Genomic DNA, 144,179 nt, shown 5'->3' with positions numbered 1-144,179 from the left:
TCTCTCCCACAGCTGCGCGATACTCCCGCCACTTCATCTCTCGTACCAGCTGCGTGCACTTCGCTTTCGCTTCTCCCGCGTTCTCGCTTCTGCTTTCGCGGCGCATGCTCGGCGCTTGCGCATCTCTCCTCCTCTCGTCTCCTCTCCTTCAACGTTGAATGTAAATCGGGTAGCGCACTGCACGCGTTCAGTTCAGCGCTTGCTGCGGTTGACTCCACTTCACTCCGTTCTTCCGATGAAGTGTGATGGAAGCAACAGTCCCGTCAGTTAGTGGATTGGCGCAAGCAAGCGTCAGCACCACCCCACAAACAGCAACGCTACTTCCACTGAAGACAAAGCTGCGCAACGAAGGGAACGCGACGCTGAGCGGAACACGACGGAAACACAACAGAACCCCGAGATGCTCCGCATCTACTCAGCGTTCCCTTCGGGAAGATGGGGCTAATTTTTTTCCAGTCCGCTCGGCTCCGATAGCAAACGGGAGTACCATTGCCCATGCGTGGCGCGCTCCGGGGCAAGTGGCGTTACCGGAGCGGGCCCCCCTTCGCTTGGCTTTTCTTGCCTGGGCTTTCCCCGACAGTCAGTAGCGTGATGAAAGCGTCAAAAATGTGTAAAGCACCGTTATGCGGCGCGACTCTGGAATTAAAGGACAATATATTTGCCACCGCGGTCCAACCGCAACAATGCCGAGGCGCTGCACGTATCTAGTAGGATTATCATCCATAATCTGGGTGGTAATCCTGTTAGATAAGTGAAGAAAGGTAAAGAAAGGATACAATGAGCTAGCTAGAAAATTTCTGCTTCGTTAGGCGATAAACGTGTCATAAAATAAGGTTCCGCACTTATCACTGGTAAAGACGATGATTTCATCCCACAATAAGTCAATTGGGAAGTCTCCGAGGATATTGACTGTTATTCCCTCGCTTTCGTTTATTCCTCCTCACTTCTTCATGAGTATGGAATTAAAATCCCTCTTTTTCGAGGGAAGACGATGCCGTGTAGTCCGTTATATTGCTACTCTTGCAGCTTTTGAGACTCGTCAGTGTTTATTGAAAAGCACTTCACTTCAGCACTTACTAGACATGAGTGAGGAACGGCAGAGCCACTGTACGCTACTGCCTTCTGAAAACAAAACTTTTCTTTCCGCGGGGCTTACATCAACAGACATTTCTCCGATTTGTAGCCAACCTGAGTCAGCTGCAATATGATTTGTTTGAATGTCGCCGCTTCTGCAACGAACGGGAAAAATTATCGTACTGACCCATGGATTGTCATGGTCTTGAGGTGAGCACTACCGTACTTTGTTCATCTGCTGCTAGCAGCCTTGGACATCAAAAAGAATATTTACTCCCTCCTCCATCAATTCGTATTCGCCACTGCAAGACGCCTCTTCTGATTGGTCTTTCCTTTTATTTCTCCCCTACCTTTACTCCGAGTAAATCTTATTGCCTTTCTGTAATTCTTTCTCCAATCATAACCTTCACATTTCTGTCTAAATAGCCCGGTCACAAAACCTGGCCAATCCCTCTCCGTGGGTAAACAATAATACTGTAAAAAGGAAAAGAATCAGCCATAAATTGGGTCTGCAGACAGAATTAATGGGATTTTGGGAATTTCATCGCAGTCCACCTAATTTCAATCAAGGAGCTTATTTTCTCCTCTGGGAAATGAACTCAATCCATAAGCTCCAGCAGAGGCAAAGTAGTCATTTCCAATCCCACCGCGTGGTTAGGGGCGAAACACTTCAAGGGCACCATCACCATTAGCGTCTTCAACTTGTGATTGCCATCTTCGCTGAACGAGCCCCCCGAGAGTGAGTGTGCAAGTTTTGTGGAGGCCGGGACGGGAGGAACAAAAGATACCTTGGCGGCAGTGGCCAGCGCTATGGCTTCGCTGGGAAACCAAAATGGAAGGGGAAATATATCAGCCCCCCCCCCCCCGTATTTCTTGTTATTTATAGTGTCGGCAACGCGGGGAAGGGGGGCGTTAGTGTCGTAGAAGACAAAGAAAAGGTGCCTGTGCGCGTGCGCGTGCGGCGGGGCTCATTCCGTGGCGGTTCTTCGACGGCGGCAACTGGGTGAAGCAGCTCCGTTCCAGCCCCCGGCCCTGGCCGAGCCCGGAGACGCGCCCGCAACTGTTCCCGTCGCATGAGCCGCCGCTAGGAGACGCCCGCGCCCTCGAAATCGCCCGTCCGTCGCTAGAGTGAGTCCTCTCGAAACGAAGTTGCCGTACCGCGATGCCGCTGGTGGCCATCGACCTTGGAGGTAGTGTCTATTATCCCGGCAACCGGGAGAATTACCGTCAGAAATTTCTCACGGCAGTCGCTTCTTATTGGCTGAGCACGCTACGCGGAGATTCAATCTGGTAAACATCTCCCTAAAAAGCCCTGTCTGCAGCCGCCTCTGTAGCGCTGTGGCATAGTGCTCGGGTATAAACGAGAAAGCTGAGGTTCGAGTCCGACGTTCGGGTGTTTTTTTTTTGTAGCTTTTGGAATTTTTTGGTCATCGGGATTTTGTTAGTTCTTTTTAACTCTGGTTTTTACTGTATCAAGAGAACGACGCACAGGACTTCTAGAATTGGTTGAATTACGTTTAATACAGGTTGTGTTCTGTGTCGTTGGGCTGGGTTAGATTGGGTTTGTTGCAGTTTGGCAGGATTTGGGTAGGTTATGACGCGTTGGGTTAGGTTAGGTAAGGTTCGGTCAGGTTAGGTTACGTTAGGTTACGTTGGGACGTAATATTATTCAGCAAATGTTACGACAGACAGCTTTTATGGAAACTGCCGTGAGAATTTTGCCGAGGTAATTCTCACTGCTGCCGTGAGATTAGACGCAGCCGACCTTGGATATGTAAAGCAAAAGCTTGGCTTAGTCTGGTTGAGTCTCGGTTTCGCTTGGTTAACCTTTGATGTAGCCGTATTGCCGACCCCAGCTCAAAGCCGTTCGGGCCCGCGCAACGCTCACAAGAGGAGGCCCGGCCTCGCTTCCATTCTGGGCGAACGAGGCGTCCCTCTTTCATGGCGAACGCTGCGCAAGACGAGTCACATAGCCCGAGACGACGCAGCGGCACATGCGTGAGAGGTTGTGGGTTGGGTCGGCTGCCGCTACGTGAGGACAACCCGAAAACGGGGCGGCCTCGTCGCAGCGCCGACAGCGGGCCCGGCGAAACGCGTTGCGCGTCGAGGGGTGTGTCGCCGGGGGTATGTCTCGGGTCAAAAGGTTAACTTGCGCATCCTCCGGTCCGCAAAATCGCTGGACGAAAGTAGTAAATGTTACCTTCAAAAGATAGGTTTCTGGCAGTGCGAAGTCGAAAGCGAGACATAAAAACGCGTGCGCAGTGCGGGAGAAATATCTGGGACGCCCTAAACTGCGCTGATTCCAGTCTGGCATTTAGTGGAATTTTAAATGGGTGAGCCAAAGTACGTGACCACGTAGCAAACTCTTTGGTATGGTGGACCACAACTCGGGTAAACGGCGGGCTGCTGTGCTGCTTGCACAATAGGTTACCTTGACACAAAGCAATCTCCCAAGAATAACTGTAAACATACACGAAAGAAAATGCAGTGTTTAGGGCTCAATAAAAGCAGTATGAAGGCCCCCTTCCTGGTATTAGTAGTACCACCTGAAGTACAGCCCCGCGCCACGTCACTTCGTATCCCTGTAAGACTCAGGCGTGCCGCTAGCATTTTCGTCTTTTTACCCTTGCTAGCGTGTGATTTAGTAGTAGATGAGTCTCGACTGCGTGTTTCGGACCGCTGCTCTGTGACACTGATGCTCGAACTCAACGCCAGCCACCGACGTTTCGTTAATATGAATGAAGACCGCGTCTCGGTTAAGAACAGCTTTCTTTCGGTTCTTTTTTTCCTTCCTCTTCTTTCTTTTTCTTGTTTGCCAAGTTTGTGCCTCATTGATGTATAAACAAACCACTCCTGCTTGGGCCGCCCAAGGCCTGCAGTATTGTATAAATAAATAAATAAATAAATAAATAAATAAATAAATAAATAAATAAATAAATAAATAAATAAATAAATAAATAAATAAATAAATACGTTTGGTTAGCAACAAAGTCTGTCTCGCCGTTGCACGTCGGCTTCATGGAGTTAACACCCACCGTTGCCTTCGCAGGTCGCTCCCAACCGGGCCATCCGCCCTTTCCTACAGAGTACCCGGCGGGCAGCTGTGCGAACTGAACAGCGGCGGCTTGACGTGAACCCGGGCTTGACTCGCGGACAGTACAAGTCGTGCCTGCGCACTCTCGGCTTTCATCAGAATGTCGCAGAAGCCAATGCTAGGCGTAGTCGTCGCCCCCGATCCTCATGCGCCTCCCCAAGCAGCAACGGACGGCCATGACGCGCAATCTATGCCTACGCCTCCCCGTATGGCACCGGAAGCTCCTCCGCCCGCCTCCGCAACGCCGCCTCAAGTGGCCCCTGAGGTTCCCCCGCCGGCCTCTTCTACGCCGCCTCAAGTGGCCCCTGCCTTTCCTCCCCCGGAAGCCGCTACGCCTCCAAAGGCAGTCACAGGACTCTCCCGCGCAGAGCCTCCGCCGCCCCCTCCGAAGGTTGTCGCACGTCTCAGACCACAGGCGCCCCCTCCGGAAGTAGTCGCATCTCGTGGACCTTCGGATGGTCAGCCAGTCCAATCAATCCCTGGCAACGCCCAGAGGGTCCCTGTCTCAGAGCCAGCCAAGCGGGAGTACCTGGCGGCAGTCAAGAGCTACGAGCAGCAGGTCGGACCCAACATGGTTCGCGGCAAGATATTCGTCGAAAGCCTGCCCACCACTCCTAGGGCCATGCCGACAGAGCGGAGGTTTTCCCCTCTGCCGGGAATGGGATACTGCTCGGATATGGACATGGGACCTGGTACGGACTACATCTACGCGCCCATGAGCAGCGACCAAGGTCTTCCGATGGCCGGGGGGGCACCGCCGAACGTGCAGCGAAGTCGCGAGGATTTCCGCAACTTAGCTCTCGGCAACGACGTCGACCTCGCTAAAATGGCCGACATGGGTCCCGAAGGGAGCAGACCTTTCGACATAGAAAGCCATATAGACCAAATTTTGGACGTCACCAACATGCGTCATGCAGGCAGGCGTCCAAGTGGCTTCGCAGAGCCTACCGGGCCGATCATGGCGGAGTCTTACGGGAGACCGCCGCCTACCGGCTACGGTACGCCGATGGGCAGGTACAGCGCGGAGGCCTGCCCACGAGACTCTCGTTTGCAGGGTGCGCAAGAACTGAATATAACAGTAACTTTAAGTTTTATTATTTATTGTGTGTGTTATAATAAAGCTTAGATTTTTTAAAGTTTACAATCACAAAACGCGAACTGAAGTTTTTTGGGGCTCGATTTGAACAATGAAAAAAAAAACAGCAGATTGCAAGATAACACTGTGAAATGAAATTTGATAGTGTTTTCATAGTGTTGAGAGTGATAAGTATTCGTAGTATTATTTTGCGTCTGTTTAAGCGCCCGATTTCATGCTCCCTCCCTCCGAAACTTTTATTTTCTTTTGATATCTGCCTTTTTCTTCAGCGTTGTTTGTGTAGGAGAGACTAGGTGGTCGGTTTCTTGCATTTGTACACATTATTTACCGTCGCCAACAATAATAATGTAATAAAATTGATTGCTAGTACGTTATAACTCCACTGAGCGAAAAGAATGACTGTTGTCTGAGGGGCTATGACAGTGCTGGTGCGGCAGGAGAGGAACAGGAAACGACGGAATGATGATACAGACGTTACAGTTCAAGGTTGTGTTGTGGTAGTTGCAAGGCTGTACAAAAAAAGTGGGAAGGGGAGTGTTATTGTGTCTATGTTCGTAATAAGTAAGGGCTGATATTTTTTTCCTGTTTCAATCTCGGTGCCGCCGCTGCTATATATTTAATTTGGCAAATGAGAGATCCCATCGTTAACGCCTTCAGTTTCGGTTGTATACTGCTTTATTTTTTATTTTCCATTCGAGAAATGAGAGTTTAAGGAGCAGTTGAAAAAATCATTCGATGCTTGTTTATCATAAATTGCGGAACCCTCATTCAAAATTGCGCAGATTCGCTTCAGCAGTGTTACCGGATAATAATACGAGAACAAATTCTTAGGTAAATTTAATTTCTTTGAAGACATCGATGCTTTGCGTAAAAATTTTATAAGACTACAAGAGGCATTTAGTAGGGTTCTCTTCCCGTATACCCAGACATCGAAATAAACCTTGTGATGCACTCGAAGAAGTAATGTAGTGCAGAGTGGGATCTAAACATTCACCATGTTTTGTGCAATTTCGCGCCCTCTGCCAGCATATTTCCACCCTTTGTTCTAATACCCAAACCCCAGAGTGCGGTGGTGAACACCCTAATCGGCCATAAATACCAATCAGCACACTTTTCGCCTGCTGTTGCACCCTTTTAAACGATTGCTTACACCCTTTATTTTGAAGCACCGTCATGTTAGGGTGCCGAAGCAAAATTAGGGTGCTTAAAAAATGCAAGAAGGGTGTAAAATGTTGAGTGAACCCTTTTCGCACCCTTAAGGGTGAAAAAATGTTGAGTCTGTAGTGTGCTCCGGAGGCGCGGGTACGGGAAGCGCTTTCGCTGCCGATGTGTCGTCGGCAGCTTCCGGAGGGGCGCCCAGGCGACTGCGGACGGCGAGCGCGGCGTACAGGATGGCCTGGCCCGCGACCGGAGAGATCATGATGTCGGCGTCCGGCAGCAGAAGGGCCGTGTAGATGATGATGACGGCGATGGCGCCGTTCTGGAAGGCCACCTCGATGGCCACGGCGATGATCTGCTTCCGCTCAAGCCGGCCCACGAGCGCTGCCAGGCCGCCGAAGAGGTAGGCGCTCCAGGAAATGAGCGCGACGCAAGCGAGCGTCCGCCAAGTCAACAGCACGAAGATGTAACTGGCGAAGAAGAGGGACATACTCTGGTTAATTTTCTTGGCGTCGTTAGCGACTGCGAGTGCAAGCAGTGCTGCGCGAACTCTGTCAGCACGCATGTCTATAAAAAACAGTTCTATAGTTTCAGTGGCCGTACTGCAAAACAATTTTGACCCATTCTCACACTTTAAATCTGCTGAAGCAGCGGGGGTGTTGGTTGTCTTTACGAAGATTCCGTTTAGCATCGAATTCTTGCTTGTTCGCAATGTTAGATTCGTTTTGGAAGCTATTTTTTATATAACTTGTTCCCGAATAGTTCCGATGAAACCAGTCACAGCCGTTTTCTGTAACCAATTCTACGGTAATTCTGTAACGTTTACAGCTCTACTGTGAACTAACGAATTGCGACTAGTAAATGAAACTCGGCGTAATGGTAGGGTCGCCTTATCCGCTAATTTTCATGTAATTTGTTTTGGGATACTTGTGTAACACAAGAGTTAGAACCTTTTACGATAATCCTACTCTTTCCAAGAAAACGTGTTGTTGGGCGAGTTTGTTCATTATTACACACAAAAACTATTTAGCGCTGTAAATACAAGGACGGCGAACGAACAGGAAGGACAGTGGATGAACAGGACCGTCCTGATTGTCCGCCGTCCTTGTCTTTACTGCGCTGATTTTTTTTTTTTTTTGCGTAATACTCTCTAGGTAAATTGTCACGCTTCACTGCGCAACAGGCAATGTGGAAAAGCCAGTTTACAAGGAGTAAGTTCACACCGTCCTCCACGAAGTCTGCTGCGTCGCAAAAAACTATTGAATTGCTGGGAACACAATTTGTCGGGCTCAGTATAAGCCGTCTCATGCCTGTGCTACACGGACACTTTCAATGGTCTCACGCACAAGTGAGCCCTATGTATTTACAATGGGGCACTGGATAGGCAACTGGTTCAAAAGCGTTCGAAAGGCCCTTGAAAAGACCGTGTAGCACACGTATTCTATCAAAAAAAGAAAGCTCTAGGACCTTTTTTTGTTTTTTATCATTTTGTCAATGCTGGGAAAAGGTTTTTGTGCGGCGGAAAAAAACCTGCTCAGAGGGAGCGTGGGCCGTTACCAGAAGAGGCTGTCGCCAAGCCCAGCTTTTTATAGGATGTCCGTGGCTGTTTCCAGTGTTGCAAAGCGAATAAATTGACAGCTGAACTTTTCAATGAATACCATCTATATAACAGCTCCGCTGTGAAAAAGAGCGCTCACTAGTTGACGACCGCGGTGAAGATGACCAGCAGGCAGAGCACCACGATGGTGATGGTCTTGAGGTGCTTGTGCAGCCGCGTGGCCCAGTCGGGCTTCTTCTTGAGGGCCATGCCGGCCACCAGAGGCGCCATGATGCCCAGCAAGGAGAGCACGATGCCCGCGTACGGGATGCGGTAGCGCCTCGTCTCGGGGGACATGCGGTTGCCCAGCAGGACCAGCCAGAGCGGTATCATGCCTGCGTGCGGTGTCAGCGGGGCGCACCATCGTCAAGGAGGAGTACTGGTCGCCTGATTGACCACACCCGGCTGCCTGCTGACTGACTGAACAAACGTGATTGAAGAAAAGACGGGGGAAAGGGAAGTGCGAGACGAAGATTAGAGAATCACAGGTGAAGTCGTCTGTCCAGGGCTCCAGTGGATATGCTCCAGTCTTCGCCTTGTTGTTCGGGTACTTTTGGATCTGTAAGTCGGGGTGGCGAGGTCAGCCTCCCATGGTTTTTGTGAAGTAAGTAGCTGGACATTTTGAAGTTCGGCCACTGCCTAGCGCTGTGGCCCCTCCTCCGCCCCTCCCCGTGCCCCTATAAGCGCCTTCTATTGGCTCGCTTGGAACAGTCTTTTTAGTTTTTTGAGCAACTTCAAAACATGTACCTTTGTGCAGCCTCAGTGGCCTGGTGCTAGATCTATGGGTTTTCACGTAAACGACGTAGTTTTGAGGCCAGTGATGGGAATTTTTAATAGCGAAGCTGTTTAGCCAATCTCAATTTTTCCTGCCCGCAGTTAAAAATGCCAAGAAAATGCCGAGCGCTCGTCTGTGCGGGCGTCGCGGCTACCGCCCACCGTCCCCGGCTTACGATTGTCAAGCCAAGCATACTCACTTAGGGAGATTGGCTAAGATTGTAAAAAAAAAAAAAAAAAAACAAAAAAAAACTTGCAGCGTTCGTCGTAATCGTGGCAACACTTGCTCGGAACGAGGAAGACGCGTCATAACATACGCCCCTCCCAGGTGATGTCCAATGATTATTACTTCAAAAAAAAAATTAAGGAAGCTTGCACTTATAGCAACAATGACGCAGTGAAAAGGTCGTTGCCGCAGCGGAGAATAAGCAAATAGGCTGCCATCATGGACCTAAAGGTTGCGTATACATATAGTCGTGAAGGTTGCGTATATATATAGCTTCGTTACCTTCAGACTTGGGCGTTAGTGTGAGCTTCCTTCATTTTTTCCATAAGACCAGTATCTTTTGTGTAGTATGTTCTCTTAGGTGAATTCTACGGATCCTTTTTGAAAACACGGGCAGTTTGGTATCTTCTACTATGATTTAGCCTACCAACAAGTTTATTAGTTATTCTATTCTCTCTAGAACGACACAAAAAATAGGCGAACGCGGTGTGCGTCTATGCTGCCAGGATTGTCTAATACGCTACACGGCTTGTGCAAGGCGCACGCTTCGAGCGTGCCGTCATTAGCCGGTAGCTGAGCTTACAACAGCCATGCGCAAGCGCTGGGCTTGGTATACGATCGGATTAAAAGGGTACTGACAAAATTTTGAAGGCGATATAACTTCGGATATGGATTGATGGGAGCACATATATACATCATCTGCAAAATATCAGCGGAAAATACAGCCTAGAACATATTAAAAATAAATTTTAAATTGTGCAAAACGCCGTGGACAGCGTCCAGCTTTGCAGGTCATCCATATTCACAGAGTGGAAGGGCACTAATTATTTGATTGCTCCTAGCTCAATTCTGCGCATTGTTAAAAAATGTTGGTTTGGTATCTTTTATATCCGTTCAGGAACGTGGTGCAGCATTGTTCAAATTTGGAGGAGCTTTTTTTTCAGAACTGAGTCAAATCCACCACAACAGAATTTCAGAAACAAGAGAAAATTTCGGAAACGGGCCGAAACGCAACGCTGTCAGAGCTAACTTCCCGTAGTGACATGTAGAATATATATATAGTAGCTTTGTCAGCGTTGCATTTCGACAAAGTTTTGCTTGTGTCTGCAATTCTGTTCGGGTGTATTTGACTCATTTTGTAAAGAAAGCTCCTTATATTTAAACTTCTTATTCGAGAAATCACTGTCATGCGCGGAACTCCCACCGTAATAGAAGCGCAAGAATCGTCCCCATACCAGGAGCAGAAAATCTGTCTCTCCGCACATCATACAGGCCAACATCCTTACTTTGCCAATACGTAAAAGTCTTCGAATGCATAATTTTCAAACATATTTCCATCTTCCAAGACGAGACCGTAATAACTGTCGCAAGACAAAATGGTTTCGGGCGTGGCTTCGACCGTAACCAGGCACGTGGAAACAGTTCACGACATAGCGACAGCTGTCGATAGGCAAACCCAAATTGACCTCATATTGAGAAATTTTGAAAAAGCATTCGACTGCGTCTCTCACTCCAAATTGCTGCCTAAAGTAAAACATATTATAAAGAACGACACCCTTGGTAACTGGATTTAAGCTTATTTGTCAGTACGAAAACAATATGTACAAATCTACGATACGGCATCGACACCTGCAAATGTAAACTCAGGCATACCACAAGGATCAGTATTGGGGCCGCTCCTCTTTATCGTCTTTATAAATGATATCGTTAGGTACACACGCATCCAGATAAAGCTTTTTGGGGATGACTGCATTTTGTATAACGAAATACACAATTCAAGTGATCAGTCAAATTTGAACGCCTTGCTATCTATACTACAAACATGGTGCTCGAAATAGCACATGACTATTATTTTTAAAAAAGTCCATTGCAATGCCAGTTACCCGCATAAATAATCATTTACTTTCACTTACAGCATTAACAACCAGCCTCTGTACGTTGTGTCTTCTTACAAATACTTGGGAGTAATAACTTCATCAGATCTCAAGTGGCACGAACACATGACATGCATTTACAATAAAGCAATAAAAAACTGGGCTTTTTAAGGCGACCTATGGAAAATGCATCACCTTAACTAAAACTTTTGGCACATAAAACATTTATCCGGTCTTTTCTGGAATACGCTTCGATTGTCTGGGATCCACTCACTCAAACCAACATCACTAAAATTGAGAATGTCCAGAGAAAGTCAGCCAAATATATTTTCAATTCATACAGCTGGCGCACGTCCCGGTCAACTCTCCAAAAAGCTCCAGAACTTGAAAACCTTGCAACAAGGCGTTATCGGGAACGAATGAAAATTATATACTCACTCTACAACGGTCTATCTACTCACTCTACAATTGACCCCATGGCTGCTTTGCGTACTACTCAGGGTTCCCCTACGGAAAGATGGTGTAATTTTTTTGTTAGTTTTGCTGAAGCTAAATTCTACGCACGTTATATAATACCCATGGACGCTATTCAACATAACGTCGCTAGAATGCCTGCTGAAACCATAGTATGCTTCACTACAAAATCAACCTATGGGGGAGTAACCTTGGTCATAACTACTTTTCTTTCTGTAAAATCATCCTCATCATCAGACTATCTACACCCACAATACCTGAAACACCCTGTCGCCGCTCGACGCTTTTAGGCCATCGTCACTTCCACACTCAACGCTCTCGTTCGCCGTATTAGATGCAAATCATCTCTTGCTCTCGGCTCAATTGTCCGTCGTCCGTCGTCCATCCATCCGCCGGCCCAGGAAGACACCGGCAACACTGTCGCTCCAGCATCTCATCGTCGGAGCTATGTGCCTCTCTTGTTGTGCCGCCGTCCACACCCCCACTGCGCATGCTCGGCTCATCTCGGGCCGGCCCAAGAAGACACCGGTAACACTGTCGCTCCAGGAGCCATTAAAGGGTAAGACACCACCGGGCGTTCATCAAGCCGAGCATGCGCAGTGGGGGTGTGGACGGCGCAACAACGACAAGGGAGGGACATAACCCCGTCGCATCTAATAAAACTGCACCATCTTCCCGTAGGGGAACCCTGAGTAGTATGCGAAACAGCCATGGGCTCAACGCAATTTCGATCTCGTAGTTCTGGTAAGTGAAAAGTGTGGTAGTTGCATGGAAACCAAACTGTAAATATAACGGTAGCTACGTACCTCAACCTAACGGAAACGACGAACTGAAAATAATGGGCACTTGAATCGACCCCATGGCTGCTTTGCATACTACTCAGGGTTACCCTGCGGGAAGATGGTGTAATTTTTTAGATGCGACGCATCTCTTGCTCGGGGGTATGTCCCTCCATTGTCGTTGTCGCGCCGTTGTCCGCACGCTCACTGCACATGCGCAAACTCTCCTCCGTTCTTCTCGCCAACAGCTGTGTGCAACGCGCTCTCTCTGTCTCATTATCATAACAGCTGCGCGCTTCGCTTACGCTTCTCTCTCGCATTTGCTCTCGCTGCGCATGCGCAACTCTCCTCCGTTCGTCTCCTCTCCTTCAAGTACTGAATATAAAGCGGTGAGCGCGCTGCGCCGGTTCAGTCAAGTGCGTTCGCTTGACTGCGCTTGACTTTGCTTGTGCTTCGCTTGACGACGACGACTCCGTTGCTTCTGCCGATGTAGTGCGATGGAAGCAACAGTCCTGTCAGCGAGTGGTTTGACACAATCGAGTACCAGCGTCAATCCAAACGCTCATGGCAACTCTCTCATGTCACGTATGCATGTGCATGAAAAGTAAAATTACGCCCATCTTCCCGCGTATGAGAACACCCGCATGTGATGGAATGCATCATAGGCGCTCACAACACGTTTCACGCGATTTAGAGAATGAACCCAATGGAAACGCCAATTGACCCCCCCTCCCCCCCCCCCCGATGCGTCGCATCACATCAAGGTTCCCTCGCGGGAAGATGGGCGTAATTTTTTTTGTTAGTTTTGCTGAAGCTAAATTCTGCGCTCGTTATATAATGCCCATGGACGCTATTCAACATATCGTCGCTAGAATTCCTGGTGAAACCATAGTATGCTTCACTACAAAATCAACCTATGGGGGGAGTAACCTTAGTTATAACTACTTTTCTTTCTGTAAAATCATCCTCATCATCAGACTATCGACACCCACTGCAGGGCAAAGGCCTGCGGGTCCTCCCCCGAACGAACTGGTGTATGTGCACAAACCCTATTGCGATCACAATGAACTGGCCCATGAATTGCAGGTTCCAAGAACTGGCCCAGTTATTGACTCTACTGAGAACGACCAGCATTAATTTGTTTATTTTCTCTTACCCTCCCTCCCCATTCCTTTCCCCCATCGTGACCAGTGGTCATCCTTTTCTATTAAAGGTTGTCTCTCTCTCTCTCTCTCTCCCATGGATCTCCAATTATCCCGGTCCTGTGCTAACTGGGACCAATTTATCCCCGCAAACTTCTTGATCTCATCTGCCCGCGTAAATTTCTGCCGCCCCCTGCCACGCTTGCCTTCGCTAGTGATCCACTCTGTTACCCACTCTGTTCTGTAATATAGTGTTCTTTAAAATTAACACAAGCTTCCTTTAAAACATGGAGTTGGTCAGGTTACTGCTTTAAAATAACGCAGACCAATCACGCTTGTTGTGTAAACGACTTATGAATAGTAATAGCAGCAGCCAAAATGTTCATTGCTCTACTTTGCTAAAATGTTGTGCAGGAACGTTCGGCACAGCTAGCCTCGCTTCAGCGGGTAGACTGGGCATAGGCTCTTACTGCGCGGCAAGAGGCAAGGGCCGAGGCGATTCTGTCAAACGGGACCAGCTCACCCATTCATGGACTCTAGAAAACAGTTACAACCTTCCAACGGTCCAACCTGGTAAGGGCTTGTCGGGAATTTCGACACACTAACTGGTGCGGTCCCTAGGAAGAGCAGCGCGGAAATAGAAAGAACGTGTCGCGCGGCGCTTTCAAACGCCGCGCATTCCGAGATAGGCCGCGCTTGCTCGCACCGGATATCCTAACGGCCACCACATGGGGATGGACCCCGACGAAGAGGACTCGCTTTTCCCCCTTCCCCGGCCTTCAGCGCCAAAATGGATGGAAGATAAGGACAGACAGACGAGGTCTGGGCGCCGGAGCTCTCGAGCCGTCGTCTTCGGGCTCCACTCGAGCACTGTTTCTTAACCGCCCGCTGGGCTGTAAAGAAATGTAGTTTTGTATCGGAGGCTGAGTTTGTCAGTTGAGGATACCCGCGGTCAGACCGTCAGCGCTGCTGCGGCTTGGAGGAAAAGCCCCGGGGAAAAGAACATCTAGAAGATAACTGGGCTGGAAAAGGAAGTTTCAGCTCAGCTGGTTACAAAGATACCCTTGGCTTACTTACTCGCACACCCACTACGGGGTCTTCCGGAACGTACAGAGAAAAAATTCTCTCTCTGTCCCATTGGATGCCCTGGTCTTGAGGTAAAACGTATACCGTACTCTGTTCCTTCGCTGCTATACTTAGGAACAAGTTAAGAACGGCAATAGCTGTTGTACGGTATCACTCCGCCTGAGCGACGGACCCGCATGTTAACGGGCGTGCGCGTTTTGAAAGGAGACTGCTATGAATGCGTGATATCATCTGCCCTTTCTCACGTAGTCTGTTCGTCGTCACTACAGTAGTTTTAATTATGTAAAGTCCAAAAAATCATGAAAACGGAGCGTGCCATGTTCAAAATATTCCCAGTAACACCCTACTTGGGCCGCTCGGAGTCACATCCGGCTGCGGTGATGAGGCGAAGCGCGGCAACTTCCGTTGCCGCTCTTGAGTTGTAGTCGAGTATAGTAGCCTCGGGCACGCAAAGAGAAATTTACTCCCTCCTCCATGAAGTCATTTTGGCCACTCAAAGACACTTGTGTTGATAGGACTTGTGTCCCACCTACCCCTACGGAGTGAATCCGATTCTGTTTATCGGTCATTCTTTTTCCACTCCTAACCTTCACATTTTAACAGCGAATATGTTTAGCAAATCGTAATTTTTCTTGTCCGCAATGAAAAATACCAAGGAATCGCCGAGCGAGCGCGCACGTGAGCGCAGGCATCGTGGCGAGCACTCGGCAGTTAACAAAGCCAATAAAATGCCGAACGCTCCTGTGTGCGTGCCCCGCAACGATCACCCGGGATCCCGTGCACACGTTCAAGCCATGCACACCCACTTAGGGAGATTGGCCAAGATTGGCAAAAAAAAAAAAATCAAGCGTTCGCCGTAATCGTGGAAACACTTGGTCGATGCCACGAAGACACGTCATAGCGTACGTCCCTCCAGTGGTTAAGGCGTTGCGCTGTTAGCACGGGGTTGCGGGTTCGCTTGGCGGACGCGGCGGCCGCTTTTTTGATGGAGAGAGAGAGAAAATGACATTTATTGAAAATTTCCGGCGGGGAGGCGGGTCAGGCCACGCAGGGCTTCGCGTGGCCTGACCCGCTGAGTGAAGATCGTTTCCCCCGAAGTCCGGTGTCGATCAGGAACCCAATCGCCCGGGCTCCGGTTGATTTGGCAGGAGGCTGGCTGGGCGATGGCGTTGAAGTTCTTGGAGGTGGCGGTCGAATTGACGAACTCGAGGCGTTGAAGTTGATTTAGTGAAACGGAAGTTTATGTACAGCTATTTACAGTACGAAAACTGGGTACATGAATAATAAAAGAAAAACTGCAAACTTCAGCTAGACGCTAGCTCCGAGTGCGCACAAATCACTCGAGCTCCTCAACTTCGTCTAACTCTTCCTATTCTCGGAGCGTACACAAACCGCTCGAGAAACGACGGCCGAGACTCTGTCTCGCCGCAAGATCCGTCTAGTTGCCCGGTACGGCGCTGTACCCTGAACCTCCGACGCGATCTTAACCTCGACTAGGGGGCTCCTAAATCCCAACCTAGCGTTAACGGTCGAGACTCCTTGTCTCCCGGGAACTGCCAGCTCAGCGCTCAGACGAGAACGATTTCCAACGGCCAAGTTGGGTCTTATATAACCTCGAGATCACACTCTCTCGGGAACGCCCCTGTAGCGTTCGTACACGCGTATGGGCGTGCCCAAATACATGTAGACAGCTGTCACTCAGCACGCCACGGAATATTCATTGAGGCGCCGCCACCTTCGGGTCAACGGCACGCTCGTAGACGAGCAAGTTCGAGCGACCCCGCGGGGCGAAAACGAAAGACGGCGACAGTGCGTCATGCTGACCAGGGCGCGACAACAATGGAGACGCCGGTAATCCCAGCGGGTCCGGCAGGCGTTCCTGGAATCCGGCGCCGCCGTCTGCCCTCTCAATGGGGGATTATCCTTGAGGAATGCGAAGGGCCAGACAATCCGTCTCCCGCGCACGCCGCGACGAATTAGCGGTGGCTGCAGCGCAGTGTCGGCAGTGCTACGTCGCCAGACAGAGCGGCGCGTTCTCACGCGGAGCCCGGGCACCTGGCCGCTAACTCATAAGTGGACCTTACAACTCCCCCCTTTAAGAGGGTTACTGGGCCTCTTGGTTCAGTCAATCCGAAAAGAATTTAAAAGGGCCACTCGTTTCATCTCTCCTTCCGCAATAACAGCGGCATAAACAAACAAACAAACAAAAACACGTGGAAGGAGCTGGGTATAACCACAAATGAGCCCCCTCCCATTTCTGCAGCTGAACCTCTCTCTCGCCTAAACTACAAACACAACCTATTCCCTAGCCGTTCCACAGGGACGAAATACTCTAGCAAACCGGAAACACCAAAAATGCTAAAAACACTAAGTGCGGGTAAAATAAATTGGGTCGTGTCTCCGGAGCGCGTAAACGCCACGAAAAACGAGACGACTCAACCTAAAACACTGATGCGCGCTATAACTGCAAACACGCACAATTACTCCGGCACTCGACAACAAGAACAAAAGGAATAAGGACTGGCAAAGAACACGGGCAATTTCGCAGTCCACAAAAATAAAACGTTAAGAAAGTTTGCATTGCCACTATGCGCACGCGCGCAACTGTCCTCGTTGACGGCGTAGCATGATAACGTTCCTTCAAGAATGTCCAGCTGTGCTTTCGCTCACTTGCGGTGCACAGAAAGTTCAGTTCGGTGCGCGGATCGATCAATTCGGTGCACGGATCGAGCACTCAAGGCATCTCGTCGCGCACAACCGCGGCACACACACACACACACACCACCAACGAAAAAGGGACGGGTGAACGGGAACGTTCACGTCCGTCGTGGCGGTGTTAAGGCTCGGAGGCAATTCAATACTAGCCTCCCCAAGCAACAATCTGAAGGCAGGGGAGTGCATTCGCGTACTTCCCGCCCCCTCTGCAGATGATCCAGACCGCGTAGCGTTGCAATGTCAACGCAAGTCTCGACAATTTAGCCCCATGAGGCGAACACAACTTCGGGGAAGACGGAGTGGTATCACAAAATGCGTCTTCGCTTCCTGTCCCATAGGCCAAGTGGCCATGCCTCTCCAATGCCCCAACGTAAGGCAACGCTGCGCGCTGGCCGCGTGAGCGCAGGGTTGATGCTGGAGCGTAATGGCGGCCCGCGAACGCGACGACCTTCTCGGGATCATTCTTTCCCTTGAGCGCTGACTGCCCCACAACCACAACCTCACAAGCGCCTGTCACTACCAAGAACCGCTCGTGCACGCTAGGGGCATTCTGAGCAGCGGCCTGACAAAGACCGTTTTTCGGCTGTTTCAGCACGCACTCATCCTGGCCCAACTCAGAACTGGGGCCTGTGACACACTGCCAGGTCGCAGAACTTAGTGCGTCAACCCATCCAGCGCGGCTCCCGACTGAATCTCGGTAATGGGCGCAACCAACACTAAAGCTACGAAGCTCTATCTCAGCCACCGGTTTCGCGAGATCGCCGATTGCGTCTCGTTCCTCGCTTTCAACTGTAGCTGCCTCCTCACACGGTTTTTCCCTCTCCTTCACAACCTCCTCGGGAGCTCTCATTCTTGCTTTCGCAGTCTCCCCGCATGCGTTTTGGTGTTCTCCATCAACCTCCTCGGCTACACTCTCACTATCAAGACTACCAAACTCACGCGACATCTCCGTATCGTTAACTCCGTCTCTTTTTCGCTCCGTCTCGTCACATGCTTTCTCGTCTTCTATCTCCTTTCTCTTCTGGGCGGGCTCCTGAACGCCCGACACGGAGTTCGCTTTCTCGTGCAACTTTCGAGCGTAATTGGGAGCGCGGCGGGCCCCAAGACTTTCCTGCGCGACTCCAGCCTCCTCCGGTCCACCGATTAGAATTTGGGTACTGCCCGTGCCAGCAAGTTCAGCATGCATTAGCGCAGCATCCGGTGCAAAAGCGGCTGGCGGCTCTACACCCGCGACAACGGGGCTACCCTTTGACTCCGCGCTCGCTTCCCCTTCCATGCAGCTGTCCCCGGCTGAGCCGCTCGCCACCTGTGCGGAGCCACGGCCGCTTACCTCGTTCTCGCGCGGCTTCAAGTTGAAAAACGGGCTGCCCCCATTCAACTTTGCTGTCAATGCGTAACTGGGCCCGCTCGACGGGTTCTGCCCTATGCGCTGCAGCTCCATCCCCAAACTTTGCCTGCGAGGCTGCTCGTCATGTTCGAGCATCGCTTCATTACACCGCTCTACGGTATCACCGGCCGCGCCTACTTCGTCGCTCCTCGTCCCAATGTCCGTCTCCACGCGTTCGACACCGGCGGAAATGCTAGCTTCGTGTGGGGAGTCACGGCTGCTTACTTTCTCATCGCAACGTTCAACTTCCGAACCCTGGCCTGAACCATTCAACTTCGCGGTCGCAATACGACTTGCTGGGTCTGTGCCCCATTGTTTCTGCTCGCGGGTGTCCGAGCGCAAGGGCGTCTGCCTTCTCCGCTCCAGCTCCAACTCATACCTTCGCAACCGCTCTTCAGATTCGAGCTTCAGCTTTTGCATGCGCTCTTTAAATTCTCGCGCTGCTTTTCTCTCGCGTTCTTCGAATTCACGCGCTCTTTTCTCCTCTCGCTCTTGAAACTCCAACTCCATTCGCCTAATAATCATTGTTTCGGACTCCGCTTGGACCACCCCTCCTGCCGCCATGTTCGCCAGCATGCTCCGCGTGACTACCATGCAACCCAAGACTCAGCCTACACCGCCACAACGAAGCGCAAGAAATCCCACTCACCCGCACCTCCGGTGGTCGGCTGCCGCGTCGTTGGCCCCGTGCGCTGGCTTGGCTCTGCCGCAACACTCCGCGCGGGGCTCGGCTGGTGCCGATGAAGATGGGCTTGCGTCCGCTTGCTGCCCTTGGCTGTGGCCTGGTGTTCTCTTCTGCCAAATCCTGTCGACTGCGCCAGTGAAGATCGTTTCCCCCGAAGTCCGGTGTCGATCAGGAACCCAATCGCCCGGGCTCCGGTTGATTTGGCAGGAGGCTGGCTGGGCGATGGCGTTGAAGTTCTTGGAGGTGGCGGTCGAATTGACGAACTCGAGGCGTTGAAGTTGATTTAGTGAAACGGAAGTTTATGTACAGCTATTTACAGTACGAAAACTGGGTACATGAATAATAAAAGAAAAACTGCAAACTTCAGCTAGACGCTAGCTCCGAGTGCGCACAAATCACTCGAGCTCCTCAACTTCGTCTAACTCTTCCTATTCTCGGAGCGTACACAAACCGCTCGAGAAACGACGGCCGAGACTCTGTCTCGCCGCAAGATCCGTCTAGTTGCCCGGTACGGCGCTGTACCCTGAACCTCCGACGCGATCTTAACCTCGACTAGGGGGCTCCTAAATCCCAACCTAGCGTTAACGGTCGAGACTCCTTGTCTCCCGGGAACTGCCAGCTCAGCGCTCAGACGAGAACGATTTCCAACGGCCAAGTTGGGTCTTATATAACCTCGAGATCACACTCTCTCGGGAACGCCCCTGTAGCGTTCGTACACGCGTATGGGCGTGCCCAAATACATGTAGACAGCTGTCACTCAGCACGCCACGGAATATTCATTGAGGCGCCGCCACCTTCGGGTCAACGGCACGCTCGTAGACGAGCAAGTTCGAGCGACCCCGCGGGGCGAAAACGAAAGACGGCGACAGTGCGTCATGCTGACCAGGGCGCGACAACAATGGAGACGCCGGTAATCCCAGCGGGTCCGGCAGGCGTTCCTGGAATCCGGCGCCGCCGTCTGCCCTCTCAATGGGGGATTATCCTTGAGGAATGCGAAGGGCCAGACAATCCGTCTCCCGCGCACGCCGCGACGAATTAGCGGTGGCTGCAGCGCAGTGTCGGCAGTGCTACGTCGCCAGACAGAGCGGCGCGTTCTCACGCGGAGCCCGGGCACCTGGCCGCTAACTCATAAGTGGACCTTACACCCTGTCTATGTACTTAGCAGACCCCGAAGCTATGCCTGGGCACCGGTTCAGGCTACTCGGCGAGTCCCCTCCCGAAGGAGGAGGGTCTCCTTTTCGCCTTTGCCGGGCCAGAGCAGCCTCGAGCCGCTGGACTGCCAGCAGTTGCCGCTCGTATTCGGGCGAGCTCACGAGTCCTATAATGTCCGGTGGTAGCTCTTTTGGGCTCCCCACTGCACTGTGTCTCTCACATCCCCACATGATGTGGGCCAGGTCTGCAGTCACCAACGCGCACACACTGCACACTGCACTTTCGTAAGTTCCAGGGCACACGTGGCGCGCGAGCGCTGGAGTCAGCACGGATCCAGTCTGTAGTTGACGGAGGAGGACGGCTTCGCCCCTCTTGAGCCTCGGGTGAGGTGGGGGCAGGGCGCGTCTTCCCGCACGATGCCAGTGAAGGATGTCCCCGTAGTTGGTCAGGGGCTCCATGATCTCCGCCGCAGACGATGGGCAGGGGGGCACCGCACGGTGCGCGAGCTCGCGTGCGATGGCGTCCGCCTCCTCGTTGCGGTTGACGGTGCCACCCGAAATGTCCCCCACGTGTGCGGGGAACCAGCGGATGTACGTTGTAGTCTCCTTGCGCTCGGGGAGCAGGCTCGCTGCAGTCCCGCACACGGCGTTCCTGGCGTAGCTTGCTACTGCGGTCCTCGAGTCGCTGAGCACCGTGGTGATTGTGGGGCTGCTCGCTAGCGCTAGGGCTATGGCAGCCTCCTCTGCCTGCGTGGCCGTTCGGGCCTTGATGCTGCAGGCGTTCAGTAGTTCCCCGGTGGTGGCTCGTACGACCACCACCACATATGTGTTGGGGCGGTCGCGGTGCTTGGCTGCATCCACGTATACTGCCCACTCGTCACTGTTGTGTGGCTCGGCGAGCGCTCGGGCTCGCGCCGCTCTCCTCTCCGCGTTCCTGTCCGGGTGGACGTTCCGCGGCAAGGGGAGCACCTTGATCTTGCGAATGATGTCCTCTATGGGAACGATCCTATCTTGATGTTGGTCAACTTGAGGTGGGTTGAGGCCCAACCTCTGGAGGATGGCCCTGCCGGTCTTGGTGGAACCGAGGCGTTCGAGCTGGGAGACCCGCTGGGCTTCACTCACCTCGTCCAGGGTGTTGTGTACCCCCAGTTCGGCAAGGGCCTGGTTACTCGTGCTGTTGAGCAACCCCAGTGCTGCCTTGTAGGATATGCGGATGGCCGCATTGATCCTATCCTTCTCCTGTTGTTTCCAGTAGTGGAACGCACCAACGTATGTAACGTGGCTCATGACAAATGATTGCAAGAGGCGCAGCAAGTTAGCTTCTCGCATTCCCTGTCTGCGCGTAGATATTCGTTTGATGAGACGCGTTGCGATCCCCATCTTGGTGACCATGCGGTCGATTGCGGTTGTATTGCTGCGGCTGGCTTCGATGTGCATGCCGAGCACTCTGATGCTTTGCACGTGGGGTATGACTGTGCCGTACCCCGTGCGCAGCGTGATCTTTTTGGCGTCCTCCGCTGCTCGCTTGCGGAGGCGCCCGGGCGGTGGTAGTATCAGCAACTCCGATTTCTGCGGAGAGCATCGTAGTCCTGTGTCTTTCAGGCAGTCTTCGATGTTGTCGATTGTCTCTTGTAGTGTGGATTCAATGTGGCCGTCACTACCCCCGGGGACCCAGAGGGTAATGTCGTCCGCATAGATGGTGTACTTGACTTGAGGGAGCTGGTTCAGGCGTTCGGTGACTCCAATCATCACCAGGTTGAAGAGAAATGGCGAGATGACTGCGCCTTGCGGAGTGCTGATGCTGCCCAGCTTCCGCTCTTCCATTTGTAGGTTTCCAATCTGTAGCATCACCGTGCGGTGTGACAGAAAGTCCCTGATGTAGTTGTAGGTCCTCTCTCCGAGCCCCAGTCTGTTGACTTGAGCCAGGATCGCAGAGTGGCGTACCTTGTCAAAGGCGCTCTGTAGGTCTAGGCCGAGGATGGCGCGGTTGTCCCCGGTGTTGACTGTGGTGGTGTCCATGGCTTCGTGCTGGATTAGCAGCATGGCGTCTTGCGTGCTGAGCTTCTCTCGAAACCCTAGCATCGTGTGCGGGTACATGTTCCGGTCTTCTAGGAACCTTTGCCACCTGTTGTTTAGGACATGTTCCAATACCTTTCCCGCACACGAAGTGAGGGAGATGGGCCTCAGAATCTCAATGCCGGGTGGCTTGTTCGGCTTTGGTATTAGGATTGTTCTGGCTGCCTTCCACTGCTTGGGTAGTGTTCCGGCGCGCCAGCACTTGTTGGTGAGGGCCGTTATGGCCTCGTCATTTAGGTTTCGCAGGGCCTTGTTGGTGATTTGGTCAGGGCCGGCTGCGGACTTGCAGTTGAGGTCTTGGGCCGCCTTGCGGACCTCCCACTCTTCAATATCCTTGTCGAGCAGAGGGTTGGGCGGTCCCTGGTAGTCTATGTGCGTTTCGCTCGGGGTGCTGGGGAGGTAACGCTCGTTCAAGCGTTTACACATCTCCTCTCCTCCGAGTTGCTTGGTGGTAGCGTAGACAATCTGCGAGAGTCTGTGCTGTTGGTAGTTTTTGCTCTTGGATTCGTCCATCAGGTGCCTGAGCAGCTTCCACGTTCGGCCAGCGTGTAACTGCCCGTCCGCTTCATTGCAGATGGCGTTCCATTGTTGAGCGCAGAGCTGCCTGCTGTATTTTTCGATGCTGCGGTTCAGCTCCGCTACCCTCTTTCTGAGGTTGCGGTTGTGCCTCTGCCGTTTCCATCTCTTCGGTAATGCTTGTCTCGCCTCGATCATGTGAGCGAGGCGAGGGTCCATACGCTGAATGGTGTCTTCCGTTTCCACCTCTTGATGGAGGTGAAAAGCAAAAACGCTCGTGTGTACGAGATTTCGGCGCACGGTAAAGGTCCCTAGGTGGTCAAAATCAATCCGGAGCACTCCCCTACGGCGCGCCTCATCGAATGTGTTGCGTCGGTGCGTTAAACCCTACAATCAATCAATCAATCAATCAATCAATCAATCAATCAATCAATCAATCAATCAATCAATCAATCAATCAATCAATCAATCAATCAATCAATCAATCAATCAATCAATCAATCAATCAAACAATCAATCAATCAATCAATCAATCAATCAATCAATCAATCAATCAATCAATCAATCAATCACGACATAAACCTGCGGTCTGGACCACAAAATAAAGCTAAACATTATTCTGTGGTCTGGTCCACAGAATGGGCCGTGCAACTCACAAACCCTCAAAGTCAACACTTTAGCCCTTGCCAACCCCCAGTGTGCAGAGGCCCAAACACTTCGTAGGGACGCAGACTCGGTTGGTGTGGCTGATGCGGCTTCCTACATTTATTTGGAGAGCGTAGGCCCGGCCAGAAGTGGGAGCGGCGAAGACGAGCTATACCCCCAGCTGCACAGTGGTGTCCCATCTCTTGTCGCACGGCGCGTGGCACTCCTGACGCTAGCCAGGCACCGCTGATGATGATCCTGGCACTCATGGTGACGATGGCGATGGTGTCGCTACTACTTCAAAAGCACCATCATCATTAGCGTCTTCAACGTCTGGTTGCCATCGTCGATGACCAAACCCCCGGGTGGCTATGCAAGTGTTGTGGAGGCCGGGTGCGGAGTTACGAAAGATATCCTGCAACGGCAGTGGCCAGCGCGAAGTTTCGATGTGACACGAATAATAAAGGGGGCGGGGCAATATATGACCCTCCCCGTACTTAAACACAGCAGTCTTCTTTTTGTTGTTTGCAGTGTCGGCCATGCGAGGAACGGGGGGAGGGGGGGGGGTCAGTGTCGGGGAAGAGAAAGAAAAGGTGCGCGTGCGCGTGCGGCGAGGCTCGTTCCGTGGCGGCTATTCGACGGCGGCAACTGGGTGGGCCAGCTCCGCTCCAGCTCCCAGCCCTGGTCGAGCCCGGAGACGCGCCCGCAGCTGTGTCCCGTCGCATGAGCCGCCGCTAGAAGACGCCTGCGCCCTCGAAATTGCCCGGCCGACGCTTGAGTACGTCCTCTCGAAACGGACTTGCCGTGTCACCTTGCCGACGGCCGCCAGCGGCGTCGCGCCGCGCAGCGGGTGAAGGTTGCGGCGCGACGCCGCTAGCGGCCGTCGGTAGGGCGGCACGGCAAGTTCGACGCTAGTCTGCCCGTAGCTTTTGCAGTGTCTGTTCTGTTGGCGCCGGCAGAATAATTTGCCCGAAATTCCAGCGGCTGTCGCCGCCCATTGGCTGCTCCAAGTCACATCACACGTGCCGGTAGAATTTCGGAAAAGTTATTCTTCCGGCGCCGGCTGAATTTTTTCAAAATGTTGCCGGTGGTTGGATTTGGGAGAGTAGAACCTAAAGTAGCGTAGTCAAACCGGCATCATCTAATATAACCTAATGTAACCTAACCTATCATGACCTAAACTAACCCGACCCAACATTACCGAAGCTACCTTGACTCAAATACGCCGTACGCAAACTATCGTAAACCCAAGTTAAAGGATAGAAGTCCTTTGAAACCACCGTGTTAAGTTTAAAAACGGGTACGAGACCACACCGCCACGGGAGCAGCCGAAAGGGCGGGTTTTTGCGCTGTATTTCTCCCATAAATGCTCCACGTTAACCAATCACAGGTTGCTGCCGGTAGATAAGAAACATTGTTCGGCCGGCGCCGGTGGAACACCTAATCCTCAACTTGTACCAGGCATCTTCGACACAGATTTTGGCTACATGAAGGACAAATAGCTTCCTAAAGTTGTGGCTCTTGATTTCGGAATGATCGCCAAATGCGCGGTGCTTTCGACAATAGCGGAAGTATAGACCATTCGATGGAGAAGATCGACTCAAGGGCTGTTCCCGTCCTCACGCTCCTTTTGGGGCCGTCCATAGTTAGTCTCTAGTTGCATGAAGGGGTTAACAGCGCACGAAGACGTCGACACACAAGGAAGAGAACGGACAAGCGCTGAATACACCAGCGCCTGTCCTGTCTTCTCTTCATTGTCCTGTCTTTTCTTGTCTTTTCTGCCTTGTCTTATCTCTTCCTTGCCCTGTATTCTCCTCTCCCGACGACCCGCCAGGAGAGAAACCTTGTGTGTCGTCGTTTTCGAGCGCTGTAAATCCTTTCATGATGCTCCACAATCCAGCTAACCAAGCCATCCTGCAGTTACTTTCTATTGGGTAAGAAGCTTTCTGAGCAGCAGATACGGTCAACGCTCAAGCGTGCATTGTGTGGCCGGTGTCCATAAGCCTCTGAAGATCTCAGCCGCCATTAATGACTTAGTTTTGGAAAGGACGACAGGCCTACTTTGGCCAAGTGTTGGAAGGCCAACACTGGGCTTGGTAATGCATATTGCTTTGACACTGCTTTTACCAGGGTACCGTGTGCTACCCGCATATGCATATTTCCGGCTTTTTGTCCTTTGTATTGTCCATTGCATTCCTTGCGGCCTAATCTTCATTTTTGTATATACAGGCGACTAAGAAAGTAATTTAATGCATGCAATATGGCATACAGTATCACAGAAGAGGAACAAAGAATGTTCTTTGTCCCCGTGGTATTATCCAAAAAGCCCAAATTTCTTTGATCCATGTATCGGGATTTCGGCACACGTTAAACTCCCCCCGTGGTCTAAGTTAATCCGTAGCCCTCACTACGGAATGCCTCATAGCCAAAAGCCAAATTAGTCATTTGACCTGGTGATATAATTTGTGAAGTTCCCCTTTCAAGTATACTGCAAACATGTTTGTTAAAGAAACCTCCGTTAGGTATTACCATTAGGTATTGCAAATGTTAGGCATTCAATTAGGCACCCCTTTAGGTTGTATACAAAGCGGGCTCTTGGAATAAAAAATAAGCACGCCCAGCGCAACCTGATCGGACTAGAACGGTAAGGTAACGGCAGAGATGAAATAGTAAACGCGTTCAAAGAATATTAGATTTTTGATTTAGAACCAGTTACCCTTGGAGGAAATAAAACGCAACTTCATCGAAATTTCACCTCGCCCAGATAATGAATCAAAAGAATGGCTACAAAGACGCATATCGGCAGGACTTAAAATGCAATAGATGACTGAAACCCAGGAAAGACGCCTGAACCAGATAATCTCAGCGCAGCCTTTTGCAAAATGTTTACGAGCTATTCTGTGTTCTTTTCAGAATGTACAACGAAGACTATAACAAGGCTCTGCCTCCGTCATACGCTGCTTCGCATGTGGTTCTAATTCTCAAGGCAAAATAGAAGATCTAAGGAATGTGAAGTCCTACCTGCCAACTTCTTTAACCAATGTATACAACAAAATATTTGTGAAGGTTATTGAAGGCAGGCTTCAAACAATTCTTGATCGAATAGTCGGCCCGCATCAAACATGCGACATCAGAGGCGGCAGCATGTTCACAAACATACACACGGTGTGCTGTATTTCGCTGACGTCGTGAACATCAAAGTCGCGGTTATCCAGACTGATATGAAAAAGGCGTTTGGCTGCGTTCCCCACAATAATCTGTTCCGTACTCGAACATGTAAACGTAAGTAAGGTTATAAAGAGGGCGTGGCGCTTGCATACAGGAATTGCACTACTCGTATGATTGTGAAGAAGCAGTTGAGAGCACCCATCGGACTCAGGGCTGCCTCCTCAGCCCCCTTTTTGTTTTGTAAATACAGTAGAGTCGCGACATTTAAAACTCGCGTTGACTCAAGCTTCAGGTTAATCAAAATATCGTTAAGTGCATACATCTGATTTTTCGCCATGCGCCTCTTCACCGCTTTCAGGCTGCCTCCGTTCGTTACACCATACCCAATCTTCTCCATATTACACTTCCGTATGTTAGCTGTCTTACGCTTACTAACTTCAAAAGCTGGCCTAGTTCTGTTCTATCAGATCGGATGGAGGTTGCCATGCTGTACCGTTTCCTAATTAATATTTCATCTCCTGTGAAAGATTAGCTGTATCCTATCTAGCGATCGTGCCTCCGACTTCTACTGCATTCTCCTCGATAATGCGTGTAGGATTGGCCCTGGCTTCCTGTGTCGTAAACTCTGCTCCCTAGGTTAGAGCTGAATAGCGGTTTTGCAGCGCGATCCTGCAGAAGCGATATTCAGCCCTAACCGAGGAATCAGAGCAGATCCCTAGAGAAGACAAGCGTGGCAGAGGGCGAAAGTTAGACGGGCAGCAGAGGTCAAGAAGTTTGCGGAGATAAATTGGTGGAAGTTGGCACAGGACCCGAAAAATTAAAGATCAATGGCGTGGGTATGCTGGTGATGATGATGATGATGATGATAATAAATATATTTCAAAATTTTGGTTCGCTCTCTATGCTATCATTTAGAGCCTCTTGTCCAAACTGCTGCATTTCCTAGATTTGGTCATTCGTATTTTTTGCTTGTCCTTGCCGTAAAATATTTGCGGCATGTACCACTACTAGCAGAACATTTTTATCACTAAATCAGTAACAGTCACAAATGAAACCGATTACCTGCATACACGCGTCAAAGTGAATCAGCGCAAACCAACAACCGCCTGTGGATTGAATTGGCTGCGCTTGCTGCCATCGAAAAATTTGCATTGAAATCTCATGCAAAGACAAAGCCGTCATTCGTTCGTGAATTCTTTTGTGCAAGAATAAAAATGGGCGCCGGAAATGAGCGCATATTTTTAGAGAAAAAAAAGCATGCTTCTCGTCGTACGAAGTTGAAAGCGGGAGATGAATAGCGCATGCGCAGTGTGGAAGAAATGTCTCGGAGGCCAGAAGCTGCGCGACTTCCAGACTGGCATTTAGCACAATCTCAAATGGGCGAGCCAAAGTACGTGACATCTCGGAGCGAGCTCTTTGGTATGGTGGACCACAACACCGGTAAACGGGGAGGTATACTGTGCCTATAGGTTATCGTTACAGAAGGCGATCTCCCAACAACCACTGGGGAAAATTCACGAAAATATTCAGCGCTCATATCTCAACAAAAGCAGTATAAATGCCCTCTTCTGGGTAGTGTGCAACCTCGAGTATAGCCCCGCGTCACGTCACGTCGCATCCCCGTAAGACTCAGGCGTTCCACTAGCATTTTCGTCTTTTTACCCTTGCTAACGTGCGGTGGTGTAGTAGCTCAGTCTAAACTGCGTGTTTCGCACCGCTGCTGTGCCACACTGATGCTCGAGCTCAACGCTAGCCATTGACGCTTTCCTTATAATGAATGAAGGCCGGGTCTTGGTTAAAGACAGCTTTCTTTCGCTTATGTCTACGCTTGGTTAGCAACAAAGCTTGCTCCGTCGTTGCACGGTGGCCTCATGCAGTTAACGCCCACCGTTGCTTTCGCAGGTTGCTCGATACCGAGCCTTCCGCTCCTTCGTACAGAGTACCCGGCGGGCAGCTCTGCGAACTGAACCGCGGCGCCTTGACGTGAACCCGGGCTTCAATCGCGGAGAGTACAGGTCGTGCCTGCGCACTCTCGTATTTCATCAAAATGTCGCAGAAGCCAGTGCTAGGCGTAGTAGTCGCCCCCGATCCTCATGCGCCTCCCCAAGCAGCACCGGACGGCCATGACGTGCAATATATGCCTACGCCTCCCCATTTGGCGCCAGAAGCTCCTCCGCCTGCCTCCGCTACGCCGCCACAAGTCGCCCCTGACGTACCCCCTCCAGCCTCTGCTACGCCGCCTCAAGTGGCCCCAGACGTTCCCCCACCAGCCTCTGCTACGCCGCCTCAAGAGGCCCCTGCTTTTCCTCCTCCGGAAGCCGCTACGCCTGCAAAGGCAGTCGCAGGACTATCCCGTTTCGAGCCTCCGCCGGCCCCTCCAAAGGTTGTCGCAGGTCTCGGACAACAGGCGCCCACTCCGAAAGTAGTCGCATCTCGTCGACCTTCGGAGGGCCAGCCAGGCCAGTCATTCACTGGCAACGCGCAGGGGGTCCCTGTCTCAGAGCCAGTCAAGTGGGAGTACCTGGTGGCAGTCAAGAGCTACGAGCAGCAGGTCGGGCCCAACATTGTTCGTGGGAAAATGATCGTCGAAAGCCTGCCCAGCACTCCCAGGGCCATGCCGGCCGAGCGGAGGTTTTCCCCTCTGCCGGGAACGGGGTACGGCCAGGACATGGACAGGGGACATGGTAGAGACTACATGTACGCGCCCATGAACAGCGGCCAAGGTCATCCGATGGGCGGGGGGACACCGCCAAACGTGCAGCGAAGTCGCGAGGAGTTCCGCAACTTGGCTCTCGGCCACGACTTCGACCTCGCTAAAATGGCCGAAATGGGTCCCGAAGTCAGGAGGCTCTTGGACATGGGAAGCCGTATAGACCAAATTTTGGACGTCACCGGCATGCCTCATGCAGGCAGGCGTCCAAGCGGTTACGCAGAGCCCACCGGGCCGATCATGGCGGAGTGTTACGGGAGACCGCCATCTACCGGCAATGGTGCGCCGATGGGTAGGTGCAGCGCGGAGGCCTGTCCGCGAGACCCTCGTTTTTACGAGCCGCAAGAACCGCGGATGGGCGGGTGGCCCAGTTACGAGGGGCCAAATTACCCCAGGCGACCTTGCTCGACAGAGAAGACGACCTGCGTCGTGGAGAATAGGCCTGCGAAGAGTTCTATGACCAGGTCATCGGACCTTTCGGACAGAATACGGCAAGACATCTACGAGCACCGCGCAGAGATCATGCTTGAGAAAATTCCCGCAGACGCTGCGAGCCTCGATGAAGGTGAACCCGATGTGCGCATTCGTCCCAGAAGAAACAGCATGCCTCACGGCAGTAGGCCGCCGAGCCGAAATGTACGAAGAGCGTCGTACGGTGATGATGGCTGCAGCGACAGGCGAGAACACTCGAAACCACGGCGGCAGAGGTCGCGTCATCTCAAGAAGTCCTCTTCGTCGTCATCTTCGTCCGCAGACAGACCGCGCAGCGGGCGCTCGAAGCGTTCCAAGGAGTCCAAAGGCAAAAAGTCGCGAAGCCGTTCTAAAAAGAGCTCTTCATCGTCCTCGTCCTCGTCATGTGGCCCACGGACCAACCCCAAGCCAAAGGGCCGCTCCATGGAGTTCGTTAGGAAGGTGACGGAACGGTTTAGCTCTTCATCCACCGGTCCGGAGATGTAGCTCAACGGCCCTTACAGCGTCAGCCCTCCAAGAGAATCGCACGGCAGTGACATTCCCGGCCGGCCTGTCGTCCGCCCGGTGAGCCCGATCAGGGTCATAGAAAGGTATCCGTCAGTCAATCCGCAGTAGGGCGAAACTTTCACGTCGACGACCATGGGTCCCAGCGGCTCTCGACGACCTGGCCAATGAACTGAGTACCCTTGTCGGCAGTTCACTAATTCGTTGAAGTTCGCAGGCGTGCCAGCTTGAACGTTCGTGGCGGGGCAATATCGGAAAACTTTCAAATTTCGGGGCGGACATTGAATAAAGTTACGGCGCACGACTCAATTGTGAGCAAAATTTGTGTGGTGGTCAGTTTCCTGGCGTTACGTTCAAGCAAACGTCTCCGATCACAGTGTATGGCAGTACGTCTGTGTTACCGCACCTTTCCCCTTAAAGCTGAGAGTAGACAACTTTGTAGAAAGGTATACGATCTTGGTGTGACAATTTTCTCCTGCCACTGGAAGGCCCACGGCCTTTATTGCAGCACAGAGGTCGTACTGCTGTGAAAATTAGCGGTGACAACACCACCAATGGTGCGCCCCACCATTTTTAGTATCATCGCCGGGCACCAGTATACGGGCTTTCATGTATTTTAAAGCGCCAGGCTTGCGTGTGTTTCGTAGGCATGCACGAAACTGCGTCTGCGTAGACCATCAAAGCCTAGCACTATGGAACGCCTAGCGCTTGAAAAACACGTGGAGCCTCTAAACTGTGCTTCAGGGTGGAGGACTACCACCACGCTGGGGAGCCGGGTGATGCCTGCCACGCGTGTCATTGGAACTCGGACAATGAAGACGCATGCGGAACCCTAACCATGTACATCTTCGCTGTAAAAATTCATTCCTCAACGAGGAAGGGGCCTTGGGCAAAACTCCAAAACTGCTTCGACCGTGTCGGCATCTGGGCGCAATCGGATAGACGTCAGCTTCCATAAAGCGAGGGACCCAGGATTCATTCCGACCGCGAGAATTTTTTCTTCAGTTCAATGAATAATGATCATCATCGTTAGAGAAAGTTTGCTATCCTGCAGTGCGTTTTGTAGTGGTCTACAGGCATCAGGGAGAGGTTTAAAGCTTTGAGTTAAAAAACCGACAAGCTCTGCTTTCTGCGGAATTGGTTCAGAAGTGTACGTGGCCAGGCCATTCAAAACGGGTCGAAGGCCTTGCAAGCTCACTGTACCGTCATTTGATCGAAAAGTCCCTGTTAGTTGGAAGGCGTGTGAAGTCATGACAAGGAGTGACGTCATACCGTATGACGTATTAAATGCGAGGTGTAGCGACCTTGTAAATGGAGACGATTAGGCAGGCAGTCGTGGTTACGTGGCTATACAGCGGATTCGTGCTAAGACGAAAATGCAAGGAACAATTGGCATTTTAACCCATTCGTAGACATGCTAAATGACCTCTAATGCTCGCCGGATTTTCCTTTTATTAGTTCCTGTTTATTTACGGCAGAACCTGAGAGGCGATGCAAACGCTGAACAAGCGCATTGCCAGTGATTTCTCTTTTGAACGTGAGCATAAAATACTTCTCTTGTTTATGAATTTGTCAACTACTTAGGGCGGCGAGTCGCGAAGTCTTTGCCATGGATCTCCTTCGCGCTACTTTTCGTGCGTCGTCCATGGAATGCAAATATAACGAAAGCTTTTGCGGATTCCACGCGTGGGTTTCTGTGGCTCTTTGCTGCGTGTAAAGATAAACAAAAACATCAATAGTAGAAAGAGGCAATGTATACTAGATAAAATACATTAAAAAATTCCCCCGCATTTCCCCGAGGGGGAGAATGTGAAAGTGCGAATGCACGGTTGTCTGCCCGCTTGCGGCGCTTGCGCTCGGCCCCCGCAGCCCACCGCCTCGCCGCCTTCTCTTCCATCTCTTCCATCGGGTTTGTAGTATCACGTGTACACCACGCAGTTATCAAGCCGCTATAACGCCGCCGAGTCGCCAACGCACGCCGCTGACGACGTAGTTTGAATGCGTTAAAGATATAAGGCGCGTTCTGACACCGATATCAGCGTCGCGTCCGTAGCTTGGTCGGTAGAGCGTCGCGCTGCGGCCGCAAAGTCCTCGGATCGAAACCTGGCGCCGGATGCTGTTTCTTTTATAATATAGAGGAGCACTGCGGACGCCGCCGACGCCGCCGCCGCCGCCGGCGGCGGTGGATGGTTTGGGGTCGCTTATAAAGTGCACTTAAAACACCACTAACTAAAACACCAATATGTCGTACTCGAGGAGGCAGTACTGCTACGACAGCTGCAGGCACGCGCAATATGGACGCCAGTACTCGCAAAGCATGTATGCCCGGAGGTATACCAAAGTGATGTGTGTGCGGTGTGCGGCAGGGATCGAGCCACCATGGTGCACGTGTTATGGGAGTGCCAAGAGACAGACCCACTCATGGACACGCTGCCACCACGCCTTGCCAGTGCGGTGGCCAGCACAGAGTGCAACCTACAGCGGGAGGCCGTTCAGCTTGCGCTGGCGGCCCTTGAACGCCAGCGGCCGAACACGCTGCCTCCCCCCCCAGGAGGCCGGCGACAGTAGGTAACATCTCGCAGGCAATAAAGATGTTGTTTCTCTCTCTCTGTCCTTGCCAGTATTCCTTGCGAGGAACTTCTGAAGACCTCACTGCTTGTGCAGTGTATGAACGCCTACATCCGTGAAGGCAGTGCTGACAGGTGACAAGCAGGTTTCCAGAACACCTTTTCCATGGAAGCACCAGCAATATGATCCCTTCAGGTACATTCAGCACTTCGGCTTCTCAGGGCAGGCGAGGTTGTTGAGGGCAGTATGGACCGCAGACGAGTGAGTTGGCGCATCGCTGTGCTGGGCAGTGAAGGCGAGAAGCCTGAGTGCGATTTGTTCGACTTACTTACGGAGCAGTACAATTTGAGAGAGAGAGAGAGAGAGAGAGAGAGAGAGAGAGAGAGAGAGAGAGAGAGAGAGAGAGATTCAGGGAAGCTTGCATTTAAGCGCAATTAACGGACACAAAGTTGAGTTTTGGTATCCTTGGAGTGTCGTGTTTGACGTCACCGGTATGGCCTTTCAATGACCTTATTTTGAGCAAAGCCACAGTGAGCTCGTCGTTATGGTCGACGTTTTCGTACGCCACTGTGCAAGCGAGAGTGATCGTCTCTAGCGGGTGCTTTGTGCACGCCAATCCTCCGGAAACCAGCGCGGCCTGGTTATGTGGAGTAAATGATGACCTACAGCAGCTTCTCTTCTGCGGTGCAGAGGGCATGAGCACGAGGACACGAGGGTGAACGAACGAAGGGCGTACGCTATGACGTGTCTTTCACGTTCCAAGGCAAGTGTGCCGATACGGCGAATGCTGGAGTGTCTATTTCTTGTTTTGTTTTTGTGATCAATGTAGGCCAATCTCCCTAAGTGGGTATGCTTGGCTTGACGAACGTGCACTCGAGGCACGCGTTCACGAGCGCTCATCAATATTCTGGGTATTTTTTTAACTGCGGACGTCATACACAAACTATTTGCTTAACCGCTTCACTGTTAAAATTTTTATTCTTTAGACAGCCCTAGTCCAGGCTTCTTCATTAGGAGACGGATGGTCCGTAGATTTCCTAGAGTCCGTCACTACCTCTAAGGCAGTGGGACGCCACAAATTCTTGCGTTGACGTGATGTCCACGCCATGGCCAAGTTTCAGCCAGCCTCCCCAAGGAGCGATGCAGGTCTCGCGGATGGCACCCCCAGTAAGGTGACGCACTGATGCGTGCTGTTGGAGGTGTAAGGTAAGTGGGTCTGAGGATGATGCACAGAGTACCAAAGAATGCAGCTAAGCAGTGCTTAGACAAGAGGCACGATCACGCTCCCGGGGCCGTCTCCTTAGAACGTAGTGCACGTATGCACAGAGAGCGCAACGGGGAACGAGGAATTCCGCCCACACGGCTTCGCAAAACCACCGCCAATGAACTGGCTGCAGGGTCTGCCCGACGTTGACGCTTGAGCTCGGCGTCGCCGGTCCTACATTTGTCGGCAGTGTTTGCAGCACTAGTGCAGGGCGGACCCATGTTCGCGGTCCATTCTTCATGTGCGACGTTCCCTCTCCCCTCGCTTTCACACGCTTGTCACATGCGCACTCCACGACGACGAGGCTGCGGGAGTGTATACTTACAGTGCGGTCCATTGTTCAAGAGAAATGGCGAGCGCATGGCTGCCGCGCTACACGGGGCGCCGGCGCCGAGAAGTAGCGAGAATCGGAGATAGCCGGCACATGCGCACTGACCGAACGAGGCGGAAGAAGCCGCAGTGTCGTCTGCTACGGCGGTCCGCCGGGACGCAAAGCACGCAAAGGATGCTTCAAGTGTGAAATTCCTCAGCTCTCGCAAGCTGAGCGGAAGCGCCGGCTGTCTCCGACAATCGCCACTTCTTGTCGCCGGCGCCCCGCGGAGCGCGGCGGCCACGCGCTCACCATTTCCTTCAACAATAGGCCACATTATACGTCACCGATACGTGTTAATTACTCCGATATGCAGGACCCACACATTTCCTCCTCTAGCTCATAACTACTCTTCGACTCGGTTTTTAACAGCAGAGCTGCTTGAGCCTTTACTTCCGTCGTCGAGCGTTACCATAAAGCTGAGCCCATCCGCGCGCACGTGCGCATGCGCCTCGTGAGGAGCGCCCGGCGTCGGCCAGCTCGACCTTCGAGAACACTCTGCATGCCCAGCGTTCGTGGCGGGATCTCTTGCGTGCTGTTCCCGAGACAGTTTCCGTACGTTCGCGCCTGAAGTTGGGAGCACGGACGCCGCGTTCACGCTACAGATGCCGAGTTCGCGAAGCCCGTTGCCGACGTTTCTGGCGCGTGCTAACACTGTGCACATTGGGAAAGATGTGTGCCCAGGAGCATAGAGTTTCATACTAATATATACTAGAGGGAAATCTGGCGCTGCATTCGCGGGCCGCCGTGGGCGGCGCCATTGCATCTAGCGACGTTCCTCGCTTTCTTGGCTTGGTTAGCCACATGGCTTCTTTTTCGTCTTGCAGCCAAAAGGGGTGACATTCTTTTTTTGTTCATCTTGCACGAAGCTTCTAAATAATCCCTGACAAATAAATCTTTCTGAAGCTTTATTTTATAATAACAAAACAAATTCGGTTAATCTTCTGCAGTAATATTGTTGCATTTTTGCAGCAAAAGCCAACTTTTCAGCCTGTTTGTGAGCCATGCCAAGGACAAGTGGAACGTGCCTGCCCGGTACATGACGGCACGCTCGCTGAAGTGCGGCTCCCCTAGACAGTGGCACCAGATTTCCCTCTAGTGTTAAACTCTATGCCCAGGAGGACAAAGTGATCAGGGCGCACGGCTGGCTTTATAAAGCCGGTTTTGTCCAGTCCTGCCAGTCATGGATAACTTTTAGTGGCCAAGCCCAGAATTGAATGTAAGGTGCAACAGCTTGGTCTCCGGTGAAGTATGAGGGGCCGCCAGCTCTGCTGATCCTCTAGCTTGCAGCACAATGCACTCTACGCCATTTTTTTGCGTATGGGCAGTGGCTTTGCTGGAGCGCCTTCCTGGGAACGGGAGGACGTGTCGCCTCGGCATTTACAGCATTGTAGAGCTTTCTGCTGGGCTAGTTAGTGAGTAGCTCCCATAGTTTGAAGCGCAACGAAAAAATTCAGTGCCCTTCCACTCTGTGAAGAAGGATAACCTGCAAAGCAGCACACCCTCCACGGATTGCCCGGAACAATACATGCTTGTTTGTAATTCATGACTGAGGATACTTCCTAACCAATTACCTGAATGAAATTTGGGAAATACGCGAGCGCTATCCTAGCGGACAAACGTAGAGTTTTCTCCTACCCTCCCGCGTCGTAGGCATTTTACTGTTTGTGTTATGCGCCAACCCAATCCACTCTACCCCAGATGACACTAGACCGGTCGCATTGGGCTCTTTGACGGCCACGTTGGACCTCGCGCACACACAACGCACATCACATCAGCAAGGTTATGAAACCTATATCTGCGCGTGGCCCTCCTCCCTACCGCCCTCCTCTCCTAACCCGTGCACGCATAAACTGAGAACCGCTCATGAGCGGGTGCTTAGAAGTGAAAGATTGTGTCGAACATGTCGCTCTGAAAGCCCTTTAAGCTGAACGGGTGATATTGGCCTACGTCGGTGCTCCAAGCGGGCCAGTAGCTGTTCATCCGGAAGGAATTTGCAGCTACACGACCAGCTGGAACTTCAGGCGGCCACGGCGGCGGCAGCGGCTTTCCGTTGTTTTCGCACCCATTCACGCTTCTGTTCGGGCTGACGCTTCTTAAGTTTACGTTGCTCTTCCTCCAAGCGAGCGACATGCATCCGTCCCATAGCGACTTAACAGATCGAGGACTTCGACCTCTATACTAGCGGGCACACCCGTGGGTGTCCCTTTCACTGCGCAGTCGTAGGTGCAACACACCAACCCAGAATCAAACCACACGATTGCGGAGGGCAGCTGACTGGGGGCATTGATCCATGTAGCTGCCATGTTTAAATCTCCCACCACCGCAACGGGTATGTCATCGGTAGCGGCATTAAGACCAGCTGTGCATATAGGCTCCGGACAGCGCCCAGAGGGCGACACGGAGCCCGCGACACCCAGCGCCCCCTTCGGCAGTATGCGCAACACTGGGTCGGTCCCCGCAAGCCGGTACGCTGCTGGCTCGGGGGCGCTCTTCTTTTTGCAGCGCGGATTAAGCATATTAGTCGCCCCTTTTGGGCTTAAAACGAAGTAAGAGATTGTAAAGTAATCCTGCCACATAGTGCATGTGAATGGAGAAGGATTTATTCGGTTGAACTCGCGTATGAGAAGGCATATAAAGGCCGCATAGCCGTGATGCCCAGAAGAGAAACGCTTGTACAGCCTGCCTGCGGGGCAAACCTTTCTCAAGATCAGCATGCTTCGCTTCAAAAAAAAAAAAAACGTAATTTATATTGTTCACTCCACAAAAGAGGAGGCTTTGCCTGCAAATAAATCAGACGTTGCGCGATGTTTCCATGCGGGGTATTCCATCCATGTGAGTGCACTTGCATGCGACTGCAGAACTACTAACTGGACCACACGGGAGTTACATATAGGTCTTTGATCCGAATGTGATGCTCCATACATGTAACACTATGAAATTCACGTTTGTTGGGGTATAGCGAAAGTGCGGACGTTAATAAGTGCCCGCTTCGCCGAGAAACTTTTGGGCTTCCAGTTGTAGCCCAGTACGTGCGTTAGTTGCATATATGTAAACACGCCCCCAAAAAAGAATCTCCTCATGAGAAGGCTATCACAAGAAATTACTTTGGACAGGGATGGGATGGGGGAGGGGTAAGCAGAACATCTAATAGGCGTATCGGAATAAATTACGGAATATTCATATTCGGGCATTTTTTTTTCTCTCCACGCCAACGGGTTCGGCAGGAGACCTCCGTTAGGAACGAATAGTAGCGCTTTTATACCGTCAACAGTTTTGCAACAAAAGTCACGGGAGAAAAAATTTAGTTCCCTGAGTACACCCCTCACTGGTCCGGAGTGACCGCAATCACAACGGATGGGATAAATAAAGTTTGTCCTCCTCCTCCTCCTCCCCGAACACGACATTTGTTTTCCTGTGTACATATTGTTCCAACTTTGATTGCGGCACGTCTTAGCTCTATTTTTCTTTGCTTTTCAGTGACTTGGACAACAATTTCATTGTATCTTTTGCAAGAAGAGGCGGTGATTTTATGCTATCCAAATGCTCGCGAAACATTTGGGAACATTAACGCCAGTAAGTGTCCGCGCCCCATATGTGGTTATATGTATTTAATTCGGCGGTATAAGCACGTGGAAAATTAGATGAAGCAGAGTAGAACCGCTGGGTGATAAAGCTACAATGCTATAATTGTGCTTGGGGGCCCTCTTTGTTACCAAATTCAGAGCGCAATTATGTGTGTTGACCGCCTGCTAACCAGCCTACTAACAAGCTGATCGTACACCACGGCATCATGTAATCCTCTCGCTTAATGCGGGCGTTTCAAGATTCAGTAACCATGCTCGGTATCTGCGTAAAAAAAAAAAACAGAGAAGAAGAATCCACGGGAGAATGCAGAGCCTTGAACACATGCTTCCCAGTTGTGCTAGCCTGCGGCTCAACAGCGAGGCGACAGCAATATATCAGTGCCCCGTTTTATTTGGAGGCTTCCCCCGACTGCATAACATTTTACATGAATTTTGCACTATGTAGTACATATACGCGCAAATAACATTATAACAAACGTTTTTTGCTAAGTTGCGTTCACTGGCGCTGAAGGCGGTCGGCGCGGTGGGACCGACCCGGAGTTGCGCGTGTCTGTCGCGGCTGGCGCTGCGCTCGCGCGGCAAACTTCGCTGTCCGGAGCCTATATGCCCCCTCCCTTCACCCCGAACCCGTGCACGCCTAACCGGCAATGGTGGATAGGCGCCTCAATAGGCGTGAAATACACTGCCGAATGAAGAGAGAAATGTAGAGAGAAAGACCTTATACGCGACCAGACTAAGATGTATTAATATTCTTCCGCCAGGAGAATTGCGACCAGCTTATCGACGAGAGCCGCCAACGAAACAATGTTGCTTGGAATGGCTTTCAATCTAAAGAAAAATAATGTTCTTGAAAAGCAGCGCCCGAGCGAAAGCCGAGAGGGCCCGGAGAAGTTTCATCCCCCTGCTTTGGCCACTTGGGTTTTGAAGCGCGGGGGCCCCAATGAGTGGTTTGCCATATAGAAGGTGGCGAGAGCCGTACTAGTGCGATAATTGATAATAGAGAGTTTCAGCTCCCTTTTTTTCCGGTCCGCTCGGCTTCGATAGCTAACGGGAGCACCATTGCCCATGCGTGGCGCGCTCCGGGGCAAGTGGCGTTACCGGAGCGGGTCCCCCTTCGCTTGGCTTTTCTTGCCTGGGCTTTCCCCGACAGTCAGTAGCGTGAGGAAAGCGTCAAAAATGTGTAAAGCACCGTCATGCAGGGCGACTCTGGCAGTAAAGGACAATATATTTGCCACCGCGGACCAACCATAGCAATGCGGAGGTCCTGCACGTATCTAATAGTACTATCATCCATTATCTGAATGGTAATTCTGTTAGATAAGTGACGAAAGGTAAAGAAAGGTTCAAATGAGTTAGCAAGAAAATTTCTGCTTCGTTAGGCGATAAAGTTGTCATAAAATAAGGGTGCACACTGATCACTGGTAGCGACCTTGATTTCATCCCACAATAAATCAATTGGGAAATACCCACAAATATTCACCGTTATTTCACCGCTTTCGTTTATTCCTCCTCACTTCTTCATGAGTATGGAATTAAAATCCCCCTTCCTGGAGGGAAGACGATGCCGTGTAGCCCGTTATATTGCTACTCTTGCAGCTTTTCAGACTCGTCAGTGTTTATTGAAAAGCGCTTCACTTCTCAATTATTGGCATGAGTGAGCCACAGCATAGCCACTGTACGCTACTGCCTACTGAAATGAAACTTTTCTTTCCGCAGGGCTGGATTGACATCAACAGACACTTCTCCGACTTGTAGCCAACCTGAGTCCCTGCAATATGGTTTGTCTGAATGTCGCCGCTTCTGGAACGAACGGGGAAAAATTATCGTGCTGACCCATTGATTGTCATGGCCTACAGGTGAGCACTAGCGTCCTTTGCTCATTCGCTGCTAGCAGCATTGGGCAGCAAAAAAAATATTTACTCCCTCCTCCATCAATTCGTATTCGCCACTCCAAGACTCCTCTTTTGATATGCCTTTCCTTTGATGTCTCCCCTACCTATACACCGAGTGAATCTTATTGTCTTTCTGCAATTCTTTTTCCAATCATAACCTTCACATCTTTGTCTGAATAGCCCGGTCACAAAACCTGGCCAATCACTCTCTGTGGGTAAACACTAATACTGTAAAAGAGGAGAAGAATGAGCCAGAAACTGCGTCGGCGGATGAATTTAATGGGATTTTAGAAATTTCATCGCAGTCCATTTAATGTCATTCAAGGCGCGTATTTTCTTTTGTGAAAAATGAATTCAACCCATAAGCTCCAAAAGAGGCATAGTAGTCCTTTCGAATCCCCGCCTGTGGTTAGGGGCTAAACACTTCAAGGGCACCATCACCATTAGCGTCTTCAACTTGTGATTGCCATCTTCGCTGACCAAGCCCCCCGAGTGAGTATGCAAGTTTTGTGGAGGCCGGGACGGGAGCAACAAAAGATACCCTGGCGGCAGTGGCCAACGCTATGGCTTCGCTGGGAAACCAAAAAGAAAGGGGAAATACAAGCGCCATCACTAACCTAGACACAACATATTTATTGTTGTTGATAGTGTCGGCCACGCCGGGAAGGGGGGCGTCAGTGTCAAGGAAAAGAAAGAAAAGGCGCTTGTGCGCGTGCGCGTGCGGCGGTGCTCTTTCCGTGGCGGTTCTTCGACGACGGCAACTGGGTGGGCTAGGTCCGTTCCAGCTCCCAGCCCTGGCCGATCCCAGAGGCGCGCCCGCAGCTGTGTGCCGTCGCATGGTCCGCCGCTAGGAGACCCCTGCGCCCTCGAAATTGCCTGGCCGACGCTAGAGTGAGTCCTCTCCAAACGAACTTGCCGTGCCATCTTTCCGACGGCGGCCGGCGGCGTTGCGCCGCAACCTGCGACGCCGCTGGCGGCCGTCGGCAGGGCGGCACGTCAAGTTTGACGCTAGTGTGCGAGTAGCTTGAGGCAGTGTCCGTTCTGCCGGCGCCGGCAAAATAATTTACCCGAAATTACACCGGCTGTCGTCGCCCATTGGCTGCCCGAAGTCACATGACACGTGCCGGTAGAATTTCGGAAAAATTAGTCTGCCGGCGTCAGCCGAATGTTTTTCGAAATTTTTCCGGTGGTAGAATTTGGAAGAGTAGAACCTAAATTAGCGTAGCCAAACCAGCCTCATCTAACTGAACCTCATGTAACCTAACCTATCATGACCTAAACTAACCCAACCCTACGTAACTGAGCGTAACTTGACGCAACTACGCCGAACGCAGACTATCATAAACCCAACTTAAAACACAGAAGTTCTTTGAAACCGTAGTATTCAGTTTAAAAGCGGGTACGAGGCCACACCCACACGGCAGCAGCTAAAAGGGTGGGGTTTTGCGCAATATTTATTCCACAAAGGCTCCATTTCAACTAATCACAAGCAGCTGCCGGTGGAATCTCGGAAGAAATTATTCTCCCGATGCCGGTAGACTACACACTACCTAACACTCGTACCAAGCATCTTGGACACGGTTCTTGGCCACCTGAAGGACAAATAGCATCCTAAGTGACTATTGACTTGGGAATGATAACCAAACGCGTGGTGCCTTCGAGAATAGCAGAAGTATCGACTACTGGATAAGGAGGATCGATTCAAGGACTGCGCGCCTCTCCTTATGGCTGGGGAATGTTTCTGAGCAGCAGGTAGGGCCAAAGCTCAAGCGTGGATTACGTGGCCGGTGTCGTTTGTCAAGACCGCGGCCTGGATCTTGGGTTTGTAAAGGCTCACAGGCCTACTTTTACCAAGCGCCGCAACGGCAGAACTGCGCGGTGCTTCGTAATGCATATTGCCTTCGTAGTGCCTACACTTGTTAGCCTACACCTGTTAGAATTGTACCTGGATGCACATCTTTGGCTCTTCGGACAATTGTATGGCGAATGCAAGCCTTGCGACCTAATCTTCATTTTTATAGATACATGTGATTAACAAAGTAATTTATTACATGGAATATGGCGTGCAGTAGCTGACAACAGGGACAAAGAAAGTTCCTTGTCCCGTGGTATTCGGCGCTACAGTTTGAAGTTCATGCAACCAAGAAGCCCAGATTTATTCTGTCCATGTATCGATATTACGGCGAACGTTAAACCCCCACGTGGTCGAAGTTAATCCGTAGCCCTCACTACGCGTGTCTCTTAGCCCAAAGCCAAATTTGTCCTTTGGCAAGGTCTATAGTTTGTGAGGCTCCCCTTTCAAGAATGCATTAAGCGTGCTTGCAAGAAGAAACTACGTTAGGTTTTACCATTAGGTAATTAAAAGGTTAGGCTTTCAATTAGGTACACACACTCAACTTTCTTACACCCGTTTTGGCCGGAAAGGTTGTAAAACTATAGTCCCATGGCGAACAGCTTTAAAGGGTGTTTAGGTTAAAACATGGTGCAAGGACGAAAAAAAGGTGTTCGTGTGAACACCCGAAAAGAGCTCTAATGTTGCTCAACACCCTAAAATAAGGGTGTGGGCAGCGTAGCTACGCGTGACGGTGTGGATGGGCCGCGCGCGCAGCATGACATACACACTCAACCCGCACACGTCACATTTGACCATCAAATGAATTTAGAAGGAAAACCGACGGGATGCATGGGGACGGTGAGTACATACTTACATGGAAATACATCTCCTCTTGCTTTTATAGCCGGCAGAGGAAAGTCCTCCGATTGTCGGTGGGATTGTCGCAAAAATATATTTAAGCTCTAATTTCGGAATTATGCGTTTTAATGTGAGCATATACAAATCAGCATGCGAATTCGCAAAATCATTTTAATCTCGAGGTAGCTATTGTGTTCAAAGAGTCATAAAATTTTATTAATTACCAAGCAAACCATTCTTGTCATATTAACACCCTTCAAGAAGAGTGTTCATTATTTCAACACCCTTTTCCCAAAAGGGTGTAAAGCTACAAATTGTTTGGAACTAAGAAAAAGGGCGTAAAAAAAAAGGGCGTAAGAAAATGGACGTAATAAAAAACCCCGAACAGAGAAGGGGGTGTAAGGGACCTCCAACTTTGTAGGTATTTCATGCCCGTTTACACCGGTGGACAGAGAATTTTCTACAAGCGGAGTTTGTTTTGTACCGCACGATGTTTCACACAATATGAATTGGAATAATTTATTACAAGTGAAGCTGTTTAAGCTTGGACTAGGTTCGGTATCGTTAGCGGAAAAAGACAAAGAACTGCACCCCTGTAAAGGGGGCGCCACCGCAGATACGGTGTTATTGCAGTGAAGCCAGCTTTGGAGCCTGTTCGAGCAAACTGTTCGAGCAAACTGAACTGCAAACTGGGCTTCCAGAAGCCCTATGATTTAAGGGTATCACAGGGGAAGTTAACTTCAAGGCTGTCGAGGGGACGAAAAGAAGATTAGAATGCTGGCGGACGAAAAGCAGAGAGGGGAATATTGCCTAGGACAGTTACCACCTGTAACAGGGAAAAAAAGTATTTCGGGCCTAATAAGCTTTAGTGCCTGCCCTAAGCAGCGCTAGTATTAAACCAAGAGTGTAAAACATGGTTATATTAGTCCTTTTTGGTAAGATGACATGTCATCACCCCGCTTCAAAGGGGAAACCAATAGCAATCATCATCATCATCATCGAGTGAGATCGCAGAAGGCGCAAGTGATGAGCGCCTTATACAATACTATTTCAAGGGAACTAGTCTTTTTTGGGGATTCTAAAACCTTAAAAAAATGGCGCAGGTTCCAATGGTGGTGCAAGTTTAGAGAAACAGCATAGCTGGGGGTCGACCACGTTTGCTTCCCTCTTGGATCCGCTGTCAATGTGGGGGACACACTGGTACAGCCTTGTACAAAATGTTTAAATACGAGCTATCCTGTGTTCCTTCGACAACGTACAACGAAGCCTATAACGACAAAGCTCTGCCTCCGTCGTACGCTGCTTCGCATGCAGTACCCTAAACCCCAAAACAGAAGAAATAGAAAAGCTAAGGAATGTGAATTCCTACCGGCCAGTTTCTTTAACTAGCTCACAAAATGTTTACAAAGCAGCCTTCAAACAGTTCTTGATCGAATTGTCGGCCCGTATCAAACATATCCGGTATCAGAGAGCGCAGCTTGTTTACAAACATCCACACGGCGAGATGTGTGTGTGCTGACGCCGTGAACGCCGGAGCGGCGGTTATCCAGATTGACTTGGAAAAGGCGATTGACTCCGTACCCCACAACACTGTTTACGTAGGTAATGTAAACGTAGGTAATGTTACTGAAGAAGGCGTTGAGCTTGCATACAGAAATTACACTGCTCCTCTGATCTCGAGTAAGCAGTTGAGAGCACCCATCGATGTGCAATGTTCTGTACGGCAGGACTGCCCCCTTAGCCCCTATCGTTTTGTATATACAGTGGTCGCCACATCCCGAACTAGGATGATACAAACTTCAAGTTGATTGCAATAAATTTCAAAATTCTGGTTCGCTCGCTATGTTCTAAATCGATGTATTTTAAAGCCACTTAATTCGAACCGCTGCATTGCGTAAATACAGTTAATTCGTGGTTTTTGCTTGTCCTTGCCGAAAAATATTTTCCCAATTTGCCGCTTCTACACATTAATGTCGCTAACAGTCACAGATAAAACCGACTACCTGCTTACACGCGTTAAAGCGAAACCGTGCAAGCCAACATTGAACTCGTGGGCATTGAACTCGTTTAAAAACAGCGCGGAAGACAGGACTAAGGAAGAAACAGACGACACGAGCGCCGTTTTCAACCACAGGAACTCGGCCAGTTGGGTAGTGGTCCGCAGGTTTCGGTGAAAACGCTGATGTCCGCCTCCAGGTGAGGCTTCACGGAAACATGCAGCACGAAGGAAGTCCCTGAAGAAAGTCATTTGGTTCCACGCCTCAGAACGTAAGGAACGGCACAACCGCATTCGGTGCCCTCTGGAAGGGGCCAGGGTTTCCGACGAGGGAGGAGACTTTAGGGGGAATTACGCAGTTCTTGATCGAGTAGGTGTACAAGCGAGCTGGGCATGTCGCAAAGACAAAAAGATCAATGAACTTTGAACGGTTATGCAGACAAATAGGTGCAAAAGAGCCCGATGTGACAGGCAAAAATTGCAAACGGGTGTAGTGAAGGGCTTGTTGGTACATTATATGGTTTAAAAACAGCGCTTGTGTTGTCTGTTCCTTCCTTAGTACCGTCTTCCGCGCTGTTTTTAAACGATACAATGCACCAACACGCCCTTCCGTATACCTTTTTTGGTTGAACTGGCTGCGCTTGCTCGAATCGTGAAGGTTCCTTTGGACTGTCATGCAAAGACAAAGCAGTCATTCGTCATTTTCTGCAACAATGAAAATGGTTGCCGAAAATGAGCGCATATTTTTACACAAACAGGGAAAAAAAGCAGGTTTTTAGCTGTACGAAGTCGAGCCAGAGGCGAAAAACGCGTCCGCGATTCGGGAGAAATGCCTCGGATGCACTAAACTTCACGGTTTCCAGACTGGCATTTAGCTATATCTCAAACGGGCGAGCCAAAGTACGTGACCACGTAGCAAGCGCTTCGTTATGGTGGACCACAACTCGGGTAAACGGCGGGCTATTATGCCGCTGGTACTACAGGTTATCTTTACACAAGGCGATCTCCCAAGAACCACTGTAAACATACACGAAAAAAAATGCAGCGCTCATACCTCAATAAAAGCAGCATGAAGGGCCCCCTTCTTGGTATTGTGTAACCTCGAGCGTAGCACTGCGTCACGTCAAGTCGTATCCCTGTAAGGCTCAGGCATGCCAATATCATTTTCGTCACTTTACCCTTGCTAGCGTGGGGTCGTGTATAGTAGGTCAGTGTAAACTGCGTGTTTCGCCCCGCTGCTTTGCGATACTGATGCTCGAGCTCAACGCCAGGCACCGACGTTTTCGTTATCATGAATGAAGGCCGGGCCTCGGTTAAGGACAGCTTTCTTTCGGTAATTTATACGTTCCGTCGGTAACAAAGCCTGCCCCGATGTTGCACGTCGGCCTCGGGCCGTTAACGACCACCATTGCTTTTGCAGGTTCCTCGCCACCGAGCCATCCGCACCTTCGTACAGAGTACGCAGCGTGCAACTGTGCGAACTGAACGGCGTCGGCTTCAGGTGAACCCGGGCGTGACTCACGGACAGTACAGGCCCTGCCTGCGCAGTCTCGGCTATCAGCAAAATGTCGCAGAAGCCAGGCGTAGTCGTCGCCCCCGATCACCCTGCGCCTCCCCAAGCAGCACAGGACGGTCATGACGACCAATCTATGCCTACGCCTACCCGTACGGCACCGGAAGTTCCTCCACCGGCCTCCGCTACGCCCCCTCAAGAGGCCCCTTATGTTCCCCCGGTGGCCTCTGCCCCGCCGCCTCAAGCAGAGCCCCACGTTCCTCTCTCGGAATCCGCTGCGCCTCCAAAGGCAGTTGCAGGACTCTCCCGCGCAGAGCCTCCGCCTCCCCCTCCGAAAGTAGTCGAACCTCGTCGACCTCTGCAGGGTCAGCCAGTCCAGTCCACCTCTGCCAACGCGCAGAGGGTCCCCATCTCCGAGCCAGTCAAGGAGTACCTGGTGGCAGTCAAGACCTACGAGCAGCAGGTCGGACCCAACATTGTTCGTGGGAAGATGTTCGTCGAAAGCCTGCCCACCACTCCCAGGGCCATGCCGGCCGAGCAGAGGTTTTCCGCTATGCCGGGAACGGAGTACGGCCAGGATATGGACATCGGACCTGGTAAGGATTACATGTACGCGCCCATGAGCAGCGACCAAGGTCTTCCGATGGGCGGGGAGGCACCGCCGTACGTGCAGCGAAGTCGCGAGGATTTCCGCAACTTAGCTCTCGGCCACGACATCGACATCGACCTCGCTAAAATGGCCGAAATGGGTCCCGCAGTGAGGAGGATCTTGGACATGGGAAGCCGTATAGACCAAATTTTGGACGTCGCCAACATGCCTCATGTAGGCAGGGGTCGAAGCGGCTGCGCACAGCCTAGCGGGCCTGTCATGGCAGAGTCTTACGGGAGACCGCCGCCTACCGGTTACGTTGCGCCGATGGGTAGGTGCAGTGCGGAAGCCTGCCCACGAGACCCTCGCTTGTACGGCGCGCAAAAACCGCGGATGGGCGGGCGTCCTAGTTACGAGGGTTCAAATTACGCGAGGCGACCTTGCTCGAGGGAGACGACGGCCTACGTAGGGGAGAATAGACGTACAAGGAGGTCTATGAGCAGGGCATCGGAACTGTTGGACAGAATACGGCAAGACATCGACGAGCACCGCGCCGAGAACATGCCGGAGAAAATTCGCGCAGTCCTGGCGAGCACTGATGACGGTGAACCAGACGTGCGTGTTCGTCACAAAAGACACAGCATGCCGCATGGCAGTAGGCCACCGAGCCGAAATGTCCAAACAACGTCGTACGACGACGATTACTGCTTCGTCAGGCGAGAATACTCGAGACCACTGCAACAGAGGTCGCAACGTGTCAAGAATTCCTCTTCGTCGTCTTCGTCTTCGTCTTCGTTATCGTCCGTAGACAGACCGCGCCGCGGGAGCTCGAAGCGTTCCAAGCAGTACCGGACCAGGAAATTTGAGGGTCATGAGCTACTTACCACCTTGGGACCCATTCTATTAATTGTGGGAGCCATAATGATGATCTTGCTGATAATGATGACTGGATCAAGACGGTGAAACAATCGAATCCCACATATTGCGCTAAGTTATCAATAAAATACAATAATACATAGTAATTGAAATTCATAATGTTAGTGGTTTCCGGAAACTGATTTCTGGGTGTCCTTTGTAATATTTAACGGTGCACGTCAGTATGGTTTATTCGCCAGTCCATCACAAATTCACAATAATCGAAATGCCGCATTGGCACACATGACAAGCCAAAGAACATGGGAGCATTTTCTTCGAAAGAACCATTTTAAGCCTTCTTATACACGCATAAAATTCAGCAAAACGTATGTATAGTCGCCGCCTTTCAACATTGAAATAGTGATACGAATCATGTACAATGTTTCTAAACATATCTGTAACTGGTCGAGAAAAAAACTCGTCGAGGTCACACATATGCGCTATCACAAAACCACTATCTTGATTGACAAGGTCGGCAGCACTATTAACGTCTTTGTCAAGCGCTATACCCTGAAATTTCTGCCAAAGACTGGTGTACGCAGATTTTCAAGCCAGTAAGCCTCTGCTGAAGTTGTCAATATTTACGCTGCATGTCCCTTGGGTTTAAAAAGTCCCCAATGTTCTCCGGAAATAAGTCGATTATGCTCCTGCCTCAACCCGTTTTGGCGCCGAAACATCCGTACACAGAAACGTCCGTGTACTGAAACGTTCGTGTAACCAAGAGGCTATACTGAAATGACCTCTACTGAAAAGACCGCAGCCGGGATTACGGCACTTATTTCTCGTGGGTTCATGGGCACCGTGAAGCTGTGTGCAAAGCTTTAAAGGGACACTGAAGTGAATTTGTCAAGCTCCCGTTTTTGCTTGCACTGCGTAGACTGGCTCAAATTAGCACACTTTTCATCGTTTATCCGGTTGACAAATCGGTAATTATTTTACAAAGCGCGAAAGAAGAAAAACTACCATGCGCGGTTTGTGGCGGCCGCACCAACTAAGGCTGTGACGTTGGGAGGAGGGGCGCCGTAATTGGACGATGCTCAAGGTTAGCAATCAAACAAGTTTCGGTTTCGGTTTCGGTTCTGTAAAACATAACCAATGGCGTTGTTGGATGGGCATTCTCAATATCTCAGTAATCATCGTACCGCGCTTCTGCCATGTTGTCGGCTGTAAAATGCACAAGATAAGCTTCCCAGGACGGCTTGTAGTCGTAGCATTCACTAGCCGAGACCTACGCAGTGCATGAACGCCCTCCGCGTACCCGCAGACGCCCAAATTTGGAGCTTGCCTCCCTCATGCCTGTATCGTAAAAAGCGTGTTTGCACCAGGCCATGGGTCTGTTCATTTCTGGCTTGTGTCCACTGCCTGCAAGCAGTGGGTGCTTATGGCAACAGCACTCCAACGAGAACTCGCTAGCGCCCCAGTGCCAGCCTGCGCGCGTTTTGTGAACTAGTTCGTGTAGCCATGAACGTTGCGGCCCAAAAAAAGGTGAACTCAATATAGAAAACATCGGCGGAAAATAAAAAAGTTAACTTACAAAAAAAAAGCACGTACCCGCGGGGATTCGAACTCGTGACTTGCAAAACATTCGCGGTGACATACCTAGCGCCCCCGACCACTGAGCCACGGAGCGGTACGCGAAGGCCTCGCTAATATAGGGTATATATTGTACAACCGCTTTACACTTTTATTTAGTTTTGGCATTTCAAGCAGCTTAGGTGACTATTTGTTGTACTGCGATCGTGCAGTAAGCGTCGCCCGAGTTTCCACAGTAGCTCACGTCTAGCAATTGCATTTCGTAGACGGAAAAGCGTTCGCAGATGCGTAGTCGTGCTGCTGACCGCTGTGGTTGTTCGCCCAGCGCAAAAAAGTGCTTCCCGCGCCCTAGTTTTACGCTGTACGGTAAAAATATCAGTTGATTTTATTTCCTTAGTACCTATATTGACTTCGCTGACTCTTCTCCCGCCTTCAAGAGGCCTTATATTTTCCTACTGGCGTACCAGTCAGCGAAGCGTCGCATGTGCGCTTGTGCAGCGCTTGTGTGAAGCGACCTTGACTTGGAGCTAGATACAGTGTACAAACAAACCACGTAAATAAAGGCACATTCTTCCATTCACAGACGTGTCCTGGCTTCGTTTCAACTAAGCGAACGAATTGCGACCAAGCAATTTTTTTTTAACCTCCTTGATTGCGACCCGCCGGCGGCCGGCGGACGAAACGCTGGGTCGACTGACTCTGTCGGCCGGGGAGCCGTGCAGTAGCGCAGCCAGCGCAGCCGTGGCGCAGCCAATTGCCAGCTCATCCCCTCCTGACGTCACACGAAAACGCCACAGAAAATGGGCGAGCGTAAAGAGAGGAGGACAGCATTTTCGAATTAGTTTTTGTACTGAATAAAATCGCGTAAACGCGCCTAGAGTGGTCGAAACATGGCCTGGGGACTCCGGACTACAATTTGCGCTAGTAATCCCGCAATGTTTACATATCACTTCAGTGTCCCTTTAAACTGTGAAGCTGTTTAGCAATTCGCTGATTCGGGCGTTTCAACAAACTCAGTATAACAGTGTAAAGGAAATGTAGGGTTCGGATTTCAACCGAGCCCCGCAACGTGGAATGCTCACCGACATTTCTTTTTAAAAATGGTCAAGCGAGGCCCAGATGCGTGGTTCCCTGGAAGCTCTGGGGCCGGGGGCTGCAGCCCCCATAGCCCCCACCTCAATTCGGCACTGGTTCCAAGGAGTCGAAAGGCAAAATTCTCGGAGGCGCACTAAAAAGAGCTCGTCATCCTCGTCCTCGTAACCTGGCCCACGGAGCAAGCCCGATCCAAAGGGCCGCTCCATCGAGTTTGTCAGGAAGGTGACGGAACGGTTTAGCTCTTCATCCATGGGTCCGGAGATGGAGCTCAACGGCCCTTACAGCGTCAGCACTCCAAGAGAATCGCACGGCAGTGACATGCCCGGCCGGCCTGTGGTCCGCCCGGTGAGCCCGATCAGGGTCATGGAAAGTCATCCTTCAGTCCATCCGCATTAGGGCGCACCTTTTACGTCGATGACCGTGGGTTCCAGCGGCTCTCGACGACCATTGCTACCTACCTGGCCAATGAACTGAGTACGCAGTCCACTAATTGATTTAAGGTCGCTTGCGTGCCAGCTTGAACATTTGTGGAGGGGAAATACGAAAAAACTTCCAAATTGCGGGTCTGGACGTTGATTAAAGTTGCACAGCACGACCGTCTGTGTCGTCATGGACCACCGTTATACCGTATTCTCGCCTTAGTTTCGCCATTGGCTTGGATTGAAACGTTTTAGTGGCCGTACATTTGAATACAGTGCCACAAAAATGCGAAGAATGGTTTGTTATTATATAAGTGGAAAATAAAACAGTCTGTTTTAAGCCAAACGAAAAAGGAAGTAAAGCGTATTCTTGCCGCAATGGTGGTGCTACTATTCTGCAGACGATGCTGGCAGTTAACAACAATTCTAATGTTTCGGGGGGTAACTCAGTAGATACTCTTATTTTATTATTTTATCATTATTTCAAGTAATAAGTTGTTTGGAGGGCTTGGAAATCTTTTTGAGCGTGCCTATGAAAGGTTCGGGGTAAACCGGTGCACCGATCGTCAGCTACAGTTTTCAAAACTTGTGGCTGAGCGAATTGGTTCATACTGGAAGAAAAAAGAAAACATGGCGTGAACATGGCGTGAAAAAGAAAACAGCCGTGAACGAAGAGAAGATAAGACGGATACAGGCTCCTGTATCTGTCGTATCTTGTATTCGTCGAAGCACGTTTGGTTTCTTTTTTTCGCCTGCTACAACTTTCGCGGCGGCGCCATATTACCTGCTGAGTCATACGTTTCTTCGACTCCGCCATTACCAACGTTAGGTACGATCACGCCCTTCCCGCTCTTTCACTAAGCTCGCAGTTGCCATGGCTCACGGCTACCACAGAACAGGAAGCATTTCGGCTACTATGTAGCTCGTAGACGTGTTAATGCATAGTAAAGAAAGAAAATAAAAAAAACACCGCTGAAGAATCCAATTGTCATTGCAAGCCGAAGCCAGAAGCGGGGGTCTTTCTATAACCCCCCACGACAACATTAATTCCCAGGTGCAGTTGCCTCTCTAGCATACTTATTAAGAAACTCTATGAATCGTGCTACGTCAACCCGAATTGTGGGGATACGCTTTTTCATTAGTGTGACAAAAAGGTGCTGTCATTATGCTTGCATGCAGACAACCTATTTTTAGCATCCGTTTAGGCTGCTAAAAATAGAATCGTCATACGTGAATTTGAGCAAACCGTCGTTTTACGAAATCGCTTTGTTCAAAATCTAGCTGTATTTGAAGTTTTTCGGGCTCTCCTCTCCAACGTATTCAGAGCAGATATTCTCCCCTTTCAATGAATTATTGCTTTTAACGTAGCCTGTTTGCTGTCACGTCCGAGTACTTCGTTATCATGACAGATCGCTATACATAATACACGTATGTGAATAACATTGTTGTCATGCATCTGTAAATCCGTGAATATCGAACTGCACTTTTTCCAGAAAATTTTGTGACCCCCCCTCCCCCCCTTATTGCAATTGAGAGAGAATATTTGTATTCGCGCGAGCGTGCCCGCATGCGTGTGTAGAACTAAAAATGCTATGTCATTAAAGGCCTTCAGGACAGAGGCAAAAACTTTTGGTGGGCAAAATTTTAATGTACCTCGTCTTTTTTAAAGCACGCGTTTTGAAGAACCAGCATCAATTCGCTTGCAGCCGCGTCCAAGACGAATCGTCTGAACGAGGATGGTAGTGTGGACAAAGATGGCGCCGGCAACCTGCAGGAAACGTCAAGAGACAATAAGATGCAGTGGAAGATTTCGGACAAGAAAATGTACCGTCGTGCTTTCTGAACGGCGAAAACTAAAGTGCTCAGCAGGTTCTCAATGGCAGAACCAACTTTGGCCAAGATGAAAAGTATAAAGACGACGACGATGGTGATCATAAGGTATTTTCACGCACAGATGCGGCCCTTGTAACTACAGCTATGTGACATTAGACCAAAATTGCGCCGCAGTCTCATGACTTAGGTTAGGTTTTGCTGTTTTAAATGACTGTTTTGTGTTCGTTAGTTCATGTGATGTTAGTTTAGGTTAGATTACCGTGGTTTACGTTATGTAGAAGAATGCATGTGGTGCCAGATGCGGCATTTTATTTACAAAACGCTGTTGGACGTCGATATAGTGGAGGGCGTATAGTACCGTCTGACGGCAATCTAGACACGCCCAAAATTTGCAATTGCAAAATTGTAATGTAGCTTAATAAACCCATGTACCAGCGACAGCACTGCGTTTTCGGGATTAAAGTTTGCTGGAAACGTCAGAGCTTTTTTTTTTTTTTTTTGCTGCAATTAATCACGTACATTAAAACAGCGCAAATGCGTGAGCACCCCGGGAAAGGGAGTGAGTGAATGCTTATACAAATTTTTGCTAATATGTCTTTTTTCTAAAGGCCGGGGTATTACACCTATGTTCAAAACAGGTCTCACTCACTTCTCCCTGAGGCCAATTTTATTCGTTTCAGCGGACAAAATATGAATAAAGTTCACATTCACGCGTAGCATACCTTCGACAGAAGAGGAAGCTTGATATCGAAGAACCCCGCAGCCGAAAATAGAAATTGTTTGTTGCTGAATGACAGTAGAAAGGTCTGGAACTGAAAAGAACATACATACATTAATTTTCAGATAAGAACTCAGCTTAGCAGTCAGTACAGTCACACAGTTGATACCGAGGGCTGGAATTTTCGCTGCTTGCCTTTATCATGTTCAATGCGAAAGCCCCGTTTTCAGATAAAATTTGGAACGTGTGGTAAGCTGCCAATCATAACTATTGTACGATGCCTTAAACGTAAACCGGCCAACGCCATTATTTTCAAAAATAATATGACGAGTTTTACAACTGAAGCATTAAGCTAAGCTGAAAAATGTCGATACATCAAATAAAATAATTGCCACATGGCCACATTCAAGTAATATTTTTAAGATAGAGAAGTACATCATCGCCCATATTAAAACCGAACCAACTATTAAAGCGAAGCTTTCTTTTTCTCACTGACGGCGACCATACGCGAAAATGCATTGCAAAAAAAGCGAACTCTACACAGTGGGAGTGCACATGAGGACGATGGGTTTCCACAATGGCACATAAAGCGAAAAATTACCCCACTTTCCCGCGAGGGGAACCCTGTGGAGATGCGACGCAACCTGGGGGTTCACTTGGTGTTTCCGTTGGGTTGATTCTCTAATTGCGTGAAACGTGTGAGGAACGCGTATGATGTATTCTTTATTTCTTTGGCCGGTGCTTAATCGACCGCGGCTATGACGCAACGTGGCGCAGCTATGCCGCAACACAATCCACTTTAATCCAATCCAATCCAAATCCAATCCAATCCAAGCCAAGCCAACACAAGCCAAGCCTACCCAATCGAATCCAATCCAATGCCCCTCGCGAGAGAGTGTTCGCTATCGGAGAGGAGAGGGGGTGAGCTTCGGAGAGCGCAGCTCGCGCGGCGAGGAGAATGGGGGAGGGGTGTGGACGGACAACAACAACGCCGTATGGAGGGACAAGGCGAGTGAATGAGATGCAGTCGCATCTAAAAGAAAAAAAATCAGAGCCCCGTTATTAAGAGAAGGAAGGTTCAAAGGCGAAGCCTACTCCCATGCAACCTGAGTGAAAGTCAAAATCCAAAATCCAAACTGCCTCGACTTTGTCGGAATGGCGTCACCGGAAACACGTCGGCTTCATGTCGCGAGGAGCCCAGTTTCAATTCCGACGACGGGAAGCGTTTCTTTAAAGACGAGAGTCTTTTTTTGGGCCACTTAAACGCAAAGATTTTGGTCTCTCTGTCTGTGACTCGATTCAACCACCCGGCCAAAGCGAAACAGAAGCTGCGCAACAGTCTTATATACGCACAGCCAAATCTAACCGTATAAGACCGGTGTCAGTGTTCATACTTTTAAACATTGTTGAACAAGAACAAGAAATTACGCAACATTAATACATAGGTGATATTTGTAGTGTTACTTTATTTAAAAAAATTATGGATGCTTGGTTTTGGCGATAGCAAATGAAATACTACAACAACTGCAGAAAACCGTCGCCTGCTGTTGCCCGCACTCCTGGCGGCATTTAAGAAATCAAACGGCAACAGCAATGAAAGGATCCACTAGATAGGTTCCCCGTTCCGCTTGGAGCGCTTGTGGAGTAGGAGAACGTGGTTCTATAAACGTTGTAGTGGGGTGCCTTGATTCACGCGCGCCTCCGCCGTACGGCAGCGCTGGCATCGTGGCACGCGACTTGGAGCAGTGTAACACGGTAAATTTAAATTTGCTTGAGGAAACCTCCAGCATGTTATCTTGGGAGGAACGAGACGGAGAGGAACAGCTTAAGGGGCGAGCGGGAAAGAGATGTTAGGCATTTACTTGGCAGGGGCGCCAGTCGAATGTCGTCGTTCGTCGACATTTGCAATGAAAGGATCTGATAAGCCGCCATTTTTTTCTTGAGCCGTTTGTTGTGCCTTCGCTTATCTTCATCATCGTTTTGGGAAACCCACTGGGTAAAATTGGTTTTTCTGCAGTGCGTTTTGCTACGTCGTCGGGCGCCGTCATCCAGGAATTGAAAGCTTCCCTTTAAAAAAGCTTCCCGTGGTCGGAATCTAAACTGGGACCCTCGCCTTATGAAGCCAACCTGTATCCATTTGTGCCATTCCGACAGAGTCGAATGAGTTTGCATTTAGGGCTTTGAATTTCACGCAGGTTTCAAAGGGGAAAGGTTTGCGTTTTAACCATCCTTCTCCTAAAGAAACCCTGCAACGCTTTTTTACATCTACTTTTCTGGCCCTGCATCGGTTCTTCGTGTCGTTCAGAGAGAGACGCAAAATGAATGATTAGGATCAGTGCGGAAAAGAGTTACGCAATTTTTACGTCTTCAAATACAAGCAAATGCGACACTGCCTTCGTCCCTCCCGAAGCATCCGGATATGACGACGCAACCTGGGAACTGCGTTAGAACGGTGGTTTGGGCTAGTTGGTGTATACTGAAATTCGAAACAGCGCAAAAAGACGGGACCAGGAAACGACGACACAAGGCGCTGTCTAACAACTGGATGGTTTATTGCGCGGCTTGCGAAATATACCCAGAAAAGAAGGCGAGGAGAAACACGATAAAAAAGAAAGAAGCACGAAAAAGAGCACGAAAAAAAAAAAGAAGTGAATCGAACATTGCACACAAAATACAAGGTTGATACACGTGCATCGATTAAATGGTAGCAACGCTGATATGAGACGTGGCCAGAGGCGCGAAGGCTTCCTGAACAGTCAAGCTTTTTATGAATCCAGATACCGGATTTCCCTATTTAGTAACTCAATGGACGGCTTACTCACACAATCGCCGCCTGCCTTGTGAACGAGGTAGGCTTCATAGATCTCACGCTGACGCTGACCCTTATACGTTCTTGCAACACGGTTATCGTGGAATCTGGGCGAGCAGCCGTGGTCGTGACAATGTGTGGCAAGATTGCTGCCAGTACCCGTTTTTAGTGTGTTTGCATGCTCGCGGAGGCGATCGTTCTGACAGCGCCCGGTCTGACCGATATAGGTCTTTCCGCAAGACAAGGGAACTTCTTACAGCGCTTTATACAGCGCCTTGTGTCGTCGTTTTCTTGTCCCGTCTTTTTGCGCTGCTTCTAATTTCAACCTGGGAACCCTACACGCCCTACGATTGGCTGAGCTTGCAATATTTTGTATATATTACTGCATCGACCAAAGGAGCCTAAGTAGTGCTCTAGGTCGTATTTCTTCCTTAAAAGAAGCTGCCAGCTACGAACGTCGGCGCACCCTTTCAAGCCGTGTTACGATGAGCCGCTTTCTATACGCTGCAGCTTTGCTCGGCGTCCGGCGTCTGCGCGATTGGGTAAAATACATGTCAAATCGTCCGTATGCGTTCCATATGACGACGCCTATGCTCGGCGGATATCAGCGCCGACACCAGAAGTAGCATAGTCGGCGAGCATCGCAAGGAGGAAGGCAGATTCCGTGTTTATAGTCCGGCTCAAGCGTCCCGACTTTCGGGGGCGTGCTTTCGCATTGGGAAGCGGCGTTTTCCGCTCCCTCGTGGGTCCCGCGATGCGTCGTCGCCGAGGGGAGTGGGAAGCGAGCAGCAGTCCCCCGGGTTTTGAGGGAGAGAGCAACCGCGATTTTGCTTGTATTTTTTTAATTTAAAAATGGGATAACTGTCATTTCTGCACGAATCTTGATCATTCTTCTTGCGTCTATCTCTGCATGACAGGAGGAAAAGCTGTAAAGCCTGAACAGTACCTAACAAAAACGTTGCAGGGGTCCTTTGAGAAAGGGACTTTGATTTTTTGTATTTTGAAAACGCTCGAGGAATTCTGAAAGCACCCTAGAAGAAGATTGGAGCAAATTGAACGCCTGAATAATAACCAGCATGGGTGAGGTCACAGAAATACTTTATTCTTTATTTTGTACCAAATCATGTGAATAAAGATGCTTCGATAAATAATTGCACATTGCCGAAAAAAATTCATGGTTTCTTCGTGTAATGGCCGCAGCAATGATTTCGCCGAGAAATATCGAAAAAAAAGGACGTGAGTATACATAGTAATTCCTGCAAAAAGGTTCAAATTGAAAACTCCACCCCTTTCGCCACCAACAAGCTTATAGAAACCTATAGATATATCTCATGTCGGTTTATAAAGCTGATAAAAATGTTAAGTATCGTACGTAGCTATCGTTACACAGCCATGCTTAAAAGTCGCACGTACCTCTCTCCGTGATCGCGCGCACACCAGTCCGCTTTCAACGAAGGAGTCAATGCTGCATTTAAGTTTTTTAACCTGCAAGTAGACGGTGAAATTCAAAAGGATGCTGACACATAATACATTTTGTTCTTTATATACCCTGTTGACGAAAACGGACAGAACCAAGAAATATATTCCTTTAATAAAACTTCAGTTTTACTGAAGAACAAATTGCCGAAAGGTCGTCGTAAAAAAAAAAAAAACAACAACGCCTGAAGGTGTTTCGTCGTTTAAACGATTGTCCTGCCGAAGTGCCTTCCGTTCAACGAAATCGGGTCTCCTTTTTTTCGAATTCCTGTATAGGTTTGACATACCCCACGGCGTAACAACCTGCCGAGATCCACGCATAAATGCGTCGCACATAAAAACAAAGGACTACGCTCATTTACTGTTCTTTATTTCTTACAATCTCGCAAAATATTCAGCGGTTACTGTCACGCGATTTTCAGTGTGATCATCAGTATCACTTATTTTCCCCAAAGGCCCTTTCAGTGTCATTACATAAGAGGTGGGGGGGGGGGGGTACAAACACAGAAACTTACATTAGGTCGCAACAGCTACGGAAGCGAAGCAAGAGCATTACAGGAGAGAGAGAAACATTAACGTTTAATGAAAACGATCAAATTTGGTGCTAGATGGCAGGGGCACCAACCCTGTGGGGGGCGTCGGAACAGCAATAAGACAAGAAAACAGAGAGGCATGGTTAAGCGGCAGTTTTGCACAAGAGAGAGAGAGAGAGAGAGAGAGAGAGAGAGAGAGAGAGAGAGAGAGAGAGAGAGAGAGAGAGAGAGAGAGAGAGAGAGATTTTGTTGAAATAAAAAAAAAGAAACACAGAAAGGTCGGCATGGCGGTGTTAGTTCTGGCCAGCTATTCTGTGTGTGGGAAGCTAGGGGAAGGGGAAAAAGTGTGGGTAGAGGATGAAACTGATGAAGAGCGCGGACAAATGAATAACTGGTGATGAAGAGGGCGGCTATGTAGAAAAGATGCCTATACTTATACAGTTTTTTCTCTATCTCAATTTTTTTCTTTCACCTCACTGTATTCACCCCCCCTGGAGTAGGAAGCCCTACCGTTAGTGGGGCTGACTTCTTCAGCTTTCATTAAGGGTTCTCTCTCTCTCTCTTTCTCTCTCTCCTATCCATCCATCCATCCATCCATCCATCCATCCATCCATCCATCCATCCATCCATCCATCCATCCATCCATCCATCCATCCATCCATCCATCCATCTACTTATACAGTGTATGTGTTATAGTTCATCAAGAAGGGCCTCAGCCTCAATGTCGCTACCAGGCCACTGCTGCGCAACAATGTCAGCACTGCCTTTATTGCTTTGTGGAAACGCTGTGCGTCTGTCCAAGGGCCCGCAGTATTTCCTCAGACACAACACGGCACAAACCACGAAAGGAAATGTGTCGGCGCCCCTTATGAGTTATCATCATTACTGGCGTCCTTTTCACTTAATTTTATGAGGCTGCCTTTGCGAGCCCAAGGACTGGTAATACATAAACATGCACTATAGGTGGCGGAACGCGTTCTAAACGACACGACTCCAAGCTACACCTGCTTGCCAACGTTGTCGGAGCTCCAGGTGGCCGCGATGAGCGTGCAGGCGGCGACGGAGGCCCGCAGAACTGCCTGCGTGACCATGTCCGAGGTGTGTTCGCTGCCGACGACCAGGATGTACAGGCCGCAGCAGGTGGACAGCGCATCGCTGGCCAACTGAGCGAGCAGACCGAACTGCACGGCCTCGTTCCAGGCGCGGAGGATCCGCCGCAGCTCGGACAGGTCCCGCCTGGTCCCTGCCAGCATCTCGGACGTGAACGGGGCGCCAAGGCCTCGGCTCTGACGACGAGCCACTGGGGCGCCAAACCGCGGGAAATTGAAAAAGCACACGAAGCACAAATGCGGACATGACAGCGCACGAAATTGAGCACCATATTTTGTTAGGTGCGGTGGAGCACCAGAAGCGTATAGGTGGTATTTATTGCAAAGTTCAGCTGTCAATTTCTTCGCTTGGCAACACTGGAAACGGCCACGGACATGGCCGATGCGCCACGGACGTGGCGCACGACGAAGAAAAACAAACACCCGTGCGCGTCTTCTGCTCCGTTTCAACCCGATTCTCAACGGTGGTGTCACCAGAGATGTTATTAATCGTAGTCACATTGGAGTCGAGGCATTACTTTGAGTTCGGTGGGGTAAAGTTTGGAACGTCCAACACAAATGATGTGCTTAGCACGGACAAGTACCGCCATCCCGCGGAGCCCGACGTAACCAGTAACGCCGCACTCACATGGTTGCTTGCATGCGTGCCTCGCCAGTGAATACATGCTATATCTTCCCTTTCGTGCGTTACTTTCCACTGACACATCTAAGCTATGACTTATTAAGGAGAACAGCGAGTTGGGCTTGTGGGTATAGCTTCATGGTAGGAACAACGCAAAACAAAACTTGGACAAGAAAGACGACGGGACGAAGCACTAGTCCCGTCCCATGGTTTTTCTTTGCCCCGTGGTCTTTCTTGTCCAAGATTTGTTCCGCGCGGTCCCCGTTATGATTTACTACTCCACCGTAAGTCTGGCGTCTTATCAACGCCGGTCACTTTTCTGCCTGACATTAACCGCGGAGATGTTTAAGTTTGAGTTCCATCCATGCCGGGCGTCGCTTAAAACTCCGCGCAGCAAAGTGTTAAGGGGGACAGTATTAGGGCAAGAAGTGTAAGGGGAAGTGGAGAGGAGGGAAGAAGCCGGCCAGCAGTTGTAGGGAGTGCGCGCCATAGCGCAGGTGTGCGGGTGGAGAGAGGTGCGCGCAGGCGATTGGCTGCGCCTAGCGATGACGTAAGCTATGACGTGCAGGTATTCTCCTAGTTGAGAAAGACGGCGCTCCCAGAGTACGATCTACCGATAAGATGGGCAAAACAAAGAAAAGCCAAGTTCAAGCTGGTGAAGACCATCAGCTACGCTGTGTCCTCGATCTTAAAAATTCCCCGCATTTCCCCGAGGGGAAGAATGTGAAAGTGCGAATGCACGAGTTGAATTTGCGCGGTTCGGTAATGTTCGCGAAAGAGAGATCACACACACACACACAACTACAAAGAAAGAAAGATGCATTTATTCACAGACACCTATTTGTGTTGTCGTTGTACTTGATTGCTAGAGCGGATCTCAGCTTTGAAATTTCGTGTCAGTACTCCTTTAAGCGGGTGCATTAGCCCTTCTCACGCCCGATTCCTGGCCAATCCCCCACGCGGGTATGTGCCATGTCAGCGGCCAGGCAGCGCGCGCCCATCTCCCCCCGTTGCCAAGGAAGACGAGGAGATTCCTGGCCAATCCCCCACGTGGGTATGTGATGCGGACATCGCCGGTGGACGCAGGTTCAGGGTCGCTTAAGAAGTGCATTGCACTTAATATCTCAACTGCAAAGGTGGCAGGTTTTTTAAGTGCGAATGCACTTCTTAAGCGACCCTGAATCACGCGTCCACCGCCGTCCGTCCATCCGCACCACATACCCACTTAGGGCGATTGGCCAAGAAGAGTTCCTAATTTCTTTAGCACATACCCACTTAGGGCGATTGGCCAAGAAGAATTCTTTCGCATCACCCGTGCATTCCCACTTCCCCATCGACGACTGCTGCTTCGCCAGGAGCGGAAGTCGGGGCGAGTACTGCGGCGTCTACCTCGTCGGTCACGTCTACGCGAACCTCGTGTCGCACGCCGTGTCCACCTCGCCGGTCAGGGACGAGTCGCCGTACAGTGCCGTCTACACCGACGCGTACTCGGGCGACGGAATCGTGGTCGTCACCCTCTACCTCGCGCCAAACATCTCGCGCGACGACGTCGTCGAATACGTGGACGCGGCGATGGAGAGTGTGGCCAGGCGCGTAAAGCCCTCGGACCCGGTCGTGGTTGTTGGGGACTTTAACGTGGACGTGCGAAAGGACGGCGAGTGGTTGATGGAATACATGCTCGCCAACCACTCCATGACGTGCCTACCGCTAGAGGCTCCCACCACCATCAACGGCAGCTACATCGACCTGGCCTTTGCGAGGAACTGTCTAATACGCGCGGTCTTGCAACAACTCTCGACCGTACATTCCAGTGACCACAAGGCGGTCATAATGACCGTCAACTACAACGACAACACCAACAAGTGCTGAATAAAGAATACTGTCGTTTCACTTTACTTGCGTGTGTGTGTGTGATCTCCTCGAACATACACTTTAATTCACCAAGATTTCCAGAGACCGACTAACGGGGTGTGTGAATCCCCACTTGATCACGCGGGGGTGTTAAATGCAACTAACGGGCGAATGCCAACACAGTTCAACATAACTCCCCCTCATAGCATCACCCGTGCATTCGCACTTCCCCATGCTCCCCTTCGGGGAAATGCGGGTGAATTTTTTCCTTTCTTGGCCGGACATGCGTGCTACAGCTAACTTGCCATAACTGTACTGGTTTTTCGGTTTTTCGCACGCCCCCTTCTACCCTTACAAGACACCTGCATCCGCCAACTACTAATTAACGCTCTGCTGTGCCACCTCTTCCGCCACCGCGTACTCAACTGCTAAGGCCTCCCATGCGGTCAGCCAGATATGCGTCGGTAATCCCAATAATCACCACACATGATCCTGTCCTTGAGGCAATACCGCAAGTTGAGATAGTTGGTGCATCACGGAAAATTTGATAGCGCACAAAGAACGGGGACCGAAAGGAACGCAATGTCCTTGTCCTGCCCTTTCTTGACCTTGAACTACTCACTCACCACTGTCTACCCCGACACCCTCCATGCCCAACGTCCTGTTCGTGCTGAGATAGCTGGCTCGCCCAGCCTGCAAATCCCCGTGCGACGTTACGGCCCCAACTCGTGGACCACGCAACTTTTTGTATTAGGCAGGCAGCCATTTTCCCTGCTGCACTCAGCGGCGCTCTGCATGTCCTGGACTTCACCGGCGCCAACCAATAAACCCAATTCCCTCTACGATTTCATATCATTTACGTCACATCTCTTCATACGCAAAGCAATTCGAATAAGTCAAGTAGTGAAAAAGCCATTGAGTCTCGCATTTTGGTCCAGGTAATCTAAGCTGACCTCGAGTGAAACTAAGTATTTTGAAGTCTGAGCGCTACTTTCGGGAGGATATATTGTCAAGGGAAAAAAATATTTGCCGTAATAAAAACGTATCAAACAAAGAACGCAGGGCTACCTTCATAAGGTAGTGGGCGAATGCACCATGGTTGCTTTTTTTCTCTCGGCAGTCATGAGTATCATCCTATACGTGTCGTTACAGCCCCCCGCAACTTGTCTCCCCGAGAATGCTGCAAACCTCTACGTTGGTCATTTTACCCGCCTTTAAAATGAAGGGGAGTGGTAAAGCCAGAAAAACATCAATGCGTGGGACGAGGTTAATCCCCGGTCCGGGGCTTCAAGGCACCGCCTGGCCCAGGGTGGTCAAAGCGTCACTGCACCGGCCCCACAGACATGGCGCGGCTTTCGGACACGCCCGACTTGGCGTACTCGGAAGCAAACTTGCCAGTAGGGTTCTCACCGTTGAGCTCCAGGTTCTCCCGCATAAGGGCGATCTGGGTGCTCAGCCACTGACCAACCAGCGCCGTGCAGACAGCCGAGGACTGGCCCCAAATGGTAGCGGCCGACGTGACCACAAAAATGACCACCAGGGTGACCACGTCCCCGAAGCTGTCGATGGGAGACAGTTCCATGATGTGGAAGTGAATCTTCAGCACCAAAAGGAACGCGGTGAACACGAGCACCCCGGCGTAGGTGCGCCGCAGTCGCTTCTTGTGCCACTCGGGAAGCTGGTGCACACAGCAGTCTGTGGCCTGTGGCAAAAAGAAGACCATATGTTAATGTCGAAAAGAATTATGACCCCTCATGAAGCTGAGGTCCAGGCTGAGCTGGGGGGCAAGTGTTTTCGCCTAAATAAATGTGAGGAGTCTGCGTATCTTCTGTAATTAAAGTTCCCCGCGTAGCTTCTCTTTCACAGAGAACATCACGGCTGCAGGAATGCAATGTGTACGCCCGTAAATGCTGCAAGTAAGACACACATGAAAAGCGAACTGCAGCATTTCCTGTATCGTAGAACTGTTTTGTGACTCGGCCTTAGCATCGAACGGTACAACGAAAATATCGTGAAGGGGAAACAAGAATTTTAACTCCTGTTACTAGGGAAAAGGAAAGAACCAAGATAGCACGCACGTAACTTGGCCGGAAAATCGCTCATCATGTACTAAACCATTGCCTCCTGTAACATATATGCAAGACCCCCAATTTCTTTCTTTTGTTTTCCTTTCGGCTCTCTGAAACGCGTGCCAAACATGGCAAACTCAATCTTTCTAATTCATAAAACATTCAGATGTACGATGGACGTCCAGCGGACTTGAGGCGGGACCGTAACAGATGTCATGTACTAAACCATCGCCTCCTGGAACCTCTGCAAGACCCCCCCTTCTCCTTTGCATTCCTCTCGCCTTACTGAAGCGCGTGCCACACATGGCAAAATAAATATGTCTAATTCATAAAACATTCATACGGACGACGTACGTCCAGCGGACTTCATAGGTGGGGCCATAACAGACGTCCGTGAGGGCAAGGCGCCCGGGCATCCGCCGGGCGAAAGCAAATGAATGTTCCCGTTTTCCAGAAAAATTCCCGCGCCTTCCCGCGAGGGGAACACGAGTAAATGCAGAGCATTATGCCATTGGGGCCTCAGTACTGGTTGAAGGCAGTGTTGCTTCCATCGCTTCTTCCGTGATGCTGGAGTAGCAGACACGAGTAAACGTGGGAGCGAGCGTCAACCAAGGAAGGAAGGAGCAACGCAGTGACTGAAGCACGAGCGACCGCTAGCCGCTTTATATTTGCAGCGTGCGCAGTAGAGGGAGAGCAGTACGGGGGGGAGAGCGCGCATGTGCAAGCAGCGCGCGCCCTTCCACGCCCCACCGCGCTGCTATCACGCACCTGTTACGCCGAGACCGCGACGGAGCGAACGGGCTGACTACGACGCATGCGCGCGCCAGCTGCTGTTGAGAAAGAGGAGGGAAGAAGGAGAGGCGCACCTGCTGCGGACGCGGAGCTGTGGACGCCGTACGACGCAGGAAGAGGCGAGGCTAAGAAATGCCCTGCATTTAAAATACATCCGGTGTGCACCCACCGTACGTGGAACGGGGGAACCAGGATGTTCGGCTGTAAAACGGACGTCCAATGGATATCTCCGGTCCAAGCGCGATTACTTGCCTGGAGTCGACTTCTCGGTCTTTCGAAACGGGCGGCCCTGTCGAGAGCGGAGGCGATGCTGGGCGCGAAGCAGTAGGCCGAGGCAACGGAGCTAGTGAGATGAACCAGGTGCATGATAGCGGCGATGGCCAAGATGTCGGACATGACGGTCTCCTTCATCGAGAACCGGAACACGTGCACAATAACGCTGGTCCACATTCCGCAGAGCAGAAACAGGCTGTAAGCGAGGTACCAGGAGCAGCGCTTGGTTTCCAGCTGGCAGCTGGCATCGCCGAACAGGCCCTCTACGAAACAGCATCCGGAAAGCCGGAGCACCTTGAGGTAGCTCCTGACGGCGGAACTGCCGTCGCGACGGTCCAGGCGCGCGCCAACTATTGCGTTGCGCATGCGCTCAGTTACTACGCTGCTCTCTAACGCAACCAGCGAGTTGTCAAAGCCAGAAGCCGCTATTTCCATTTCGTACAGAGCTGTTTAAGACTTTTACCTCTTCTCAAGACAACCAAGTAACCGGGAGTAGCTTGACTTCGGACAGGAACGCCAGACAGGCGCCGGTACGTTTTTGGCGGGGTTGAATTCTCACGTGGTCTGACAGGATTGGCTGCACGCGCAATAACGTCACGGATACCTGCACGCAGAGCCAATCACGCGAGAACGCGTGAGAAATAGAACCCGCCGGAAATCTTCCGGCGCGCCGTAGAATGTGGTCTTTTATACCTGACCCTGGAAACGGTGGTAGGCGGAGCAGCGTACGAATATGATTCGCACAAATGTGCACTCTGTCTCGTTTTCTCTCCTTTTGTTTGCGGAATGTTTCCGGCGAGGAATGATGTCTTTGCACAGAACAACGGTATTTACATTTCTTTTGGACTTCACAAAATAACTAGAATTGTTGCTTCCTTACGGAACGCCCAAAAGGGCGTTCTTGCGAGCACAATATTTGCGAGCACAATAACAGGAAATCGATACCAAACGTGAGACTTATTTTTCAGAGGCTGATGTTTCAGGCTTATGATAACACAAGTTGCATACTTGTAATAAAATTTGTTTATTTTTTTTCTCCCTAATATACACGCCTGCAACAACTACTAAACGAGAATGTTGGGGAAAGAATAACAACCAAGAATAACAAAACGTATTTGCAACCACGCAAAGTGATCACGGCGGCTTTGTCCCACGAGCTCTTTGCGAAGCAAGGCCCTCAAACGTGTGACGGCTAAAGCTGTAAGTTTTCATAAAATTTTGAGAGGCGCAAGAAAAAGAACAAAATCGTTGCATTTTTTTAGAAAAACATAAAAAAATGAGAACAGACGATTCGGCACAGTTATATAAAATTTCAACATGCTTCTTGATAAGGCGTCTCATGAAACGCGAAAAGTGACCGTACGTAGTTGTTGGCGACTACACGAGTGAAACGAAGTTACGGCCGCTGTATAAGCAAATTAAATATATACGTGTATATAAAAATATTTGAGTTCGAATGGGGTTGGAATCCGGGTCGCCAGGCCACAGCCAAATGTGGTAACTACAGCACTAACCCTGTACCGTGCCGAAATAGAATTCCACGTTCACCTGCCATTCTTGTTAATAAGAATGTCAGGTTAACGTGACGACACCTCAAACACGATGCAGCAGTGAATAAGCCTTCGATAATCGCTGGCTTTCGCCTTCGATTCCCGTACGAGGCGTAAGCGGCCGATGAATTGTTCCGTTAACCCTGAAAAGAATATAATTATTCCATGCTGCATCAGAAAAGTCCCAGCAGAGCTTCCGCTCTCAAAATCTGCGCACGATTTTGCGTCAAGCCATTGATTTCAGAAAGCGTTTCCTTCACTGCAGATTGGTCGCATCACAACGAATTTCCCCGAAGAAGCAATATTTTTTTCCCCAACGTTACCCGTGTTCAAAAACACGAAAAAATTGTGTTTTTTTTCCTAATGCTGTTTCTTTTTCAGTCGCTCGCATGTCCAGTGACGGCACACAACAGTGGTTCTCACGACCACAGAGAGAGAGAACAGTCTCTAATTTGACTATTAAAGGCTGGTTGAGTTCTTCATCCCCAGCTGGAGAGCAGTCCTTCTCGTACGCTAGGGAGTTGGGGCTCGATGCCTGTGGAAATATGACCTCAGCCGCTTTCTCTGCGAACGCTTCAGAGCCAATGTCTTCTGTGAGAGCCGTGCGGTCTGCCCCGTCCGATGTACTACGTTACCCAAAAAGGGATATAATTGTGCCCCAAGCGCGGCAAGAACTTTGTAAACTTTTTCCCTTTCTTACATTTGAGCCCCCGGTATAGACGCCAGTTAAGCAATATGCTGCTTCATTTGTCTTTTGCATTGCACGGAGTTTCGTCCTCAGTGTTTTAGGACGTCCCTCAGCTTTGGAGGCAGACTGACTTGGCAGTCTTCGGTTCCATAAATGAAGAAGGTGCCGATCGGTATCGAGGTTATTGATAGGGACGCGAAGTGTTTCGGTAGATCGACGTTTGTCATTAGCCATGGCTCTGTAAGCGCAGCTATCCACTGTATGAAATCCTATTCCCCGAAGAGAGGTTGACATTTGTCCCAATGTGGGACTTGTACACATTGAAACAAATATTAAGCACTCCTGCGCTGTTCCTAAATAGGCTGTTGATGATGACGACGTGACTTGCGCTCTCGTTTATGCCTACCTTCACAGCGATGGTATGGGGAGAAGATCAGTACTTAACGGATTCTCTAGAAGGCTCCATCGACATTGATTTCGTCACGAGGCCCAAGTTAGGTCCAGAGTAGCGTCGGATTGGAGTGAATTACGCGCGGCCTACCCATGCCGCGCTAGAAGATGAACTGTCCGGTGGGAGCGAGCGACCGCACCAGCGATGTGACACGATACGAGCAACGACGCTGATTGGCTCCCATTGTGGCGTGGTATATAGGTCCCCATGTAGCGCGCCCGCACCAGCTGCGAAAGACGAGCGGGAGCTACGCCCGAGAATGCGAATCCGCGGGAGAGTTTCAATGTACGCAGGGTCTGGAGCGCCGTGTGACGGCGCTCTAGCAAAGCGCTGCAGGAACAGCTAGAGGGCCGTCCCACGACATTCGAATATTAGGGTCGAAGCACCTTAGGGGCTCGGGCTGTTGGCGTCCAATGTCGTCGTCTCGTGTAGTCACGGTACTAACACGCCGGGACACTCGCTTTCCCACGCCTCGCGCTAGAACGTAACACTTACTAAAAGAACACACCAGGGCACTCGTTTTCTAACGCCTCGCGCTTGAACGCTTCGCGCTTCAAAGACACGAGACTTATACAACAAAGTTGTCCACCTCTACCGAACTCGTCATGATCTACGACCTGGAAGCGAAGGAGACTCATCAACACCAGAAGCATTAGGACGAGGAAGAAGAACCCAAGAAATACATCATGCATAGTGACTAGAAGCTCAAGAAGGCACGACCGCCAAGCGACAGCAAATGTTCCTTCCGATCCTTGCGCGACAGAGGAACGCCAGCTGGTATAGGTTTGCAGGCTCGATCGTGAGTGCACTCAGACCCCCCTCATCACTCACCACTCACGAGTTAGTGGTGAGTGAACCTCGCTGGCGAGTGCGAGTGAGTGCGGGCACCACTCGCACTGAGCCCCGCTTACCCCTCGCGGGGAGCTCTCCTCACCACTCGAGTGTGCAAGTCCAGTCACCACTCGAGAGTGGCGAGCCCCACTTGCCACTCTTTCGTGCTGAGCTCCGCTCACCACTCACGAGTGCACTTGCGCTACTTGCGTGATTGGCGGGTCTTACCGCGGTGAGCACCACTCTTGCGCTGGTATTCGCGGTTGTCTATTCGTCGTAGGAGCCAATCCCTATGATGGTTGTTATCGGGCGATTGATTGCTTTTCGCCTTGGGAATATGTCGTCACTGCACTCCTGCTATGGGGCACTGTGGAATTACCTCTCTGGCAGCAGTAGTAGTAAACGTTTATTGGAGCAAAAGAGAAAGGGAAAAGGGTGGTGGTGAAGCGTGCCTAGTCCGGGATGCCTCTTGACCGGGCCGACTCAATGGCCCGAGAAACCAAGGCCTGCTAGCGTGTTGATTTAGGAATACGGCTTGTATGAACTTCTGACGCCGTAATGCACGGGTGCTCTTCCGTGTCATGACTCATGGAGGGAGTGCTGCGCACACTCGTCTTCGAGTGCTGATGATGAGTTAGCGAGCGCGAGTGAAGGAGAGCAACGACGTCACGGGGTGAGCGTGAGAACGTGTCAGTGAGAGTGGTGAGGACAAGTGTAGAGTTCGAGTGAGTATGACTGGTGAGGGCGAGTGGTGAACGTGAGTGGGAGTGAGTGCGAGAGGTCAGGGCGAGAGGTAAGCGTGAGCACGACTGAGTGCAAGTGGTCACAGCGAGTGGTGATCATGAGCGCGAGTCAGTGCGAGTGGTGGCGGCGAAAGGTGAGCATGTGCGCGAGTGAGTGCAAGTAGTGAGGGCGGGTGATGAGTGTGAGTTTGAGTGGGCACGAAGGAAAAATATATTTTTCTGAGTGAGTGAGTGAGTGAGTGAGTGAGTGAGTGAGTGAGTGAGTGAGTGAGTGAGTGAGTGAGTGAGTGAGTGAGTGAGTGAGTGAGTGAGTGAGTGAGTGAGTGAGTGAGTGAGTGAGTGTCGTACAGCTTTGCCGAATTATGCCTGCTAGTAAACGATCATTTCCAGCCCTTTTTGACCCCTGTCAATTCTGTCAATGGATCTCCAAAGACGCTTCTCGCAAGCTTCACACTTCTCTCAGTTGGTATGTAGCGAGCCATGGCCCTAAGGCAAGGAGCTACAACTTCTATCAGCGAAAAGCGATGATCGCTTATGCGACGATCCTTTATGCATGAATGTGATCATCTCTTATGTTTAAAATTACTGACTTGTGGGTTTTGTGCGCGGGGCTTTAATGAACTGGTCTTAGGCCGCTCCGCTCAGTTGTAAGCTATGTAACGACGCGAATCATTATCATCATCATCGTCGCCATCGTATGGGTGGCGCGAGAACCGCCGCGTGAACGGAGCACTTTTAGTTCTGGAACAAGGCCTGCTACAGGAAAGCCACATTCATCGCGTTCATCCTAGCGCGGCAGACTAAACGACCACTATTTCAGAACGGCAGACCAAGCGATCCTAGTACAGTCGAGACACGTCTGCCGGTGAGTGATTTGTACCAGCCCTTCTCGGCTCTTGCCAGGCATTTCCGTCGCGGGCAGAGACGTCGAGGCGGCCCTGTGATGCTCCGGCACCCCCTTCCTAAACCCATAGACATAGTTCTCTCTCTCTCTCTCTCTCTCTCTCTCTCTCTCTCTCTCTCTCTCTCTCTCTCTCTCTCTCTCTCTCTCTCTCTCTCTCTCTCTCTCTCTCTCTCTCTCTCTCTCTCTCTCTCTCTCTCTCGCGCTCTCTGCTTGCCGCTGACGCTCACGAAAATATGCCGTCGCAACGTGGCGTATTTGTTATGGCGGGATGCTGGGCAGGGGAAAATTTTGTTGAGCGCATTCTGCTACTGGTGAAGCATATTTTACACGGAGTTTGTCGTTTGGGATGGCAATTTCAAATTTCCCGCAATATGAAAAGTAAAGCTCAAAAGTGTTATCCGCTCAGATCGCGCCGTTGGTGCCGTCCATCATAGTTGGATGGCATCAAGATTGCGACGTAACGATTAAGGTTGAACGTCAAGTTGAAGTGTTTCTTCTGCCAAAAACTGTTACGTCATCAGATTAGCACTCTGATCAAATTTAAATAAAGTGACAATCCGGCAAGTACCCTTACGTATTGCTTGTAGGCAAAGTTCTAGGTGATCCGAAACGCGGATAGTACACGAACGGTAGAAACTAGTTTTAATGATCAGGCTCATTTCGATGGGCTTACCCGACTACGAACAATCCCCACCAAAACCGGCAGGACTTCTCCAATGTACGTTTTGCACGTAAAAATGTATCTTGTGCACTGTAGGCTCATGCCTTGTTCTGCAACAGTAACTCGAATGCTGAGCCGATTGGGACTGAAAGCCAGTTGACGCTTCGTGTTTCGCATTGAACTTGACGAAGTGAGGATCAGCATCCTCTTTCATTGACACATTTCTGTTGCAGACGACGAGGCTGCAATCCCAACCATCTCTCTCTTCACACTCAACAGTGACGCCACATCCCCCGAAGACGCTGGGTCCAGACCTTTGACCTTTCGGCCTTCCTCACCGGCGCCGCTTCATTCTGCGTTCGTTCACTGTGAGTCGGCCCTAGACACGCACGAGGCATGCCCCACCGGCGTCTGCCTCCAAATGGCCGCGAACTTCGCTGGCCCGCTGCACTACAGCGTCGACCCGTGCGTCGACCCGGGCGCACCCTGGGTATCCAAGCTGTCCATTTTCAAGCGCGTTCTTGTCAGCGTGGCCGTAATCGCCGCTTCCAGGTGAGCTTTACTTTCTTGAAACGTCGGGTGCTAACGGTGCTCGCATACTAGACAGTTATAAGCAAAGTGGAGAAAAGGAAAATGGTAAACGATCTGAGGATGTTTACATGAGAACCACGTTTATTCTGTTCCTAAACCTTCGCTTTTTGTTGATGGCGTGGTTCTCCGCTCTCTCTGGCACTAGCGGACGTAAGGGGAGGCTGACGATCTCGGTAAGGGGATTCAACTTACGCGGCTATTAACTCAACCTATCATCGAATAATGACCACGCTACGCACCGACTATATGCGGTTTCTGTGTATGCTCTTGCCACGCGTTCAGCCATTTTTCAATTTCACTGATGAAAGAGTGAACGACACAATCAGAATGTTGTCAAAATTGCGGTATCTTCCTGAATCTTTTTTTAATTTGAGTGAATTTTTCTTCACACGTCTTTTATTTTCGGCTATTGTGTTTTTTTTTTACTTTCATGTCATTCCCTTCCCATTTCTGACACCCTCCCCGTAAACCATAATGGTATCGTCCCTCTCTAGTTGTTGTACCATTCCTTAGTTTTACCTTCCCTCTGTGTGCGCGGAGAACCGCGTTACCGACAACTGCGACTTCCGCGTTCCCATTATTCGCCACGTACTCAACAGTTTTCAAGGTGGTTCTGTGTGTCTAAATACAAACTTGACGAATTCTTGCAGTCAGCCAACAAGCATAGGTTGAACGGAGATTTTTTATGTTGTTTTGATACCAATGAGCCAGTATTTGCGTATAAACGCTAACGCCCAGAGAACAATATCTTTCTCAAAAAGGCAATTCAGGGCATGGCATGGAAAGCATGGCAAAGGCATGGCAAGCAAGGAAACTGGCGAAAGGAATGGCAAGCAAAAAAAAAAACGGGAAATTTGCTTGGTTAACCCATCAAAAAATGCGTCTCAAGAAACTTTTTTTTTTTTTCGGACGCATCCTCGCAGCGTGAGTAGATCATCAGCAATATGTGGACCCTCAGGCTGATCCTAACCATTTGTGGAGGTCCCATACACGCACGCAAAGATTGTGGGGCCCGTATGGGTGCCTAAACTCCCTCCATCAGCCTCCTTTCCCCGTCAACCTTCCTCAGTAGAAGACGGACTCACGATTTACCAAGTGGCCAAGTATTTACGAATGAAGGATGCCCTTTGAAAGACAGTCAAATATTTTTCTTATTTTCCAATTTTTCAAAATTTTATCCAACCAGTTACCTCCATTTACGTTATTATAACGATTACATTTCGAACCTTCACGAAATCTGCATTATTGTGGAAATGCAGGGCGTTACACGGTTCGCCATTTTCCGTAATTATTTTATATTTTTAATATTTTTCTAGTTTTCCAAAATTGCGTTCAAAAATGTGAGTTTTAGCTGACGGTTCCTGATGGTCCGCTCCGCTCCGATAGCAAGCGGGAGCGCCATTGCGCATGCGTGGCGCGGTAGGGCGCTAGCGGCCATACCGGAGCGGGGTGCCACTCCGCCTGCCGGGGCCTCGGACCGTCACGGTAGAATGCGCTACCTCGCTGAATTTCAACATGGCTGCCTCCCGCGAGGCGAGTGCGCTACGGAGAACTTTATTTCTTTAGTCGAAACACGAGCGACAAAACCGCGAAAGCGCTTCCGAATAGGCAAAGGGGACACACACTTCAACGAACTTTAGAACGGAAGCGAAAAACGTCAACCGACGGGCGAGCCTTCTTCTATACATCGGCGAGAAACACAGCCTTGCCTTGGCTAGTGCGACGTTGAACGGCTACTTTTAAATTACTTAGGACCATTATACCGTGTCAGCGACTGCATTATAATAAAAAGGTGAAATGAGTCACTAAACACGGTATTTTACTTTATTTAAGCGACCGAATTCAACTTCGTATCTTTGCTTTGGAATGACGTTTTCGTTTGCACACGCACAGGGCACGAGCAGTGACGCGAATGATTCCCCGTCGAGGGAAATACGGTTATCCCTTAGCTAAAAGTGTTTCTACTGCTGACGCTCCGGTCGCGCTCAGCGGGCCGTCGGGAGCATAGCGGACCGTCGAAAACGGTCAGCTAAAACTCTCTCTTATCTCCATTTACGCTATTATAACGATTACAGTAGAACTTTCGCAAAACATGCATTATTGTGGAAATTTCATGCGTTTACTTTTTGCCATCTTGCGTATTAGATGCGAAGAATCTCATGGTCGGGGCTTTGTCCCTCCGTTGTTGTTGCGCCGTCCACACCCCCACTGCGCATGCTCGGCTTGCTGAACGCCCAGTGGTGTCTTACCCTTCTATGGCTCCTGGAGCGACAGTGTTGCCGGTGTCTTCCTGGGCCGGCACGAGACGAGCACGCTTCACGCGCCTTCGACGTTTCATCGTCGTCGGCGGCGGCGTGCGTCGGCGAGTCACGGCGGGCCGTGATTACAAGCAGCCCACAATCATCCGGGGAACGCGCATCGACCTCATCTTCAGCAACTTTAGGGTTCATCCACTACAGCAGCCCTTGACTTCACATTTCACAGACCATAAGGCGGTCATACTCAAAGCGGAACGCCAACCACAGCTCGACGTCACCTACGTTGAACATGATGATGATAATGCTTAAATAAAGACAAACTCATACCACGTACAACGTCTCTCTCTCTCTCTCTCTCTCTCTCTCTCTCTCTCTCTCTCTCTCTCTCTCTTAATGCCTCTCCACTCCAACACCCCCCACCCCCTCCAATAAAATTGCACCATCTTCCTGTAGGGGAACCCTGAGTAGTATGCGAAGCAGCCATGGGGTCAACGCAATTCCCCTTTTCGTAGTTCCGGTAAGTGAAAAGTTTGGTGGTTACCATGGAAACCAAACGGTAAATATAACGGTAGCTACGTACCTCAACCTAACGGAAACGACGAAATGAAAACTAGTGGGCACTTGAATCGACCCCATGGCTGCTTCGCATACTACTCAGGGTTCCCCTACGGGAAGATGGTGTAATTTTTTTTAAATAACTTTCTTACTTTTGTTTTCCAAAATTTCGTCCCACCAATTAACTCCATTTACGTTATAGGAACAATTACGTTTGGAACTTTCGCAAAATCGGTAATATTGGGGAAATGCAGGGCGTTACACGGTTCATCTTCCGTTATTATTTTATATTTTTCTTGCTTTTTAGTTTGTCAAAATTTAGTTCAACCATTTGTCTCCATCTACGCTATTATAACGATTACATTTGCAACTTTCACGAGATCTGCATTATTGTGGAAACGCACGGCGCTACACGGTTTACCAATTTCCGTAATTATTTTATATTTTTCTTATTTTCTTAGTTTCCCAAAATTTCGTTCGACCATTTATCTCCATTTGCGCTATTATAAAGATTACAAGTGGAACTTTCGCGAAATCTGCATTATTGTGGAAATGCAGGGCGTTACACGGTCCTGGCTGTGGGGGGACTCGGCAAAGAATGCTACGGATTATAAGTGGAAATAGAGGGTGGTAGAATAGAGCTTGATGCTTTTCTCCCGTTTCGCAGGCGCAGAGGTCCGGGTGCCGAGTCCGAGGACGAACACCAGCTGCACCCTGGAACCGGTGGCGTCGCCATGCTGTGGCTGCTCTGTCGGTTGTCTCTTCCCCGTAAGCCGCTCACGGAATTGTCCGGCGTTCTCGAGAGACGCTGCAGGAAAACGACGTCACCTGCCAGAAGACGGACGAGTGGCAGACGAAGCTTCGCGCGTTTCTGCTGCCTAGGGAAGGGAAGTCTGCTGAGGCTGACGGGAAGGCCACTCCACCTGGGCTGCCACTCTTGCAGTCGCGCGCCTTCCGAGGCAGTCGCTGGGTCGGCAATGCCTGCTACGGCAATGCCTGCTAGAGCCGCACCACTTCCGCTAAAGGCAGCCTTGCCAAGGCGCGAGCGATCACGGCTACCAGCAGCCACCACCAGAGGCCACACCGTCTATGTTCTTAATTAAACGATATTTTCTTGTAATTCGATTCATCAGCGTGCAATAATATTTTTTGTTGGATACATTCCTCGTATTTCTTTTTATCCATAGGCTGAGAAGGGTCCGCAGTACCTGAAAGAAAAAGGTCTATTACTTACGCACGCATTTAGGTTACCATGTAGATTTTAACATCGACATAAGCGCAACGTGGGGGCGCCTTCTTTCTTCACGAAGGATTGTGTGCGAATATTTCACCAATCAGGAGACGACGACACACCACGAAGTAACAATGGAGTCGATAGGGCATTCTCTCTGCAAGATGCCGTCAGGCTCACGGCCAAGTATAGGCTCAACGTCTCGGTTAGTGCGCAGAAAATTCCGGGCGCCTTTTTCTTGAAGCCTACTCTCTGAAGCCTCATTCGTAAACCCTCATTCATGGAGCTTCCCGTATTTTCCAGTTTATATCTCCCTGGCGGAAAGGTTAATGCTTGTCAGAGGTAGGGCGCGACGACAGTATGCCACTGCCCGACGTTTGCCCAACGTCGTGCTTTAACGTCTGACGTCGTCAACCGGCACTTACAGCTCAACGTGCGACGGGTATGACGTTGCATCGAATGTCGTGAGGTTCATCGTGAAGGTTACCTAATGTTAGGCCTGAAGATTGCAAATTATGCCTGGTGTCACACTTTCGTGTCTAACGTCGCCAGTCGGCGCCCATTGGAAAAACTACTGGTTGCACTTCAAGTTGAAAGCACCGGTTGTCGTAAGACCGCAAAGCGTAACATTAGGCTGGAGTTCCTTGGCTACGGCGCACGGCCGATAACGGCGGGATTAGAGTAGGAATGTTACCCTCAGAGTAGAACACACCCGCAAGAGAGTATTGAACAAAGCATTCTTACAAATACGGCTTGCGTATACTCTGGATCCTGTGTGCCTGCAGCCCAGTTTTGAAAAAGTGAGAAAAATCCGGAGTAGCCCGTAACGCGGTGTTCGATCACGCTTTACAGCAGGAATGTAGAATCGGGATAAATATGGATGCGAACAACGGAGCGCGTGACTTTAAGTACATGCTGCTCGTCCTGGAGACGATCCCCGCATGCCCAATACGAACATTACGAGAGTTCGTGACCAACCTCCGTATGGAGAGAGAGAGAGAGAGAGAGAGAGAGAGAGAGAGAGAGAGAGAGAGAGAGAGAGAGAGAGAGAGAGAGAGAGAGAGAGAGAGAGAGAGAGAGAGAGAGAGAGAGAGAGAGAGAGAGTAAACGTGTTTATTGCGAAAAGCAATGAGGAGGAGTCCTCAGTCCAAGACCCCTTGAGCCTTCCCCGCCTCAACAGCCCCCAACACGAGCAGGCGCTGGTCAGTGCTCTCTCCCAAAGCTCGTGAGAAGAATTAGAGGGATTTCGCGAACGCAGTGGGGCGTGCGCGCAGCCCCCTACCATATGAAAGAGCGTCCCGGGGGCTCCGCAGAAGCGGCATAGCGGGGAATATACGGTGGGGTGCAATACATGGCATTTAGTGGGCTGGGGGAAAGCATTCGTCTGGAGTGCACGGAGCTGCCGTTCCTCCTCTTTCGTTAGGTGTTTATGCGGTGCTGGGGAGATGATACGTCCCAACTTGTAGTCCTGTGTTATCTCGTGATACGTGATCAGCGGGGTTGGCCTCTCCTGTTCGCTTCCCGGGGCCCGGCGGGATAACTCTCGGACCAACAGGTGCTCGTTTTCGTTGCCCGGGACGGCAGAGTGGGCGGGTGCCCATGTGATCATGATAGATCTGTCTGGTGGACGGTGGCAGATGATTTGGTGGGTTGTCCGGTGAATTCGTCCACACGAGAGGTTGCGGCACGCTTGCTGCAAATCCGTGATGATTACGCTGGCGGTAGTTTGCGTTATGGCGAGAGCGACCATCGCCTTTTAATCGTTTGTTATGCGCTCGTCCGGAAATAATAAAAATTGGCGCAGCTTGCACTAGTGGTGCAAGGTTGGAGAAACCGCAGAGTTGGCGGCCCCTCTCCCTTCGTCGAAGACGCGGCGGCGCACCTCACATTCATTTCCTAACTTGCCGCTCAAAGTTCTCCATGAATGGCAGGCCCGGATCGTTCCGTCCGCCGGCTTTCACATCTCTCCCAAAGTGGACCGCGTACTAGAACCCGCCGCCAAGTCCAAAGGCAGCGCCCGCGCTACGAACCCAAAGGAAATGCGGTGCGCCCAAATTGAGATGATACCTCAATCGGATAGGCGCCGGTTTCATGGGAGCACTATGAGAATACTATTGCCGCGAACCATACATTGGGTTTGTTTATTTGTGTTTTGCTTTTACCGCCCGGCTGCGCCGGTCTGTGTTATCTCTGCGCCAAGGGAAGCGCGTGTTCCATTCTTTCTTTCTATGCCGCATGTGTTATCTGTTGTGATAGGGAGAGCATTCCGATCTAACGTGAACAGCCCAGAATAATCTTCTTGGATCTACTATGTTCTCGATGCGAATCGACGTTTCGAGAACCACGCGCGCCAAAAGATAAAAAGCCTGCAGTGCGGACGCCGGGGCATTCGATTCGACGACACTCGCCTGTGCAAGTCACTTTGTTGACCGCTGCTTCGCCGCCTCTGTATTCTTTTGAGTTGTTAGGGGAGCACAAGTTCGCTCCAATAAACGTGTTTCTCATTCAAGACAACTGCATCGTCCTTGTCTTCGTGACATCTGGTGGAGGTGCTGGGTACGCACCCTTCATGCCCACTACAACCTCGAAAAGCCGCCAAGCCAGTCCAACAAGAGCCAGCCCCCGCCTGCAAGATTTACCGCCCGAGTTCGGTTTGATGCCAGAAGGGCCCAAGAAAAGGAACGCTGCAACCAACACCATGGTGCAAGAAACAACGTCGCCAATCGTCCTGCAGCAGCCCCGGGAACCGCCATCGTTCCGAGGAGCCCCCGCAGAAGACCCAGAAGAATGGTTGGAGAAACTGGAGCGCGTCCGGAAATTCAACAGGTGGGACGACGCAGAAACGTTCCGGCACGTTTTCTTTTACTTGGAAGATTCGGCTCGCACTTGGTTCGAGAACCACGAGAGCTCCTTGACAAACTGGGCTCAGTTCAAAAGCGAGTTTACTAAGACCTTCACTACCGTCGTGCGGAAAGAAAGAGCCGCCCTTTTGTTGGAAACGCGCACGCAACACCCCAACGAAGGTGTCGTAATCTTCGTTGAGGAGATGAAGCAGCTATTTCGCCGCGCGGACCCCGAAATGACGGAAGAAAAGAAGTTGCGCTTCTTAATGCGCGGAGTGAAGGAGGAACTGTTTGCTGGACTTGTCCGAAATCCGCCCAAAACCGTCGCCGAATTCGTGACCGAAGCCAGTACCATTGAGAAAGCCCTCGAAATGCGTGCTAAGCAGTATGACCGCAACTTTGTTGGCGCGGCCAATGCGAACGACTTTGGCAGCACGCGGATCCCGGCCGACAGCCTACGCGAGACTATCCGCGCAATAGTGAGAGAGGAGCTGCGGAAACTTCTCCTAACGCCGCCGCAGCCCCAAGTCGCTTCCCTCACCGACGTGATTAGAGAAGAAGTGCAACAAGCGTTGGGAACTTCTACGCCATCCGAGGTACCCCGAGAGCCACAAGCTATGACATACTCCGCGGCTGTTCGTCGAGCCCGCCCTGCTCCAACACGCCGTCAAGAGGCCCCGCCGTACCGCCGCCCACTGTCACCCGCCCGATCCCCGGTAGCCCGAAACCAGACGCCGAGGAAGACGGACGTATGGCGAACTCCCGATAACCGTCCTCTGTGCTACCACTGCGGAGAGGCCGACCACATTTACCGTCGCTGCCCATACAAGAGACTCGGACTGCCTGGTTTCTCCGTCGACGCACCTCGCCCTCTCCCTGGCCAACGACCACGTGAGATCGACGAGTATCTATCTGAAACCAGCCGTGGCCCAGCGCGTTTCAACCGTTCGCCGTCGCCCTACCCCTACCAATCGCCGAACCGCCGTAGCAACGCTGACTTCGCCCGTGGAAGGTCCCCCAGCCCACGCGGGGGAAACTAAAGGCGGCAACTTCTGGAGGTGAAGTTGCTCTACGGTGAAAAACTAGAAACCCTCCAACGACGCAAGGACGCGCTGAAGACAGTGATTCACGACATGCCCTCATCCCGACGACCCGACCTAACCCTGACGAGACTCCCGAACACGACGACAGCTACACGGCGCGACGCGTACCCGACCTGACCGAGACGTCCGTTGAGAAGACGACGACAACGACGATGCACGGTGCCCGACCATCAACACGTACAAGCAGAGATACGACGCCCCGATGAACCCGGAACTCGAGGACGACTGCATCTGACGTCAAGGTGTCCATCGACGGCTTTGACGTAGTCGCCCTCGTAGACACGGGAGCTGACTATTCGTTAATGAGCGGACCATTTGCGTCTAAACTGAAGAAAGTTATGACCAGATGGGACGGTCCGCACATACGCACAGCAGGAGGCCACCTCGTGACGCCAAGTGGAACGTGCACATCGCGCGTCACCATAGACGGCACAACGTACCCTGCGGCGTTCGTCGTTCTGCCTAACTGCTCCCGCGACGTGATTCTCGGAATGGACTTTTTGACGGACAACGGCGCAATAATTGATCTGCAGACCAAGTCGATAACATTTTCCTCCAATCACTCCACGACGCCGCAGCCGAACCCCGATCACCGTTCTGCTGTCAGGATCGCCGACGATCACATCACCCTGCCACCCCGCGCAAGCTTGATGATCGCCGTCTACTGTGAGGATGCTGCTTCTGACATCGACGCTATCGTAGAGAGTGATCGAAGGTTGCTTCTCGACCGCGGTGTCTCCGTCGCAAGAGGCATTGCGCACTTTAAGCAACGCCAATCTCACGTTTTGGTCACTAATTTCACCGAAGAGTACCAGCATTTAAACAAGGGAGCTGCAATTGCGTTCCTCGAAGAAACGCAAGAAGCAAGTGATGTGATCGCAGTCGCCGACTTTGAACGCACACCCGTAGAAACATTCAAGCTCCCGCAGCCATTCGACGTGAATCCGGCGCTACCGCAAGAACAACGGAAAAAATTATTGGCTTTGCTGCGTCGCTATAGCGAATGTTTTTCGTCGAGCGCAAAACTACGTCAGACCCCTCTAGCGAAGCACCGAATAATAACCGAAGATGGAGCCCGACCTACCCGACAGTCACCGTACCGCGTCTCTTCACACGAACGGGAAGCCATCCGGACTCAAGTCGACGACATGCTGAGCGATGACATTATACAGCCATCGAAAAGCCCCTGGGCTGCGCCCGTCGTACTCCTAAAGAAAAAAGACGGCACATTAAGGTTTTGCGTTGACTACCGGCGACTGAACAAAATCACGAAAAAGGACGTGTACCCCCTCCCCCGAATCGACGACGCCCTCGACCACCTCTGCCACGCGAAGTACTTCTCATCGATGGACCTGAAGACCGGCTACTGGCAAATTGAAGTGGACGAGAGAGACAGAGAGAAGACTGCATTTATAACCCCAGACGGCCTATACGAGTTCAAGGTGATGCCGTTTGGGCTGTGCACAGCACCAGCGACGTTTCAAAGAGTCATGGACACTGTGCTAGCTGGCCTTAAGTGGCACACCTGCCTCGTATACCTCGACGACGTAGTGGTATTCGCCCGGACTTTCGACGAACACCTTGCAAGGTTGGAGTCTGTACTCGAGGCCATTCGTACGTGGGGGTTAACGCTGAAGCCTGAAAAGTGCCGTTTCGCATACGGGCAACTCAAGTTCTTGGGCCACGTCGTCAACGCCGCGGGAGTCCTACCTGACCCGGCAAAAACTTCAGCCATTGCGAACTTCCCAAGGCCGAAAGACAAGAAGGGCGTGCGGAGATTTCTCGGGCTGTGCGCATACTACCGGCGCTTCGTCGCAAACTTCGCACGCATTGCAGAGCCACTCACGCGCTTGACGAAAGATAGCACCCCTTTCAGCTGGGAAAACGACCAAGAAAAAGCATTCGGCGAGCTGCAAAAACGCCTGCAAAGCCCGCCCGTGCTCGTTCATTTCGACGGAAATGCCGAAACGGAAATGCATACGGACGCCAGTGATATAGGCTTGGGTGCCGTCCTTGTCCAAAAGCAAAGCGGCTGCGAAAGGGTAATCGCCTATGCTAGCCGTGGTCTGTCGAAGGAGGAGAAAAACTATTCTGCCTCTGAGAAAGAGTGCCTGGCTATTATATGGGCGATGTCAAAATTTCGCCCATACGTGTATGGAAGGCCATTCAAGGTTGTAGCAGACCACCATGCGCTGTGTTGGCTCGCCAATTTGAAGGACCCCTCTGGCCGTCTTGGGCGGTGGAGCTTGCGCCTGCAGGAGTTCGACGTTACAGTCGTTTATAAATCCGGCAGGAAACACTCCGACGCCGACTGCCTGTCCCGCGCCCCCGTCGACCCACCACCACAAGACGCTGATGAAGACAGCGCGTTCTTCGGGATCGTGACGGAGAGCGACCTAGCCGCCCAGCAGCGCGCCGACCCCGACTTACGCGTCATAATCGAGTACCTCGAGGGATGCAACGTTGCCGTTCCTAGGACCTTCAAACGCAGCTTACCAGCATTCAGCCTGAGAAACTCCGTCCTTGTGAAGAAGAATTTCAGCCCCGGAACAAGAGCGAATTACCTTCTCGTCATCCCCGCGGACCTTCGTGACGAAATTTTGGAAGCGTGCCACGACGACCCGTCTTCCGGACATCTGGGCACAGCCCGCACTATTGGAAAAATCAAGGCGAGGTACTACTGGCCCGGCCTTACCTCTGACGTCACCCACTACGTCCGGAGCTGCCGTGACTGCCAGCGACGAAAAACGCCGCCGACAAGACCCGCCGGACTTCTGCAACCGATCGCCGTCCCATCGAGACCATTTCAACAGATTGGAATGGACCTTTTAGGCCCGTTCCCTATATGTCACGATCACAGAACAAGTGGATTGTCGTAGCGACAGACTACATGACGCGCTACGCAGAGACCGCCGCTCTTCCGAGGGGGACTGCACAAGAAGTGGCGAAGTTCTTTATAAGCCAAGTTGTGCTGCGACATGGAGCCCCGGAAGTCCTAATCACAGACCGCGGAACGGCATTTACTGCGGAGCTGATGCAAGGAGTATTACGCTACAGCAACACGAATCACCGAAGAATGACGGCGTACCACCCCCAAACGAACGGACTAACAGAACGTCTGAACAAGGCAATCGCAGATATGCTGTCAATGTACGTTGACGTTGAACATAAGACTTGGGACGAAGTGCTCCCGTATGTCACGTTTGCGTACAACACGGCTATCCAGGAGACGACACAGCTGACGCCGTTCGAGCTTGTCTACGGTAGAAGGCCGACTACGATGCTCGACGCCATGCTTCCGCACGTAGAAGACGACGACCTCAACGCCGACGTCCACGGATATCTTCAACGTGCGGAGGAGGCCCGCCAGCTCGCTCGAGTTCGTATAACGGACCAGCAGCTGGTGGATGCGGGCCGCTACAACCTCCGACGCCGAGACGCCGAGTACCAACCAGGGGATCGTGTGTGGGTTTGGACTCCCATCCGACGACGCGGACTCAGTGAGAAGCTCCTGCGACGGTATTTCGGACCCTACCAGATTCTACGACGTGTTGGCCAACTTACCTACGAAGTGATCCCCGATGGTGACTCCGGCACATCACGACGACGCACGCGGCCTGAAGTCGTCCACGTGGTTTGCTTAAAACCTTTCTACGGACGATGACGAACTTTTATTTTCATTTGTTCGAACTGTCGCTTATGTTAGCATCGGGTCGATGCACTCTTAGAGGGGGCGGGGGGGGGGGGGTGATGCCGCGAAGAACCATACATTGGGTTTGTTTATTTGTGTTTTGCTTTTACCGCCCGGCTGCGCCGGTCTGTGTTATCTCTGCGCCAAGGGAAGCGCGTGTTCCATTCTTTCTTTCTGTGCCGCATGTGTTATCTGTTGTGATAGGGAGAGCATTCCGATCTAACGTGAACAGCCTAGAATAATCTTCTTGGATCTACTATGTTCTCGATGCGAATCGACGTTTCGAGAACCACGCGCGCCAAAAGATAAAAAGCCTGCAGTGCGGACGCCGGGGCATTCGATTCGACGACACTCGCCTGTGCAAATCACTTTGTTGACCGCTGCTTCGCCGCCTCTGTATTCATTTGAGTTGTTAGGGGAGCACAAGTTCGCTCCAATAAACGTGTTTCTCATTCAACACAACTGCATCGTCCTTGTCTTCGTGACACTATTCCCGCGGGGCGAATTCGCAGTCGCTCAATGTAGTATACAGGTTATTTCCTACAAGTCTCGCCTTCTTTTTGTGGCGCAGTGGACTAGAGCCTCGTACCCGCTGAAAGTCGTGGGTTCAAATTATGTTGCTCATTATTTTTTTTTCTGCCTTCTAAAAGGCATCGTTTGCGAATCGTAATCGCGAATCGAAAACAAAACTTCTTGGTTGAACCGGGCAACTACCATATCAAACGTCAATGCATAGTTGAAATTGTAGGCACGATTTGTACAGTTTTAAACTCGTGCTTTGTATATGTAAAAAAAGGCAGATGTACTTTCAGAGTACGAAATACTGATGTGTGTATTTTACAAAATTGGTATGTGTTTTTTATGGAGTTTCATTTTTTCCCTCCCATCTAATTAAACAAGACACAAGGTAGGCATGGCGGGGGGAGGGGAGAATATAGGGCCGCGGACGGCAACCAATCCCTCCTCATATCGCAATTTGCAGCACTGAGCACGTAACAAAATGAACGAACAGCCTTCATAGAAAAAGCATGGGTGGAATAAATATGTGCAATCCTATGCACAGTCGAATAAAGAGGCAGTCGCGCGCCAACCCAAAAACTCTCACTACCATTACGGCACTGCTCTATAATAGTTACGGTGTACGTAGTTGTTTAGTAGTTGATAAACGCAAGGTAGTGTAGAAGTTAACCGAAAAGCAAGGTTGCCCGGGGTTTGGGGGGGGGGGGGGATATGGAATGCACCACGCACTCTAAAAAAAGTCCCTGCAACCCTGCGGCTGTTGTTTGTTATGGTTTTTAATGTTAGGAGCGATCGGAGTAACTGAATGGAATACTGCAACTGCCTGTGTACGCGCGTGCATGGCTTTCACCGCAGCACAACCAAGCTCGGCGTGAACGCGCGGCTAATTAAGCAATATATACCGACGTCGGGTCGGAACGCGTACATGTGCTCACTCTAACAAAGTCTGAGGTGGTTCTTTAGTCATTCGCTTACATTTTTTAGACTCCCATATGTACCAAGACTTCGCAGCGAATGTGTGGTGTCAGGGTCGTTCCCTTTTTCGCGTGATCTCTCGGCGTGGTGTGGAAGCGTCACAGTCCCGCCCCGTTGCTGCCATCAGATTTTCCAGCCCTGAGCGGAGTGCAGGATTCATAAGCAAAAAGATGAAGAATGGCCCAAACGGGATGAAGAAAGTCGGACGGCCCCGTTCCAAAGAGCTTCCGCGCCGCAGAATATCGCAGCAGCAGACGACGCGCGCCACAGGATGTTCTTGCAGACGTCGCCGAGAAGCGAGGCATCATGGGCAGTCACACTCGCTCGGTGCGAGGAGGTAAACGAAACGAGGGAGAAAATAAGGTGCCGACACCCCACGGCAGACAGTTTCGCTCCCCTTTCATCCATCTCCCCCCCCCCCTAAAATCTCATAGCATAGCATTGCGCGGCCCGGGCTAAAATCCAATGCAATAACTCTCCACTAATACTAGTCGCTTTAACGAAATTCTCGAAGGAGGCGATTACTAGGGCATTGATTTACCTGAAAATGCGAACACCCCTGCATCAGTAACACCTCTTTCAGGGCCCCTTTAAGTGCTTACAGGCGCGAAGGTGTGGAAGCGTTCACCGGTAGTATTGCAAGGCACTGTTTATTTAAAGAGAGGGCGGAACTAAGGATTATTCTCCTGTTTTTACTCCTGAAGTATTCTAAGAACGAGGAGCTAGCTCCCACGTATTTGGACAGATACTGGACGGCACACGCGTATGTTAACTATGTCAATGGCGCCCTGAGGCTTGAGTTGCCAGGTTCCTGCAGGACCGGTTCAGCGAACTCGTCCCGACGCTGTGCATTCATTCGGTCATGTGATAAAAATAATGGATACAAAGTACCGCGCCTTAGTTGAAAACCTCTCGACAAATAGGGCACTGAAATAAAAGATCATCCTCCTCTCCCCTCCCCAATTTTTTTCGCGTTTACTGTTCGCTGACTCCGGCAATCACTCCACCTGTTACTATGGGTCGCCTCCATGGGAGGGCAGACGCCGACAACTGGAACGAACCAAACACTTCCACAAAGAAAACTTTTATTGAGACAAAAGCATGTTTTTCCGAAGGAGTACAGTGTCAGAAGAAATGCGAAAGAGAAGCTGTTGTAAACAGAACCGATAGACAGGCAGACTGAACGAACACAGATTCAGAGATGATTTCGGGCACCACTAAGGATGAGCGCGCACCGGTGATGATACGTAAACCAGCATCAGCCGCGTGCCCGTGCATCCAGACTAGGAGCACCGTGTTCCCGCAGTACACCTTCATGGGCTGATGATGATGATGAGCAGCCGAGGCCAATAATTCTCGGTGGAATCCCATTCCTGAACCATGGTGACACGACCTGCTTCAACGATTTCTGAAACAACAATATAAAAAAAGGCGAGCAAATTGTCAAGACAGGGCAAGGGAAATCCAGTGTTTCCCCGAAAGAGGCATCTTAGGTGTCCACACATGGGTACCCATTAATGATATTTTGCCTGCCAGACAAAAACAAAGCGTGTTCAGAGCAGGCGTGTTGGTCCTCCAAAAACAGATGATGGAAACGCAACATGTCTCAGCGGCGGGGGCCTCGGAGACGATGTGAAGTGAACGTCTTCCGGGGATCCATTCGCTAGACAAGGGCGCGCTCGGCCTGATATATCGTGGACCATGCAGTGAGCGAAGGAGAAACGTGCAAGTCATAGTGCCTGTAAAGGAACGAGCGCTGGGGCTACAGCCGGCGAGGGCGACATCGAAACGGCGGACGAAACAAATAGTCCTAAGCGATTCAACGAATAAAGTTGGAAAATAGAGGGAAGGGGCTGGAAGAAACAAGAGAAGCACACTAACATGCAGGTTAGGAGAAGAAGGGGTGCAGAGTAGACAGAGATAAAGAAACAGAGATAGAGACAGAGAGACAGAGTGCAGAGATAAAGAAACATCGACAGGGCAGCTGTTGCCTCAGCATAAGACACGATTACCGGAACGGAAGAAACGGACGCGTCTGCTAAACTCAACTAAAGGACGTTGCCCGAAAAAACAAGGGAGGTACACTAACACGAAGAGAGGCACACTAAGTGAAGAAGAGCAGCAGAGTTGACCGCGTGCGCCACTGGGGAGGAACAGGCACGCCTTATGGCACGTATAGAGCAGCATACTGCGTATGCCTGTTCATCCAGACTGGCAGCACAGTGCCGGAGGTATAAAGATGCGAACCAAGTACACAGGTGATAGAAAATCGCAGTCTTTCAGCGGTATGCAAACGCCGACCGAGCATCCACCTGCTCTGCAAGAGTTCGCTCCCGGAGGACTCGAAACACAGGAACGACAGACACCGCTGGACACATGCACAGAGATGCACCAAGTAGCTGTTGGGGAATAGGCATACTGAGAACGGGATCGATGCAAGCATGGCTCACGCTGAAGGCAACAAATACACTGTAATGAGAATAAAGAAACATCGACAGGGCAGCTGTTGCCTCAGCATAAGACACGATTACCGGAACGGAAGAAACGGACGCGTCTGCTAAACTCAACTAAAGGACGTTGCCAGAAAAAACAAGGGAGGTACACTAACACGAAGAGAGGCACACTAAGTGAAGAAGAGCAGCAGAGTTGACCGCGTGCGCCACTGGGGAGGAACAGGCACGCCTTATGGCACGTATAGAGCAGCATACTGCGTATGCCTGTTCATCCAGACTGGCAGCACAGTGCCGGAGGTATAAAGATGCGAACCAAGTACACAGGTGATCGAAAATCGCAGTCTTTCAGCGGTATGCAAACGCCGACCGAGCATCCACCTGCTCTGCAAGAGTTCGCTCCCGGAGGACTCGAAACACAGGAACGACAGACACCGCTGGACACATGCACAGAGATGCACCAAGTAGCTGTTGGGGAATAGGCATACTGAGAACGGGATCGATGCAAGCATGGCTCATGCTGAAGGCAACAAATGCACTGTAATGAGAATAAAGAAACATCGACAGGGCAGCTGTTGCCTCAGCATAAGACACGATTACCGGAACGGAAGAAACGGACGCGTCTGCTAAACTCAACTAAAGGACGTTGCCAGAAAAAACAAGGGAGGTACACTAACACGAAGAGAGGCACACTAAGTGAAGAAGAGCAGCAGAGTTGACCGCGTGCGCCACTGGGGAGGAACAGGCACGCCTTATGGCACGTATAGAGCAGCATACTGCGTATGCCTGTTCATCCAGACTGGCAGCACAGTGCCGGAGGTATAAAGATGCGAACCAAGTACACAGGTGATCGAAAATCGCAGTCTTTCAGCGGTATGCAAACGCCGACCGAGCATCCACCTGCTCTGCAAGAGTTCGCTCCCGGAGGACTCGAAACACAGGAACGACAGACACCGCTGGACACATGCACAGAGATGCACCAAGTAGCTGTTGGGGAATAGGCATACTGAGAACGGGATCGATGCAAGCATGGCTCATGCTGAAGGCAACAAATGCACTGTAATGAGAATAAAGAAACATCGACAGGGCAGCTGTTGCCTCAGCATAAGACACGATTACCGGAACGGAAGAAACGGACGCGTCTGCTAAACTCAACTAAAGGACGTTGCCAGAAAAAACAAGGGAGGTACACTAACACGAAGAGAGGCACACTAAGTGAAGAAGAGCAGCAGAGTTGACCGCGTGCGCCACTGGGGAGGAACAGGCACGCCTTATGGCACGTATAGAGCAGCATACTGCGTATGCCTGTTCATCCAGACTGGCAGCACAGTGCCGGAGGTATAAAGATGCGAACCAAGTACACAGGTGATAGAAAATCGCAGTCTTTCAGCGGTATGCAAACGCCGACCGAGCATCCACCTGCTCTGCAAGAGTTCGCTCCCGGAGGACTCGAAACACAGGAACGACAGACACCGCTGGACACATGCACAGAGATGCACCAAGTAGCTGTTGGGGAATAGGCATACTGAGAACGGGATCGATGCAAGCATGGCTCATGCTGAAGGCAACAAATGCACTGTAATGAGAATAAAGAAACATCGACAGGGCAGCTGTTGCCTCAGCATAAGACACGATTACCGGAACGGAAGAAACGGACGCGTCTGCTAAACTCAACTAAAGGACGTTGCCAGAAAAAACAAGGGAGGTACACTAACACGAAGAGAGGCACACTAAGTGAAGAAGAGCAGCAGAGTTGACCGCGTGCGCCACTGGGGAGGAACAGGCACGCCTTATGGCACGTATAGAGCAGCATACTGCGTATGCCTGTTCATCCAGACTGGCAGCACAGTGCCGGAGGTATAAAGATGCGAACCAAGTACACAGGTGATAGAAAATCGCAGTCTTTCAGCGGTATGCAAACGCCGACCGAGCATCCACCTGCTCTGCAAGAGTTCGCTCCCGGAGGACTCGAAACACAGGAACGACAGGCGCCGCTGGACACATGCACAGAGATGCACCAAGTAGCTGTTGGGGAATAGGCATACTGAGAACGGGATCGATGCAAGCATGGCTCATGCTGAAGGCAACAAATGCACTGTAATGAGAATAAAGAAACATCGACAGGGCAGCTGTTGCCTCAGCATAAGACACGATTACCAGAACGGAAGAAACGGACGCGTCGGCTAATCTAAACTGAAGGACGTTGCCAGAAAAAACAAGGGAGGTACACTAACACGAACAGAGGCACATAAGTGAACAAGGGCTTCAGAGTTGACCGCGTGCGCCACTGGGGAGGAACAGGCACGCCTTATGGCACGTACAGAGCAGCATACTGCGTATGCCTGTTCATCCAGACTGGCAGCACAGTGCCGGAGGTATAAAGATGCGAACCAAGTACACAGGTGATAGAAAATCGCAGTCTTTCAGCGGTATGCAAACGCCGACCGAGCATCCACCTGCTCTGCAAGAGTTCGCTCCCGGAGGACTCGAAACACAGGAACGACAGACACCGCTGGACACATGCACAAAGATGCATCAAGTAGCTGTTGGGGAATAGGCATACTGAGAACGGGATCGATGCAAGCATGGCTCATGCTGAAGGCAACAAATGCACTGTAATGAGAATAAAGAAACATCGACAGGGCAGCTGTTGCCTCAGCATAAGACACGATTACCAGAACGGAAGAAACGGACGCGTCGGCTAATCTAAACTGAAGGACGTTGCCAGAAAAAACAAGGGAGGTACACTAACACGAACAGAGGCACATAAGTGAACAAGGGCTTCAGAGTTGACCGCGTGCGCCACTGGGGAGGAACAGGCACGCCTTATGGCACGTACAGAGCAGCATACTGCGTATGCCTGTTCATCCAGACTGGCAGCACAGTGCCGGAGGTATAAAGATGCGAACCAAGTACACAGGTGATAGAAAATCGCAGTCTTTCAGCGGTATGCAAACGCCGACCGAGCATCCACCTGCTCTGCAAGAGTTCGCTCCCGGAGGACTCGAAACACAGGAACGACAGGCACCGCTGGACACATGCACAGAGATGCACCAAGTAGCTGTTGGGGAATAGGCATACTGAGAACGGGATCGATGCAAGCATGGCTCATGCTGAAGGCAACAAATGCACTGTAATGAGAATAAAGAAACATCGACAGGGCAGCTGTTGCCTCAGCATAAGACACGATTACCAGAACGGAAGAAACGGACGCGTCGGCTAATCTAAACTGAAGGACGTTGCCAGAAAAAACAAGGGAGGTACACTAACACGAAGACAGGCACACTAAGTGAAGAAGAGCAGCAGAGTTGACCGCGTGCGCCACTGGGGAGGAACAGGCACGCCTTATGGCACGTATAGAGTAGCATAGCGCGTGTGCCTGTTCATCCAGACTGGCAGTTCAGTGCTGCAGGTAAGGAAGCGAAGAATAAGGCACCATAGATGCATGCCATCTGCATGCCAGACCGACAAATCAGAACCGTCCTGAAAGCTGGACGACTGGACAAACCTGAAAGCTCGACGACCCGTTCACAATGCTTGCAGAAACTCGAACTCCACAGCCGATTACAGTTGATATGGGGCGTCACGTGTTGTAGCGAAACAGTACCTGTGACGATTTCAAGTGCCGGGGACCCATTCGCTCAACTAGTGCGAGCTTGGTTTGGAAGGCCGCGAATGGAGGATGCAGGCAAGAACCGGTACCGTAATGTGGAAGCCTTATACTGCTGCTATTCATGCCAGTGGTATCGCTAAAGCGCCGAATAGCGAAGAATTTGCAAAGCTGCAGCTTTAATTGGTGGGCTGAACGGTCCGGCCAAGGAAGTACCCCAGACGAACTGGAAACAGCAAGAAGTTCAATGCGGTTGAAGTCCCGCGCATAATTCTACCCCAGCGGGTCGGTGATAGGCGCCAACACCGGTGACGATTTTATTGCAAACGCCGACCGAGCATCCACCTGCTCTGCAAGAGTTCGCTCCCGGAGGACTCGCACCACAAGAACGTCGGGCACCGTTGGACGCGTGCCCCGAGATGCACCAAGTAGCTGTTAGGGAATAGGATACGGAGAAGGGAATCGATGCAGGCATGGCTCACGCGGAAGGCAGCGATTGTTCTGAAGTGAGAAGAAATAAACACCGACAGAGCAGTTGTTGCCTCAGCGTAAGCCATGATTACCGGAACGGAAGAAACGGGCGCATCTGTTAAACTAAACTAAAACAGGAGGTGCGCTAACATTAACAAAAGCACACTAACTAAAGAACGGGTACTTTCGCCACTGGGGAAGAACAGGCAAGCGATATGACCCGTAATGACCAGCTTATTCCGCGTGCCTGTCCATCCAGGCTGGAAGCACAATGCTCGAGGTATAAATGCGAAAACTAAAACACTGGTGATGGAAAATCGGATTCTTTCAGTGAAACTGTATGAGCGCTGAAGGGTAAAGCCGTGGCATCCAGGGCGATGCTTTTATAGTACAATGTCAGAGCATAAACCGAGTCGTGCGGCGTAGCGGCTGTGGACGAATAGGCCCCAGTGTCGGTATCAAATCAACGACGACCAGCGTCCCATTTGCGTCCCGCGCTGAACCAGCGTCCCGCTGAACCAGCGTCCCGCGCTGAACTGTTCAGCCAAAAATGCGCGCAAGCGACCGGCAACAGAGAGTACGAGAACAACGGTTGAAGCTCCGTGCGTCATGCCATGCCAGCGTATCGATGATGGGCGCCACGTATAGACGCCAGGGAACGCCGGTGACGATTTTGTCGTAAACGTCGACCGAACGTCCACTCGCTCTACAAGAGCACGCTTCCAGTAGAGTCGCAACTGAGGAACGTCCAGCAACGACTGGCGCGTACAGAGATCGTGCGCCTACGACCAAGTAGCTTTCGGAGAAGATTCATACGAAGGACCACATCGATGCAGGCGTGGCTCATGCTGAAGGCAACAATGGCATCGTTCATGAGAAGAAAACAACATCAACGGCGCAGCTGTTGCCTCAGCATAAGCCACAATTACCGGGAAAGTAAGAACAGTCGCATCTGGTACGTGAATGGACAAGCCCAATGGACGAAGGCTAAATAGAGCAGACCTTGGGAATTGGCGGGAACTACAGGCATATCGTGCATGGCCATTGAAAAAACGTTCGTCAATCCTGGGTTACGAGAAGGCAAAGACTACAGAGGGGATAACTATTCTGCCACTTTTCCAAGTCGAAGACAGCTTAGAGGAAGTAATATAGAAAAATAGGTAACTAAAAGATATAGAACAAAAGGAAGGTGGTTAGACCGGTCATTACTACGACAAAATGGAGAAGGTATAAACTAACGAAGGCTAGAAACAGCGACCTGAACATATTGTCCTGGAGATTTCAAAACGACGACCATCTCACCATAGCTCCGTGGGCTTCATCCGTTGCCAGGTGTGTTCTCCAAGCACGAGAGAGCACCTTTTATAGGGATCAGTGGGGGCCGGACCACCCTGCGAATTCTCCTCCTCTTCTTACACCAAGAGGGGAAGGGGGAAGGTTGTCGCTGAAGAGTCAACGTGGACAGCATCCCCATTGGCTGACAGTGTCGCACATTTCAACAAAGCGGGTCAAACTAAGTGGTCAGTGAGTGTCACGTGATCCTACTGAAAAACGATTTCCCTCCTCCTCCTCCTCAAGACGTGCACGCAAACCTGGGGTGACTAAGCATCACATGACTACAGTGTGATATCCCCTCCCTGCTCTTCTCCGAAGAAGCAACCCTACTGTGCCCATCTTTCTCGCATTAACTTACTGACCGACCTCGCCCTTCCCAGTTCTACCAGGAACGCTTCTTTTGAGTTTTATTTTCTCACACCGTAGCCACGGAACCATCTGCTTTGCTGAACCATTCATACAGCAGTTAATTTTTTTCCCAAATCGAAGTTGGCCGTCTTGCCCGACTTCGCGATTGGCATGATTTAGGAAGAAATGTTTTCGCTGCACGGTACAGGAACACCGTATTTACTGGCGCAATGATCGCACTTTTTTATCAAAAACTTCGATGCAAATTTAGGGGTGCGTTAATTACGCGGGGTAAATTTTTCGCGAAACATGTTTGAGCAGAAAAAACGCAAGTTGTGGGTCAAAAGTTTTACGATAGGTTTCATGAACAGAAAAAAAAATAAACAAAAACATAAAAAAATCCGTACACCACCGAAAGTCGCTTTGCAAAGTGACGCAACATGCAGTGTTGTGAATTACGGAACCGACCGGAACGAGTTTGCTGCGAGGTGACAACAGATCGGCCAATAAGTGACTGCCACTGTCACAGTGCGGGACATCAAAACAGACATGGCTGCCGACGCAGCAACCTGATCGCGTTTTTTTGTTCTTTTCCTTGTGACTATATAATGTGCATTTAGTGAGAGTTTCTTTCTCATCAATTTTAAACGCGTGATTGCCGATATCGCAGATATCGGCGAGTATGCCGCCATAAGTAGTTATGATCTATTTGAAAGGGAAGGAGAGAGATGTACGCACGACCATCATCAGCTAGACTTTGCACACAGACGACCTATTGCTGCGGCTAGTTCAGGGTGTGTTCATTGCTTGGGGAATAAAAAAAAAATCGGACTTTGCAGGCAAACTGCAGGGGTGCGATCATTATGCGAGTAAATACGGTATCACGTCCATCCGGTTTGCTTCATAAGCCACCGGTAGACATAGCTTGTGAAAATTCTCGACATGAGAAAAATAAAAGTAAAGAAAGCTCTATCACTTTCCTTCAGATGCTGAACAGCCTTTCAGACAGTGCCGTATTGCGACAAAAAAAAAAAAAAAAAAAACTCTTTAATAAACTTCTGCCAAATGGTTTACGTGGGAATAACTTGCTGCTGCTTCCGCTCAAGTTTGCACCCCCCAAAATTTGTTGGCTGGATATTCCGTATCTTTGCTCCCAGAATTATTTCCTTTGTGGGGAATCAAGGGCGCATTGATAGAGCGGCAAACATGAAAAAAATGCATTCAAGTTGATATGGTGAACTTTTCAATCTAGGGATAAATGTTTCTAAGTAGTAGGTTTGCCTTTTGTTTATTCACAAGAGAATAACGACAATAATGAGGACAAAACAAAACAAAACAAAACAAAACAAAAACGCACGCAATACCAGAGGATTTGGCGCGCTGCTTAAGTTTGAACAGATTGCAGCGTACCCTGACGAGTGGAAAATTCTCATCTCGAGGGCGACCGGCGAGAAGTGGAATTATTGGTCAACTTGGCCTGAAAACGCTTGAAAGGAAGGTAAAATAAAGAGAACGTAAGTGAGAGCCATTGGAACGACATGAGCAGATTACGCCAAGCCCCGATTGCCCGCTTAGGTTGCAATGAAACGCGGCGCGATTTCCAACGCCTACACAAACAGACCGTTCGCGAGCACTTTAAGCAGCTGTGGCGACCAGTACATCAACCAGTCGTGACGAAAGGCCTGAAAAGAGCCGAAGCCTGTCTACTCCACCGAGCAAGAACAGACTCAGCCAGTACACCAGCTTGGCTACATAAAATCAACATTGTTTCATCCCCTAAGTCCTCGTGCAGTGTGGCTGGTGACATTGATCACTTCATTATGAACTGCTCCAAAACCAACCCTGAGCGGACGAACTTTTTTCGTGATCTCCAGAAGTTAGGAGTGCCCCATGCTACATCGGATGACATTATTTTTCCTAGGGACCACTGGATTGTTCGAAAAGAGGTGTCTCATCTCCTACTCGGATTCTTGCAGTCCACAGGACTAAGTGAGGTGTGGTGACATTGTGTGTCTGTTATTTTAGGACTAAGTGAGGTGTGATGACTTTGAGAGTCTCTGATATGGTATTGGGGACGATTAGGCGGAGTAATTGCCGGCTGCTATGCAAGGCTAAGTCCGCCTTATTCAACAATACTTACTACTACGACTACTACTGTCGCTCGGTTTTAGCGTTTTGTCTTCAAAGTGCACGCAGAGATAATCCGATATTGAAATTTTTGATTTCGCGTTGTCGCCAGTCCTTTGGCGAACAATACCTGCTCTATCACTGTCTTTGTTTTTGCTTTGTCATGCTGCCAGCTCCAAGGCGGCCAGGTGTCGAGGAAGGTACTCGTACTTGGCGCCACTATTCCTTCGCCACATTTCTGTTTTTGTCTCTTTGCATCTCTTTTGCTGGCCACGTGGTTGGCGCATTCCATTCTCCGGTCCCCTCGGATCGTCGTTCTCACGGGGCAATGCTCCCTTCTAAGCCTACTTTCCTAAGAACTCGCCAAGGCTTATCTCAACGCACTTCCTCGAGGTGGCCCCTGTCCACTACGGCCCCTTCGCGTGCCTGGAAGGACAGTTCACCTCCTGTTGTGCTCCGAGGAACAGTGCCAGCACCCGGCGTCTCTATGAACACTGCAGTAATGGGAGTCGCCCCTGTTGGACGCGTGGGCCGGAAACGAAGGGGCACTGCGTCCAAATACAAATACACACTTTCAGAGGAGCTAGGCGGCGTGAAATTTTAAATTACTGGGAAGTGTCCATCCTCTCTTTCTCTCTCTGTTATTCCCGATTTAAATAAAAGAAAATTCAGCAGCCTTGCCTGTATTTGTCGGATATGAAAGCTCGGTTCTGTGCTTTTGTTTTCATATTTTTCATTTCTTTAAACGTTGAGTTCAGGACGAGAAAACTGACTAGAGCCCTGACACCCCAAAATACAGTAGTAAGCATGGTCCGGAGAGTTTATCGAGCGCCGTTTTATCGACAGGCGTTTTATTGAAAACGTTTTTCTGAACATTTTCGTCTAAGAAAATTTGCAATATATTTTGTTTAGTTTTCTCTATGCTACGTAATTCAAAAATCTTGTCTCCACGGCGGGTCCTTATTATTTACCAAAATTCGTTGTACTTATATAGTAGCCGCCTTTTATTTCCTGCATGCTTTTTATGTTTTTAGGATGCGCAAAGTTTCTCACCGCAAATTTTTTGTTCGGCTCATTGCGCATGTGGAACTGCTATAACGAATCTCCCTCTCTGTCCAGTCCCCCATCTCAACCGCAGCATACCACGTCATTGCAGCGAATAGGCTGGAATGCCATGATATGATTCTTAGTTATTCATACTCCGCTTCTGTATCGGCACATAATTATTTTGCGGCATCTGTTTAATTATTATGCGAGGCACTTCTTGGCGCTTGTGCAACCCCGTCGCGGTGGTGCAAGGGCCAAGGCGCTGTTAGTGGCTCTACGCTGAGCTGCTGAGCCCAAGGTCGCGCGTTCGATCCCGGCCGGGGCGGCCGTTTTTCAGATGAAGGCGAAAAGCGAAAACCCCTGTGTGTCGAGATTTCGGTGCACGTCCAATATTCCGAAATGGTCAAAATTAATACCGAGCCCAAAACTACGGCCCGCCTCAAAGCCGAGATCTTGCTTCGGCGCGTTAAACACCGAAACCATTCAAATCAGCGCTTGTGTGTCCAATGCCAGAAATCCAACTGAACGGCTAGCAAGAGCCTCCTCCGATGTCTGCACTTCCAGCTCTTTATCGGCACGGTGTTTATTTCTAATGGGTTACCAAGCCTTGCCCGGTTGTTCTCAAGGACTACCCTAATTAAAACTAAGAAGAAAAATTGAGTCACATGGTTAGTCCCCTTACCGCCAGTTGGCTCGTCTTCCTCTCTCTCTCTCGCCCTCTTCGCACCTCAGCATGTCCTTGGTTTTCAGGCGACACGCTTGCTCTTTCTCTTTTTTTTTTGCTTTTTTTTTTTGCTCAGGCCAACTGTTTTTTTTTTTTTTTTTCAATAATTTCTCAGTATTCGTGCTACTGCCGCCCCGGTACGCCTAGCCAGAACTGCCCTTCCAGGGGCGGTTTTAAAGGCTAAACACAAGGTTGAAGATAGCCACGGTCGCGTCCTGTTCTTGTCACCTTGTCCCCTCCAAATTGATTTTGATATTCCACTTATTCTGCTATCTCAACGCATTTACGCTGCTGGAGGAGCGAACTAAGATGGTTCCAGGAGTACCGCACAATAGCGCGGGCTGAGTAATGAGTTCAGTTGAAGGGCCCAGCTTTGGTCACGCAGAAGTCGTCTCGGGCGCTTCGGGAAATAGGCGACGGCGGCTACTGTGCACAGTCAGTGCTTGTCGGCTCCTATCTCCTCTTTCGGGGCCTCACTTTCACCTCTGAACGCCCCCCGCCCCCCCTGCCCGTCAATTCATATTATATAACACTAATATTTTCAAAGTCATTGGCGCGATAGCTCTCTAAGATGAAAAAAAAAATGCGGCAACTATGGCAGAGTAGGAATGGCGTGCACATCCAGTAACTAGAAAAATTGGGGCAAGGCAAGACTCCAGATCACGTGACGATGAGCGTTGGCGCAAGGCGTGGATTTGGCAATACCAGTCTAAATGCACCGAACACAACTAAGGAATGTTGTGCACGGGTTAAGGTTTGTAACATAATGGTAAATATCGGAATATAAAAAACTGGAATATACATCCTTGAGAGCTATCAATGTACACGTTAAAAATAAAAAAAAAGTGGTAAAGTAAATGTGCCCGAAAGCATCGAAAAGGCGGGAAAGACGCGTCAAGATATATAAGCAGGTTCCTGCACCTAATGCACGGCCGAGACAATGTCGAATGAAACTAGATGCAGATAGGTTAGTGCAAAGCTGAGTTAAACGAAAAAAAAAAAAACCACTGAAAATGACAGTGAAAGCAGGAAAACAAGTTTCGATAAAACGGACGGACCCTGCGTTGCGTCGGCGCGCTAACACCCTACAATCAATTAATACCCCTGTCACACGGGCACTTTCAATCGCGATTGAAGTGAATCGCGATCGAGTTTTCGAGCGCGCTCGACGCGCTGCCGCTGCTACATGGCACGTTTCAATCGCGATCGAGAAGTTGCACGGGTTGCACTCGTGTACGCCAGATGGCGCTAACAATGTACTTGTGGCAATGCTTGCGGCCGGCGTCTGGTAACTTCGCGCGGTCGTAGGTATACGTAACTATGTAAATATTACCTCACGCTTATTTGGGTCAAGTTATTTGACACAATTTGTGGCGCTAGTTGAAGTTCTCACATTCTGTGCCATTACTGAGTGGGGACGAGAGTATCGCCGCTTTCGTTCGATCGCGCTTGGAAGCCTCGATCGCGCTTGAGAAACAAGGATTGAGTTCGAGCGGGATCGAGCTCGATCGCGATTGAAACTGCCGTGTAGCAGGGGCCCGATCCGGATTGAGCTCGATCCGGATCGACTCAATCGCGATTGAAAGTGCCCGTGTGACAGGGGTATAAGGCATGCCCATTTCATCGAAACGCGCACACCTGCCACTGGTGTATCAAAATTCTTGACATGTTTTCCGGCCATTAGCGGCTACTTTGAGACCATATGATGGCTTCATCTCTCGCCACCACTGGCGTAGTAGGGGAGGGGGGGGCGAGAAGGCCGCGGCCCTTGTGAAGTTTCGGGGTTCGCGAGGAAAGGAGTATGTGACAGTGGAACTGACTCGGCATATGATGCAATCGGTGAAGATTTCGCCTTCTCAACCCGACTAGCCAGAAAAAAACTAATAGCTTTCGCCAGAGAAGAAAATAAGACATTTAGGCTATCGGTGGATAGAATGCGCATGGACAATAAAACCTACAGATACGGGGCCCCGTAACTGATACTGCTATCGCTTCGAACATATAGCAAAGGACAGGCGTCCACCCTTTGCGACCTAAGAACCACTCAACTAAAGAATTGCCGTCGTTATCGGTTACGTACACTAACATTCGAAGCTTACTTCCTAAACGCGACCAGTTATGCTCTTACTTGGACGACAGTAATAGCGACGTCTTGGGGCTAACTGAAACTTGGTTACATTCTGACATCAGTGATAGCGAACTTTTTAACGAAAAGAGGAACTACAGCATTTACAGATAGAATAGAACACACAGGTGTTCTGCTCGCAGTTAGAAACGGGATATCGTCGTTTTCCATTGAAACGAATGCTTCGGTTGAAATAGTTTGGGCTGCATGCGTGACGGCATCCGCTAAGGTCTTAATAGGCGCCTGCTACCGTCCACCTGACTCCGATCCATCCTTCTTGAAGGAACTGCGTGAAAGTATATCTTGTGCCTTCAAACAATGCCCTGCTGATATAGTCTACCTTTTCGGGGACTTTAATTTCCCTCTCATTGATTGGTCGCTCCTCTCAGCCCCCTGTATCACTTCAACCGAATTCATTAACTTAACCCTAGACTTCAATCTTGTTCCAGTTATAGACGAACGCACTCGAGGGTCTAACATCTTAGATCTTGTATTAACCACTGCACCGGAAAGCATAGGATCCGTATCATACATCGATGGGTTCAGCGATCATAATCTCCTTCAGTTTACATTTCACACTCCTTTAAAATTTCCCGGTGCCATCATTAAAAAAATACGCGATTATAACAAAGGTAATTACAGGGAAATGAACGCAGAATTGGAGGAATTCTTCAATGAATCCTTCCTACCCTCATTTAGTTCCCGGTCTGTAGATGACAGCTGGGTGCTCTTCAAGAACAAGATAGCCGAACTGGTCGACAAACACGCGCCTTTAATAACAATTAAAAATGATCAATCTAATCCGTGGTTCAACAGACAACTCAGAAACATCCGAAACAAAAAGAAACGATTGTATAATAGTGCTAAATCGACTTCCAGTGCGTCGTCATGGGCCAAATACAAGGAATTTTGAGAACTTTTAACTTTGCAGTACACAGTGCCAAACAAAAATACTTTTCTGAGGATTTACCTTCGCTGTTAAAAAATAACCCCAGAAAGATTTGGAAGACAATTTCAAACAATCGTTCTAATAATGACATTGTATTACATCGTGACAACGGTGTTCCCCTTCAGGAACATGCGTGTACGCATGCATTCAACAATTTACTCTCGTCGGTATTCACTCAGGAAGATCATTCCACCATACCCATGGTTCCCGAATCCAATTACAGATATATGCAGCCAATTAATATTACTCCTGAAGGCATATCGCTTCGTTAATCGGCAGTCTTAAAGTCTCCACTTCATCTGGTGTCGGTAACATCAACTCAAAAATATTAAAGAACACTGTGCACATCTCTAGTCAAATTCTGTACCATATTTTCAATAAATCTTTGACATCAGGTCAGTTACCTACCGACTGGAAAATAACCAAGGTTGTTCCCATTTTCAAATCCAATAACAAACACGCACCCGAAAATTATCGCCCGATTTCTTTGACGTGCATATGCTGTAAATTACTGGAGCACATTATTGCATCTAACGTGTATAACCACCTCGAATCCAACAACTTTTTTTTCGTCCATCAGCATGGTTTCAGAAAAGGCCTGTCATGTGATACACAACTGCTAGAATTTACAACTGACCTACACTCTAACATGAATGCTAACCAACAAACAGACTGCATTTTCCTTGATTTTTCAAAAGCGTTCGACCGTGTTGCTCATTCCCGCCTCATTTCAAAATTATCAACCCTTTGCCTGGATTCTTTAACTTTATCATGGATTCGGAACTTTCTGTCTATGCGCCAACAGTTTACCGTGGTCAACAACTTTTCTTCACACCTCGCTGATGTTACTTCTGGAGTTCCGCAGGGCAGCGTCCTGGGCCCGTTACTGTTCCTGATCTACATAAATGACCTGCCCCTCAACATTTTATCACGGATACGACTCTTTGCTGACGATTGTATCATATATCGTACGATTACTAGCCTTAACGACCACCTTTCCTTACAAAATGACTTAAACATAATCTACAATTGGTGTAATACATGACAAATGTCACTTAATTTGAGTAAATGCAAAGTAATATCTTTTAGTCGGAAACACGATAATTCAGATTTTCTTTATTCCATCAACCGCAGAGCAATCTCGCAAGCCGCCTCCTATAAATATATGGGTGTTCATTTAACACCTAATGTCTCGTGGAGTACCCACATTTCCGCCATCTGCGCAAAGGCTTCTAACTCACTGGGTTATCTGCGACGAAATTTACGATGCGCACCAGCCCTTGTCCGCAAACATGCGTATCTAACCTTTATTCGTCCACAGCTAGAATTCGCGTCGGCAATCTGGTCCCCTCACCAAAACCACCTAATCGTCCAGCTGGAATCTATTCAAAACAGAGCCGCCAGATTTATTACACGCAAGTATGACCACAGGACAGGGAGGTCATCTTAGCGTTACCCAAATCAAACAAGAGATCACTTCAGCCGCTAGATACCCGTCGCACGGTCGCGCTATTATGCCTTTTTCATAAATACATAGTTCGCGCCACACCTAACCCGCTTCCTCTTAACGCCCCAGTACGTACGTCACGACGCCTTCATAATAGTCATAGTTTCACGCGTATTTTTGGCAAGACGCTTGCTTTCAATTCATCGGCATTGCCTCGAGCAATCGTGCACTGGAATGATCTTCCTGACCAAATTGCATCCATACTTAGTCAAGATAGCTTTACCGAAAATCTGCACCGACACTTTTCTTAGTAATTATGTAATTATGAATTGCCAGAATAACATTGTTACTGTTTATGGGTGTTTTCCCTCTTGTATTTGAGTGTTTTCTGATGTTTTTCATTACACAAAAACCCTGTGCGTTTGTGATAATTGTCGGTTAGGAACCTGTATGACGTGTTTCATTTACGCCTGTAAGCCGATTACCCAAACTTTATATTGTGTACTTGTCTTTTCTTCTTTTTCCCCACTATTTTTTTAATGTTCTTTCAAAAATGTAACCCCCCTTACTCAATGCCCTTCAATGGGCCTGTAAGGTACAATAAATAAATAAATAAATTGAGACAGCTAAAAATTACTGTTCCTTCGCAAGCCACAACCCAACAAACTTGCGGAAATTGGCGGTCTTCAATCAACCCGATCAGCTATTTATTTAGCGATGCCGTTAAGAATAAAATTTTGTAACACAAGCACCCAAATACTGCACCGCCAATGAATGCCGATTTTTTTTTTTTTTTGGTTTTTAGCCGTTTTTCTCGCGTTGTGTTCCTTTTTACTTTTTCCCCGGGTTCCGGCCCCCTCCGAAATAAAATTGATTGATTGTAGGGTTTAACGAGCCGACGCAAGGCAGGCGATGAGGTGCGCCGTAGTGGAGGGCTCCGGAATAATTTTGACCACCTGGGGATCTTTAAAGGATCCATGAAGAAAAAATACAAGTTGGGTTTATTAGAAAGACTGCTTAGTCCCGATAACAATGATACCAATATTATCGCAATCTTCGAACAAATAACGGAGATATTAAAGAAAACGCGTGAAGCAGTCGCTTTTCTATGACGTCACCGAACCTTGTTTGTGCGATTGGCGGCCGCCTAACTGACCTTTCGCGACGACGCATGACTGGACGTCTGTAATGGGGCCTCTAGTTCCATTTTACCGCATCACTTGAATGCTAACGTGCAGTTAACGCACTAATAATAATGTTTTATTGTTGGCCCGTATGACGTCATTCTTGCTCATAACACGTCACTGTGGCGGAAAATTTGAAAGTTTTTAAATAGTTCTTGCTTTTTTTTTTCGTTAAAAAACATCTTTTGTGGCTGTAATGGAGCTGAATGAGATACTGAATCCTAGTTCTTTTTCTCTTCATGGCTTCTTTAAGCGGGATTCACACGACGGAGAAACCCTCTCATTTTGGCCCGCGGGACCCGCTCACGTGACTGGTTTTAGGCTCCGCCCCTCGGTGGGGATAGCCAACACCACCTAGATCTAGGTGGTGTTGGGATAGCCCGCGGTGGCTCCGCGAAAGAAAATGCCTCCCCATGTTTCCGCTCGACGGCGGTGGCCCTCGGCGGGGAATGGAACCTGTTCCTCGGCGCTGTCGTCTGCTATTCACTCCGCGTAGCTCCGCACGTGTGTATGCGCCGCCAGGCCGGATAAACCGGTCACGTGCTGTTGACGTCACATATCCGTCCGCCTCCGTGAGAGGGTTCCTCCGTCGTGTGAATCCCGCTTTAACGTGCGCCGAAATCTCGTACACACGGGCGTCTTTGCTTTTCGCCTCCATCATAAAAGCGGTCGCCTCGGCCGGGAATCGAACCCGCGTCCTCGTGCTCAGCAGCACAACGCCTTTGCCACTGAACCGCCGCGGCTGGTCGGAAATAAAATTCTGCGTACGGCAGTGCTCGCCTACCTTCGCCAGTTCAAAGAATTTTGCCATTGCGTCCTCAGTAATAAACGTGGTGTCCTGCCAACATGATTTCCCCCAGCGAACAAACGACAGTGACACTGAAGCATGAAATACATCGGGCTTTTTAAAACGAAATGAGTGGGTGACAAATGTCGCAGGATGTGCGAAAAATGGAAAGATAAAACACTCAAGCATTCAATCGTTCAGTCAATCCTACAGGTATAAACTATCGCTCTTCGGAAATTTTTGACCGCCATTTGTCGGCGATTCAGGCAAATTCGCATGATGTTTTCTTCTCATGCAAAAAAGAAAACGTGGCTTCAAACATCCTATTAACATGCTTTACTTTATAGTAGAATGCAATTGGAAGGCTGTCCGGGTTTCTTTCGCGCTAACTGCGCCAGAACGTCGATATACCTGTGGTGGTGTTGCTGTTGTAATTTCTTTCTCTGTTTGTCAAACGTCTATGTGCGTGGATAAACTTCATTGCTATGAGAATGTACGAAATATTAGTACAAATTTTAGGGTTACGTCCAGTGGCTGTGTTCCACTGGACGTAAATTTTAGCGCCGGAAAGGAAATCCAGAGGGCGCAACTTTTTTACTGTAGCGTTCATACAGGCACTGCAACTGCGAGCATCGCCTGTTGAAACCAAATAACCGGTGGACTGTTGTTCAGGGCGCCAGAAGTGGCGATGGGCCTTGCCTGGAAGGAACGAGTTGAGATACGGCTTTGGAAGAAGCGAGCAGAGCCAGACTGGTCCGGGAAGCAGAGGAGAAGAATGTAAAGGGAAGAACCTCCTAGCATTTCCCTGCTAAAGACGTCAAACGCGCCAGTTGCGGGGAAGAGTTCATTGCCGCTTCGATGATTCAGCAAAAGAGAGTCTCCGTGGCGGCACCGGGCAAAAAAAGAAAAACAAACACAAAGGGAGAGTTCCTGGAAGTTTCGTAGAAGGAGTAGAAAACGTCACGGTTAGAACTGAGAAGGGCGAGGAGGGCCAGCAGGTTAAGAGGCGACAGGGATGGGTAGAAAAGGGTTGCCTCTTGAGAGGAGAGCGGGGAAGGGAGTTTTACGAAACAATCACGGGACGCTTACTGACCACTTAGTTTGACTCGCTTTGCGGAACTGTTTGCCCTGTCGGCCAATGGGGATTCTGTCAGGCTGAGACTCTTCATAGACATCCCTCCCCCTTCCCCTTTTGTGGTAAGGAGGGGAGGGGGCAGGGTGGCCCTGCCCCACTTATGCCTATAAAAGGTGCTGTCTCGTGCTTGGAGAACAAGACTGGCCACGGATGACGCCCACGGAGCTAAGGTGAGATGGTCGCTGTTTCTAGCCTTCGATGTAACGAAGTTCGCTGCTTCTAGCCTTCGTTAGTTTATACCGTCTCCATGTTGTGTAGTAATGATGGGTCTAACCGCTTTCCTATTTTGTTAAATTTAATTAACTTTTTTTCACTATTATATCCCCTGTGCAGTGTTCAAATGGGAAAAATGGCAGAATAGTTCTCCCCCGTGTTGTCATTGCCTTCTCGTAACCCAGGATTGACGCAGGTTTTTCCAATAGTCATGCACGGTATGCCTGTAGTTCCCGCCAACTCCCAAGGTCTGCTCTATTTAGCCTTCGTCCATTGTGCTTGTCCAATTTACCCACCCCATGCGCCCTTTCCTTCCGTTCCGGTATTGTTTCTTATGCTGAGGCAACGGCTGTTCTGTTGATGTTGACTTCTTCTCATTAAAAGTGCAGCCCTTGCCTTTAGCATGAGAAGTGCTTACATCGATCCCGTCGTTCGTTTGAATCTTCTCCGAAAGCTACTTGGTCGTAAGCGCGTGATCTCTGTACGCGCCAAGCGTTGCTGGACGTTCCTTAGTTGCGACCCTTCTGGAAGCGTGCTCTTGTAGAGCGAGTGGACGTTCGGTCGACGTTTACGACAAGATCTTCACCGGCGTTCCCTTGCGTCTACACGGGGTGCCCATCATCGATACGCTGGCGGAGCATGACGCACGGAGCTTCAATCGCAGTTCGACTAATCGCTGTTGCCGGTCGCTTGCGCGCATTCTTGGCTCAACAGTTTAGACCACTATTTGTAAATGCTTTTCTTGATTTTGTGGTATTCTTCGTTTCAGTGGCGTGAACCACTGGCATGGTAGCAGTAGAGGTGTTTTCCATTACTGCATTGGTTATTGCCTGGCTTCGTGCCTCTCAAAAGAAGCACGAACTTGTCGAGTGTACGAGCCCCTGGCAGGCGTGAAATTTTAATTTCCACGGGGGCTCTTTCACTTCAATGCGTGATGCCCAATATCAACGGTTATCGGCTATGGACTTTCCGTGTCTGCATGCACAGCGAGAGGTTAGTCTCTCTCTTGTCTTCTGCTTTTTGCCCTTTCATTGCCCTCTTCACTGCTGCATAATCTCCCCGTCAAACCAAAGCGTGCGCGGGTAGGGCAAATGGGACGCTGGTCGTCGTTGATTTGATACCGACACCGGGGCCTATTCGTCCAAACCCGGGATGCCACACGACTCAGTTTATGCTCTGACATTGTACTATAAAAGCATCGCACTGCATTCCATGGCTTCAACTCTTCAGCGCTCATACAGTTGCACTGCAAGACTTCGATTTTCTTTCACGAGTGTTTTAGTGTTCGCATCTATTCTTTACATCCGGCTCTGTGCTGTCAGTCTGGAGGAACAGGCACGCGCAATATGCTGCTCTATACGTGTCATTTTGCGTGCCTGTTCCTCCCCAGTGGCGCACACGGTCAACTCTGAAGCCCTTGTTCACTTATGTGCCTCTGTTCGTGTTAGTGTACCTCTCTTGTTTTTTGGGGCAACGTCCTTTAGTTTAGATTAGCCGACGCGTCCGTTTCTTCCGTTCTGGTAATTGTGGCTTATGCTGAGGCAACAGCTGCCCTGTCGCTGTTTGTTTATTCTCAGTACAGTGCAATTGTTGCCTTCAGCGTGAGCCATGCCTGCATCGATTCCTTTTTCCGTATGCCTGTTCCCCAACAGCTACTACGTGCATCTCGGTGCATGCGTCCAGCGGCGCCAGTCATTCTTGTGTAGGGAACTCTGGCAGAGCCGGTGGATGCTCGGTCTGCGTTTGCATATCGCTGAAATACGGCAATTTTCTATTTTCTATCGCTGAAATACGGCAATTTTACTTGGTTCGCATCTTTATCTCCTCCAGCACTGTGCTGCCAGTCTGGATGGACAGGCACACGCAATATGCTACTCTATACGTGTCATAAGGCGTGCCTGTTCCTCCCTAGTGGCGCACGCGGTCAACTCTGCACCCCTTCTTCACTTAACCTGCATGTTAGTAGGCTTCTCTTGTTTATTCGAGCCCATTCCCTCCATTTTGCCACTTTATTCGTCTCGTCGCTTAGGACTGTATTTTTAAAAATTGTAACTCCTAGCCACCCTTTGGCCCCTGCGTGTTGATACTGAACTTGCTACAGTTTAATTATGACAATCCATATCTGTTTCTCCAGCATGCTTTCTTCATCTTGTGCAGCGAATGGATCCACAACAGGCGCTATCATCTCGCCGTCAATCGAGGGTCCCTTCACTGTACCCTTGGGGCATATCAACTAGTGTCAGCCGACACCGCAATATTTTTCGCACTTCATCACTCTGGAGGCCTGGAGTGCAGGTTGCCGTAGCTGGGTCCCTGGTATATGGGTTCAAACGATTCGTAACCGGGAGTCATCTGCGACCGTTTGTGGGCCGCTTCAACAACTGTTTCATCCGCCATTTCGATGTCGCGCTCACCGGCTGTAGCCCCACCGCTCGTTCCTTAACAGGCACCATGACTTGCACGTTTCTCCTTCGCTCACTGCATGGCCCACAATATCGCAGACCGAGTGCGCCCTTGTCTAGCGAATGGGTCCCCGGAAGACGTTCACTTCACATCGTCTCCGAGGCCCCCGCCGCTGAGACACGTTGCGTTTCCATCATCTGTTTTTGGAGGACCAACCCGCTTGCTCTGAACTTCTGCTTTGTTTATGTCTGGCAGACAGAATGTCATTGATGGGTCCCCCGTGTGTGTACACCTGAAGTTGCCTCTCTCTTGGAAACACTAGATTTCCTTTGCCCTGTCTTACCGACTGCTCGCCTTTTTTTGTTGTTTCAGAAATCGTTGGAGCAAGTCGTGTCACCACGGTTCAGGAATTGGATTTGGCCGAGAATTATTGGCCTCGGCTGCTCATCATCATCATCAGCCCATGAAGGTGTACTGCGGGAACACTGTGCTCCCAGTCTGGATGCACGGGCACACGGCTGATGCTGCTTTACGTGTCATCACCGTTGCGTGTTTATCCTTAGTGGTGAACGAAGTCATCTCTGAATCTGTTTTCATTCAGTCCGCCAGTCTATCGGTTCTGTTTACAACAGCTTCTCTTTCGCATTGCTTCTGACACTGTACTCCTTCGGAAAAACATGCTTTTATCTCAATAAAAGTTTTCTTTGTGGAAGTGTTTGGTTCGTTCCTGTTGTCGGCGTCTGCCCTGCTGCGAAGGCGACCCACAGTAACAGGTGCAGTGATTGCCGGAATCAGCGAACAGTAAACGCAAAAAGAATTGGGGACAGGAGAGGAGGAGGATCTGCCTTATGTGTCGAGAGGTTTTTAACTAAGGCGCGGTACTTTGTATTTATTATTTCCGACATGACCGACTGAATGCACAGCGTGGGGAGGAGTTCGCTGAACGGGCACTGCAGGAACCTTTCAACTTAAGCCTCAGGGCACCATTGACATTGAAAAAGTTAACATACGCGTCTACGGTCCAGTATCAATCCAAATGCATGTGGGAACTCCTCGCTCTTATTACTTAGAAAAACAGGATAATAAGCCTCAGTATCACCCTCTCCTTAAATACCTTGCAATACTGCCGCTGAACGCTTTCACACCTTTGCGCCTGTAAGCACTTAAAGGGGCCCTGAAAAAAGGGAAAGGGGTGTTCACATGTTCAGGTAAATCAATGCCCTGGTAATCGCCTGCTTCAATAATTTTGTTAAAACGACGAGTATTAGGGGAGTTATTGCATTGCGTTTCGCCAGCGCCGCAATCCTATGCTATGATGTTTTGGGGCGGGGGGAATGGATGAATGGGGCCCGAAACTACAGTGAACTAGAATAGGGGTAGTTTGCTCACTGCGGAGCGCGCGAACGAGGCGCGCTGACGCCGGCGGCGTCGACTTCTGATAGTTTCCGCCCGCTCCGCTTGGTGTCGCTGCGGTTCAAACCACGGTAGGGTAGCTCCACGGGTGTTCCTTGATCTGCGTGCGTTCCGGCGTGGTGGTTTGGTGATCGTGGCGAGTTTAGTCAGCTGTTGTGAATCCGTTGCTTGTGCACGTTTAGTTATTCTGTGTTCATTGAACTGGGAAGTCATCATTGTAGCGTGCGGCGCGTATTTGTTGACCTGTGAGTCTCCTTCACGAAGAAAACAAATAAGCCCGCTAGTAGGCAGAACCATTGCTACGCGCCGGGCTGCAAGACCGGCTACGTTAACAAGACAGGTGGCCCTAACGTGTCCATTTTTTGTGTGGCAAAAGAGGCTTCTCGAAGAGAACATTGGGAGAGGAACCACCGACGCGTAAATAAAGCGCTGGACGACAACTGCCGTGTGTGCGAGTTAAGCTGCGAGCGGCGCTCCGTCATCCGCGAATACGTTCATGTCGTGCAGGGACAAGAGGTTTGCATTTTTCGCGGAAAGCCACGCTTAGCACCAGATGCTGTGCCGACCATTTTACGTAACCTGCCCGAGTACGCATCGAAGAAAGTACCGCGGGGGAGGCCACCGAGAAAGTGGAAACGAATACACATCCGCGCTTTTAGGGGCGAAGCTCCTTAGGGCGTGGGTCTGTCCATCCTCGCGTATGTATGTAGCCACCTCTAGTTTAGTTCTTGGATTGTTTACTAGATGGCGGTACTTGTATATGATGAAAAGATGCGCTTGGATTGTTTACTAGATGGCGTGGCTACTTCTAGTTTAGTTCTTGGATTGTTTACTAGATGGTGGGGAGCGTTGTAATAAAATCCGTTCGCTGTTGGCGCGCGCTCGGAGTCGCCCGATGGATAAGGCTGCAGATGTGCGAGCCCGCGAGGCAGAAGCGCTCCGTGAAGCTGCGCGACGCCGCCGCCAAGATCCTGCCGTACGAGAGCGGGAGGCCGAAGCGTGTCGTCTGGCTGCGCGACGACGCCGCCAAGATCCCAGCGTTCGAGAACGAGAGGCCCAAGCGTCACGGCAACGGCGCGAGGACCCTGCCGTACGCGAAGCGGCACGGCTGCGGCGCGAAGAGGATCTCCAAAACGCCAGAGAACGGGAAGCGGCGAGAAAGCGCGCGTATCGGCAGGCAGACCCCGATGCAGTGAGAGCTCGTGAGGCGTCTGCAAAACGCATCAGGCGAGCTCAGCTCCAAGGTGCCGACGCGCGGTTTAAGCGAGACTTTCTAGACGTTACGTTCGGACACAGATGTAGTGGGCAAACTTTCACTGAAGAGTCACGGTTTTACCGATGATTTCCCCTCAGGAGCTTCGCCCACTCATCATCATTCACCCCGTGGATATGCTGTGAATTTTTTGATGCAGGATATTGAAGTGTACAGCATTATAAGCCGGCCCAGTCATTTGCGATAATACGTGCGGTGTTTCCCTGCGAGCCTACGCGATTACGTACGCGCAAGCTCGTTTGTGGCGTCCATACTGTGGTTACGACAGCAGCGCAACCGCAAGCCGCCCGCGTTGTCGACAGCGGCGGCTTCGCTCCGGCCGGGCCTCTGAGCCCACTACCCCTATTCTAGTTCACTATACCGAAACTGTCTGACGTGGGGTGTCGACACCTTATTTTCTCCCACGTTTCGTCCACCTCCTCGCACCGAGCGAGTGTGACTGCCCATGGTGCCTCGCTTCTCGGTGACGTCTGCCGACGGCTGGAAAAGGTGATGGCAGCAATGGGGCGGGACTGTTACGCTTCCACACCACGCCGAGAGATCACGCGACAATAGAACGACCTTGTCACTAGAGCTGTGCACGGTCCGAAAACTTGGGCCCGAACCCAGCCCGGCCCCGGTGCTTATCGCAGTAGGCCCGGCCCGACCCGACGAAGAAGGCCGACGGGCCGGCCCGGCCCGGCTGCGTGTTTCCAACCCAAATACCGTAGGGGCCCGCGCCTGATTGGGGCACGCCTGGCAGCGAAAACTACCTAGAGGCGGTAAAATGCATCGTAAGGGAAGTGATAACAGGCAAAAATTAAACGTACAAAACAACCACAATTAAAGGGACCCTGCAACACTCTTTGAGCAGTGCAAGTAAACCTGCGCGACGTTTAGATTACACTGCCGGGAATACCTGAGCCAAATATTACACGTGCACGTGAAGCGGTGAGCGCGCAAATCGATGTGAAAGACGCGGAAAAACCAACCGCTCTCTCTTCAGTTGTCCTCATTATGCATGGCCTAAGGGACGTCACATAGGCCATGGCTGCCCGATCGGCTGTCACTGGTCAACTTCGCTGCTAGATTCTCCCATTTCCGTCGTCGTCATCGCTGCGTACGAACCTCTTCTATGCCTGAACCTGTAGGTACAGTTTTGCCGTTTCTTTTGTGTTTTGAGTGCGCTCGGAGTTTGAGTGATGAGCTCAATACTTCCCTTTCAACGCGACCACTCGACTACAAACGTTTATTGCTTCAAAAACGCCCCACCAGCCCGAGCGCACACTTGCGAGCAGGCACCCATGCCTGCTTTTTTGTGGCACCAGACCGGAAATAGGCCCCTCCGCGTTGCGGAGAAAAGAGAAAACTACCCGGCATGTGATATATCGAAGGCCACCGAAGAGAACGCCGCGAGCCGCCCCCCTCACCGGGAGAGAGCGCGCAGCTTTCGTCGCGTTGCCCGCGGTTGAGTTGAGAGGGAACGATTATGCGCGATTTCTCATCGCGCGTAGTTTCGTTAATTGTGAACGGATTTTCATAATTCTTGCGGGAGGAGATTTCTGAAACAATAGACTTTATCCCAAAATACATTACTAGTAGTCGATGGCAAGTGTTGCAGGGTCCCTTTAAACATAACAATCATGCACATATCCCTACCGCAGCTGTCCTTCGCTCAGCTACATATGAAGGAATTGAAACCGACATAAGGGTGACCGAAGCGCCCAACCTAAAAAAAGATGAACCAAAAACCCCCCAACCACGGACAAATCATGGTAATATTGAAAGATTTCAAATCGCGCGCCATCAGCCGCAAAGGGTTCGCACAACATCCGACAGATGGCGACGAGTGTACTGGCCAGTAGGAAGACGCAGTGAAACATCCCCTTCGCGAGGGGCACGATCAAATGCAGAGCATTTCCGGGGGCGCACGATGTTAAGTAGTTTGCGTTACGTTAATGTTGTTGCACTTGTGGCACCTGCTGACGAGAGAGGGCTCGTCAGCAGTAATTTGAATGAGTCAACGATATAAGGCGCGTTCATAGCGTCCCATTCTGTGTCGACTTTGTGGCGCAGTGGTTAGAGCACCATGTACATTGCGTTCAGCCTGCAGGGTCGAGGGATCGAAACCTGGCGCCAGATAGTATTTTCTTTTTATATAGTAGGGACAACGACGGTGCGGACTTACGGACGTCAACGCGGGTGACATCGTTAGTTACTGAAATGCTGTGCATTTAAAATATTCAAGAAAAGTAGCCGAGACCGAAATGGCCCAAACCTCTGAAAAGTAAAAAAAAAAAAAAAAAAGCTGGAGCTCACCTAAAGCGGTGTTCACACGACAGGGCGCTTCAGCGGAGAAATCCGAGGGAGGTCGTGACGTCACCGCAGGCAGACTTCCGCTCGGGCAACTCCTTCGCTCACACCTGTTCTGTACTCACACGAAGGATGCGTCTGTCGGACGGACATCAGTGTTTGCAGTTGCCTATCTCTAAAGCAGAGCTGCCGTAGCACCGCCGATTACGCTACGGCGGCAATTTGTGCTAAAACCCCTACGTACTGATCCTGTCAGCCGCCCAAAACTTGGCCGTGGACGCGATGTAGGCGCTGCCGCGGGTAGAGATTCGGCGCGCGACGCGCGAGGCAGTGGGTGGGGATGCGCGCGCTGGGAGCAGCCGGCCGGTCCGCCTACGGGCCCGCATACAGATGTTAGGCCTAACACTGTGGCGAATATTCGATTGCCACTCACGCAAGCGGGGCAGATGTCGATTTTTAATGCAACTTTCCATCACATCATTATCCCCTTTCTCGCATGTGCAGCTCTGTTTGCGCCTCGGGGAGCGATAACAAGCTATCGCTCGAGCTACCTGTGCCGGTCTGCGCCACTTCGCGGCCGCGGCCGCCGCTCGCCCAGCAACCGTGCTGGTGGCTCGCTCAGTGCTCCTATCGTGTGCGCGGCACATTTTCACGTCCATTGTAATAAGAAGCAATAAAAAACGTCTGGCCCTGGTATTTGTTTTTCTTGGAGAGCCTTTCAGTTTGATCTTATGCAAATGTCGTTTCAAATCGCGCGCCATCAGCCGCAAAGGGTTCGCACAACATCCGACAGATGGCGACGAGTGTACTGGCCAGTAGGAAGACGCAGTGAAACATCCCCCTCGCAAGGGGCACGATCAAATGCAAAGCATTTCCGGGGGCGCACGACGTTAAGTAGTTTGCGTTACGTTAATGTTGTTGGACTTGTGGCACCTGCTGACGAGAGAGCGTTCGTCAACAGTAACGATATCAGGCCGGTCATAGCGTCCCATTCTGTGTCGGCTTTGTGGCGCAGTGGTATAGAGCACCATGTACATTGCGCTCCGCCCGCAGGGTCGAGGGATCGAAACCTGGCGCCGGATAGCATACGATGTCACGCGGGTGACATCGTGAGTTACTTAAATGCTCTGCATTTAAAATAGAGTGCCTGCAACCGCTCTAGAACTTGAGTAGCGGCCAGCTGCCCGACGAGCAGACGAAATCCCGCCGCCGCCTCCGCCGCCAAGCATCGGATCGTTCGTAGCTCGCGAGCAGAAGCTCCGACCACTGATCTCCACTTAGTTGCTGGATGGCGCTTCGCCGCTGTCGCGGCCGGGCGCGCGCACGGCCACCGGAAGTTCAACGGCTCGTCCTGGAAGTCGGGCGTCTGCTATGCTTTTCAACCGCGCTGATAAGCGTCCCCATTGGCGGATTTTGGCATTTTGTTCTCACTTTATTGCATTTTGGCCATACACATTGCGTTCAGATCGCAACATATGCTATACCGAAATATGCGACGTTAATATGAAGCAGAATTTAATTGCAAAGGAGAACGAAAAGGTCACTTGGGTCTTGGTTTGAGAGACGACGCAGCTCTAACGGGATTTATGCTAGAAATTTATGCTAGGGATTTATGCTAGAAAGAAAACAACGTGGGCACGGTGACAGGCTGTAGCCGAGTTCGTGCGCCCGTTCTGTCAAAACAGTTGTCAGTAAAGTGGTCACTGCAGAGCCTGCTGCCTGGGGATGGAGAGCTTATAGTTACACGGGCACAGTTAACCACGGTCAAGCAAACCGCGGTTAGACAAAATCGCAGTTTGCTGCGGACAGACGATACTGCGTCGCTAACCATGGTTAGCGCAAACTGAGCTCGGCACCTCAGTTCGGTCACGCTAACCGCACTTTCTGCAGCCGCAGTGCTCAAAATCGCACAATTCAGTTCGGACGCAAGTGGCGGCGCATCAGCGGAGGCGAAAAAAAAAAAAATCACCTGGCGTTCGGAAGAGAGAAAGGTTCTCAAATAGCGGGCGCCCAAAAGCTGTCCCCAAGACGCGCTTACGTTCTTTGCATCGCTCTCGCAATCAGCGCGACTGCCCGTCAGCAGCGGCTCGTTTCCCGATCCGCCCTATCAACTACGACAAACGCCGTGCTAAATTTGTAAATTCCGCGCTTCGTCCGCCAAAAATGGATATAGCAGGCAATCTTGAAGCGTTTTCAGCACACGGAAACGATCGGCGCGCGCGTCGGCCGTGCTTGTAAACACGCCGGCGCGCCTGCCCGCACGGCACTGCTTGCGGCCCGAACCGTCCCAGACCACGGCAGCAACAGCTTTTCGCATCGCCGCTCTTCGAAATCAATCTGATCGCGGAAAAGAACTTCCGCATTCGAGAAAATGGATGTTAGTGCGGTGAAAAATTGTGCTATGGATTGTAATTCGCAGTTGTAGAGATAGCGGTGGTCAAATATCTACCGCGATGCTAAGATGAAAGTTCCCAACACCGAACAGACCTAAGCAAACCCATAGAGTTAATACTAGCAAACCAAGCCGGTTGCGAGCTGTTGGGGAAGCCCCTCTTCTCGCCGCGCACGAGTGCGTTGCGTTTGTGTCAGAAGCGAATTCTTTAACGATATTTCTTTTTGTCTACACTGCTTCTCTTTTTTTTATCGTGAAGTTAAAAGTGTGGTAATTTATTTTTGTTGCGCTCATAATCAAGTGACTGCGGTTACCTTGCAATTTCGCGTGCAACATCCAAAACCGCAGTTGGCGATAACCGCGGTTAAAGTTTAGTAACCACGGTTAAACTTAACTGCGGTTACTTTCGCCGTGTAACTAGGGTATAAGTTTGCCACCCAACGCCGGTATCTTAGAGCGAGGGAATCTGCGTAACAAGAGCCCCAGCTTAAAAACGACACTGATATGACATTTGCTTTTCGCTGCGTATCACGCACGTCGTTCAGAATATTGTAATACTTCCAAGTAGAACGTCTTCCCAGACGACTTCTCTGGTCTGCTTGTGCAGTTGACGGCGCAACAAGCAGGCATTTTTGGCGGAATGCGTGCGAAACCAGCCCATGCGTAGCATGCGCTATGCTGGAACGGCCCGACTTCCGGGACGAGCGCTCGAACTTCCGGCGGCCGTGCGCCGGAGAGCTCGAAGCGCCATCCAGCAACTCTGGTGGAGATCAGTGGCTCCGACCTCCGATGCATAGAGATAATATACTGACTCTAGAGGGAAAGCGCGCCGCTGAGCCAATGCATTGGAACCGTACGACACATAGTGGCAAACATGATACAACGATTTGAAGGTTGCCAGCTGAGTTTTTGCTTACTAAAAACGGCGAAAGCGATGGGTTGTAATCTGGCAACGTGCTACTGTGGCGTTTCCGCGTCCGGCTAGTGAAGCATGCCGGGATTAATTGTAACATGGCGGACCGCTGGCCAGGCGGATTTTGTGTAGGCGGCGTCGACAGCATAGGTGACCGACGTGTTTTCGGTTTAGCGTACGTGTGACTTATATGTACTGAGACTATTTGAGTAAGATGTGGCAACGCTCACACAACACTTGCGCGCAAGCTCGAATGCGACTGATCGCATGCGCGAGGACGCCAAGGAGTCAGCTGATCCGTACTGGGCGCACAGAAAAATGAATCTCCGTATGATCTCCGTGCATTTTCGCGCTGTGCCGCTTTATTTGCCATCCTGTGACATTTTGCGAGTCGCTCAAGGCTTTTCAAACGAAGTGAAGTGAACTGTGGCTTTAGACACACACAAAAAAACATCGCATGGGCCAACGCTTGCCGGTGAGTCGCGGCGCTTTGAAGCACAGGAACGAAAGAGCGCGGTCGATCGCAGGCCAACGGAGTGGAAGAATGCATGCCAAGGGAGTATGCGAAATACAGTCCGCGGCGTGTCCCGTTTTCCTTTCTGTCTGTATTCGTCAAGTTCTAGCTGCTTTCCACCACTTCAAAGGGAAAGCTTGCGGGACTGAATGCGCAGTATTGAATGGGCAGTAATTTACCGCACATAGCGCGCGAGGAGAGAACACTGACTTATTGATTTATTGTGATTGATTAAAAAAGAAACCGCATTTCGTTACCTATTTTTTTCGTTGTACCTTCACGAACGATTGCGCGAAAGTTCGAAGCACGAAGAGCTGTAAGAAGTTCCGTGAATAAAACAACTGGAACTGAAGGATTATAAAAGCTCTTTTTATTTCTCTTCCAACGGGAACAATCGCGGGCTGCCACTCCGTAGCCTGCAGTGAACTTGCGGTAGTCAAGGTCAGATCGGAATCGCTGTTCTGGCGTCAGTTCAGGGGCAATAGATAGGGTGCTTAACGTGGAGAAAGAATGACAGTCTCGCAAGCGCCCGGGGAGGCACTTGCTCAGCGCGGGCATCCGAGTAGTATAACTTGTATATGTTTTGCACGCACGCAGATCTGAGCCGGAGACTGCACACACACACACTGCGCAAGTCAGGCGCAAGGGCCTCGCCCACGGCCTCGCCACTTCCTAGCACACTTGAAAAAATCGAAACCAAAACTGAACTACGCACTTACTCTTTCTTCGCTAATTAGAGCTTAATTACACTAAAAGTTTTTATAAAGCTAGTTTTAATTATTGAGGCAATTATTTGTAAATATTTTGCTTCAGTTCTTTGTTTTAGTTAAATAATTATGGAAGAAATTTTTAGAAGGCTGAATACAATTGATCTGGCAACCATGGGAATTGTATCATGTCAGCGCCCACGATTCGTACGGTCTCGGAGCTCGCTTTACCCCCCTGCTCCGATGGGAGCGGTGCGCCGGAGGGAAACCGTGACGTAGGGGTCACGTGATGCGCACTCCTAGGAGCCAAACGGCGGATTTCTCCTTCGTGTGAATACCCCTTAAAGGGAGCAAAACCACCCGGCATTTTGTGTAGAATTTCATAATCTGCCACACATGAATTAAAACAAGCAATTAAAAATAGAATGACACCTTGGGAGTTTGAACCTGATTCTTGCGATTGCTATCCAGAAATGGAACCTGTAGCCAGGGGACCAGCCGGTTCGTGTTTGTTTAAACAGGGTGTCAACTTGCTTTGTTGTTTCGTCCGTATACGTTTCCTCTTCTCAAGAGTATATAGGGCTGTCTCACTCGGTCCCTTCTTTTTATCGAGACGCAAAGTACACGCGTGCATTTATGCACATTTTATCATTGCCGCTTTACTACGTTCTATACCGACTCATATCGCTTATCCATAAAGTTTCAGTCATTAAGTGTTACAGTTTAGGCGGCTGTTGGCGCATTTAAACAACCCTACTCCCCTGTTGCGCTTTTCATTTCGTCTTCCTCTGCCGGCCACGACGCCCGAGGGCAAAGGCCGCCTCCTACCACCAGCTACGCTCGCCACGCTGTTTTCCCGCCAAAACAAAGAGAAAAACTAAAGTTGAATTGTCACCTCAGTCTTTGACATCTTCACTTTTGTTGGCTCAGAGAAGGAAACGCAACTCTGAAAAGGGCACTGCTACAGAAAACAGATGGAAGGTTAAAAGAAGCGGTTTGCGAGCTATAGATGGACTATCGCCGTCGGCAGGTGCGCATGCGTGTTCTAGACATTCGTTTACCGCCGGTGCAGCTACACGGCGCTCCGATACGGTTCGGCCACAGCTCCCGTGCTCCATTGATTTGATTGATTCTGGGGTTTAACGCGCTGACGCAACGAAGGCGATGAGGCGCGCCGTAGTGGAGGGCTCCGGATTAATTTTGACCGCCTGGGGATTTTTATCGTGCGCCGAAATCTCGTACACACGGGCGTTTTTGCTTTTCGCCTCCATCAGAAAAGCGGCCGCCGCGGCCGGGAATCGAACCCGCGACCTCGGGATCAGCAGCGCAAAGCTCTCGTGCTCCAATTACTTCTGACGGCACCGGTACACACGCACTATGAGGTGGTAAGGGGGGGTTCCGAATTTCGACCGCCTGGAGATATTTAACAAGTGCCTAAACCTCGACACACGGACATCCTTTTCTCTTTCTTTTCTTTTCTCTTTTTTTTCTTTTTGCCTCTATCTGGAACGCCGCCACCGCGATCGGAATCTAACCGTGTCTTTCGGCCCCACACCCCAATGCCTTGCTCACTGAGCCACTAGAACGGGTGGGTCAAGGGTTTGTCCGACTCATGTGGCAGCCGTTACGCAATGGCTTTCCCTCAAGGTGGGGTGAGGTATATTGTTCACGTGTGAACGCGGGTTCGATTCCCGTCCGCGGCGGCCGCTTTTCTGATGGAGGTGAAAAGCGAAAAACGCTCGTGTGTTCGTGATTTTTTGCGCACGTTAAAGATCCCCAGGCGGTCAGAATTAATCCGGAGCCGTCCAGCGTACGGCGCGCCTCCTCGCCTGCGTTGCGTAAACAGGTTAGACCTCATAATAAATTCTTGTTCACGTGTGTAGGTGTTTGTTTTTTGAAATTTATGAACTATTTCGTTTGTGATAATGGGACAGAAACATGGCCGAGTTGCAAACAACGTAAACAGGCATACCTGACTTTTTGCGCCAAACGTTGCAGCATAACGCGATGCATTGTGCTCATAGCGCATTTATTATTACACAGAAAGCATCACCTAATTACGCATCACGGAGTCCGCTAGTCCCTCCGCGATAATCGCTTTTTGCTGCTCTTTGCCAAACCTTGCCACCAACGCAAAAGTAGTGGCTTTGCCGCACGACACGTACGTTTGACTTCCCCGTTCAGCGCGTGCTCTAAACTCGGCTTTTTCGCTCTACGCTGCAGTTTTGCAAAAAAACGTAGAAAGTGGGCGCAGAAAAATACGCCCACTTTCTGTGCGAAAAAACACAGAAAGGGGGCGTAGAAATAGGTGCGCGGGTCGCTTGGTTGAAGTTATGACGCCTTGGTTAAATTGGTTCAAGTTATGACACCTATGACAAACAATTTCATCGTGGGGTGTCCGATTAGTTTTGCAATTCCAGAAGGGATCATATATTAACGCTCATACTTGAGAACCACTGAACTGGCAGGTTCCGTCGCTAGAATAGCTTCCACTGTTATAAAAATTAAGAAGTTACAATTAATAGATAAAAAAAGACAACTAAGTAATCACGCTTGTCTAACAGCTACGAAAACTCAAGAGTAAGGAGAGAAGTTCTGATTCTTTTATTTTTGGCAAGGAATAATTCGGACACGTTATTTGGTCAGGATCCATGGCATCCCGATTGCATTACGGCTAGCTTCAATGCCGAGCAGAAGCATTTATTGAGAAGAAGAAGAAGACCCGCCGTTCCGACGTGTCTTTCCTCGGCTCCGTGTTTAGACGCGATTTATCGCAGTTTCTACGTTCCCAGCTATTTCCCGTAGTGTCAGCGATAACCTCCAGTTCCTGGCGCCGTCGAGGGCTACTACCTGCCCCAGGAATGTCCCCGAAGGCAAGCATCACAACCGCATCGCCTGTAAGCAGCGGCTAGGCCTAACCTCCTGTTCGGGCGGTGGGTGCCGTTCCGCGCAAGGCCTTCTTGGGTCCCGCAAGCAGGCGCTACTTCAAGACCAGCTGCTTAAGCAAATGGAGCCGGCGTCTCAAGTGGTGTCCAACGTCGCCCTTCAAACATCGTCGCCTCTGACACCCCAGGGCGACGACAGCTGCCCCATGGATGCTAGCACCGACCCTCCTGTGCCGCAAGAGCCCAGTAATGTCACTGGCAAGTCTGCTGAACCCCCCGACAAACGCCTTTGCACCGAGTCTTCAACCTTAGTGCCGCGCCAGTCTGAGGACGCTAATGTCCCGATGGACCTTCCAGCAGGCAACCGCATTCACTCTGACGGTAAGGTGCCCTGCCGTCTGAATCCCACTGGCCTCCCATCAAGCAGTAAAGATGCTCAACCAGCTTCCTTCAAGGTAGCCATCAAACCGAAGCAGAATTTCAACATCCGCCAAATCACGACGAAAGCTCTCCTACAGACGCTATCAGCATGTCTGCACCCTCAAAGTCATAATGGCTACACTTTCCACCGAGATACCAACTCAATTTCTGTGTGGGTAGCGTCATTAGAGGCAGTTCACAAGCTTTACAGCCTCACTTATATACCCATCTCCCCCGGAGTTCACCTGCCGGTACAAGCTTACCTCCTAGGGGGTACTCATGTCCGCCGTTATGTTGTCTCGGGCGTCGATGCCGGTGAGCCCTCCGACGTGCTCCGGGACACCATCCAATGCGAGACGCACCAAGTGCTCCTAACCCGGTATCTTGGCAGTCATCGTACATGCCTCGTGACTGTTCTTGGTCCTCCGGAACCACCGGTGCGATTCATATACAATGGATGCATCCTTCGCCCTCGGCCTTACAAGACGAGGCCAGTATTTTGTTACCAATGCTTACAACAGGGTCACATGCGCATCTCTTGCCCAAATCCACCTCCTGCTGAAACCTCGGCGACTCCGAACGCGACTGCTGGAAATGAAAATGCCCCTAAATTTCGTTGTGGGCTGTGCAAGTCTGATGATCACGATATCACAGACAGGAAGTGCCCGACGAAGCTTAACGCCAAGCCACGTGCGCGTGTGAAGAGCTGCCCGAGATCCCAGGTTGATCAACGGCTCCCGCTTTCAAACCGGTACGAACTCCTAGCTTCGAATGACGACGACGATATTGCAGATCACGTACCAGAACCGGCCTCTGCCACACCACCTATGAATTCAGTTTCATACAGCCAGGTGGTGCGACTGCGTCGACCTCGTCAGCGATCCCGTCTTCAAGAGACCGACCAGAATTCCCCGGCCCTAGAAGAGGTAGATCTTCGCCTCCAGGCACTACAAACAGAGCTTGCGAATTTGACCGCTCGTCGTGCCCAGTTGCTGGCACAGAGACGCTTAAAGCGTGCTGCTGCAAAAGAGAGCTCATGTGAAGCTATACCTCCGCTGTCAACTTCTCCCTTGCCTCCACCTCCTCCGGCATCATTACCAGCAGCAGCCTCGATTTCGTCAGCATCCGACGCTCGCTCCATTCTTAACTACGTGGTGCAGCAGCTGCACATATTAACCACGACTCTTGCAGCATGCCTCCGCTAAATTATGCACCTGCCGTACCTGCAACTACACGCAAGGACACTATCCTACAATGGAACTGTCGGGGCCTGCCCCAAAAAGTTGGTGAACTTAAGGAACGCCTTCGCCTAGGCTCACTTCGTGCATGGGCGCTACTGCTTCAGGAAGCGAATGGTCTACCCCGTATCCCCTTTTTTACCGGCTATGCGTCTCCAACAATCATTGACCACCGTAACGCCCCACCAACGCCACGGGGTAAAGCGGTGGTATATGTCCTCACGCGCCTTCCCCAGCAAGCCATTGACCTTCAAAGCTGGTGCTCCCCATTGCAAGAAACTGTCGCGGTGAAAGTTCAACTAAGTCCCTGTGCAGTGATCCTCGTATCCTGCTATGTGCGTCCTCACAGTGGTCATGCCCCGCGGGCTCGGTTTGGGTGGATTTCGCATATACGAGCACAACATCCCGGTTGTCCCATCCTCATCGGCGGTGACTTTAATGCTCCGCACCCAGCCTGGGGCTATAACATGGCGAGTGCGCGAGGTTCAGATCTCCTCAAGATCATGGAGAATGCGCGCTTCACTCTACTTAATGACACGACCCAGTCAACTCGCCGCTCCACGTCTACTCGTATGCCTCCACATTCCCCAGACCTAGCTTGGTGGCTTGGTCCAACGGCCGTTACTTGGCGGCGGGAGCCAGACTGCTGGGGTAGCGACCACCATCCCATTTACCTCGATATTCCATCTTCGCCCTCTCGTCGCCTACGTCGTAAATGCCATATTATCAGGTGGGACGAGTTTCGGACGTCGATTAGGCAGATATCAGCATTCAAAGAGGACCCTTTATCATCCATACAAAAGGCTCTTGAAGATTCTACAACTGTAAACTGGGTTGACGAGAGCCGCCCTAACCCTGATTTGCGCCTCCTTCAGCTGTGGGCGCAGCGCCGCCAGGCAGAAGTGTTTGCTGGTCGCAATCCCAACTCTCCGACTGGCCAAATCCGCCTTAAACAGCTCACAGCCGCGGCTCGTCGCCATGAACGCCGGCTGTCCCGCCAGCGCTGGCTTGACATATGCGCTTCGTTAGGGCCTCAGTCTGGACTACGCTCCATATGGCGCATATTTCATTCTTTGGAGCGATCACCACGATCCCCAGATCCTGCTGCGTCAGCGTTCCTCACGTCCAACCAGACTTCTTTGCAATTTGCAGATACGCTGGCCCATACTTTATACCCCGATTTTGACTTGGACCCAGCCATCATGCCCCCTCCGTTCACTCTTCCTTCCGGTGCTGGTACGCCGCCATCGGAAGCAGCAACCGAGGGCATACTCTCACCATTTACAATTGCGGAACTAACCGCGGCCATTGACACGGCGGCACTCCGCAAAGCTCCTGGCCCCGACGGAGTAACATTTGAATCTTTCAAGAACCTGGACCAGTCTTCTTTGGAGGGACTCCTAGAGGCGTACAACCGGGTTTGGCTCACGTGTACAATCCCCCTGGCCTGGCTTCAAGCGGATGTTATCACTATCCCGAAACCCGGTAAACCGAGTACAGACATCCGCAACCTCCGACCAATAGCGCTTACGGCAACCATTTGGAAGCTGTTGGAACGGATGATTGCCACACGCCTTCAGTGGTGGCTCGACGAGCACCATCTATACCACCCATGCCAAATTGGATTTCGCCCCCACCTTGGTGCAGAGGATGGTCTGGGCCACCTCTCCGAGATGATCCTTATTGGCGGCCGATCCCACCGTGTTCGCTCTGTGCTGGGCATGGACGTTCACAAAGCGTACGACCACCTTGGCCACGCTGCCGTCATTGCGGTACTTCATCTCCTTCACCTGCCATCCCGCCTATGTGATTTCATTTCCTACTACCTACGAAACCGCACCTTCTCCATACGTCTCAACGGATCTCCCATAGGTTCCTTCCAGCCCCGCCGTGGTGTGCCTCAGGGATCTGTCTTGGCCCCCTTGCTTTTTAACATGGCCATGATACCTCTTGCCTGGCGACTTGGTGCTGTTCCACACATCTATAGTATCATCTATGCAGACGACATCACGGTATGGTCTGTTCACCAGGACCTTCACGTCCAAAGTGTCCGCCTGCAACAAGCTCTAGATGAAACCAATTCTTGGTGCAGGTATCTTGGCCTCACGCTTTCGCCTAACAAAACAGCCCTTCTCACCGTGGCCAACGCATGGGGCCGTCGGCGGTTGGCGACCTCCCCGATCCGTCTTTCGGTTCAAGGCACGCCTATACCAACAGCATCTACCCTGCGGGTGTTGGGCTTGGATATTACGGCCACCGGTTCTGCAAAACCTTGGATTCGTTCTGCAAAGCATCAAGCTTCACAATCGCTGCATCTATTTCGTCGCATGTCTCAAAAAGCCGGCGGTGCGGCCTCCAAGATGGCCCGCATGCTTGTCCGAGCCATTCTTCAGCCTCGCATAGTTTATCAAGCGCAATTCCACTTTCTTACAAAGTCAGACTGGGCACTACTCGAATCAATAAACAATTCGGCTATGCGAGCTATAACTGGTCTTCCAGCCCTCACCCCCGTCCCTATTCTGCAACAGGAAGCGCAGCTCAACACGTTTGATGAGCTAGTGCATCAGCGTCGACAAGCCCGCCTCCAAAAACAAGCCCTTGACCCTGATTCCGCCGCTCTTGCAGCGTACATGACCGGTTCACCAGCCCCACCACTATCGAACACCAATATACGGCCCCCATGGAAGTTCCACCAATTAACGGATACACGACCTGTTGCCCGTATTCATCCCCGGACAGTTGGTGCTCCGCGCGCGCTCTCATACCCCCGTGCGGTACAGATCTCCCTGGCGGGTTGTCTCGCCAAGATGAGGTCCTGCTCAGACGTCTTCGCCTGGGAGTCGCCCTCACGCCAGCTGTGACGAGGTCCTGGCCTCCTCAATACCATGCCCCGTTCAACTCCACCTGCCCCTTTTGCCCCGCTCCAGTTGACCAGGCCACAGCAGAGCACCTGGTGTGGAGTTGCCCTGCTCTGCGAAGCCTACGCGCTGTGCACATCGCCACCTGCGGCCCGCGCCCCGGATGTCCGCCAGACTTCATGGCGTGGATACAAGGACCACATCATGGCCCCCTGCTCCGATTCCTTCGGGAATCCGGAGTGTGTCTGTACATTTAGTTTCCCCTTATGCTGATTAGCAAATTTCCGCAATAAAAAAAAAAGAAGCATTTATTATAAATTAGTGCGACTTCCGCGCGAGCGACCGGCACGTTAACGACGCATCACTTTTCAGTGATTATGATGTCAGTCTGAATTAGAATTGTAAACGCAGAGCACTTCAGGGGCTCGCCTTGTCGTCGTACACTCTTAGGCAAAAAGGACTAAAAGTTCGTCCTTTCGGGGACTAACGGCCTCTGCCACAATCATTAGTCCCTTTAGGGACTAACTGCGAGGGGACGAACGGTTAGTCCCCCACCCGGATGGTCCGCTCCGATACTCCCCAAGGACGAACTGCGTAGAGTGCAGAAAAAAGAAAAAATCCCCTCCACCGGCAGGGACCGAACCCCTGACGCCCGGAAACACACACTAGGAACCCGACGCGCTATCCGCTAGACCACGCCGCCGGATGGTAGCTGGAGGTAGATAATATTCAAGTGTACAGCGTGTGCTCTGCATAACGCAACAGATCATTGCAACTGGTGCCCGAATTTCTATCTGCGCAAGCGAACGTGACCGGATTTTGCGCTTTGCGCTTAGCACTTTGCTAGGTTTAGGGACTATTGCTCAGTTCGATTCGAAGTAGAGCCTCACAACCATAGTTTTTCTCGTAAATAACAATCAACGCGTCGCCGCCTAGTTGAGATAGGTAGCTGAGCGATCAGACGACTCATTTGTTTCCGCACAAATTGGCGCAAGCTAAGTGCTTTCTTAGTGTTCGATACATATGTTAAGTGCTCTATGTAACGTATGTGAAAGGTGTCGTCTGTGTGAGTGTCAGAATAAGGAAACATGCCATATTTTCCTGCATCGGCGAAAGCGAATTCGGTGTTGCTTAGCCTGAATTCTTCAAATTCGCGTCGCTAGACGATTGCGACTGGGAAATGCAAGCGGGTCTTACAGCAGTTGCAGCATTGTCATAGCTTTGGTGCCCAAGGCAATTATGTACCGAGTGTAAAAGATAACTTCGAGACGCTTACCTGTAGCGAGCATTTTTGTTTTGCAGTTGTCATCAGCAACATGCGTTTTTTCTGGTCTGTTAAACATATACATATTCATTACGCTCAGGAATCCACTTTTGCTATTGTAACTAATTTTTGCGTTACTGGTAAGGCGCTTGAAAGCTTTCATTGGCCGTTATTACCTCGCACGGATCGTATGCAACACAGCGTATCAACATACCTTCGCCGAGAAGCGTATGGCAATCGCGCTTCGCCGCTCCTTGCCATTACCCGCCGCTCTACTAACCCTAGGCGATTTTCGTATAACTAACATCAATATTTTCTCCCGTGGCAACATCTAAAGCACCCAGTGACTGCAATGGCTTGTGTTTTGGAAATATAAACTGTTCGCAGACATATGCGCGAAAGGGAACGACGACGCCATTAGGGGATTAACGACGCAGAAAAGAGACTAACTGCATGCGTTTCGTCTTCCCGTTACTCCTTGAAGATCGGCGGAGACGAACAGTTAGTCCGCATTTATGCACACGGCACGTACTCTGCCGCAGATACTCCCCTTAAAGATGAACGGTCGCCCGCGAAGACTAACGGCTGTATTTTAGTCCCTATTTTAGTCCTTTTTGCCTAAGAGTGTAGCTCGCTCGCTGAATCCAAGAAAAGCCACACTGCGTTCCGCCATAGCGGCGTAACCCAGAGATGTCGAAAGCCAAGCGGTTTATTAAGTCATAAGCGTTCGGAACTCGTGAACCACTGGCGCTTGTCATACATCTCCCCGTTGCTTAACGCAAAACTGTAGGTACATTTGGGGCAAAATATACGTACCGGCAGCGCCCGCGTTCATTTAGTGAGGAATGCTCGTTGGGTTGGTTTTTACCAAGGAGGTTGGCAGTGCAACGCCGGCACTTGCGGAAGTAAAAGCAAGCACAAAAAGAACAGAACTCTCGCTGGCGCAGTTTCAGGCAGGGGGCGAGCGAGCACTGCGAAGGCGGGAAATTTGAATTGCATTGGGTGGTAGCAATGAGCGGATAACGGCGCTACAGCCCATTATGGCGAATCACTGCTCTGCAATTCCGACAGTTTTCACACTTTGTGGCAGGGCTTTAATTTTTTTTTGTCCGAAACGCCCATTCATGTGCCAAAGAGACCACATGAAACGCCTGGTACCGTAACGTTCTGTACCGGAAAGACCTAGACACCTACCCACCACAACTGGTATGATAGATGAGATCAGCAAGGAATAATTATTTCCATGCGCTCTTTTGAATATTTGATACCTCACCGGAAGATCATGCGACAATGCCTTGGTGCTTTTGGAGGTCCTTGTGCCATTGAGCAGCACATTCTTCGCATCGGCTTATTTCATGGGAGGAAAGTTGAATTCAGTACTAAATCGCTATGCCCACGCAAAAGCCATTGATAAATTCGTTTGAACATGGAAGGCGTGATGGTGAAACAATTAGCTAATGCATTGAGCCGCCATTTTGTCAGTTCAGCCATTGATGAATTCGATAACGAAGGTCTTAGTTATGTGAAAGATATAAACAGTCGGTCCTTTGTTCTAAACCTGGTGTCCGCTGATAAAGTATAGCAGCGTTTATGAGAGTGGGTAACAGTGGACATCTTCGATTTACCAGTCCAGGACAGTTTTCGGGCAGTCCTAGGACTGCCCTCGGACTAGAAGTCCCATAGAAATACATGGAAAAATTGATCACCGGACCCCGTCTCGGGCAGTCCGCCGACGATCCGGGACTGATAATCGATGACGCCCAGTGCTAGTCGTGATGCAGACAAGATAATTATTAGACGAATAAAATACTTTTTTTGAGTATTTGATTTCGATTTCTTGGCAAAATTTCGGAATAATAACAGTGTTTATAACGCAGGTGTTCACTTTATGCATTACCAGGAGTGTTTTCAAACGAATGCAAATCACAAAAGTAGCAGTTATATACAAAAAAGGTAGTAGAAATGCACAGAAAACTATAGGAGCTATTCATTGAACCTCCGCTCCGAGATGGCGCCACCCGTCTCACCGCTCATCCGCCATGTCGTTGGTCGCCGATTCTCCTGTCGGTCGGTTGGTCGCCCGGGTCGCCCCGTACTGGCCTCCTGCTGCCGCATTGGCGACGACAGCTCGATTGCGACGTGCGGTATCGGTATTGTTTTGGATTCAGACTGTGTGATTGTGATTACTGATAATTTCAGTTGTTATTACACCAGATTGGTGTCACACGTGGGTGTTGTATCATTTTGTGCCGTCATTACGGCCGCTGCTTGCGGCGTCGTGTCGCCGTACGACCATGGTGAACTGCGCTGTGTTCGGATGCAGCAATCATTCCAAAAAGAAGCCGGGGGATGAAACCGCTGCCTCAGTTGGATTTTTCGCCTTACCCCGGGTTGTGAAGAACCAGTGCAAGAGGACGGAAGAAGTCACCGCTCGAAGGAGGGCAGAATGGTTGCGGCGGATCAATCGCAAGGACGTGAACCCGAGCGCAACACACTACAAAGTGTGCGGGAAACACTTCGTTGCAGGCAAGTGCATTGTAATCCACCTTGACTTGCAACACTACGCAATCTTACTGCTTTTCTTCTTCCATCTTAGAGTGAACATCACTGCCACCAGCAGCGTGTATCACTCACTGTTCTCGACGTGTGTGTGTAGGAGAACGCGTCCGGTTTGGGACGTGTGCGCGCGCGTGTGTCACGCTAAGACTGCGACACCGCGTTATTTCTCGCCACAGTAACATGTTTAACGTAGCCGTCGTTAAATGAATTCATTTGCAGGCCGTCCGGCGTACATGCTGGCCGAGTCCGACCCAGATTGGGCGCCTTCCCTGCACCTCGGGCACGGAGCGGAAACGAACGGTGACGCTTCAGCCTCGCGGTAAGGTTTGTTTTCGTTACGGCCACCAGCTTAGTTTTCATCAGAAATGTTGGGGCTGTTTCTACTGCAGTGTTTTTCGCTCCCGAGCGGAAATATTTTGTGATGAAATCGTAGTCGGGGTTCGTCGAACTGGCTTTTCAGATGAGATGAGCTGGCACCACCTGGATACATTATGACTGGGGCGATTACAGATTACATTTGCGCGGTCACAGTCCTGTTCTATGTTTTTAGTGCTCATAATTTCTGCTCACATTCCAAGGATAACAAAAAAACTTACAGGCACAGGAGAAAGCTGGAACGTTCAAGAAAGCAAGGAGAGTCAACAGAAGCCGCTGTAGCCAACCGACAGGAAACTACTGATGAACCTGAAGGTACAACACAAGAGGTGGTGGAAGAGGAGGCTTTGGCAAGGGATGCCTCGACGCAGAGCTGCTGTGCCAGTGGTACGTCATACAGAAATGTGTACAACTAAGTCACATGAAAAGTAGTCTGCCGCCTGGAGAACATGCCATGAGTGCGATAAGTTATCTTGTCGATGAGATTTAGGAAAAAGAAATTTTGAGCACGTCATTACTTCAACTTTTTTATTTTCTTCCTTCTAGGAACTGTCAGCACACAGACAGAGATGACAATGGAGGACATTACCCGCCTTGAGGAAGAAAACATCAGACTACTTTCTGAGCTTTGCGACACCAGGAAGAAGCTCGCAGTGCACACTTTGACACAGGAAGCAATGGAAGAGCATGAGGATATGGCTCAGTTTTACACCGGCCTTCCCAACTTTGCCCTTGTGCTTGCCCTTTTCCAGTTGTTGGAGCCGAGTGTGTCGCACACAAGTCGTAACTGCCTTACAAAGTTCCAAGAGATGGTGATATTCCTCATGAGACTACGGCTGAACTTGCCCCTTCAAGACATAGCCTACAGGTAATTGTTGTTTTATTTCACAGGTTGCTTACTAATCCACGGTTATCGTTGCAGGTTTCTGGTCTCGCAACCCAGTGTCCAGAATCGTAAACAAGTGGCTTGACGTGGCCTACGTGCGCCTGTCCATGGCAATCAGGTGGCCAGAGCGCCATGTTTTAAGAGCAACCATGCCCATGGCTTTCCGAAAGTCATTCGGCACACACGTGGCAGTCATCCTAGATTGTTTTGAAGTGTTTGTTGAGAGATCTTCATCTTTTCTCCCACGTGCACAGACCTGGTCAGCATACAAACACCACAACACGCTCAAGTACCTGATTGGCATTGCACCACAAGGCGTGGTGACATTCATTTCACAAGGGTGGTGTGGTCGCACAAGCGATAAAGTTATCACGGAGCGTTGCGGTGTGCTGGACAACCTCCTGCCTGGTGATTTAGTTCTGGCAGACCGCGGCTTCACCATCGCTGATGAAGTTGGCCTTCACTGTGCTAAACTTGTCATTCCAGCATTCACCAAAGGGAAGCCGCAGCTTTCGGCCCATGAGGTTGGAAAAACTCGCAAGCTGGCTAATGTCAGAATACACGTAGAAAGGGTGATAGGACTTCTGCGCAATAAGTACAGAATACTGAAGTACACACTGCCTGTTGAAGTTCTAGCTAGTGAAGAGGATGGACCCACCCTGTTGGACAAAATTGTCTTTGTATGTGCTGCACTGTGCAACATGAACAACTCACTAGTGCCATCAGGGTAAACTGAAGCATGCGTAAGTGAACACTAGAGATGCCAACGTTCTTTCTAACATTCTTGTTTATTTCAAGGTTGAGCTCCTGCATTTGAATGAACCATTTCCTACTTTTACGCCTTTTTGCCTGCTTCCATGCACTCTGGGCAGTACCACTTTTTTTGGGGGGCTCTTTTTATGTTGACACACTTGTAATGGAACCATGTGCGTTTGCAAGTTTTGCTATCACACATAATCATTTTGCCCGACTCTGGCCCTTCGCACAAGCAGTACAACTCGTCGTCTTCACTTGGCTGGGTGTTCTCATCTGGCTGGGTGCTGGGTGTGCTTGCTGGGTGTTCTTGTTTTTCCTTGTCTTGTGTGTTGGTCCAGTATAGAAAACACAGTTCGGGCAGTGCGACTAGTCGAAAGTACCTTTCACAGCGTTCAACCATGTTCTTGCAGAATTCTGTGTCTTTGTATACTCGAAGGTTGACGAAGTCTTGAAGTGTCCACAGTACAAAATCGCAGTACGACGCCTCGCAAACTAGCATTTGCATTTGTACTTGATAATAGTACGCGTGGTCTGTCTTGAGTTCCAGCTTCCCATCCACAAGTGTGATGCAGGAGGACTTTGCAGCAGCAAGTTGCCTGGTTGGTCCTTCGCGGCCATTGTAAGGGCATTTTATCTCCAACACTCCGTCGCCACAACATGTGCAACTTACTACGCCATCGGGAGAGGCCGCAAGGAATGGGTGGTCCACTGAAATGTGCAAGCCAGACTCTCTACACTGAAAATTTGTGTGGATGGTTCGTGATGCCAACTTGTATGCTTCTCGTGCTTTTTTCTCGTGCTGCTTTCCCCATGCGGTTTGTGGAGACCAGAACTGATTTTCCTCAGGATAGCAGATTCTTGCAATGAGCGATTTTGAAGGGTTAGTTGTAGATGTTCGCGACACTGCCTTTGCATTTGATGCAGTTATTCTGCCAGCCCTAAATGAAAACCATTTTCCACACTTCGCTTGTTCTCTTGTGGTCTCCTCCACCAGCGCGGCAACCTGTAAATAAACGTGAAAATGTATTACATTGTGCAGTAGCATTCTAACTGAGCTTCTCAACCTTGCTTCACACTGCTGTTCAGCAAAAGCATGGAGCAGATATGTAATGAAGTTGAAATAAAAAGTTGTTGAAGCACTGTACCTCTGGTTCAACTGAAATGTTGTTGGCAGCCTGGTTGCAGTAGTCTGCTACAGCGTTCCACGTGGCAGGTACCTCATCTTGTTGCATGTTGCTCAGCATGGCACTGGGGAACTTCATGGCAACTGGTATGAAGTCGTCTGCGTAATCTGCTTCCAGGGATAGCATTGCAGGCCTACTCCCACTTGCGTGGCAAGCCGAGAGAAAAGCCGACCATTCATCTGCTGTTGCGGCCTCAACAGTCTGCCTCTTCTGCTGTTTACGTAGTCTCTGTTCACCCATTTGAAGTCTTTGCTTCATTTCTGATGATGAAAAGTCAACTTTTGAAGCTGGCTTCCCTTCCAAAAAGCGCACATGTGGAGGTAGCCAACTGTTCTCTCGGTCAGTGCCAACTTGCAAATCCCTCCTCCTGACAACTGCTTCAACATAAAACAATACAGCCGCAATATGAGAGCAGGCTTCCCCTAAACCCGCCATGCAGTCGCAGTGTGCAGTCTGCACCTCGCCATCTTCTTTGATGAGAAGCCAGGGGTTCAGCGGCTTTACGTTGAATGACTGGGAGTGCCGCACCTGCGTTACAGGAGCAGGCAGAAAAGAATCTTAGGGTACAAAACAAAACTTGTACAAGCAACGGAAGTTTTGGGCCACGTCACATAAAGGGGGTGAGGATGCAGATAGATAAAACGCGCATTATCTAGGGACACACGGAAATAGCATGCGCAGGTTGCGCTTCGCGCAAGGTGGAGTCATTAAATAACATGCGTACGGCGTACAAAACAAAACTTGTACAAGCAACGGAAGTTTTGGGCCACGTCACATAAAGGGGGTGAGGATGCAGATAGATAAAACGCGCATTATCTAGGGACACACGGAAATAGCATGCGCAGGTTGCGCTTCGCGCAAAGTGGAGTCATTAAATAACATGCGTACGGCATGTGCCGGCTGCAATGAAATTGTACTTGCCTTGCCAATCACAACGATGCGTCCGTCGGCGAGGGCTCTCGTGAACGGCTGCTGAACCCATCCGCTGGTGACATAGTTGTGCGCTTCGAGTCCCTTCATAGCCTTTAACTGCTCCTTTGTCACGAAGTTTGTGGCGTAGACAAGATAGTCACTAATATCAGCTATATCGACACGAGGAAGCACGCTTATGTCTTGCTGCACCTCGTCACTGCCCAAGTCGAAAGGATCGATATCACCGCACAGCTGCACTTTCCGCATGTAAGCCGATTTCTCCGGCTGCTTCAGTCCGCGGCCGTACTCGCTCAAGCGCATTTTTCCCGAGCACAAACGTCCGTACAACCACAGAAACGTGCACGCTCGCAACGTGTGGCGGAGACACAAAATGCGGAGTGCACCCGAGCAACCACGCCGCCCGCGCGTCTCTCTCGCTCTCTTGACGACCAACGATATGGCGGCAGCTCCGGACGTTGCGCACGGCCCGTGCCGATGACGTCGATTGAATACCTCGTATAGGTACCCGTATTAGTAGTGCCCATTTTTTTATACATATAGTAGTAAAAAAAGAAGGGTTTTCCAGAGTACAAACATTTTGGGGATAGATATAACATACCGGGCTCTGCAGAGTTTGGTTTTAGAAAAAATTGCTGCCCAGAAGTTGTCCTCGTAGAACGCAAGTAATTCATTTCCAAATCATTTTGATTGATTGATTGATTGATTGATTGATTGATTGATTGATTGATTGATTGATTGATTGATTGATTGATTGATTGATTGATTGATTGATTGATTGATTGATTGATTGATTGATTGATTGATTGATTGATTGATTGATTGATTGATTGATTGATTGAACCGTGCTCAGGTCATGTACAATCACCGTCAACATGTCGTCTAATCGACGCTCGGTTCTGGGCCGGCCAGCACCGCGAGAAACGCGACAAACATCAGTAACGGAGTGACCTGTAGGGGGCGTACAATCTCGTCGACTTTGGCCAACTATACCAGGTCACTATAGCAATAAAGTTTAGGGTGCTTTACTACTTGCGAATCTCAGACGCCGCTTTGCGACATCGCAGCCGATCACTCTCGGATATGATTTTTCTCCTGCGTGATGCCCTCGAAATAATGGCCGCAGGCTGTGCTGACGTATAGCTTGAACCGGGAGCTAAACGTTCCTTTACTTCTGGCATTGCAAATGTCGGCGATCTCTGCCGGCAGTGACCTACCTGCCTTGTGTTTCGATTCTTTGGCCCATGTGTTCAGCGCACATAGTCGATCGAATAAGCGAACTACGAGATACCCATCAGAGCGCAGAAACATGCATTGTAGAAGATGTACTAGATGAATATACAAGCATGTACCGTGGATATGTACTAGATGAATATACGAAATGATACATGTTAGATAATATATCAATGGTGCACTCTTTTGTACTTCCGTCATATATGGTACAGCGTACTAGAAGGGAGAGGTGTGTCGTTCGGGTCCGATTAGGGGGGTCCATTTTGCGATGAAAATTTCTGCTGAGTAACTCTTGTTGCAAGGAGCGCCACTGGTGGCCGCTGCTTACAATTTGGATTCAGAAGTTTTGTTTGTTAAATAAATCTCTATTTATTGCCCTAGATACGGTGTACTGGAAGATCAGGTGTGTCGTGCGTGGGAAAACCAATGGAGAGCGCGGCCCCTTTTGTGATGTAAAAATTTTGCGGAGCGCAGGGGTGTAGCACGCCTCCCCATTCGTTCCCCACAGCCGGGGCCACTAATAAGTTTTTAAATCAAACTGAACAGTTACTTGACGGGTTTAAAGGCTGGACGTAGCGCAAGAGGAGACTAACTAAACATTAACGAAAAAGAGTATACGATGACACTAGCAACAATTTTTCCAGCAGCAACTTCAGCAACTTACCAGTCTCCGTCTGCCGTTGTCAGATAGTGGGGGCGGGGGGTGTTCCGTCTACCGTCAGGGTATCTTGGTATGTCGAGACGCCTAAGTTCGTGCATTTTATAAGGAGGACCATCGGCTCCTGCTCAGATATGCACTCGCCATCTCAACATCTGAAGAGAAGGCGGGGAGCGCTGGCGAAGCTTCTTGGCGGGGAGAGGGGCGTCCGCATTGGCTGATGGTGCGAGGCCGCTCAACAAAGGCTAAGCTAAGTGGTCAGCCAGGGTTACGGGGTGCACGTGCAACCCCTTCCTCTTCCAGGAAAAGCTGCCTGTCCGCTCCCGTCGCTCGGCCCTTCACGACCTGTTGTGCTCATCGCCCTGGCCCTTTCAACCGGTGACGTCGTGGCTGCGATAGAAAAGGGTGAGTGGGCGCGACTTGCGCGTCTTTGTTTGTTTTCTATTGAGGGCGCAGACAAATGCTGTTCCCTGAATCACGGGTACAGAAGTTGGTTCTCTGCACTGTCACTTTTGAGGCCTTGTTAGAACCAATGCTTGACAAAAGAAACATTTAGACAATTTTGCGCGAACAGCGTTGGGCTCCTTGCCATAACTTCTTAGAGTGAACTGAAAGGATGACAAAAACACAAAAAGGGAACAAATTAGTTGACGCGATCCCTACCCAATTTGCTCGCTACCGTTGTTGCGAAGTGTTAATTGTCGCACCACGAAAGGCTGCGACGACTCGAAGGCAACGACAGGTTAAAACCCCGTTTTAGCGTTTTCTGCTGCTTGCTTTCGCGTCTCAAAAAAAAAAAAAAACGGTATTGTTACTTCGTAGTTTATGAGAATTAGGAACTACCAGACGTTAAGAACCCGCTATCTCACCGTCGAACTCCCGTTAAAGCCCCACCCGAGCTTAACGCCACTAACTGGGAACTGCGCATCCCGGATACAAACGGCTCCGGCTCCGGTCTTTCCGGTACAGGACGTTTCGATACAGGGCGTTTCGGTACGGTCTTTTCGGTGCACGGACCTTTCGGGACACGGGCGTTTCTGTGCAAAGACGAATTCTGGCGACCGGTTTAGGCTGCGCGTGTTATGTTCTTGTTCGCAATTGTGTGTTATTTTAGGAAAGGAGGTGGTTATGTATATGGCCTTGCCCGGAAAAACGTCAGATTATGCGTTAATTATTAGCTAGGATATTTGTAGCATTTATAAAACTAAATTGTTCATTATTTTGTTTTTTTAGCGACTTATTATCGCCAGTATTTTATTTAACAAATCAATGACAGTATCGTGTTTTTCACTCGTTTTTTGACGCCGTATTATCAATTGCTTTTTTTTTCGAAAATTAGCGAGAGTAACTATTTTCTTTTTACACTTTGTGGAGTCCCTACGACAACGGCTGCGTAAATGAGTGCCACCTCACCGGGAAAGGAATTTGTGATGTTATAAATGACGATTTTGCAAATGACAATTTTATAATGACGAAGAGGTTACAATTTCTTCGCAGTTTGCATTTGTGTGCGTTGCTTTCTTCTGATAACGCAAGTACTTGAGGAGTTATTAGCAATGCATTACGTAAGGCACCTATTGTAACTTGCCGCACGCTTCCGTCCGACTTATTCGTGGTTAGCAGGGACTGCGGCACGTTTATTGTGTTTGTGAATAAAAAATTAAAAATGCTGTGTAACTACGTTGAAAGCACTCTGCAATGTTTTCTGCAGCATACTTAGAGTTATTCACCTTCGCAAGAACTGCTCATCTGTAATTCTTGGCGCTTTGCCGCAGAGCATAATTCCTATAATATGGTCGTGATCTGAGACCAATGTCACCTGCAGCTCCCCATCATCAGTATGTTTTTGAGCCGCACACCAGTAAAACAATGTTCGCAGAAGCAGGTGTCGGCGCGACATTATACGTGGTAAACAAAAAACAAAAAACAAGTGCCGACTGCTACGGGCAGGCTGCAGGTTATAATGAGCCGCTGCAAGTCAAATCGTGTGGGATGATGTAAGTGAAAATGTGTAAAGCTTTAGCGCTACTATTCCGGCTGATAATTTGTTTTGAACTGCACTGTTAAACCATTTCATAATTATTTCTAAGATAGGTGTTTACTTAGTTTAACAGCACGGGAGAGCGCTTAGTGCGTAAGGAATATTTTCCGCAGCAATCATGCACATCAAAGCAGCTACCCCGAATAAGACCAACGTTGGATCGCGGCTCATAGCTCTGAAGTTCACATTTAGTACTTTTGTAAAAAAAAAAAAAACTTCCCTACTCCGAAAAATTAAAAAAAAAAAAAAAACCCGCCGCGGTGGCTCAGTGGCTAAGGCGTTGCGCTGCAGAACACGAGGTCGCGGGTTCGATTCTCGGCGGCGGTGGCCGCTTTTCTGATGGAGGCGAATAGCAAAAACGCCCGTAGGTACGAGATTTCGGCGCACGTTAAAGATCCCCAGGTGGTCAAAATTAATCCGGAGCCCTCCACTACGGCGCGCCTCATCGCCTGCGTTGCGTCAGCGCGTTAAACCCCACAATCAATAAATTTGAAAGAATGCATAAGTAATTGAATAATCGGTTCAAAGAACATTTATGCGAAAAGTAAACAAATGAAAGGGGGTCGAGGAACTATCCTCAACAAAGAGTTACAGGAGAAATCGCTTGAAAAGTATGCGGATTCGTAAGTAGGCGTTAAATAATCACAAATAAGAGCACAGATGCAGTCCTAAAAAAACAGATCCTAAAGATCCTGTCCAAAGACAAATCAAAACAAAAACAAACTGATATGTCCGAACACTGAAAACTCCTTGAAACCCGTTATTTTTTTATTCAGGACCGAAGGGGCTGCTGAGTCCGGATGGACGTTCGCCCTGGGGGTCAGCCACCTGTCTTCCACGAATTCCGCTCGACGCAGGGGAAGTAGGGAAGGAGCGTTCATGGAGCGTTTAATGAGCCCAAGAAAGAATATCGTCTTTAAAATACTGATGGTGGGGGGCCATTTATCTCTGATAGGAATAAAACCCGTCCAAATTATGACAAGTGCAATTTCAGGCAGAATCATCTGAAACTCACAAGCGACCAATCCTTGCAAAAATATATATCTATGTAGGTTGCAGAAAACATTGGAGATTGCTTTGAATATTATACAAGAGCCTTTTCAACTTCCAATTCACAAAAACAGTAAACCCAGCATAGTAACTGCTAACGACGACAAGGCCGGGATGGAAGCGTGCGACAATGTACAACAGGTGCCTTCGGTAATGAATTGATAATGACTCGGCGTGTGCATTGCGTTATCAGGAGAAAGCAACGCCCACAAATACGGAATGCCAAAATATTGTAAGATCTTCTCCGTCATCACGTTTAAAAGATACAGTTTCCATATCCCCTGTGGTGGCGCTTAATTACTCAGCTCTTATTTTAGTTCCTGTAAAGTGCAAAAAATAGTTACTGTCGCTGATTATTGGTAAAATGAGCGAGATAAAATACGTCATCATACTGTCGCTAAAAAGACGAAGTAATGAACGAGATATACGTTTTCTGGCTACTGTTACGCAAATAGATAGGCATTTTTTGGCGTGGCCAAAAATTTTTACTGGCCTAAATTAACGCAGAAATTTGAGGAACAACCGCTTAATAAACAACTTCGATTTGCGTGCTTGCAACTCCCATGTTAAAAACGCACGCGAATTTTGCTGCCTCAAACGCTCGCTCGAATTTGTTTTCGTTCCGAAGCGACCTGTGCCGAACCGTCCTGTTCCGAAATGTCCTGTACCGAAACGCCCGTGTACCGAAACCTCCGTGTCCCGAAACGCCCGTGTCCCGAAATCTCCGTGTACCGAAAAGACCGTACCGAAACGCCCTGTACCGAACCGCCCTGTACCGAAAAGACCTAGACCCAAACGGCTCGAGTATATTCGTTTTGTGAACTAGGGCTCATGTTTCAAATTGTCCTTTCCTAAAAGCTTCCTTCGAAATTAATTTTTGCCTCCGCCACAGCTACACCAGTAGCAGTTTGAAACATACCTGAGCACGAAGTCATTACGGAGCCACTAAAATTTCATGTTTATTAAGAGCTCCATTACATGGAGCTCCTAAGGTGTGCAGAAGATTTGCTACGCAGGCCTTGCAGTAAGCCGGTATTGCGGTTCCTGCACCGTTAACCCCGCAGATATTTTTCGATTGTGAGTTTACGTTCGGCGCATATTTTGGCCGCCGTATATGCATCTTCTCCAATCAATATTTTGTAGCTTCGGTGATGGGTTCACGGTAAAGGCCTAATTACTTTTATTCAAGGTCCACAGATGAGTGAGCCCTGGGGACGGCTTATTGCTCTAAGTTGGATTAGCCAGTGCTTTTTTGTGCCGTAAGAGCCTGCCTTGCAAGATCTTCAATGAATACCGAAGGAACGAATGCAGGACGTTTTGGTGTGGATATTTCGGTGTGGGACGTTTCGATGCGGAGCATTCGGTGCACGGAATGTCCCAGAAATTATTTTATTTTAGATTTAGTATTCGCATTTAGTCCAACGACACGCCTTTAACGTTTCGAGTTTCACTTTCACTGCCGAGTTTCACTGCCTTTCAGCCTTGACTTTCGTTCAACTTTTTAAAATTTTATCATACGACCCCTCAACCGTCGCGAAAAAATGGAAATAGAAGAAACCAAGCTGGTGTTTAAAAAGAGCACGTGTGAATCGCCTTTCGTGATTTTCTCTATCAACCCCGTTGTCGTTGCATTCGGTGTAGGTTCTACTTCAAAATAATCAGCGATCGCAGTTACAGTGGCATTTCTAAGAGGATTGGGCAGTGGTGGGCGGGGAAACCGGGAACCGGCCCACTCGTCGCAGCCAACTCGTCCTAGGAAAACTGGTCATAGGGAAACTGGTCAAAGAGGGCATCTCGTTCTAGGTGATCCCGTACTAGGAAAAGTGGTAGCACTGACCTTCTCGTGCTAGGAAAAGTCGTCTCGCGGTTCCATTTCTGGCCGATGTCGTGGAAATGGGGAGAGGAAGTTAGTGGCTTCTAATCTTATAATAACGGGGTGAAGAAGGAGCGATTCCTGGAGAGGAGTGCGGTCGGTATGACCGCGACGTGCGGAAGGGTGCAGCGAGAAAGCTTATTCCTCGAGGTGGGCGACACTGGGGCCAACGAGTCTGGTGATTGTGTCCTCGGGAACTTCTTCGGAGGCATTTGTTGCGCACAAAAGAGGTTGTGCCAGCTCATGGTGCATGTATAGCTATAACACTGCCAGGCATCCAACCACAGAATCGACTTCGTCGGGACGGCCATGGTCGAGAACGAAAGAAAACTGGAGGAAGAAGCTTCTATTATACTTGAGTGGTGGAACGTTCAGCGAACTTCACAATACCTTAATCGCTACCTTGGAACTCCCATCTTTGTGTGCACGCACGGGCTGTGCTCCGCAGAGAGGGGCTTTGTGAGATACCTAACGCGTTGAAAGGCCATCAGATGCCGCGGCAGCCTGACCCCAGTCGCCCTGAGAACGAAAGCTGGTTGTGAAACGTCGGGTTCTCCATTCCTTGTACCATCGTTTGCAGTGTAATTATAGCTTTTCATTTGTAATCTCCAACCCAGACAGATCACAGCCAAATGTTTGCCTTCATTGTGTGTTGTGTGGGTCCTACTTATAATAAATTTGGCCAACCCAACTATCCACTGGTTTCGCTGAATGACGCTCATACTAATTTGCGACACCACAAGCAGGTGTGCATACGCACTTTTACAGATATTCTGAGGCCCCTCATGCCGCAGTGAACAAAAAAAAAAAAGAAGAAAAAAGAGAAACTGACATAGCTTGGAAAACTGCGCACCCTTTGCTTTGCGTTTTCTGTGCTTGGGACAACCCGCTTTTGCCTGGACACGGGAGTGACTGGTATTTGTACGCACAATCCATGCACGCTTTAGCAGAATTGAAGACAGAAGCTGCAGCTGTCTTCAAAAAGGCCCATTCTTCTTCCACGACAATATTCTAGACTTCTGTGTAAGAAAAAGCTGCCGATAACAGGATTTGGAAGTTTGTTTTAGCGCCACAGCGCTGGCCGCATGGAACATTTCATGAGATCATAAGATTTTCCGCATTTTCGGGGGCAACAGAATGTTTGTAAAGCTGCTTTATCGCGACAGTGGGAGTGTGCCTTCTAGTTAAAGAAAATTGCTTGCAAAATCCATTGTAAACACCGGCTGATTTCCTTAGCATGCGGCAAAAAAGAGCGAATCTGCAATATAAAGTCATGTCGTAAAAAAAAAAAAAAAGGTCTGAAAAAGGATTTACTTCGTCCGCTGCATAATAGGTGTGGTCTGGACGAGGTATTGAACAGAACAATAGAAATGCCCAGGTTATGCAAAAAACGGGCCAAAATCAAACAAAATCAAACCCACGTTACGAGGAAATATAGAATGGCTGTTTAAAAAAAGTAGGCACCAGATAATTAGTTTGCCGGAAAGTTTGCGTACCGAAACGTCCTGCACCGAAATGTCCTAGACCGGTCGCGGAATTAATGGTCCCGGAACTAATGGTCCCCGGAACTAATGTTCCCGGAACAAATGGTCCCAAATTCAAACTAGGAAAAAATGGTCCCACCACTACTGCAGCTATGCATGAGCACCTGTATGATGGAAAGAAAGGGGTAAATGTATTTATGTTGAAATGTTTTATTTGTGCACAATGTATTTTGCATCTGTTCATAATATTATATTTGCTAAGGCTGAGTTCACTTGAGTTAAATGCGGTATACATTTGTTGTCGCACGTGTACGCACTCGCCCGCTTTATTTGCTCGAGCTTTTTTTGTGTGTGTGCGATTTCGAATACCAGGCAAACCAGTGGCAGACATTTTAATCAAAATCTGCGTGTACTGGGCAGCCCTCGGCCGGTGTTTAAAGGGAATACAAAAACGAGCTGCCATAACTTTCGTCATGAATGCAGTTTTCTTATGAAGCGGCGTAACACAACTGTCGTTTAAATTAAGCTGGCTGACGTGTAATACTCGCAAGGATGCAAAATTTTGTTAACGCTTCAAAGCGAGTCCCACTTGAGCCAGTGCTTTGAGCCTATTTACAGGGACGGTATCATTTAGGTCATGTAAATTAGCAAAAATATGAGTGGGCCGGTACTGCTGATCTTCAGTCAACATAGAGCTGTACTGGTGCATTGGGATCGCCGATTGAACGCTACTTGATGTATGGTTTATTGAGTTAGCTAAGCTGCGTTACTGTGCTCACCACCTGAAACGCTTCTATCCGCTCTTTCCAGCCCCTACAGGTGGCGCTGCGGAAAACGGCAATGGCGGACGAAACGGTGATCGGGCCACCGTAGCAACATGCGTGCCAGCATCAGTAGCGGCCTGAAAGCCCATTGCTCCGCTTGAAACAACTACTTTCTTGAAAAATAAATGCATGCATACGTTGCTGATCGCGAGACAACATTCGATTCGTTTCAGGGTGTCTGTTGCGGTGTAGAAAGCGCTGTGTGCGAGGTAATCCGCTGTGTATGGCCCAGGCCGCACGGAAGTGGTTTGAGAACAACCCCGTCTTATTGGGCAAACAACCTGCTACAGAATGTGCAACGCTAAGTTTTGGGACGTTATTGCAGTGTACGTCCATCAGTGTACGTTTTACTTTAGGCGAGTTCGTCTCCGTGCATACACACTAAGCAGAAGCCCGTGCGCACCATGCGCGGGTGATATGTGCGTATTGCGGTGTTTTGCTTGGGTGCAGTAAAACCTAGTTACGACATTGAGTAGTCAAGCGGCGAAAAAGAGGCTCCCATTACGTCGTATCAAGTGGTGTACAAACGAACGTGTTAGCATTATATGAAAAAAAAAATATTGTAAGCCCACGTATTTACGCGTGCATGTAGCATACATGTCGTGTGATATTGAAGCGTACACTGTTAAACTACAGGCAGTACTTTACAGGTGTGCTACCGTCTTGTACTAACTAATTTACGTTAAAAACTAATTTACGGCTGAAATTACGCTGTGTTGATTTGACTGCCGGTAAGATTTTCAAGTGCGTCGATCCTTATTACCAAAACGAAAACGGGGTCTACCAAATGCATCCAAGAGCTCGCATTTGAACTACCAGACGCAGTTACAGTATTGTCGTTTCTAAAACATCTCGCTTAGACACACTTATTTCGATATTCAATGATTAATCAATAAACACATCCCCACATTTGCTTCTCGCCTTCGCGTGCAAAAAGTTTCAAGTTGTTTCTTTATTGAAATAAAAGCAAGCGGATTGGACAGCCTCTGCTGCTTATGTTTGGAAGCAGTGAGCCAATTTAATCACAGGTATAAGCGAAGATCGGTTGACACATTTTGCGGCAGTGAATGTAAATAGTAACCGAAAAAGACGATCACAAGGTTATACAAAATGCCTACAAAATCAGCGTCCTCACCGCAAATAACTTTTAAATGTGGCAGGCGTAATTCAGTAAAGAATACTTAAGGCTCCACGTACACACGCGTGGGTCCGAAGGACTTCCATTTTTCCCCGCAGCAGACACCGATGAGTCTCCAAACTCTTTCGTTTACATGCAGCTTATATAGCTTTAACAAAGTTGAGAGAATATGAACGCTCGTTCAGTCTATATTTTCCGATTATTTATACGGCATTGTCGAGTACTATATATGCAATTACAGTTTTCCTGTCGCTTCTGCGAGCCCGCACGGATGCCGCCGGCCGCCTCCGCCGGAGGGACCGGTCCGCCGATCACCATCTCCCGGCTTCGAACAAATTCCGCGCGGCGTCACTAGCGTCGCTGGAAAGAGCGATTCGAATCAAGTGAAGCGACACTAATCAAGGTTCTGGACCTCGATAATTTGGCAGCTTCCAACTTATAAACTCTTCTTTTTCTCCGAGAATCGGCAATACTTAGCTTTTATCACGCTTTTTGTTTTGGTGCAAGGTTTAGAAGACTGCTAAAATGGGCGAACTAAGGGCACCGTATTAGTTTTGTGCATTTTCTGGTTGTGTGCGTTGTTTGTACCGCCTTTATAGTTGCCTGGTCACGCCTTGTGTTTTTTCTACTTTTCTTTCTCTCATTTTCTCCTTTAATATGTACCGCTGTCCTTTCTTTCCCTTTCATTTCCCGTATCCCCTCCCCCCTGAGTAGGGTAGCCAACCGGACAGTATTCTGGTTAACCTCCCTGCCTTTCCTGTACTATTCCTTCCTTCCTTTAGAAGACTGCTGGCTAACACGCTTTGTTCATTTTGCTTCCGTGTTCCGGGAGCGTGAAGTCGTGCTTAGGCCAGCAGGTGAGCTCATACTCGAAGTTTGTCACCCACCATCGACAACAACTTTATTGTTCGCAACTGCATTTGAGCACAAATATATGCAATTTTTTCGCGCAAACACATAAATATGTCTTTGGTCGTCTTGCTGGCGGCTTTACGCTGTCAAAAATTACTAGAACCAAAGACAGTCACACGTCATGGTTCAATGAAAAGCAGAATATTGCTGCAGGTTGATGGACCAACGCAGGCAGACTAGCCCCTTCGCGACGCCCCATAACAAGCAAAGGTCAAAACAAGAAGGAAGCCGGGGGGAGGGGGGGGGGGGGGGGGGGCGAGGGGGGGAGGGGTAGCATATTTCTTTGCTTGAGATGACCCTCATTGCCCTCTTTAGAATAAATTGGCCATGGTGCTGACTGTGCGCCTCCGCCGATGCTCGCGATCAGACGTCCGCATGTCCTGCGACTACCTGTCACCAACCTCCCTTACTAGCGGCGTCTCGCGACATGTGCTGCTTCCTGGAACACGGTCGGACTCGGAAACTATTTTCTTATATGGGAAGTGAGCGTTAAGTCTGGCCGTGCCGGGAAATAGCTGCAATGACTGGGAAAACTTCCTAGGGTGAGTGAGGGGGAAGAGAACTCACTAGGCACGCACCCGTGAAGCGCTTGCTCACAAGAAACTCATGACGCTTCTTTCTTAGGCATGCCTCTACGTATTTTGTAAATCATGGAGCCGCATGTTTCTCACGTGGCCTCTTTTTTTCCCCTGTGTTTGCCAGTAGCACATTCATTCGTTATATAGTGACAAGGCAGATAATTGGCATAGCGATATATTGATCAACCGAAAGGTCAAAAACCGAAAAAATTAAAATATTACAAAAATCAAATAACGGAAGAGAGGGAGAAGTAATAAATAAGAATATTCGTGTGGGACGTATAAAAACACGAAGACTAAAATAAAAAGGCCGGAGGGGAACGGCTGAAAGAGGAATAAAAGGATTGTTAAGACCAGCCAATCGTGTAATGCCCTGCACTTGAGCAAAGTGCATGGTTGGCAGAAATGCCGGGTGTAGTCGTTATAATTGTGTGAAGTGAGGAAACCTGTTTAACGGAATCTGAAAAAAAAAACAAAGAAAATAAAGAAGTTATAAAATGCACTCAAGCAAGATTCAACAAATTTAAATAAAGAACCCACGTGGAGTTTTATAGAATCATTTTGCCCAAAGAGGTGCCTGGGACCATTTGTTCCGGGACCGCTTGTTCTGGAGCCATAAGTTCCGGGACCATTTATACCTACTTTCGAGTTGGGGCCATT

The 144,179-nt window shown here is 50.0% G+C and overlaps 2 protein-coding genes and 1 pseudogene across 2 annotated transcripts; 2 read left to right on the top strand and 1 right to left on the bottom strand.

Moving 5' to 3' along the window:
- The first annotated feature begins 40,839 nt into the window (after positions 1 to 40,839).
- On the top strand, positions 40,840 to 47,856 carry LOC144162048 (uncharacterized). The gene is made up of 2 exons (XM_077692565.1): positions 40,840 to 40,974; positions 46,192 to 47,856. The coding sequence occupies exon 2, from the start codon at positions 46,337 to 46,339 to the stop codon at positions 47,834 to 47,836; it is 1,500 nt and encodes a 499-aa protein (XP_077548691.1). The 5' UTR covers positions 40,840 to 40,974; positions 46,192 to 46,336; the 3' UTR covers positions 47,837 to 47,856.
- A 23,313-nt stretch (positions 47,857 to 71,169) lies between these two features.
- On the top strand, positions 71,170 to 129,779 carry LOC144161710 (uncharacterized; annotated as a pseudogene).
- Positions 129,627 to 132,132, bottom strand: LOC144162047 (uncharacterized). Its single transcript, XM_077692564.1, has 3 exons — positions 131,720 to 132,132; positions 130,760 to 131,326; positions 129,627 to 130,617 (listed from the first exon to the last, which is right to left on the bottom strand). The coding sequence occupies exons 1-3, from the start codon at positions 132,029 to 132,031 to the stop codon at positions 129,694 to 129,696; spliced, it is 1,803 nt and encodes a 600-aa protein (XP_077548690.1). The 5' UTR covers positions 132,032 to 132,132; the 3' UTR covers positions 129,627 to 129,693.
- Positions 132,133 to 144,179: the final 12,047 nt, after the last annotated feature.

Source organism: Haemaphysalis longicornis, unplaced genomic scaffold, assembly GCF_048455015.1.
Source record: "Haemaphysalis longicornis isolate Haplotype H1 unplaced genomic scaffold, Haemaphysalis longicornis Haplotype H1 scaffold_12, whole genome shotgun sequence".
Classification (NCBI taxonomy): domain Eukaryota; kingdom Metazoa; phylum Arthropoda; class Arachnida; order Ixodida; family Ixodidae; genus Haemaphysalis; species Haemaphysalis longicornis.
This window is presented reverse-complemented; position numbering and strand designations above follow the sequence as displayed.

Bases quoted from the DNA above. Each gene is read 5' to 3' on its own strand.
- LOC144162048 (XM_077692565.1), top strand. From the start codon at position 46,337: ATGTCGCAGAAGCCAGGCGTAGTCGTCGCCCCCGATCACCCTGCGCCT.
- LOC144162047 (XM_077692564.1), bottom strand. From the start codon at position 132,031: ATGCGCTTGAGCGAGTACGGCCGCGGACTGAAGCAGCCGGAGAAATCG. The intron at 131,327-131,719 runs GCAAGTACAATT...CCTGTAACGCAG, and splicing joins GCATCGTTGTGATTGGCAAG to GTGCGGCACTCCCAGTCATT. The intron at 130,618-130,759 runs GTACAGTGCTTC...GTTTATTTACAG, and splicing joins ACATTTCAGTTGAACCAGAG to GTTGCCGCGCTGGTGGAGGA.